The 144,179-nt window shown below is 41.9% G+C and overlaps 1 protein-coding gene across 2 annotated transcripts; it reads left to right on the top strand.

The window, feature by feature from the left end:
- Positions 1-24,905: 24,905 nt before the first annotated feature.
- On the top strand, positions 24,906-130,320 carry bckdhb (branched chain keto acid dehydrogenase E1 subunit beta). 2 transcript variants are annotated; one of them, XM_062398828.1, is made up of 11 exons: positions 24,906-25,147; positions 26,086-26,163; positions 28,739-28,807; positions 31,858-31,991; positions 35,148-35,303; positions 38,880-38,988; positions 58,955-59,052; positions 62,679-62,789; positions 117,411-117,497; positions 127,369-127,528; positions 129,913-130,320. In XM_062398828.1, exons 1-10 carry the CDS (start codon positions 24,913-24,915, stop codon positions 127,507-127,509), a joined length of 1,218 nt encoding a protein of 405 aa, XP_062254812.1. In that variant the 5' UTR covers positions 24,906-24,912; the 3' UTR covers positions 127,510-127,528; positions 129,913-130,320. The 2 variants fall into 2 exon arrangements, with proteins under 2 accessions (XP_062254812.1, XP_062254811.1); XM_062398827.1 differs by having other exon boundaries at positions 24,907-25,147; positions 127,369-127,520.
- The last annotated feature ends 13,859 nt before the right edge of the window (positions 130,321-144,179 follow it).

The raw sequence follows: 144,179 nt of genomic DNA, 5'->3' as shown, positions 1-144,179 counted from the left end.
AAGGCTTTAGTGTAAAGGCGATGCAATTTTAGTGTAAAGGCCCAATCAGGTGAGATGCTCCTTTAGTCTAAAGGCCCAATTGGGTGCGATGCTCCTTTACTCTAAAGGCCGAATCGGGTGCGATGCTCCTTTAGTCTAAAGGCGATGCACCTTTAGTCTAAAGGCCCATTCGGGTGCGATGCTGTCTAAAGGCTTTAGTCTAAAGGCGATGCAATTTTAGTGTAAATGCCCAATTGGGTGCAATGCACCTTAAGTGTAAAGGCCAAATCGGGTGCGATGCTCCTTTAGTCTAAAGGCGAAGCAATTTTAGTCTAAAGGCCCAATCGGGTGAGATGCTCCTTTAGTCTAAAGGCCCAATCGGGTGTGTTGCTCCTTTAGTCGAAAGGCGATGCAATTTTAGTATAAAGGCCCAATCGAGTGTGATGCTCCTGTAGTCTAAAGGCCCATTTGGGTGCGATGCTGTCTAAAGGCTTTAGTCTAAAGGAGATGCAATTTTAGTGTGAAGGCCCAATCGGGTGCGATGCCCCTGTAGTCTAAAGGCGATGCACCTTTAGTCCAACGGCCCAATCGGGTGAGATGCTCCTTTAGTCTAAAGTCCCAATCGGGTGAGATGCTCCTTCAGTCTAAAGCAGTGGTTCTCAACCTTTTTTCAGTGAAGTACCCCCTTCGAAGAAAAAATTCTGCCGAGTACCCCCTAACCAGCGCAAAGCATTTTTGGTTGAAAGAAAAATGTAATGTGATTTATTAAGCCTTGACACATTCAAATTTAAAACTCCATCAATGTCCATAACATTGCTCATTTGTAGTGGTCTCTCTTGAACTATTACGAAATAAAAAGATATAAAATGACTAAAGACTTTTATTATTATCTCAATATAAATAAAGATTTGTGCACCTCAAAATAATTATCAACTTAAAGTGACCTCTTTTGGGATCATAATAAAGATATGTTCTCAAACTGAACTCATGAACTTAATTATAGCTAAACACTTCTTCCCAAAAAATAAATCATTAACTTAGTTTTAAATAAAAGATTAGCTCAAAACATATTTTTTTAATATTCATCATCTTAAAATTTTAGTGTAAAGGCCCAATCAGGTGAGATGCTCCTTTAGTCTAAAGGCCCAATTGGGTGCGATGCTCCTTTACTCTAAAGGCCGAATCGGGTGCGATGCTCCTTTAGTCTAAAGGCGATACACCTTTAGTCTAAAGGCCCATTCGGGTGCGATGCTGTCTAAAGGCTTTAGTCTAAAGGCGATGCAATTTTAGTGTAAATGCCCAATTGGGTGCAATGCACCTTAAGTGTAAAGGCCAAATCGGGTGCGATGCTCCTTTACTCTAAAGGCCGAATCGGGTATGATGCTCCTTTAGTCTAAAGGCGATGCAACTTTAGTCTAAAGGCCCAATCGGGTGAGATGCTCCTTTAGTCTAAAGGCCCAATCGAGTGTGATGCTCCTGTAGTGTAAAGGCCCATTCGAGTGCGATGCTGTCTAAAGGCTTTAGTGTAAAGGCGATGCAATTTTAGTGTAAAGGCCCAATCAGGTGAGATGCTCCTTTAGTCTAAAGGCCCAATTGGGTGCGATGCTCCTTTACTCTAAAGGCCGAATCGGGTGCGATGCTCCTTTAGTCTAAAGGCGATGCACCTTTAGTCTAAAGGCCCATTCGGGTGCGATGCTGTCTAAAGGCTTTAGTCTAAAGGCGATGCAATTTTAGTGTAAATGCCCAATTGGGTGCAATGCACCTTAAGTGTAAAGGCCAAATCGGGTGCGATGCTCCTTTAGTCTAAAGGCGAAGCAATTTTAGTCTAAAGGCCCAATCGGGTGAGATGCTCCTTTAGTCTAAAGGCCCAATCGGGTGTGTTGCTCCTTTAGTCGAAAGGCGATGCAATTTTAGTATAAAGGCCCAATCGAGTGTGATGCTCCTGTAGTCTAAAGGCCCATTTGGGTGCGATGCTGTCTAAAGGCTTTAGTCTAAAGGAGATGCAATTTTAGTGTGAAGGCCCAATCGGGTGCGATGCCCCTGTAGTCTAAAGGCGATGCACCTTTAGTCCAACGGCCCAATCGGGTGAGATGCTCCTTTAGTCTAAAGTCCCAATCGGGTGAGATGCTCCTTCAGTCTAAAGCAGTGGTTCTCAACCTTTTTTCAGTGAAGTACCCCCTTCGAAGAAAAAATTCTGCCGAGTACCCCCTAACCAGCGCAAAGCATTTTTGGTTGAAAGAAAAATGTAATGTGATTTATTAAGCCTTGACACATTCAAATTTAAAACTCCATCAATGTCCATAACATTGCTCATTTGTAGTGGTCTCTCTTGAACTATTACGAAATAAAAAGATATAAAATGACTAAAGACTTTTATTATTATCTCAATATAAATAAAGATTTGTGCACCTCAAAATAATTATCAACTTAAAGTGACCTCTTTTGGGATCATAATAAAGATATGTTCTCAAACTGAACTCATGAACTTAATTATAGCTAAACACTTCTTCCCAAAAAATAAATCATTAACTTAGTTTTAAATAAAAGATTAGCTCAAAACATATTTTTTTAATATTCATCATCTTAAAATATCTTCTTTAAGGATCGAAAAGAATACTGACAGGTAGCTTGTTTCCGTTTGCTTTGGGGAGGCTTTTCGCATCGTGTCTTGAGATGACCTGAATTCAGAAAGTTTCCTCTCAAAAAACTCAGGTGGCTTACCAACATGACTTTCATGTTTTGTCTGGAGATACCGCTGAAGATGTGGTGGCTTAATGCCACTGTTGGCTAATCTCTCCCCACAGAAAAAACATAACGTGTAAATAGCCCAATCTATGTTATTGTTAATATTATTGAAGTGTCTTTCTGTTATTTTATTGTGACATATTTGCTCGCTTTAGGGTCATACAATTTCATTTCCGCTTTTGTATTACATGCTTTTATTTTGAAAGGGTACCGGTAGAGACGCGGACTTATTGTTATGAATCATTAACTTCACAACGGAAAACTTTTCCATTTTAGCGCCCCTCCGAAGAGGCACTAGCTCTCACGGTGTTGTTTAGGGAAGGCTCTCTGCTCTGGTTTCGCCATCTTTGGTACTTGTCCCTCCGTGTTTTAGCAGCATTGCTGCTGCACTCGACTCCATTGTTGAAGTTTTCAAGGCAGGTGATGACAGGTGGCGTGTGCCAGGTTGGGTCATACCATCGGTATGGGGGAGACTCTGTTTTTTTAGGATAATTAAATTGAAAAGCCTACTGAATATAAAATTTAGTTCATGAACTTACACTTATATTTTATTGAATATTTGTTAAATAACAATTTTTCAAGGATTTTTGAATGGATGCTAATATTAAATATATTTAAAACAAATCTCAAGTACCCCCTGGAGTACCTTCAAGTACCCCCAGGGGTACGCGTACCCCCATTTGAGAATCACTGGTCTAAAGGCCTAATCACGTGCGATGCTCCTTTAGTCTAAAGGCGATGCACCTTAAGTCTAAAGGCCCAATTGGGTGCGATGCTCCTTTAGTCTAAAGGCGATGCTCCTTTAGTGTAAAGGCCCAATCGGGTGCGATGTTCCTTTAGTCTAAAGGTGATGCACCTTTAGTCTAAAGGCCCATTCGGGTGCGATGCTGTCTAAAGGCTTTAGTCTAAAGGCGATGCAATTTTAGTGTAAACGCCCAATTGGGTGCGTTGCTCCTTTAGTCTAAAGGCCCAATCGGGTGCGATGCTCCTTTACTCTAAAGGCCCAATCGGGTGCGATGCTCCTTTACTCTAAAGGCGATGCACCTTAAGTCTAAAGACCCAATTGGGTGCGATGCTCCTTTAGTCTAAAGGCGCTGCTCCTTTAGTGTAAAGGCCCAATCGGGTGCGATGTTCCTTTAGTCTAAAGGTGATGCACCTTTAGTCTAAAGGCCCATTCGGGTGCGATAAAGGCTTTAGTCTAAAGGCGATGCAATTTTAGTGTAAATGCCCAATCGGGTGTGATGCTCCTTTAGTCTAAAGGCGATGCACCTTAAGTCTAACGGGCCAATCGGGTGCGATGCTCCTTTAGTCTAAAGTCCCAATCCGGTTAGATGCTCCTTTAGTCTAAATGCCCAATCAGTTGCGATGGTCCTTTAGTCTAAAGGCGATGCGCCTTTAATCTAAAGGCCCAATTGGGTGAGATGCTCCTTTAGTCTAAAGGCCCAATCGGTGCGACGCTCTTTTAGTCTAAAGGTGATGCACCTTTAGTCTAAATGCCCAATCGGGTGCGTTGCTCCTTTAGTCTAAAGGCCCAATCGGGTGCGATGCTCCTTTAGTCTAAATGAGATGCACCTTTAGTGTAAAGGCCAAATCGGGTGCGATGCTCCTTTAGTCTAAAGAGCCAAATCGGGTGCGATGCTCCTTTAGTCTAAAGGCGATGCACCTTTAGTGTACAGGCCCAATCGGCTGCGATGCTCCTTTAGTCTAAAGGTCCAATTGGGTGCGATGCTCCTTTAGTCTAAAGGCGCTGCTCCTTTAGTGTAAAGGCCCAATCGGGTGCGATGTTCCTTTAGTCTAAAGGTGATGCACCTTTAGTCTAAAGGCCCATTCGGGTGCGATAAAGGCTTTAGTCTAAAGGCGATGCAATTTTAGTGTAAATGCCCAATCGGGTGTGATGCTCCTTTAGTCTAAAGGCGATGCACCTTAAGTCTAACGGGCCAATCGGGTGCAATGCTCCTTTAGTCTAAAGTCCCATTCGGTGAGATGCTCCTTTAGTCTAAATGCCCAATCAGTTGCGATAGTCCTTTAGTCTAAAGGCGATGCGCCTTTAATCTAAAGGCCCAATTGGGTGAGATGCTCCTTTAGTCTAAAGGCCCAATCGGTGCGACGCTCTTTTAGTCTAAAGGTGATGCACCTTTAGTCTAAATGCCCAATCGGGTGCGTTGCTCCTTTAGTCTAAAGGCCCAATCGGGTGCGATGCTCCTTTAGTTTAAAGGAGATGCACCTTTAGTGTAAAGGCCAAATCGGGTGCGATGCTCCTTTAGTCTAAAGAGCCAAATCGGGTGCGATGCTCCTTTAGGCTAAATGCCCAATCGGGTGCGATGCTCCTTTAGTCTAAAGGCGATGCACCTTTAGTGTACAGGCCCAATCGGCTGCGATGCTCCTTTAGTCTAAAGGTCCAATCGGGTGGGATGCTCCTTTAGTCTAAAGGCCCAATTGGGTGCGATGCTCCTTTAGTCTAAAGGCCCAATCGGGTGCGATGCTCCTTTAGTCTAAAGTCCTAATCAGGGTGAGATGCTCCTTTAGTCTAAAGGCCCAATCTGGTGTGTTGCTCCTTTAGTCGAAAGGCCCAATCGGGTGCGATGCTCCTTTAGTCTAAAGGCGATGCTCCTTTAGTCTAAAGGCCCAATCGGGTGTGTTGCTCCTTTAGTCAAGAGGCCATTCGGGTGCGATGCTCCTTTGGTCTAAAGGCAATGCTCCTTAAGTGTAAAGGGCATATCGGGTGCGATGCTCCTTTAGTCTAAAGGCGATGCTCCTTTAGTCCGAAGGCCGAATTTGGTGGCATACTCCTTTAGTCTAAAGGCCCAATCTGGTGCGATGCTCCTTTGGGCTAAAGATCCAATCGGGTGCGATGCTGTCTAAAGGCTTTAGTCTAAAGGCGATGCAATTTAGTGTAAAGGCCCAATTGGGTGTGATGCTCCTGTAGTCTAAATGTTCAGTCGGGCGCGATGCTCCTTTAGTCTAAAGGCCATGTACCTTTCGTGTAAAGGCCCAATCGGGTTCCATGCTCCTTTAGTCTAAAGGCCCAATCGGGTGTGATGCTCCTTTGGTCTAAAGGCCAATTCGGGTGCGATGCTGTCTAAAGGCTTTAGTCTAAAGGCGATGCACCTTTAATCTAAAGGCCCAATCGGGTTTGATGCTCCTTTGCTCTAAAGGCCCAATCGGGTGCGATGCTCCTTTGGTCTAAAGGCCAAATCGGTCGCAATGCTCCTTTAGTCTAAAGGCGATGCACCTTTAGTGTAAAGGCCCAATCGTGTGCGACGCTCCTTTAGTCTAAAGGCGTTGCTCCTTTGGTCTAAAGGCCCAATCGGGTGCGATGCTCCTTTAGTCTAAAGGCCCAATCGGGTGTGATGCTCCTTTAGTCTAAAGGCGATGCACCTTTACTCTAAAGGCCCAATCGGGCGCGATGCTCCTTTAGTCTAACGGCGATACAATTTTAGTGTAAAGGCCCAATCGGGTGCGATGCTCCTTTAGTCTAAAGGCCCAATCGGGTGCGATGCTCCTTTAGTCTAAAGGCCCGATCGGGTGCGATGCTCCTTTGGTCTAAAGGCCAAATCGGGCGCAATGCACCTTTAGTCTAAACGCCCAATCGGGTGCAATGCTCCTTTAGTCTTAAGGCCCATTCGGGTGCGATGCTGTCTAAAGGCTTTAGTCTAAAGGCGATGCAATTTCAGTGTAAAGGCCCAATCGGGTGTGATGCTCCTGTAGTCTAAAGGCCCAATCGGGTGCAGAGCTCCTTTAGTCTAAAGGCCCATTCGGGTGCGATGCTGTCTAAAGGCTTTAGTCTAAAGGCGATGCAATTTTAGTGTAAAGGCCCAATCGTGTGCGATGCTCCTTTAGTCTAAAGGCGTTGCTCCTTTGGTCTAAAGGCCCAATCGGGTGCGATGCTCCTTTAGTCTAAAGGCGATGCACCTTTACTCTAAAGGCCCAATCGGGTGCGATGCTCCTTTAGTCTAATGGCGATACAATTTTAGTGTAAAGGCCCAATCGGGTGCGATGCTCCTGTAGTCTAAAGGCCCAATCAGGTGCGATGCTCCTTTAGTGTAAAGGCCATGCACCTTTCGTGTAAAGGCCCAATCGGGTGCGATTCTCCTTTAGTCTGAAGGCGATGCACCTTTACTCTAAAGGCCCAATCGAGTGCGACGCTCCTTTAGTCTAACGGCGATGCAATTTTAGTGTAAAGGCCCAATCGGGTGTGATGCTCCTTTACTCTAAAGGCCCAATCGGGTGAGATGCTCCTTTGGTCTAAAGGCCCAATCGGGTGCGATGCTCCTTTGGTCTGAAGGCCAAATCGGGCGCGATGCTCCTTTAGGCTAAAGGCGATGCACCATAAGTCTAAAGGCCCAATCGGGTGCGATGCTACTTTAATCTAAAGGCGATGCACCATTAGTCTAAAGAACCAATCCTGTGCGACGCTCCTTTAATTTAAAGGCCAAAACGGGTGCGATGCTCCTTTAGTCTAAAGGCGATGCACCTTTAGTGTAAATGCCCAATCGGGTGCGATGCTCCTTTAGTCTAAAGGCCCAATCGGGTGTGATGCTCCTGTAGTCTAAAGGCAATGCACCTTTAGTCTAAAGGCCCAATCGGGTGCGATGCTCCTTTAGTCTAAAGGCCCATTCGGGTGCGATGCTGTCTAAAAGCTTTAGTCTAAAGGCGATGCAATTTAGTGTAAAGGCCCAATTGGGTGTGATGCTCCTGTAGTCTAAATGTTCAGTCGGGCGCGATGCTCCTTTAGTCTAAAGGCCATGCACCTTTCATGTAAAGGCCCAATCGGGTTCCATGCTCCTTTAGTCTAAAGGCCCAATCGGGTGTGATGCTCCTTTGGTCTAAAGGCCAATTCGGGTGCGATGCTGTCTAAAGGCTTTAGTCTAAAGGCGATGCACCTTTAATCTAAAGGAACAATCGGGTTTGATGCTCCTTTGCTCTAAAGGCCCAATCGGGTGCGATGCTCCTTTGGTCTAAAGGCCAAATCGGTCGCAATGCTCCTTTAGTCTAAAGGCGATGCACCTTTAGTGTAAAGGCCCAATCGTGTGCGACGCTCCTTTAGTCTAAAGGCGTTGCTCCTTTGGTCTAAAGGCCCAATCGGGTGCGATGCTCCTTTAGTCTAAAGGCCCAATCGGGTGTGATGCTCCTTTAGTCTAAAGGCGATGCACCTTTACTCTAAAGGCCCAATCGGGCGCGATGCTCCTTTAGTCTAACGGCGATACAATTTTAGTGTAAAGGCCCAATCGGGTGCGATGCTCCTTTAGTCTAAAGGCCCAATCGGGTGCGATGCTCCTTTAGTCTAAAGGCCCAATCGGGTGCGATGCTCCTTTGGTCTAAAGGCCAAATCGGGCGCAATGCACCTTTAGTCTAAACGCCCAATCGGGTGCAATGCTCCTTTAGTCTAAAGGCCCATTCGGGTGCGATGCTGTCTAAAGGCTTTAGTCTAAAGGCGATGCAATTTTAGTGTAAAGGCCCAATCGGGTGTGATGCTCCTGTAGTCTAAAGGCCCAATCGGGTGCGATGCTCCTTTAGTCTAAAGGCGATGCACCTTTAGTCTAAAGGCCCAATCGGGTGCGATGCTCCTTTAGTCTAAAGGCCCAATCGGGTGCGATTCTCCTTTAGTCTGAAGGCGATGCACCTTTACTCTAAAGGCCCAATCGGGTGCGACGCTCCTTTAGTCTAACGGCGATGCAATTTTAGTGTAAAGGCCCAATCGGGTGTGATGCTCCTTTAGTCTAAAGGCCCAATTGGGTGAGATGCACCATTATTCTAAAGGCCCAATCGGGTGCGATGCTCCTTTTGTTTAATGGCCAAAACGGGTGCGATGCTCCTTTAGTCTAAAGGTGATGCACCTTAAGTCTAAAGGCCCAATCGGGTGCGATGCTCCTTTAGTCTAAAGGCCCAATTGGGTGCGATACTCCTTTAGTCTAAAGGCGATGCACCTTAAGTCTAAAGGCCCAATTGGGTGCGATGCTCCTTTAGTCTAAAGGCGATGCTCCTTTAGTGTAAAGGCCCAATCGGGTACGATGTTCCTTTAGTCTAAAGGTGATGCTCCTTTAGTCTAAAGGCGATGTTCCTTTAGTGTAAAGGCCCAATCCGATGCGATGTTCCTTTAGTCTAAAGGTGATGCACCTTTAGTCTAAAGGCCCATTTGGGTGCGATGCTGTCTAAAGGCGATGCAATTTTAGTGTAAATGCCCAATTGGGTGCGATGCTCCTTTAGTCTGAAGGCCCAATCGGGTGTGATGCTCCTTCAGTCTAAAGGCCCAATCGGGTGCGACGCTCCTTTACTCTAAAGGCTGAATCGGGTGTGATGCTCCTTTAGTCTAAAGGCGATGCACCTTTAGTCTAAAGGCCCAATCGGGTGTGCTGCTCCTTTAGTCTAAAGGCCGAATCGGGTGCGATGCTCCTTTACTCTAAAGGCCGAATCGGGTGCGATGCTCCTTTAGTGTAAAGGCGATGCACCTTTAGTCTAAAGGCCCAATCGGGTGTGTTGCTCCATTAGTCGAAAGGCCCAATCGGGTGCGATGCTCCTTTAGTCTAAAGGCGATGCACCTTAAGTGTAAAGGCCAAATCGGGGGCGATGCTCCTTTAGTCTAAAGGCGATGCAATTTTAGTGTAAAGGCCCAATCGAGTGTGATGCTCCTGTAGTCTAAAGGCCCATTCGGGTGCGATGCTGTCTAAAGGCTTTAGTCTAAAGGCGATGCAATTTTAGTGTAAAGGCCCAATCGGGTGCGATGCTCCTGTAGTCTAAAGGCGATGCACCTTTAGTCTAACGGCCCAATCGGGTGCAATGCTCCTTTAGTCTAAAGTCCCAATCGGGTGAGATGCTCCTTCAGTCTAAAGGCCTAATCACGTGCGATGCTCCTTTAGTCTAAAGGCGATGCACCTTAAGTCTAAAGGCCCAATTGGGTGCGATGCTGCTTTAGTCTAAAGGCGATGATCCTTTAGTGTAAAGGCCCAATCGGGTGCGATGCTCCTTTAGTCTAAAGGTGATGCACCTTTAGTCTAAAGGCCCATTCGGGTGCGATGCTGTCTAAAGGCTTTAGTCTAAAGGCGATGCAATTTTAGTGTAAATGCCCAATCGGGTGTGATGCTCCTTTAGTCTAAAGGCCCTATCGGGTGCGATGCTCCTGTAGTCTAAAGGCCCATTCGGGTGCGATGCTGTCTAAAGGCTTTAGTCTAAAGGCGATGCAATTTTAGTGTAAAGGCCCAATCGGGTGCTATGCTCCTGTAGTCTGAAGGCGATGCGCCTTTAGTCTAACGGCCCAATCGGGTGCGATGCTCCTTTAGTCTAAAGTCCCAATCGGGTGAGATGCTCCTTCAGTCTAAAGGCCTAATCACGTGCGATGATCCTTTAGTCTAAAGGCCATGTACCTTTCGTATAAAGGCCCAATTGGGTGCGATGCTCCTTTAGTCTAAAGGCGATGCAGCTTAAGTCTAAAGGCCCAATTGGGTGCGATGCCCCTTTAGTCTAAAGGCGATGTTCCTTTAGTGTAAAGGCCCAATCCGATGCGATGTTCCTTTAGTCTAAAGGTGACGCACCTTTAGTCTAAAGGCCCATTCGGGTGCGACGCTGTCTAAAGGCTTTAGTCTAAAGGCGATGCATTTTTAGTGTAAATGCCCAATTGGGTGCGATGCTCCTTTAGTCTGAAGGCCCAATCGGGTGTGATGCTCCTTTAGTCTAAAGGCCCAATCGGGTGCGACGCTCCTTTACTCTAAAGGCCGAATCGGGTGCGATGCTCCTTTAGTCTAAAGGCGATGCACCTTTAGTCTAAAGGCCCAATCGGGTGTGCTGCTCCTTTAGTCTAAAGGCCGAATCGGGTGCGATGCTCCTTTACTCTAAAGGGCGAATCGGGTGCGATGCTCCTTTAGTCTAAAGGCGATGCACCTTTAGTCTAAAGGCCCAATCGGGTGTGTTGCTCCTTTAGTCGAAAGGCCCAATCGGGTGCAATGCTCCTTTAGTCTAAAGGCGATGCACCTTAAGTGTAAAGGCCAAATCGGGGGCGATGCTCCTTTAGTCTAAAGGCGATGCAATTTTAGTGTAAAGGCCCAATCGAGTGTGATTCTCCTGTAGTCTAAAGGCCCATTCGGGTGCGATGCTGTCTAAAGGCTTTGGTCTAAAGGCGATGCAATTTTAGTGTAAAGGCCCAATCGGGTGCGATGCTACTGTAGTCTAAAGTCCCAATCGGGTGAGATGCTCCTTCAGTCTAAAGGCCTAATCACGTGCGATGCTCCTTTAGTCTAAAGGCGATGCACCTTAAGTCTAAAGGCCCAATTGGGTGCGATGCTCCTTTAGTCTAAAGGCGATGCTCCTTTAGTGTAAAGGCCCAATCGGGTGTGATGTTCCTTTAGTCTAAAGGTGATGGACCTTTAGTCTAAAGGCCCATTCGGGTGCGATGATGTCTAAAGGCTTTAGTCTAAAGGCAATGCAATTTTAGTGTAAATGCCCAATTGGGTGCGATGCTCCTTTAGTCTAAAGGCCCAATCGGGTGCGATGCTCCTTTATTCTAAAGGCCCAATCGGGTGCGATGCTCCTTTAGTCTAAAGGCGATGCACCTTTAGTCTAAAGGCCCAATCGGGTGAGATGCTCCTTTAGTCTAAAGACCCAATCGAGTCTGATGCTCCTGTAGTGTAAAGGCCCATTCGGGTGCGATGCTGTCTAAAGGCTTTAGTGTAAAGGCGATGCAATTTTAGTGTAAAGGCCCAATCAGGTGAGACGCTCCTTTAGTCTAAAGGCCCAATCGGGTGTGTTGCTCCTTTAGTCGAAAGGCCCAATCGGGTGCGATGCTCCTTTAGTCTAAAGGCGATGCACCTTAAGTGTAAAGGCCAAATCGGGTGTGATGCTCCTGTAGTCTAAAGGCCCAATCGGGTGCGATGCTCCTTTAGTCTAAAGGCGATGCTCCTTTAGTGTAAAGGCCCAATCGGGTGCGATGTTCCTTTAGTCTAAAGGTGATGCACCTTTAGTCTAAAGGCCCATTCGGGTGCGATGCTGTCTAAAGGCTTTAGTCTAAAGGCGATGCAATTTAAGTGTAAATGCCCAATCGGGTGTGATGCTCCTTTAGTCTAAAGGCCCTATCGGGTGCGATGCTCCTTTAGTCTAAAGGCCCAATCGGGTGAGATGCTCCTTTAGTCTAAAGGCCCAATTGGGTGCGATGCTCCTTTACTCTAAAGGCCGAATCGGGTGCGATGCTCCTTTAGTCTAAAGGCGATGCACCTTTAGTCTAAAGGCCCATTCGGGTGCGATGCTGTCTAAAGGCTTTAGTCTAAAGGCGATGCAATTTTAGTGTAAATGCCCAATTGGGTGCAATGCACCTTAAGTGTAAAGGCCAAATCGGGTGCGATGCTCCTTTAGTCTAAAGGCCGAATCGGGTATGATGCTCCTTTAGTCTAAAGGCGATGCACCTTTAGTCTAAAGGCCCAATCGGGTGAGATGCTCCTTTAGTCTAAAGGCCCAATCCAGTGTGATGCTCCTGTAGTGTAAAGGCCCATTCGGGTGCGATGCTGTCTAAAGGCTTTAGTGTAAAGGCGATGCAATTTTAGTGTAAAGGCCCAATCAGGTGAGATGCTCCTTTAGTCTAAAGGCCCAATTGGGTGCGATGCTCCTTTACTCTAAAGGCCGAATCGGGTGCGATGCTCCTTTAGTCTAAAGGCGATACACCTTTAGTCTAAAGGCCCATTCGGGTGCGATGCTGTCTAAAGGCTTTAGTCTAAAGGCGATGCAATTTTAGTGTAAATGCCCAATTGGGTGCAATGCACCTTAAGTGTAAAGGCCAAATCGGGTGCGATGCTCCTTTACTCTAAAGGCCGAATCGGGTATGATGCTCCTTTAGTCTAAAGGCGATGCAACTTTAGTCTAAAGGCCCAATCGGGTGAGATGCTCCTTTAGTCTAAAGGCCCAATCGAGTGTGATGCTCCTGTAGTGTAAAGGCCCATTCGGGTGCGATGCTGTCTAAAGGCTTTAGTGTAAAGGCGATGCAAATTTAGTGTAAAGGCCCAATCAGGTGAGATGCTCCTTTAGTCTAAAGGCCCAATTGGGTGCGATGCTCCTTTACTCTAAAGGCCGAATCGGGTGCGATGCTCCTTTAGTCTAAAGGCGATGCACCTTTAGTCTAAAGGCCCATTCGGGTGCGATGCTGTCTAAAGGCTTTAGTCTAAAGGCGATGCAATTTTAGTGTAAATGCCCAGCTGGGTGCAATGCACCTTAAGTGTAAAGGCCAAATCGGGTGCGATGCTCCTTTAGTCTAAAGGCGAAGCAATTTTAGTCTAAAGGCCCAATCGGGTGAGATGCTCCTTTAGTCTAAAGGCCCAATCGGGTGTGTTGCTCCTTTAGTCGAAAGGCCCAATTGGGTGCGATGCTCCTTTAGTCTAAAGGCGATGCACCTTAAGTGTAAAGGCCAAATCGGGGGCGATGCTCCTTTAGTCTAAAGGCGATGCAATTTTAGTGTAAAGGCCCAATCGAGTGTGATTCTCCTGTAGTCTAAAGGCCCATTCGGGTGCGATGCTGTCTAAAGGCTTTGGTCTAAAGGCGATGCAATTTTAGTGTAAAGGCCCAATCGGGTGCGATGCTACTGTAGTCTAAAGGCGATGCACCTTTAGTCTAACGGTCCAATCGGGTGCGATGCTCCTTTAGTCTAAAGTCCCAATCGGGTGAGATGCTCCTTCAGTCTAAAGGCCTAATCACGTGCGATGCTCCTTTAGTCTAAAGGCGATGCACCTTAAGTCTAAAGGCCCAATTGGGTGCGATGCTCCTTTAGTCTAAAGGCGATGCTCCTTTAGTGTAAAGGCCCAATCGGGTGTGATGTTCCTTTAGTCTAAAGGTGATGGACCTTTAGTCTAAAGGCCCATTCGGGTGCGATGATGTCTAAAGGCTTTAGTCTAAAGGCAATGCAATTTTAGTGTAAATGCCCAATTGGGTGCGATGCTCCTTTAGTCTAAAGGCCCAATCGGGTGCGATGCTCCTTTATTCTAAAGGCCCAATCGGGTGCGATGCTCCTTTAGTCTAAAGGCCCAATCGGGTGAGATGCTCCTTTAGTCTAAAGACCCAATCGAGTCTGATGCTCCTGTAGTGTAAAGGCCCATTCGGGTGCGATGCTGTCTAAAGGCTTTAGTGTAAAGGCGATGCAATTTTAGTGTAAAGGCCCAATCAGGTGAGACGCTCCTTTAGTCTAAAGGCCCAATCGGGTGTGTTGCTCCTTTAGTCGAAAGGCCCAATCGGGTGCGATGCTCCTTTAGTCTAAAGGCGATGCACCTTAAGTGTAAAGGCCAAATCGGGTGTGATGCTCCTGTAGTCTAAAGGCCCAATCGGGTGCGATGCTCCTTTAGTCTAAAGGCGATGCTCCTTTAGTGTAAAGGCCCAATCGGGTGCGATGTTCCTTTAGTCTAAAGGTGATGCACCTTTAGTCTAAAGGCCCATTCGGGTGCGATGCTGTCTAAAGGCTTTAGTCTAAAGGCGATGCAATTTAAGTGTAAATGCCCAATCGGGTGTGATGCTCCTTTAGTCTAAAGGCCCTATCGGGTGCGATGCTCCTTTAGTCTAAAGGCCCAATCGGGTGAGATGCTCCTTTAGTCTAAAGGCCCAATTGGGTGCGATGCTCCTTTACTCTAAAGGCCGAATCGGGTGCGATGCTCCTTTAGTCTAAAGGCGATGCACCTTTAGTCTAAAGGCCCATTCGGGTGCGATGCTGTCTAAAGGCTTTAGTCTAAAGGCGATGCAATTTTAGTGTAAATGCCCAATTGGGTGCAATGCACCTTAAGTGTAAAGGCCAAATCGGGTGCGATGCTCCTTTAGTCTAAAGGCCGAATCGGGTATGATGCTCCTTTAGTCTAAAGGCGATGCACCTTTAGTCTAAAGGCCCAATCGGGTGAGATGCTCCTTTAGTCTAAAGGCCCAATCGAGTGTGATGCTCCTGTAGTGTAAAGGCCCATTCGGGTGCGATGCTGTCTAAAGGCTTTAGTGTAAAGGCGATGCAATTTTAGTGTAAAGGCCCAATCAGGTGAGATGCTCCTTTAGTCTAAAGGCCCAATTGGGTGCGATGCTCCTTTACTCTAAAGGCCGAATCGGGTGCGATGCTCCTTTAGTCTAAAGGCGATACACCTTTAGTCTAAAGGCCCATTCGGGTGCGATGCTGTCTAAAGGCTTTAGTCTAAAGGCGATGCAATTTTAGTGTAAATGCCCAATTGGGTGCAATGCACCTTAAGTGTAAAGGCCAAATCGGGTGCGATGCTCCTTTACTCTAAAGGCCGAATCGGGTATGATGCTCCTTTAGTCTAAAGGCGATGCAACTTTAGTCTAAAGGCCCAATCGGGTGAGATGCTCCTTTAGTCTAAAGGCCCAATCGAGTGTGATGCTCCTGTAGTGTAAAGGCCCATTCGAGTGCGATGCTGTCTAAAGGCTTTAGTGTAAAGGCGATGCAATTTTAGTGTAAAGGCCCAATCAGGTGAGATGCTCCTTTAGTCTAAAGGCCCAATTGGGTGCGATGCTCCTTTACTCTAAAGGCCGAATCGGGTGCGATGCTCCTTTAGTCTAAAGGCGATGCACCTTTAGTCTAAAGGCCCATTCGGGTGCGATGCTGTCTAAAGGCTTTAGTCTAAAGGCGATGCAATTTTAGTGTAAATGCCCAATTGGGTGCAATGCACCTTAAGTGTAAAGGCCAAATCGGGTGCGATGCTCCTTTAGTCTAAAGGCGAAGCAATTTTAGTCTAAAGGCCCAATCGGGTGAGATGCTCCTTTAGTCTAAAGGCCCAATCGGGTGTGTTGCTCCTTTAGTCGAAAGGCGATGCAATTTTAGTGTAAAGGCCCAATCGAGTGTGATGCTCCTGTAGTCTAAAGGCCCATTTGGGTGCGATGCTGTCTAAAGGCTTTAGTCTAAAGGAGATGCAATTTTAGTGTGAAGGCCCAATCGGGTGCGATGCCCCTGTAGTCTAAAGGCGATGCACCTTTAGTCCAACGGCCCAATCGGGTGAGATGCTCCTTTAGTCTAAAGTCCCAATCGGGTGAGATGCTCCTTCAGTCTAAAGCAGTGGTTCTCAACCTTTTTTCAGTGAAGTACCCCCTTCGAAGAAAAAATTCTGCCGAGTACCCCCTAACCAGCGCAAAGCATTTTTGGTTGAAAGAAAAATGTAATGTGATTTATTAAGCCTTGACACATTCAAATTTAAAACTCCATCAATGTCCATAACATTGCTCATTTGTAGTGGTCTCTCTTGAACTATTACGAAATAAAAAGATATAAAATGACTAAAGACTTTTATTATTATCTCAATATAAATAAAGATTTGTGCACCTCAAAATAATTATCAACTTAAAGTGACCTCTTTTGGGATCATAATAAAGATATGTTCTCAAACTGAACTCATGAACTTAATTATAGCTAAACACTTCTTCCCAAAAAATAAATCATTAACTTAGTTTTAAATAAAAGATTAGCTCAAAACATATTTTTTTAATATTCATCATCTTAAAATATCTTCTTTAAGGATCGAAAAGAATACTGACAGGTAGCTTGTTTCCGTTTGCTTTGGGGAGGCTTTTCGCATCGTGTCTTGAGATGACCTGAATTCAGAAAGTTTCCTCTTAAAAAACTCAGGTGGCTTACCAACATGACTTTCATGTTTTGTCTGGAGATACCGCTGAAGATGTGGTGGCTTAATGCCACTGTTGGCTAATCTCTCCCCACAGAAAAAACATAACGTGTAAATAGCCCAATCTATGTTATTGTTAATATTATTGAAGTGTCTTTCTGTTATTTTATTGTGACATATTTGCTCGCTTTAGGGTCATACAATTTCATTTCCGCTTTTGTATTACATGCTTTTATTTTGAAAGGGTACCGGTAGAGACGCGGACTTATTGTTATGAATCATTAACTTCACAACGGAAAACTTTTCCATTTTAGCGCCCCTCCGAAGAGGCACTAGCTCTCACGGTGTTGTTTAGGGAAGGCTCTCTGCTCTGGTTTCGCCATCTTTGGTACTTGTCCCTCCGTGTTTTAGCAGCATTGCTGCTGCACTCGACTCCATTGTTGAAGTTTTCAAGGCAGGTGATGACAGGTGGCGTGTGCCAGGTTGGGTCATACCATCGGTATGGGGGAGACTCTGTTTTTTTAGGATAATTAAATTGAAAAGCCTACTGAATATAAAATTTAGTTCATGAACTTACACTTATATTTTATTGAATATTTGTTAAATAACAATTTTTCAAGGATTTTTGAATGGATGCTAATATTAAATATATTTAAAACAAATCTCAAGTACCCCCTGGAGTACCTTCAAGTACCCCCAGGGGTACGCGTACCCCCATTTGAGAATCACTGGTCTAAAGGCCTAATCACGTGCGATGCTCCTTTAGTCTAAAGGCGATGCACCTTAAGTCTAAAGGCCCAATTGGGTGCGATGCTCCTTTAGTCTAAAGGCGATGCTCCTTTAGTGTAAAGGCCCAATCGGGTGCGATGTTCCTTTAGTCTAAAGGTGATGCACCTTTAGTCTAAAGGCCCATTCGGGTGCGATGCTGTCTAAAGGCTTTAGTCTAAAGGCGATGCAATTTTAGTGTAAACGCCCAATTGGGTGCGTTGCTCCTTTAGTCTAAAGGCCCAATCGGGTGCGATGCTCCTTTACTCTAAAGGCCCAATCGGGTGCGATGCTCCTTTACTCTAAAGGCGATGCACCTTAAGTCTAAAGACCCAATTGGGTGCGATGCTCCTTTAGTCTAAAGGCGCTGCTCCTTTAGTGTAAAGGCCCAATCGGGTGCGATGTTCCTTTAGTCTAAAGGTGATGCACCTTTAGTCTAAAGGCCCATTCGGGTGCGATAAAGGCTTTAGTCTAAAGGCGATGCAATTTTAGTGTAAATGCCCAATCGGGTGTGATGCTCCTTTAGTCTAAAGGCGATGCACCTTAAGTCTAACGGGCCAATCGGGTGCGATGCTCCTTTAGTCTAAAGTCCCAATCCGGTTAGATGCTCCTTTAGTCTAAATGCCCAATCAGTTGCGATGGTCCTTTAGTCTAAAGGCGATGCGCCTTTAATCTAAAGGCCCAATTGGGTGAGATGCTCCTTTAGTCTAAAGGCCCAATCGGTGCGACGCTCTTTTAGTCTAAAGGTGATGCACCTTTAGTCTAAATGCCCAATCGGGTGCGTTGCTCCTTTAGTCTAAAGGCCCAATCGGGTGCGATGCTCCTTTAGTCTAAATGAGATGCACCTTTAGTGTAAAGGCCAAATCGGGTGCGATGCTCCTTTAGTCTAAAGAGCCAAATCGGGTGCGATGCTCCTTTAGTCTAAAGGCGATGCACCTTTAGTGTACAGGCCCAATCGGCTGCGATGCTCCTTTAGTCTAAAGGTCCAATTGGGTGCGATGCTCCTTTAGTCTAAAGGCGCTGCTCCTTTAGTGTAAAGGCCCAATCGGGTGCGATGTTCCTTTAGTCTAAAGGTGATGCACCTTTAGTCTAAAGGCCCATTCGGGTGCGATAAAGGCTTTAGTCTAAAGGCGATGCAATTTTAGTGTAAATGCCCAATCGGGTGTGATGCTCCTTTAGTCTAAAGGCGATGCACCTTAAGTCTAACGGGCCAATCGGGTGCAATGCTCCTTTAGTCTAAAGTCCCATTCGGTGAGATGCTCCTTTAGTCTAAATGCCCAATCAGTTGCGATAGTCCTTTAGTCTAAAGGCGATGCGCCTTTAATCTAAAGGCCCAATTGGGTGAGATGCTCCTTTAGTCTAAAGGCCCAATCGGTGCGACGCTCTTTTAGTCTAAAGGTGATGCACCTTTAGTCTAAATGCCCAATCGGGTGCGTTGCTCCTTTAGTCTAAAGGCCCAATCGGGTGCGATGCTCCTTTAGTCTAAATGAGATGCACCTTTAGTGTAAAGGCCAAATCGGGTGCGATGCTCCTTTAGTCTAAAGAGCCAAATCGGGTGCGATGCTCCTTTAGTCTAAAGGCGATGCACCTTTAGTGTACAGGCCCAATCGGCTGCGATGCTCCTTTAGTCTAAAGGTCCAATTGGGTGCGATGCTCCTTTAGTCTAAAGGCGCTGCTCCTTTAGTGTAAAGGCCCAATCGGGTGCGATGTTCCTTTAGTCTAAAGGTGATGCACCTTTAGTCTAAAGGCCCATTCGGGTGCGATAAAGGCTTTAGTCTAAAGGCGATGCAATTTTAGTGTAAATGCCCAATCGGGTGTGATGCTCCTTTAGTCTAAAGGCGATGCACCTTAAGTCTAACGGGCCAATCGGGTGCAATGCTCCTTTAGTCTAAAGTCCCATTCGGTGAGATGCTCCTTTAGTCTAAATGCCCAATCAGTTGCGATAGTCCTTTAGTCTAAAGGCGATGCGCCTTTAATCTAAAGGCCCAATTGGGTGAGATGCTCCTTTAGTCTAAAGGCCCAATCGGTGCGACGCTCTTTTAGTCTAAAGGTGATGCACCTTTAGTCTAAATGCCCAATCGGGTGCGTTGCTCCTTTAGTCTAAAGGCCCAATCGGGTGCGATGCTCCTTTAGTCTAAAGGAGATGCACCTTTAGTGTAAAGGCCAAATCGGGTGCGATGCTCCTTTAGTCTAAAGAGCCAAATCGGGTGCGATGCTCCTTTAGGCTAAATGCCCAATCGGGTGCGATGCTCCTTTAGTCTAAAGGCGATGCACCTTTAGTGTACAGGCCCAATCGGCTGCGATGCTCCTTTAGTCTAAAGGTCCAATCGGGTGGGATGCTCCTTTAGTCTAAAGGCCCAATTGGGTGCGATGCTCCTTTAGTCTAAAGGCCCAATCGGGTGCGATGCTCCTTTAGTCTAAAGTCCTAATCAGGGTGAGATGCTCCTTTAGTCTAAAGGCCCAATCTGGTGTGTTGCTCCTTTAGTCGAAAGGCCCAATCGGGTGCGATGCTCCTTTAGTCTAAAGGCGATGCTCCTTTAGTCTAAAGGCCCAATCGGGTGTGTTGCTCCTTTAGTCAAGAGGCCCATTCGGGTGCGATGCTCCTTTGGTCTAAAGGCAATGCTCCTTAAGTGTAAAGGCCATATCGGGTGCGATGCTCCTTTAGTCTAAAGGCGATGCTCCTTTAGTCCGAAGGCCGAATTTGGTGGCATACTCCTTTAGTCTAAAGGCCCAATCTGGTGCGATGCTCCTTTGGGCTAAAGATCCAATCGGGTGCGATGCTCCTTTGGTCTAGAGACCCAATCGGGGATGATCCTTTAGTCTAAAGTCCCAATTGGGTGCGATGTTCCTTTGGTCTGTAGGCCCAATCGGGTGCAATGCTCCCTTAGTCTAAAGGCCCAATCGGGTGCGATGCTCTTTTGGTCCAAAGGCCCAATGCGCCTTTAGTCTAAAGGCCCAATTGGGTGCCATGCTCCTTTAGTCTAATGGCCCAACGAGTGTGATGCTCCTTTGGGCTAAAGGCCCAATCGGGTGCGATGCTCCTTTAGACGAATGGCCTTATCGGCTGCGATGCTCCTTTGGGCTAAAGGCCCAATCGGGTGCGATGCTCCTTTAGTCTAAAGGCCCAATAGGGTGCACTTCCTCTCCACATTGCTTAATGCCGGGCCTCCGTCAGGACTAACGGTGGAATCCCATCGGTCAGCTTCATAATTTAATATTCGTGACACACTTTGCATTGACCATTTATAAATAGAAATTGGGCACGCAGAGCGCGCAGAGCATCGGGTGCGATGCTCCTTTGGTCTAAAGGCCCAATCGGGCGCAATGCTCCTTTGGGCTAAAGGCCCAATCAGGTGCAATAATCCTTTGGTCTAAAGGCCCAATCGGGTGAGATGCTCCTTACATTTTCACGCAAATATCCGTACTTTCTACTTCTTAAATTTTAAAAATAGCCACGTACTCCTATTTCAATTTGGCTAAAGGCCCAATCGGGTGCGATGCTCCTTTATTCTAAAGGCCCAATCGGGGATGCTCCTTTTGTCTAAAGGCCCAATCGGGTGCAACGCTCCCTTGGTCTAAAGGCCGAATCGGGTGCGAGTCTCCATCGGTCTAAAGGCCCAATCAGGTGCAATGCTCCTTTGGTCTAAAGGCCCAATGCAGTTTTAGTCTAAAGGCCCAATTGGGTGCCATGCTCCTTTAGTCTAAAGGCCCAATCGGGTGCGATGCTCCTTTGGTCTAAAGGCCCAATCGGGTGCGATCCTCCTTTAGTCTGAAGGCGATGCACCTTTAGTCTAAAGGCCCAATCGGGTGCGATCCTCCTTTAGTCTAAAGGCGATGCATGTTTAGTCTAAAGGCCCAATCGGGTGCGATGCTCCTTTAGTCTAAAGGCCCTATAGGGTGCACTTCTTCTTCACATTGCTTAATGCCGGGCCTCCATCAGGACTAACGGTGGAAACCCATTGGTCAGCTTCATAATTTAATATTTGTGACATGCTTTGCATTGACCATTTATAAATAGAAATTGGGCACGCAGAGCGTGGAGAGCGCACAGGAGATCACTTACAAAAAATGAAGAAACTTTCCAAATAATATCCCAGAGTGGAGGCAAGGATTCACTGATGCGAGGGAATCGGTCCGATGCTCCACATGGATAAACAGTGCCTTGACACCGGTGCGGGGTTCTGCACGATGCGAATGGAAGGATGAGGAGGAAGCAAGGGTTCAGCGATTTCCAGAGGTATCAAGTAACGAAGTACAAATACTTTGTTACCTTACTTAAGTAGAAATTTTGGGTATCTGTACTTTACAGGGGTATTTATTTATTTATTTATAGACAACTTTTTACTTCTACTCCTTACATTTTCACGCAAATATCCGTACTTTCTACTTCTTACATTTTGAAAATAGCCACGTTACTCCTATTTTAATTTGGCTAAACCCCCCTTGAGTTGGGTGCCCGCCGCACGCGTGGGATGACAGCAAGGCCAAGGCCACCACACAACTGCGCAGGAGGGTTCCGAAAAGGAGGAGTGCAATGACATAGTCCTTGCAGCATCCACCATCCCCCCGCCTCCACTGACGTGCCTCGCTGTCAGGTCCGTCGGCCATCGGAGTAGGCCGGCAAAGACGCACGGAGGGGGATGGAAGAGCGGAGAAGGAGGCACCGCACGTTCGTGGATAGAAGGAGTGGGGGGGTAGGTGGGAGAGCACTCGCGTGCAACACCAACACAACCCCGGCCTCGGGAGACACGCTGGCCCTGGGGCGCAGCGCGAGACCCTAAGCATCTGTGTGTGTGTGTGTGTGTGTGTGTGTGTGTGTGGGGGGGGGGGGTTGGGTATAATGCAGTTGAATCAGGCAGTACCGGCAAATCATCCTTCCGCAGGTTCTCTTACGGAAACCTTGTTACGACTTTTACTTCCTCGAGATAGTCAAGTTTGATCCGACACCGGCGGGGCCGATCCGAGGACCTCACTAAACCATCCAATCGGTAGTAGAGTCGGGCGGTGTTTACAAAGGGCAGGGCCTCAGCAGCCTATGAAAGACTGTTGTGTTGCAGGGCTCATCTTCAGGCCAGGTAGAGCATGCATTCGCTTAAATAAATTTGAGAACCTGCTGCTTTTGCGGCTGAACAAAGCCTATTGCTAGTATTGTTGTTCCTACAGGATTTAGTCGAAGTTCAAGGTCTCTTCCAATAAAGGTTATTGATAACATTCCACTGAAGTTTGACTTTTTGTATTTTTACAATACTTATTGGCAACTAGTTATGTCTTCCGCTCCATGAAAAGCATGTTAATGATCAGCAGTAAACATATGGTACTTTAATGTATTTACAAAAAAAATTTCCCTTACATTACTTTTACACGTTAAGTAGTTTTGAAACCAGTACTTTTACTCTTTTACTTAAATAAAAAGCTTGAGTTGATTCAACTTCTACAGAAGTATTTTTAAACCCTAGTATCTATACTTCTACTTGAGTAATGAATGGGAATACTTTTGACACCTCTGGCGATTTCTGATCTCACACACAATGTGTTATCCACAGCAGCAGCGGCAGAGTATCACTGTGTTTTCTTTATTAGTGACATTACTGCTGTCCCATAAAGTCACTATTCAACTCCACCTGACTGAAGGCCGAATTATAGTCCTGCGACTGCAACCGCGGAAGGCCTTGCAGTTATATCGACGGACTCGTTTTGGTTTATGCTTCTCTAAAGGCCAAATTATACTTGTGTTGCACGGCGTCCGCCAATTTTTCTGACTATACGACAAAACGATGCGAGCCTCACGCAGCCCGCAAGGCTTGTGATTGGTCGGCTGACTACATCCCGTCCGGAGTCTAGTTTCCAGTTTCATGCCCCACAATACGCGGAAATCACGGAAGATTTAGAAGAACGAATATGGACCAAATAGAAGAGCACTTGGCAGAAGAGATCCGAAAGTATGACCACTTGTATAACCCGTCACTGACTGGCCGATTTGTCCGCCAGAAATAGGCTATGAGGAGCCGGAGTGGCGATGTTAATAAACATTCGACGAAGAAGAAGACGTCTCTTCTTTGTGTGTTTTGTTTTCGAAAAAAAAAGTTACACCGCCTAGTGTTCTGGCGGTAAATTGCGTTGCAACACGCGTAACACGTTTAGGAAGCATAAACCAAAACGGATCTGTCGATGCAGCTGCGTGGCCTTCCGCGGTTGCAGTCGCAGGACTATAATTAGGCCTTTACGTGTTCGCCGCCAGAACACTAGGCAGAGTAACGTTGTTTGTCTAAGACAAAACACACGAAGAGACGTCTTCTTCATCGTCGACTGTTTATTTACATCGCCACTCCGGCTCCTCATAGCCTATTTCTGGCGGACAAATCGGCCAGTCAGTGACGGGTTATACAAGTGTTCAAACTTTCGGATCTCTCCTGCCAAGTGTACTTCTATTTGGTCGATATTCTTTCTTCTAAATCTTCCGTGATTTCCGCATATTATGGGGCATGAAACCGACGGGATGTAGTAGGCAGACCAATCACAAGCTTTGCAGGCTGCGTGAGGCTCGAGTCGCTTTATCGTTTACTTATAAAAATTGGTGGACGCACGCAAGCCGCAAGAGGGGCGTGTTGTGTGTCTTGCGTGCATGCATGCGTGCGTACAACCCGACTATAAATCATTAGGGGGCGCAGCTCTGCTCTCTGCGCGCTCTGCGCTCTCTTCGCTGTCAGCATGCCCTGCGCATTCGGAGCGCTCTGGACTCTCTCCGCTCTGCACTCTCTGCGCTCTGCGTGCCTGATGGCTCACGGCCGAATTATAGTACTGTGACTGCAACTGCAGCTGCATCGACGGACTTGTTTTGGTTTATGGTTCCCAAGGATTGCGCGGTACAAACCACCTGCAGCTTCTGCTCTGATCATGAAACCCGTAATATCTGAGCAGAAATATAAGCATGAAATATAAATGCTTAAAAGTTCATTTAAAAAAGGCCTGAGAAAACATGTCTTTAGTTTAACCTTGAAAGTCTATGGAAAAACTCATTTTGTTGGGACCAAAATCTCGAAGTCACATAATGTAGACTTTTCTTTTTTGGGACAAAAAGCTAGTTTGTGTAGCTGAAATCATCACATTTTAAGGTGAATTAGGATTAGGTTAAGTTTGAGGTAGGTCAAGAGTTAAGGAAGTATACACTTGTTAAGATCATAGAAAGTCTTCAGGAAATGGAGACGTGTGTGTTGGTTCTTGTATAGATATATTTCCGGAGACCATTTTCATCCGAGAGCCTCATACGTTTTTTGGTTTAAGGGTTAGAATTGTGTGTGTGTGTGTGTGTGAGAACAGTTCACTCAGTCACCATGAACACAACCACCGCAAAGCTTCATAAGCACGTGCATTCATGTGTATGTCCTTGCCCCGCGCGCCGCCCTCCTTTTTGACCAATCGCAGCTGTTTATCTGTTCTTGGAGTATAGCATGGTGAGAAACAAACAGGAGGTCTTACTCAGACGTTAGTCCCGGTTACCACGAGGAGGCCCTTGCCAAAATCAGCTGTTACAACACATTATAGACATTAAAGTCATTGGGATTAATCTATTTTTCCACATTTCTACATGATAAAATGAGTTTATCACCATATTCTAAGATAAGACATATTGGTGTTAATTACTTTAATAACGTTTTAAATAGCAAAAGATATATAACTCAATATATTATTGTTTAATGCAAATGCAACGCTATCACACCTGGATGTGCACTGAAGTATTACTAGCGGACACAGTGTGTCAGGTCAAATAACCCGGAAGTCGCCTGGTACCCGAATATGTTATTTTTAAGTCTGAGTGGTGTTTAGACTCCTCTAGACGATCTCAGGAATTGAATGCATGTGCCCTTCCTGCTCACAAACACCAACACCAACAGTCATGGCGGCCGCCGCACGGTTTTTCCTCCGAGGCTCTAGCTCGAAACTTCCCCTCCTCGGGGCCGTCAGCGGGGCTCACAGCTCTGTCGGGGCCTCGCTGCTCACGGTGTCACCGAGCTGCATCCCCCGCATGAAGACACAGAGGCGACACGCAGCGCACTTCACCTACCAGCCTGACCCCGTCTCCACTAACCATGGTGAGGGGCTAGCTGCTAGCCGGCTAACGCTAGCTACCGTTAACGTGAGCGAGTTGTGTTGCACTGGAAGTTTCGGTAGTTTATCAATAATGAGGGCTAATGACTCAACAGCGTTATGAACATAGTGTGGTTTAATGACAGTTGTATTTGCGGTGTCTGTGTGGTTGAACCGGAATAGACAAGGTTGTTGCTGTAGACTCGGAGATGAAGTAGGTATATTTACTGAAATGTTGGTATTCAGCAGATTGAACACGTCACCCGGTGTTGCTTTGTTACTAAAGCACGAGTGTAGCAAAGACCTCTTCAAATATATAACTCTCAGTAGAGAACGTTAGTGTGGAAGAATAAAAACACCTTCAAGTCCAAATGCTGATGCTCGTTGAGATGAGTTCCATTCACTGCTGGGTTCTTGGAAACCTAATACACATGTAGGCATGTTTTCTCTCAGGTCAGTTTCCTGGGAAAGTTGATTGTGTTTTTCCACAGGTACCTGATATCTATTGGAAAGGAAGAGAGTTTGTCTCAGCGTAAACCTTAGTGTCACATAAGGGAATTAAATCCGGGATCTGGGTGCTTAAAGAAAGTACCAGGAGATAAATTATGTAAATCATTTTCTTCCTCAGTATCCATATCTCTTAGAGTTAGGCAGGTCCAAATAAGTTAACTGTTTATCCTCCACTAAATTTGAATTGGATGTTAGCACTCACACCCACACATTTGACAAAAAGATTCATTCTGAATATTATGTGTTCCTTTGCCGTAACAAGTGTTTGATCCATCGTTTTAAGTCATTGTCAAGTTTCTGGAATGTAGTTTCTTACCTGAAACAACTGGTATGGTCACTTCTGATTGTGTGATTGATTATGAGCTGTCGCTCGTGTCAAGTTATTCAAAATATTATGTTCCTTCTACTTATTTATTCATTTTGAAACTTTCAGGACCAACAACCAAGATGAACATGTTCCAGGCAGTTACAAGTGCCTTGGACAACACCCTCGCCAGCGATCCTACAGCAGGTAGGATCCTATGAGAAGAAGTGGAACTTTTTTACCCTGTTGTTTCACTAAGTCATGCATCATTCAATGTCTTGCTAGCTGTTTGTCTGTAAATTATCTCAAATTCCAGGGAAAACTGTCCTCCGGGTTTGCCTCATAAATCATAGGTTACAAGTGTTTTATGTGTTTAGCGTGACCAGAGGAAAGCACCAAGTCCTCATATTGCACAAACTCAATCCAGAAAATTTATTTATTGTCAAAATAGTTATAAGTTAATTAACAGTTAAGATGAACCCCTGCATTATAATCTAAATTGATCTTTGTTTAACATGTGAAGGTCCACACCTGTTGAGATATCTGTAGCTGAAATTAATTTGCTTCTGTATTGTGGGTCAACTTTAGCCTGACGTTGTCAGACTCACAATTCTAGTCAGAATGTGAGTCTGAGACCGCTCCATTGGGCTGTGATTATGGGGCGTGTTTCAACTGACCAGGAAATAAAATTCCTCTTCGCTCAATTGGATAGACCTACAACCAATCAGAGCAACGTAGTATGTGACGTATGCTAAGCAACGCTTTGTGAGTTATTTACTAATGCCGGGTTCACACCGGACGCTTCAGCTTCATGTTAAATTAGCTGCTCCTCCTATTTGCATCTCTGGCTAGCTTATTCTCTATAGCATCTGTAACTGGTTCATGGATATTGTAGGACTTAGAGTTGTCCAGTTTTTGAAGTCTGAGACAAAGGTGAAATCATCAGCATCTGTGGTCATTACCAGTGGCGAATATAACTAGTTCAGTATGGCTGCTATCATGACCCTCCTGTCTGGTTTCCTCACTATCATCCTTTCTTTCAAACATGGTATATGCTGATGTAGGCCTACTGTAGCAATTAGCTGGTGGCATCTATAAATACTCAGTTGCCTTTAGGTCAAATGTCTCATGTCGTAAAGTGGATGTACATCAGCGTTGAGGGTCTGTACTGCCTAGTTAGAAATTCATCTGACTGTCCATTGAGTGGTCAAGAGCATCTGATGGCTTGACTCACCCCTCTGTACACTGCACAACAAGCTAGGAAAATGAAATCTGTCTGATTTAAAATGATCTGCAAAACTGTGTGAAAATCTGCCTTAAATTGCGATGAAAGCTTATCAAGGTGACATCAGAGCAGTTCAATGTCTAAACACATGGAACCATGTGATCAGCTGACTTGGAAATCACTGACTACCACCACCTGGATTTGGTCTGACATTTATTTTAAGGGTGTGAGATGCTACATGGTTCACTTTGATGAATAGATAGAAATTAAAACAATCTAAAACCAGAAAACAAATGCAAGCTGGTTGTAATATAAACTTGTTTTAATCTAAACTAACTTTTTGCCTAATGGTTAACCTTGTCAGGTAGTCCATAAAACACAAAATAAGAATTAAGGCTGAAAGTGACGCAAACAAAATCTGACCATTAACACATTTGTCATCATGGCGGTCGTTGTAGCAGTTCCTCTAAAATAAACATGAACCTATCAGCCTGGGGGGGAGACTCCAGTTATAAAATTGTACGTTTGATTTAATCATTTATTTTGACCATATATTGCCGGGTTTACACAGCACGTGGAATTGCGCGGCGCCTCCTATCCACCCCCATGTTAAACATTTGTGCCGTTCACATGGTTGCGATGTGATGCACCACGCCTCGGGCACCTCGCGCCCTGCACCGATGGTTCTGCTTTGAGTCTATTTTTCTGCTTTCCTCGAGCGTTTCGCGCTAGGAAACACACTGTATAAATGATCAAACATGCATCCCATACTTTGTCACATAATTAAATGTCCCCCTCTGCCCATCCACTACAAGCACACAAGCAGATAGAAAGAGAGGGGGGGGGGGGGGGGGGGGCTATAATGACCATCATCATTTACCCTCGTACCCCTACATGGAGCGGATTTAATACAACAAGCGGAGAAAGCAGAATCGCACGTTGACTAGCGCGGAGAAATGCGCCTCCCATGCGAACAGCCAAGGTGCCTGCGCGCTTGAGAATTCAAGATTCAATAGTTTTATTATCAAATGCACAGAGATAACAATTAAGCAGTCGCTGGCAATGAAATGCTTGAGTCACAGGCTCTCTTCTAACAATGCTCGAGAATTAAAAAAAAAAGACAAAATTTGAATAAAATAGTTTAAAATAGAATATCAAATATTTAAAATATGGGGCTGCTCTGGCGTGTTGTGTAGACCCGGCGTGCGATTATGTGCTCCTCAGGTCACAGCATAAACCTCTATGATCATTAAATGAAAACTCCTTTATTTCTAAGTTGAGTAAAAATGTGGATATTGTTTCAAAAAAATTTGAATGGGAATACAAAAGGGTTTTATATTATTGAACAAACTTCCTGCCTAGCCTGACAACTCCAGGAACACGAGACACAAGTTACTGGGTTTGTTTACTTTGCCAAGTCTGTCGAGTGCCAATCAGAGAGCTACAGGCAGGACTTTCTTAATATTTTTTGCCTACTGAATATTTTTCCATATTCAGCTCTTGTGTGTTGAGGAAAATGCATCTTCATAACAGACTGTGTTTTGTGTTTATCTGCAGTCATCTTTGGGGAAGATGTTGCCTTCGGTGGAGTATTCCGTTGCACAGTTGGTCTGAGAGACAAATATGGTAAGAAGTTTCTTTCACGGTTTGACCACTACCACCCACTCACACCACCACCACCCCTAATTCACTGAGTTGCCATCACAGTGGGTAACAGTCAGCAACCTGTTCTTTGGTCTGATTTACATGAATATTTCCACTAGGTGGCAGCCCAGGGCTGAGCAGTCTCACCACCTCCTCTTACAAGGCAATGCAGTGCTCCAGACTAACTTTTACTTTGGTTTCATTTAATTGCACCACCTCCTAATTTAGGTGAACCCACAATTTTTCACGGCGTCTTTTAGTGTCGAAATAATACACCTTTTATCTGCAATGGTAATTTCAAATTTTCATTTGATTTGTTTGAAAATCGATTCTCGTAGGATATTTCAGATTTAAATCGAAATTTTGCCTGGATATGAAAGAAATTCTCAGAACTAAAGCTTTAAACTGAACAGGGATACCTCTAACTTGGTGCATTATTAAAAATGTATTCAGGTAGGCCTGTCACAATAACACATTTTGTTGTACGTATTTTATCCCAGAAATAATTGCGAAAAATGATATTATCATCAATGTGAAACCATTTAAAACTGCTGGTGCAATGGTAATATCATAGCATTATCACTGTACACCTTTTCAAATAGCAATGAACTTCATTCAAAAGAGTTATTCAGTCTGAAATTTCAAGTTAGAATAAAAAATATTAAAGTACCCAAATACATAAACATAAACCACAGACAACACAACAACACCACATCATAGTGTGTGTACATGTGTGTGTACGTGGCCCGTGAAAGCTCAAGCGAATCAAACAAACACAAAGTACACTTCGGTACTGTTCAGGCTAGGGCTGTACGATTAATTGCATTTGCGAAAAAATCGTGATATGATAAAACGCGATTTTCTAAAACGTGCGAAAGAGAGTAGGGCTCTGGGCTGCTGTCCTCCCCCGGCTTCCCGTAAAAGCAAGCCGGGCGGCGGGGAGCCCCCCGGTCACCTACATACACATCTGCGAGACGTAGGTGTTCAGCATGGGGGTGTTTCTGCTGAGGCCCGGCGCCTCCATACCGCTGCACGACCACCCGGACATGAACGGGAATCTACGGAGCAAGCTGCCCTTCCAGCGCATCCAGCTGGCCCGCCGCATCCGCGGACACAGAGCTTAAACTGCTGCTGCTCCACTGACTATAACAACGCCGCATTCCAACACTTATAAAATGCAATTCAATGTGGAAGTAATCCAAGTATTCAGAATACGTTGCTCAAATTGGTTGGGCATGTATTCTGTAACGGAATACATTTTGAAAGTATCCTTCCCAACACTGGAAATGTTACTGACTTGGGAGCAGTAAGACACCTATAATTTGAAAATTATAGGTGTCTCTTCAACTAAATGAATGTGACACAAAACATAATTTAGAAACTGTAAAATGACAGAAATTGAAATCTTTTTATTTTATAGACAGATTATTCTTGTTTTGGCTTATTTTCTGTGGTTTGTTGGCAAGGAATCTCAAATCCATCTACGGTAGCTGGCCTTGCCTTTTGTTTTCATTGACGTCAGACGTGTTGACCTTTTGTAGAGGGATCATTATTTTCCATCTCATCCTTGCGAGCAGTGACGGATGCTAAGCTGTTTTGATCCCCCTCACCCTTCAAAGGGGCCCTGCACACCTCTTGCCACCCGCAGCCATTGTACACAGCAGAGGTTAATGCAGGTTGCACATTACATAAGTGGCTTTTATATTACAAGGCGGATGCATTCGTCACCGGTTACTGGCTACTTCTGAGTGTTTCCCTGAAAAACGCAGGACATGTTGACTCTGTGATGTGAGCGACTCTCCCTCGCACTAATGTGTTTAGCGATATTTGCACTTAAAGCAGAGCATGTGTCACGTGGCACCGACTATAAAGGTTACCCAAACATGTAAACAACTGAGGCACAAACATCAAGTCAACAGTACATTTCACAGTTAAACATTGTGTTGTATGCAACATCTATTGGTTGTACTATTAGTCATGAGTTGATTAAGTGCTTGTTTGTATTTACCCTCCCTTTCACATGAACCGCGTGTGTGACACTGGTTCATTCTGAGTAGAACGGCACTACATTTTGATCACTTAATTGTTCATTCCTCGAAGGGTTCGCTGTGCTGTGGTCGCTGATTGAACTTTGTGAGCACAGAGCATGGCACAGTTTTCACTGCTAAGACCAAAAAAAAATCCAAACAGCATAAAACTGGATTAGCAAATACACAAAGATGAGAGCAAAAATAACACACTTTGATCAAATTTAGACACCCACTCTTGTGGTTCTTTGCAATGTTATAGGATTGAGATTGAAAAATAGATCTTTGTGTGTGTGTGTTTTGCCCTCATAAGGGTTTTGTTTACATTACAGGCCCGGTTGACTACAGCCTAAGAGGTGTCATCCGCTTGTCACTTAATTTATTTTAGGACTGCATGGCATTTTAAGTTAGGGTAATCTTTGCAATCTCATCGCGTAAGTGTGCAGCATGGACCTTCTTCTGTTCTGTTGACACCCTCTGCAATTGGTGGTAAGTGGTGCCAAATAAATTATCCCATTCCGTTATCTCACTTTAAACTTTGAAACTGAAGTTTTCTGTTGATTCAAAGATAAGTAGCCACTAGTTTCCTTCCTCCTTTTTGAAGAGTTCGAACTTTCTGACCAATTTCAGGAAGTTTTGACTGCGTTAAATGGTAGATGTGGAAAATTTGATATTACAGTTACAATGGAGAAAACAGGTTGAATCATTTCTCCATTTAAATGGAAAGATAAAAACATGTTATGCTCTTTATTCCAAAAAGTTAGCTAATACAGTAGCTGAATGGACAACAGTCAGAGGTCAGACGTACGACTGTCGACAAACCAATCAATGACAAGTATAGGCAGATGACGACAAGACATACCTATGTCAAAACTCTTCATCTTTCTAAATTGCAATGTGAAATCAAAACTAACCAGATCAAATTTAAGCTGTGTAAAAAAAGATATTAGCCTTCATCCTAACTTTCAGGTGAGTGTTTTCTGTTTTCTTCTGTTCTCTCTCCAGGCAAGGACAGAGTCTTCAACACTCCCCTCTGTGAGCAGGGTATTGTGGGATTTGGTATTGGTGCAGCCGTCGCTGGTGCCACGGCCATCGCTGAGATCCAGTTTGCTGACTACATTTATCCTGCTTTTGACCAGGTAAAAGTTTGCTCCTGTGGTTGGTCAACACTCTTCACACCACACACGTTGGCTTGTTGTAATAGGTGCAGGTACAATCTATGGAATTGAAAATGACTTCATTCCATTTAGATGAGCACATTTTTTCATTATTTTAATAAGTTACACCAGTGCTGTCCCTGAAAAGACAATTTCAAATGTGTTCCGTGAAACAAGGCTAATGACACACTGTCAAAGTCTACTACAGCGTCGGAACAAGACCAGAACTTCATGTTTAAGTTTGAAACGGCTCACCGAGGAATTTGTCTTTTAGCAATCTATCACACTCGCTTGTACTTTCCTGGTATTTCATAAACACAGAGTTGGAATATGGGGAGCAGGTTGAGGAAATAAAACTCCTCCTTCTAAGTGTCCTGACACAGGAAAAACAAGGATGCACCGACATCGTAAAGACATTGCAGGAAGAAGGTTTCTTTAAAAGGAGTAAAATCTAATAATCTAGATTTTAGGCCTTGAAATGTTGATTTTTTTCTATCTCTTAAACATTGATTGGAGAATGAAGCTAATATTTTTATAAGTAACATTGAGCACAGTCTCACTTTTAAATGTGTTTTTGGGGAAAGATTTGTGTTGATACTGCTTTAACAAAATGCAGCCAAAAAATAACCAATAAACTGCTCAACATACACACATACACTCATACGCACACAGTTACAATATATACAAATAGTTCTGTAAAATTTAGATTTTGTTTGTTTGTTATCGGTATGGAAGTGAAATTGGTCTTCAGTTGCATTAATAATGGTCTTAAAGTAGGGCTGCTTGATTAATCGAAATTTAATCGTGATTACGATTATGGGGTCATCGAGTTGAAACGATTATTTGACATTTTTTTCAAAAGAGACCCGCATGCGCAATTCAGTCCTTCCTCCAAAGCATTCAGTGGCCCTGCTGACTGGCTCTCACTCTCAACCAGCAGTAAAGTGAAGGAGACAAGTTGTGTGTGGTGACCGGCGGTGAAAAAAACAGCACGAGTGGAAAAACAGGGAGGGCAGCAGCACACCATATAGCGGACGCCCCGCGCACCGCTATTCTCAACCGCGCTCCCGCCTGACTGTTAAGACCGGTCAGACCGGACCCGCATTTCTCCGCACCGGTCAGTTGGTCATAGAGTGCTAGGGTTGCCATCATTAAGGGTTTGAATAACCGGGCACCGATATCCTGGTTTCACGGAGGAATAAGACTAGCAGACGTCATCTGTGTTTACCAGAACCGGAAGTGACTAAAAAAATAGGGCATAGACTTCAGAATAAGGGCCCACAATAATAATCGTTTAAATAATCGTGATTTTGATTTTTTCCATAATCGAGCAGCCCTATCTTAAAGACTTAATTTTAACATGTTGAATCTTCAGAAATCATAGAGAATCAGCACATGTTTAGTTTTCCAGTTATATCAGTTTTTCCTGTTCTCTCTTGTAGCTCAAGGAGGAGCACCTAATCAAAGCATGCCATATGATCATCATATTTCCATCTTTCTTTTCCCTTTAGCAAAGAAGGCCCCTGACTAACTCGCAGACTCCATGGCAACATGATACATTCTCTTTGCATCACCCACTACATAATGAAAACTGTATTGGAAAATGCCCAAATAGTAAAAGGATGGAAAAAACAAAAGGGCCGAAAAACACCCATGTTTTTGTCAGTCCTGAGACAAACGAAATCCCATCAACATGCATTGTGACCTAAAGTAACATAACTGTTTTAAAAACAGCATATTAAACAGCTGAAGATAAAAACAGCCTGTAAAAGCTTGTAAACAAAGCTGCAAACTGAAAAATGCTACAACAGGTGTCTCTAATCCACAGTGTTATTATGCTTAATACATTATGCTACGATCTGATACTAAGTTGATATGCCTTGCCCTAATGCAGAGCACAGATTTATAACACAAGTGAGCAGCAAAACTGCAGTTGCACATTTTATATTCAGTCTATACTAAATACAATAAGAAACAAAATATCCACAAACCTTGTGCCCTTATCAGCCAGATGCTGAACAAATATTTTATTGATTATCTTTTGTTTACCGGAACTACCTTTTCAAAAATAAAAGTATACTATTTCTCCTACCTTCAACACCATTTCAAAATATATGCATCAAATTCAAACAGTGGATCTGAACGGACAAAATAAACAAAGAATTCAGAAAATGTCTTTGAAATACATTATATTGAAATACATGTTATTTAGGTCCTTTACAGTGAGGGCCAGCCCCCTAGTTGTTATTAGTAGGCTCAGCTGGCTGAAGCAACTGGAGAATTTCCGTAGCAACTAACTGAAAGAAGGACGATTAATGTGGCATCAACAGGCTAAGCACGACAGTGGGTAGCATTGCTGTACCATCCATACTTGTTGACACTATTGTCATATGAATGTGAGCCCCTGCTACATCAAGGTAAAATAAAACAGAAAGTTTGTGAAAATGCAGCTGGTCTCTAACAGACTGGTGCTGTGATGCTTTGGATACAGTGCTTTTGTTCTGGTTTCAGGCCTTGAGTGGGCTCCCCGCTCTCTTTCTGTGCTCTCACTTAAAATAATGCCGTCCAAACTGACCTTAGAGAAATATAAAACCTGAATTAATAGCTTACCTGATTTTCAGGGAGGAAAGACTAGATACCAGAAACTGTAGAAGTAGCTAAAAGAAATTGGACATTATCTCTTAATAACTCAACTTGACTAATGGTTAAATCACCCAGCATTTTCCACAGTATTATTTAAATCTATAGTGGTAACTGGGGTGAACGTGCAAGTAGGTCACTCAAACACAAACAATTCAGAGAAACAGGAACACAGACGGCAGAGTGAAAAGGTCTTGTGTGACAGAATAACTGCAGCTGAAAGTACGAGGACTGTGTGGATGGTGAAAACATAATTGGCCATAGCAAAGCACAGCTGGTGAGCATGCTGCAAAGGAGCTGCACACACCAAATTGGATATCTCTTATGTTATTATAAGAAAAATGTGTTAATTTTGAAGCTGTGTTTGGACAAATAAACAGATTTAATGGGAAACACTGAAACTTCACTCTATGATGTTAGAATGTTTTTATTGTCTTTTTGCACATTGAAACCTCCTGCATTGTTCTTATAACCTGAATCACTTTGGTGTCTTTCCAGATAGTCAATGAAGCAGCCAAGTACCGCTACCGTTCTGGCAACCTGTTCGACTGCGGCAGCCTCACCATTCGGGCTCCGTGGGGGTGTGTGGGCCACGGATCACTTTACCACTCTCAAAGCCCAGAGGCCTTCTTCGCCCACTGCCCCGGCGTCAAGGTCAGACATGCAGTTCAATTCAAATTCTCACTTGTATTTCTTTCCTTTGTCTTTCTTGTTTGAGCACTTTTGCAGTGTCACGTCTTACCCCAATACATATTCAAAAGTACACTGGCAGAACATTACAGTTTATGAAATGGACTGATAACATATTTGCAGGCCAGATTTATTATTAGTTATTGTAGTGCAGGGCCAGTTTGGAATGGGCTGTTAGCCTGGCCTGTGAAAAATGCATTAGTGAGTCCTCCTAAAACGGGCCTTCAGTATACGGTCACTTTTGTGTTGCTTTTGTGCTAGAGGTGGTGTGCAGAGATGTTATATACAATCTATAGTGCAGATTGAAGTTTCATTTTTTTTGTTAATTTAACCTTCATTGAAACTATTATGCATCCTTGATCATGCAGGCCACATATACCAGCGATTCCCACAGAATTAATCAAGCTATGGCAGCAAAAGGTGTGCATGCACATAGATTCAAAGTAAAAGGTACACAGACTTAAGAGTGAAAAATAAATGATCACATCAGAGAGAACTACATTGATGCCACAACTGCAGCTATCCGGTCTGACTGTCTGCATGGACAGAAAGAAAATTATGGACTATATCATGAGCACAGCTCACAGTAGCTCAAACCTGCGGTAGCGAGCAAGCACATGGCAAATACCAATGCACACACCAAGTTAAAGGTCTCTTATGTTGTTATGAGAAGTGTAAAAGAAACTGGTTTCTTTTTGAAATTGTGGCAGGCCACCACCATCTAGATAATGAAACTGTATAGTTTAGGGGGGATTTATGTGATGTATTAAATGGGTAACAATACATCAATATGGTTCAGGATATATAAGATGCAGATTAAATATCTATAGTATGACTGCAGTACAGTACAATAGAATGCTGTTACTCCTATATATAGAAATAATAATAATTTGATGGTTTGTACAATACTGTACAATGTAACACAATACAATCGATATTATGATATATTTATTGTGTGTATCTTCATCTTTTATTACCTCCCATAATCCAAAAAATAATGCAGGTAAAAAAATACTCTGGCTTCAGAGTTTAACAAGTCTGTTTGTTGAGAAATAGAAATTGAAATTCCAGCAGGAAAAAAATAGGCTGGTTAAATGAAAACTAGTGTCTAATCCCGCAATGACAATTATTCCCAAAATAGCATTTCCTCCACCACCACATCTGTCTTTGTTGGCTGGCAGCAGTAATTTGGCTCCTCACTACTCATCCTGTTTATATACAAAATAAAAAAATGGGGTCTTATAACTCTTTTTTGAGGCATGTAGTGACGCAGTATTCACTACAACTTATTGTTAGTATTCTCAACTCGACCGTCCCTTCCAAACTCCTCCTCCTCCCATTGAGAAATGTGCTCAATTCTGTTCTTCTCCGCACAATGTCAACTCTATTTTCAAGTGAGAGAGTGGATATCAAATGAAAAACTTTTTTCCACTATGAAACATTTGATTTCCCCCCCCCAAACATCTGGGTAAGCTGGACAGATAGCCAGAAGCGCAAATTATTACTTTATGATTGCTGTGTCTTTTGACAAAATCAACATAAATCCAGGTTAATGAAAACAGCTGGGATGTGTTGTTGGCTAGACCATCATCTAAAATGAGTGACCGTGAAAACTTAACTTTTAGTCTGGTTATCTTTAAATGTCAGCCTGATGTTTGACTCTGCAGAGTGTGAACAGAGGTTTTATAGAACAATGATGTAGGCCAGTCGACTCAGGGGCTGTAATTTTTTTCAAAAGGTCAGGTGAGGACACATTTTTTTAACTAGCTCACAATTCACTGGAACTACTTTCACTGCCAAGCCTTCTGTATAGTCTTCATAGTTTCCATGTGGTCTCATGAATCTTGCCTATATTATCTGTGATAACATTTTCCTTAGGATGGGTATGAAAAAAAGCTAGGCCCACACACAAAGTTGTAAATTAGACTTGCTCTGCAGCTTCTCGGTCTCAAACTGTGCACGCCATAAGTATTTCACACTACTTTCTAAGATTAAGATTAAGATACATTTATTTGTCCCAAACACATGCACAGACATGCACAGGCACACTCATGCAGGTAGGGAAATGTAACCTCTGCTTTTAACCCATCTGGTGAAGGATACACAGAGCAGTGAGCATCCATGTACGGCGCACAGGGAGCAGATGTTGGGGAAGTAAGGTGCCTTGCTCAGGGGTATTAGACAGGGTAGGGAGAATCCTCTTGGATTTTTGGACAGATCAATCCATGTTCGTCTTTTTGTTTCTCCGTGGAGTCGAACCAGAGGCCTTTTCTGCCCATAGTCTAAGTTTCTCTCACTAGTCCACCGCCTCTAATCTGGACCATGCATAGTTGGTGCACTTGTACTAGAGTTGCCGATTCCCAATGACATAACAAATTGGTGGGCATAAAGACGTCTGCAGCATTTAACAAATTTGGCAAATCTTCTGTTTTTGGTCCTTTTCCACAGATGAAAAAATTGTCAACTATTTTTCAGATGGTTCAGTACAGTCATCATCCGATCATGGCTTTGGTCAGTTCTGTCCTCCTCCAGCTTTACTGAAGGTGGATTTTCAAAGTTCTCTCTGCTGGATCATAAGTCAAACAAATGTCTTCCTCAAAGTGACATCAGAGGTCCACATAACACTATTTCAAACTCATTAGATACCTTAGTGCTGCAACCTATAGAAATTGAGAAGGATTACATTTTAGGTCTCTGGGTAGGTAGCTGAGAGAGCACATCCACCTGTAAGAGAAGATCAGTCAGTGCAGGTGAGAGCTGTTGGCTGGTTGGCCCTCAGGTTGATAAGGGAAGCTGCCTTAGAGGAGGCACATGAGAGACACGCACAGAGGACAGACATTCTGGACAGAGATGCGGAAGATCTCAGACAAACGAGAGACATTGAGCTGCTAAGCCAGACCCCAGCAGGAAATGCTGGGACTTTATGTTTAAAGTTTGAGAGTTTGTTTTGGGATTAATAAAGAATGTTAAAACCCGAATGGTTTATCTCTGGCTGCTCTGGTGAGAGCCCAGGGGCATGGTCAACTGCCACAGTCCTCTAGTGTGCAACATTTATAACCTGCATGGTGAAAATCCACTCCAGGAAGTTGAAGCACAGCTGTTTTCTGCTCCAACTCGCCAAAGTTAAAGCACTTAGCTCGAACAAACCAGGTTTTGGAGGTCATGATTTCGCAAAGGAGCATTTAACATTTTAACAAGCTATCAGGATGTGACTAAGAAAATTTGTAAAAACAGATACATGTCTGTATGGTTTACAGCCACAGTTGATCCACTGTGAGTAACCCCAGCTGAGAGCAATAAACATGTTGTCTCTCAGCAAAGGTCAGCCTGATAAATGTTAATCTTAGCGCATACTATGAGCACTTTTTGCTCCATCTGAGGTCCAGTGTTGTTAGCATACCCCAGTTTTGAACTTAAAACCATATAATGGCAAATATTTTTGTTCTTATTAATACACATTTAGAAAAATCACAATCTGACAGTATATTTTCTTGCGGTATGCACATGTTGACCGAATTACTTGTTTCTTGTCTTCCTCAGGTTGTAATACCACGTGGTCCAGTGCAGGCCAAGGGGCTTCTCCTCTCCTGCATTACTGATCAGAATCCGTGTATCTTCTTTGAGCCCAAGATCCTGTACAGAGCAGCAGGTACGATTGGGATTGTCACTGAAGTGTTGGGGTCAACATGTAATTAGAGCCTTGTTAGTGTTGTTTATTTGTTCCTTTTCGGGCTGTATGACATTTCCAAAATCTCATATCTCAATAAGATATTCCATATTCAGGTTACAACACATATCACAATATAGCACATTTTCTTTCAATTCTATGCCTAGTCCATTTATGACGATTGAAAAAAAGTGATTGGATATAATAGGAGTTGAGAGAGAAAAAACAGTTTACATGCTAACTTTCCAGTAGTAAAAACGAAAATTGGGCAGCATATTGCCTCCGTCGCCCTTCGGTTTTTGAAGATGGGCTGAGTTCAGCCAGGGGCCTTTGCCTCTTCAGATATAGGATGATATGACTGAGTCTATTGAGTCAAAAAAGGAACAATAATATTCATCTTAATAGAATTATTTCGGCCCACCGATATTATAGATAGAGGTGACCTGCGCACCAGACAGTTTCACGTGGTGAAATACGGAATGAAAATGTCCTGAAATACGTAATGCCAACCTAAGTAAAGCCTTTTTCCACAATCTTAAAGGGAAGGGTCATATACTCCAGCGCAAGTACCTCATCATTCACAGGGTAAAGTTCACTTTAGTGCAGGTTTAGTTTATATCCTGAAAATTGGACGAATTGGGCAAGTAAGACAGAATGGCAGGCAGAGAGGTAGCTGGGTTTGATATAAAGCGCAAAGGATTGTCTGCGTATGTTCAACTCCACTCCTCCAAATCCCTTAAATGCCTTGGTTACTACGGTATACGATTTCTTAGTAGCTCTATGAACAAATCGAAAAGTATGGGCTTAAGGGTCAGCCTTGATAAGTGCCTCGCCCCAGGTCGAAAGGCCGCGTCTGCTGAGAGTTGTGAGGATTGAAGCCTTGGGGCACAGATATAATCATTTTGTTCAAGTGATGAAATTAGACTCAAAGATGATTTTTTTCTAATATGGTGAATAAGTACTTCCACTCCACACGGTCAAATGCCTTTTCAGCATCCAGGGAGATGACACCCTCAGAAATTGCACTCGGAGGTTCAGTACAAAATATTAAACAGGCGGCGTATTAAAGTATGAGTAGTGTTTTTGACAAAGCCAGTTGGATTTTCTGATACAATTGATAGTACTATGTTCTCCAATCTGCAGGCCAAAACTTAAGCCAAAATATTGGCATCAACATTTAACAAGGATATGGGCCTATAGGAGGAGCACTCAGTCGGATCTTTGCCTTTCTTTGCAATGAGAGTGATAATTGCTTCATAAAATTATGCTGGAAGTGTACCTTGTTGCAATGAATCTGACTAAACTTAGTTGACGGGAAATCAGGGAAGTGTAGAAAATTCTACAGGAAATCCATCAGGGATTGAACAGTGATGACCAGGACCTGGGGATTTTCAAGATTGCATGAAGAGATAGCTGCAGCTATTTAAATTTGTGATATATGTTAATCTAGTCTTGTTATGTTGTCAGGAGAGAGCGTGGGAATGTTCAGTTGGTTTAAGAAATCCTCCATCAAATTGTTATCATTATGGAATTCAGAGGACTAAAGTCTGGAATTAAAAATCCCTGATGTGTAATTAATTTCGGTGTGGTCAGAGGAGATGCTTCCATCCTCCCTTGCAAGTTTTGTGAGTAACTGTTTTGCCTTAAATCCTCTCAGCTGCTTAGCCAACAGTTTACCAGATTTTCACAATGTAAAATAGACCCTTGCTTCTCAGAAGCTGGTCTTCAATTGGGTGTGTAGAAAGGAGGTCAAATTCAGCTTGTAACTCCACTAGCTTTTTTTTAAAACTTTCTTTTTTTTTTTTACAATATATTTATTGAGTTTTACATATAAGAAACATACATTCAAACATTTATAAACATACAAACGTTTATGAACACCCCCAACCCACAATCAAACACTCAGGGTAAAGAAAAAGAGGCAGAAATTCAAAAACTTAAATGAGATTAAATAAAATAATAATAAAAATACATATATAAAAATATAATAATAAATGGAACTAAATAAAGACATAATATACAAATACAAATAAATAAATAAAATTAAATTCCAATCAATCAAATCAAAAGCCTAGATAAAATAACGTTCTCTTATTCATAAAATTAGTTAGATACAATTAATATTCATCCCATTAGGTGCTGCTATTTTATACTGTTTCACTCATTAATTTCCACTTGGTCGCTTTCCAAAAATTGCATAAAGGTGTCCCATATTTCCTTGAATTTACTGTTTTTCCCTCTGACCACATATGTTTATTTCTCCAAGGCAATGCAAGAAGCCATTTCCCTTAGCCACATTGCAGTTGTAGGACTGTCCATACTCTTCCATCTCAAAGCGATCACTCTCCTGGCTTGAAGCATACACAGGTTAATCAAAGGTGCTGTCTTTCGGCTTGGTACAAAGTGATTAGGATAGATAGCTAATATACAGAACTTTGCCTCAAGAGGGACCTCTATGGCAGCTATACGTGAGACCAGGTACCAGGTAACTGTATTCTTCCAAAACAACTGAATTTTTGGTCATTCCCACATACAGTGCAACAGTGTGCCAACATAAACATTGCATTTAGGACAATTATCAGGAATGTCAGGGTTAAACTTATTGAGTTTCACAGGCGTGACATATGTCCTGAACAACCATTTATACTGTAACAGTTTCAATGCAGTGTTAATCGTCTGTGTTTGTGCTTTTAAGCAAGTATTTTCCCACTCAACCTCAGTGATATCTACTCGTAGATCGTCCCTCCAGGCATTAAGTCTGGAGTGTGAGGTGTCTATAGATTTGGATCTCAGCATAGTATACAATAATGCCATTTGTCTTCGATTATTTCCACTCTTTACAGTAATACTCTCTGGATCTGAGAGGGGCGGCTCCTCTAAGCTGTGGGTCTGTGATGTTATAAAGCTTCTTAACTGTAAATATTTAAAATAGTGTTTTCTAGGGATGCCATATCTATGAACCAGCTGATCAAAAGTCATTAGTTTCCCTTCTACATATAAATCAGCTATTTTGCCCAAACCCTTGTCTGCCCATTTTTTGAATCCACCATCAGCTCTACCAGGAACAAAGCTGTCATTGCCCCATATCGGGGAGAATTGGGAGAGTTTGGGTGCATCCCCAACATAAGCATGCGCTTCATGCCGTACAGAGAGGGTATTCTTAACAAATGGATTTTTCATCTGTTTCTTGAGTATCTTAATAGGAGCAGAATACATATATGATTGAAGAGGTAAACCGTATGTTGCAGTGTGTTCGATAGCTATCCATGCTGGGGGGTCAGAGGAGAAGTAAAACATAGCTGTGCGCAGCTGTGCTGCCCAATAGTACCATTGCAGTCTTGGATGCCTGTTATTCCATACAAAATTTGAGAACAATTTCCTAAGATTACAGAAAAAAGTTTGTGAAAGTGGGAGAGGGATCGATTGAAATACATAAAGGAATTTAGGGAGAATTGACATTTTAATTATATTAATACGGCCTAACATAGAGATCGGCATTGACATCCACCTACTGTCAGGCGTGTTGGTTTATCCTAAATAGGAGAAGAGCAAGACTGGTCCAATTTAAATATTTATTGAGATGCAATGAAAGTTGAAAAACATAGCTATGGACAATTATCACAGCCTAGGCCAATTAAGTTAGCAATAGGTAGTTAATAACGGCCCGAACAAAAGGGGTTTGATATAGTTATAACAGTAGATTTAATATGATTTGGTTATGAAAGATTGAAGGGGAGTCAACGCAAATCAATTTGGTTCTCCCTTGTTGGTGCACAGGCATGTCCACGCCTCTTGGCACAGAAATCCAGGAAGTGACAATAAGCCGCTCTCTGTGACGCTTCTACTACTCTGATAGTTGCTAAGCAAAATGTTCTCTTCATGAAAGGCCTTGACACCTCTGGTGCCATGTAGGCCATTGGAGAAAGGAATATGATGTTCCTGCAATATTCAAACAATGTACTGTTGATGTAAACATTAGGATCCTCGAAACCAAAACAACGAAACAGAACAATGTCAACAAAGTCACCCTGTCCGACCTCCAGAACTTATCAGACAGCTGCTTGTAATATATTGTGAATGAGTCTAAGGGAATAATGGTTTAATACCAAAAGTTAGAATTCAGAACAATTATAAGATTCATTATTAACAATATGCAGCAAGGGTTATTTATAAATCATTTGAATAAAGGCCTTATATATGGCTCAAACTGCTTCTATCTTTATTCATTTAGAGTTGAGTCAGACACAGAATATAGCTAAAATATTGAAATCCTAACATTCCCTCTTTTCACACCATTTAATGGTGTGAACCACTTACTGGGGATTTCCATGTACCCCCAACCATCATCCCATCCAGTGCAAACCCGTCCTCATCCTCATCATCATCATCGTCAGCGTCACCTTCGTCCTCAGCATCACCAGCATCAGATCAGCTGGGTGGATGAGGCATGTTTTCCTCCATCAGAGACATGGTGATGAGTCTATTTAGCAATTTCAAAGTCTGCAGCCATGTCTTGACATGGTGCGTAGGGTGGAGAGGGCTCCAGCCACTCAGCCACAAGGGGCGGTTTGGTTTGGAAAAAATGAATTTCAAGAACTTCCTATCATAGTGCACACATCGGTTCTGTGTGACCATAATGGATTTGTGGGGAAAGCTCCTGTCAGATCTGCTCCAAAAACAAAATTATCATGACGTCAGTGCGATTTCTTTTTTAGTCCATTTGTTCTAGTGGGGTTTAAGAGTCAATGATCTGGATCTTAGCCTTGTGGAGATCCTTTTGTGGAATTGATACTCGCCGTTTGTCGGGTAGAAGAGGTGCAGTTGTCACTGGATGGGAGAAGTTTGTGGAGACATGGAGACCAGATCCCAGAGTTTGAAAGGAAAACAAACAGAAAAGTGATTAATGTTCTGATTCACGTAACTAAGTTTAAAGTAGATTATATAAGCTTATATTTGAAAAGGAAAATAAACAATAATCAAAACAAGCGAAACATAGACCCTTCTTTTGTGGTCAACAATTTCTTTAAAATTTTGAGGGGTATAAGCCAAATAAGTGGACATTAAAAAATAAAATACTCAAAAAGTGGCAGAAATCTTTGGCATTTCATGAAATATTAAATGATCAACAAGCTGAATTTCAATAAGCAGCAGATTGGTCAGCGTTTGAGTAATTGTGTTAAAACCATTTTCCAAAAGTCATCGACTGCTTCATTACATGATATCACATACAAAGGACAAATGTGTGAGACAGCTGAAACAAACAAAACAAAGTTAATAAAAGTCATTCTGCCACACTTTCCTTCATGATAAAATAAAAACATAAAACATAAGTAGAGCTTAACATCTTTCAAATTAAGAGACAAAACATCAAACAAATAAACACATAAACAAACAAACAAACCACCACCCAAGCCTCCTTATGATATCAACACCAGTGTCAAGCTGTAAGGATTCTGGCCTTCCCCAGATGGCTTTCCGACTCCCAAACACTCTTATCTCCCTCCTTTCATCCTCTTGTGCACGTACAAAATCTTTCTACCCCACATCTCTTCCCCTACTTTCTTTACCACTCAAGTTTTACATTCTATTATCCATCTCAGAGCAAGATATTACTGAATTGAAACATCTCGCTCTTACAGATCTTTCTCCTTCCTAACCCTAACTTTATCTTTCTAGTCTTACTTCATCTCTCAAACCTTCAGTCAACATTCTTTCACTTTCTTTGGCAAGCCCTTTACACATATACCCTCACATCCATACATATAACATACATTCAAATGGCAGGCATATATCGCCTCTAGTCTGGTTTTTGTATTATTTCTGTCTCTCTCAGTCAGACATTTCCCTCTCTGTCTCAGTCAGCAAACTGACCTTGACTCTTTTTCCTCTCCTCCTCCCTAGTTTTCACATACACACTATTTTATTCATACTAGTTCGTTCAGAAAGAACTCCCTATATTATATAATCAATATTAATTTATAATTATTATATTATTATCTAGTAATTTCCTCTTCCAAAGTCTTTATTCGTAACAGCCTTCCGTTTTTTGTGCCCAATTGAAAATACGCTGTGTCTGACTATTATAGCTCCTCTCTCGTAAGACCAGGCCAACCCCTGGCTAGTCAAGCACCTCACTTTTGTGTAGGCTGCTCAACTTCATCCAGAATCCCACAATAACTAACTTAGATTGCAGAGATGCAACATTTGCTCAAGTCGTCTTTCTTCTTTTAGTCCCGATCACCGGTGTGTCTCTTCTCCAATCTGAATTAGTTTTAAGAATTCGTGCGTCACAGACTTATCTGTTGCGCCAAGACTCTGCACTGTTTAGACTTATTGCTGTTACAAACAACCTTTGTTCATTCCCTTGATTAACATTGCTTTGCCGTAGCCTTTCAATGCCTCCTAAAAACATTACACATATTATTTTACCGCCTTCTCCTCTCCGCACACTCGGAATCCATAACTAAACAGAATTTGTTTTCTGCTTACCTTTTGGTTTGAGTATGTGGAGGATCGATAGGAGCAGCCTCGGACCTTGGGAGTCTCCGGTCTTTCTGGTTAAAAGATTCCTCCTCAGGATAATGTCGGTAAAAACTTCTCTTAGGATCACGACGGGGTCACCAAATTGTCAGGCGTTTTGGTTTATCCTAAATAAGAGAAGAGCCGGACTGGTCCAATTTAAATATTTATTGAGATGCAATGAAAGTTGAAAAACATAGCTATGGACAATTATCACAGCCTAGGCCAATTAAGTTAGCAATAGGTAGTTAATAATGGCCCCGAACAAAAGGGGTTTGATATAGTTATAACAGTAGATTTAATATGATTGGTTATGAAAGATTGAAGGGGAGTCACCGCAAATCAATTTGGTTCTCCCTTGTTGGTGCACAGGCATGTCCACGCCTCTTGGCACAGAAATCCAGGAAGTGACAAGAAGCCGCTCTCTGTGACGCTTCTACTACTCTGATAGTTGCTAAGCAAAATGTTCTCTTCATGAAAGGCCTTGACACCTCTGGTGCCATGTAGGCCATTGGAGAAAGGAATATGATGTTCCTGCTATATTCAAACAATGTACTGTTGATGTAAACATTAGGATCCTCGAAACCAAAACAACTTAACAGAACAATGTCAACAAAGTCACTCTGTCCGACCTCCAGAACTTATCAGACAGCTGCTTGTAATATATTGTGAATGAGTCTAAGGGAATAATGGTTTAATACCAAAAGTTAGAATTCAGAACAATTATAAGATTCATTATTAACAATATGCAGCAAGGGTTATTTATAAATCATTTGAATAAAGGCCTTATATATGGCTCAAACTGCTTCTATCTTTATTCATTTAGAGTTGAGTCAGACACAGAATATAGCTAAAATATTGAAATCCTAACACTACTCAAAGATTCACTTGTGAAATGTACTATGGGATCAAAGTTGAGAGAGACTATATTCTCAATTTCCAGGACTATTTTGATTCCTAAATATGTAAATCCCTCCTGGGTAACTGAAAAGGGGGTAACTACTTTGGGTTTTGTCTGTCATGTTCATTCAGAAATAGTATGGCTGACTTTGAACTATTAACTTCGTAGCCAGAGAATTCTCCAAACGATTTGATTAGGTCAGCGAGTGTTGGAATAGATGTATTCAAGTTGGACAAATAGAGAACAACATCATCCGCAAAGAGCGAAATAATATGCTCCAGTTCTCCTATTTTAATACCGGAGATATTTGGATGCCAAGACCAGGGGTTCAATAGCAAACAAAAACAAAAGGGGCGACAAAGGACAGCCTTGTCGCGTGCTTCGGTGAAGACTGAAGGTTTGTGATATGAGGTTGTTTGTTATTATTTCTGCTGTTGGTTCTGTATATAAAAGTTTCACCCATTTAAGGTACTTTTCTCCCATCCCAAACCTTGTGAAGACCTCCATCAAATATTTCCATTCAATCCTGTCAAAGGCCTTCTCAGCATCCAACGATAGGATTGCATTATCTTTGGCATCACGCCTTTCATGTAATATATTCAATACTCTACGTATATTATGAAATTCCTGGCGCCCAAGAACAAAATTCTGATCATTAGAAATTAGGGATGGAACACATATCTCTAGTCTCCTAGCTAAGGCCTTGCATAATATCTTTGTGTCGCAGCACATTAAAGATAGGGGGCGATAGGATCCCCTGTCTGTTGGTGACTTGCCAGGCTTTGGTATCAAGGTAATTAGTGCAGACCGTAAGGATGGGGGCAGGATTCCTGATTCATATGCCTATTTGAACATTTCTAGCAGTGGAGGGAGCAATTTTTCTGGAAAAAATGTATAAATCTCAATAGGAATCCCATCTGGCCCTGGGGTTTTTCCACTTCTCATGTTCTGCACAGCTTCTAACATTTCCTTAACCGTAAATAGTTTATCCAGTTCAGTCTTATCCTGATCTGTTATAGTCGGAATATCTAATTGGTCTAAGAATTCAATCTGTGACTGCGTGTTCTCTGGATATTCTGATTGATAAAAGGATTCATAAAATGTTCTAAAGGAGGAGTTTATTGCAGCTTGGTCTATTGCCATATTTTCTAATCTAATTGAATTAATAGCTCTATCTGTTTGCATTCTTTTAATTCTCCATGCAAGGAGCTTCCCCGCTTTGTCACCTTGGTCATAGTAGGATTGTTTCAACCAAAGAAGATTTGCGGCATTTTTGTTAGTGGAAAGCTCTTTGTACCTAGCTCTCAACAGAAGAAGTTCTTTATGTTTCTCTGGGCTATCATTTTGATATAAATCTAACTCCAAAATTTTAATCTGAGTCTCAAGATTGATTAGTTCTTCAAAATGGGACTTAGATTTAAAGCTTGTATAGTTTATGATCATGCCTCTAATGTAAGCTTTAAATGCTTCCCATTTTACACTTGCACTTGTTTGATCTGTATTCAACTGGAAGTAGATGTCAATGTTATCACCAAGAAAATTAACAAATTTGGGGTCCTGCAGCCATTTGGTTTGAAAGCGCCATCTAGGGGGACATCGTGCAAGCCTTGGTAAATGAAGGGTTAGAGAGATGGGAGCATGGTCGGATAGAACTATACTGTCATAACCACATTTGTTTACCTGGGGTAGTAAACTCATGTATATCAAAAAATAGTCAATACGTGATGATGTTTTATGAGTACTTAAATAACACGAATACTCCTTTCTGCTGGGATGGAACTTTCTCCAGACCTCAATTAAGTTAAGATCATCTATAGACTGTAGCAAGAGCTTTCTAGTATGAGGATGAGAGGTGTCAATGCCTGAAGAGTGATCGTTAACGGGATCTAGCACACAGTTATAGTCACCACCAATTACATATTTTCCAGGCATAGACGATATAGTAAGAAAGAGACTCCTTAAAAAAAGTCTCATTAGGTCCATAAATGTTGACCAACGTAGTTTGGACTTCTAATATTGTTCCCTGCAAAATAATATATCTGCCAGCTGGATCAATTATTTCCTGGTTGATCCTGAATGGGATTGATTTGTGGATCAAAATGATGACTCCTCTGGCTTGGTAGTTAAATGGGGCAGCAAAAATTTGTCCAGGCCATCTTTTTTTAACTTTGTTAATATCACTCAGATGTGATTCCTGTAGAAAAATAATTTAAGATTTAAGTAGTCTAATCCTGCCTAATACCTGTTTTAATTTGACTAGGTTATTCAACCCTCTGACATTCCAGGATGTGATCTTAATATCTGATTTACCTACCATTCAGTATTAAATCAATTATGAAGCAGAGCACCCTATGGGAGATGGAAATACTACACATTTTACCCAGGCAAATAGCAATAACAGTAATGAGAAGAAAAAAGAGAAAAAATAAAATAAAAATAAAATAAAAACACCATATAATAAAGATACCCTGAAGTCCCCTATGCATTTCCTCGAACAAAATACATTGATATAACCCCTTAAGTAACTTTGCGCTTTGGTTATTTTATTTTACATATCTGAGGGGGGAGGAGCAGTGTGGCGTGATAGCATAAAGAGTCCTATTCTCCTGCATGCTCCGGGAAATTATTAATTATTCAGACCATTTAAATTATTCTCTTAAGAACAGAAATATATATTGTCCTACCAAATAAGCATTGCTTTAGGAAGGCTATCGAAAAATAAGGGAGCTGTTGTGGAAGGAATACAAAAAAAAAACAGTATTTAAAACAGCCTCTCTGTGTTGTATAGTGAAAAAAATATATATATATATATAGAAATTCCAACAACCTATGGTCCCATCGTGAATATATTTATAACAAAATTAGTTACTATTTTTATATTGGAGTAACACAACACCTTATAAACTCCCCTTAAGGAACAGCCTGTTTCAACTAAACAAGAAATTCAACATTATCTCACAGGTGTTGACGTTATTGAATGCTGCATTGAACTGTCAGTCGTTGTGGCCAGCGTTGCCTCATTACAGCATGTTTTTGTTTACCTCTGTCCGTGTGAAACAGCGCCGGTCAGTAGCATCACAGTGCAGTGTCATACATTTATCCTACTTATCCTTCGGCGTGGACGCGTCGCTGGTGTCACCTTGGACTCTTTGAACAAACTTTTTTGCGTCGTTGACCGTCGTGAAAGAGTGCCGCAGCCCGTTGTGGGTGACCGCCAGAATAGCCAGGTAGAACATAACATAACGTATCGGAGCCCCAGGGACTGTAGCTGCCTTTTCACCGGGTCAAAGAGCCTCTGCTGTCGGTGAGTTTCAACTGAGTGATCTGGGTAGAATCTCACGCTGTGGTTCTCAAACTTCACTGTACTCTGTCTCCGGGCTGGTCGCACAGCGCTTTCCTTTTCTCTGTAGCTAAGGAATCGGATAATCGCCGCTCTTGGTTTTGGGTCCTGGCCGGCACTAAGTCGTCCTATCCGGTGTGCTCTCTCGATGATGGGAGGAGTGGGGAAAGTGTCCGTGCTGTTGTAAGCCATTTTTCCAGGAAATCACACATGTCGTTGCCCTCAGCTTTTTCTGGAAGGCCGATGAGTCTTAGGTTGTTGCAACGCGCTCTGTTCTCCTCGTCTTCGACTCTGTTTTCCAGCATGGCGCATTTCTCCTATAACATCTTAACAGTGTTGTGCATGACGTCCAGACTGTCCTCCGCCTGTCCAATTCTGTCCTCTGCTTCGGTAATCCTATTGGCTTGCCTTTATAACTCGTTCTTTATTTCACTTATGCCGCTCAGCACATCTTCAAACTTTTTCGAGAAGTCGCTTTGCATCGCGCGTATGGCGCTGATGACTTCAGCACTTGCCCCTTCCTCTGCAGCCGCCTCCGACGCAGCTTCCATGCTAGCCGCAGCTGAGCTAGCTTTAGCTTGTGGAGTAGACGCTGGTAGTTTCGATGTCCTTGAGTTTTGCTGAGCTACTTTCTGGGCTTTGGTGTTGACCTAGCCTGGATGCCAGACGAACTTAGCCCCGCCCACAACATTTGAGTTTGGGAAGTTTGGTCTGGAGTCGCTCCGTTGGGGAGAAATTATGCCGGTTCTAAATCATCCTTACCAATCAGATTGTCAGGGCGGGCTTTATACGATGATGGACAGATGATCAACGGTAACGTAATCAACCACGTCATCAAAGTGCCCTTGGGTTGAATTTGTTTTCAACAAACATGCCTGCCGCTGGAGAGCTGAGATGTGTAGATGCTGCCATTGAGTCTGTTTTAGAAGACATCGACAGCGCATTCATTTTGAAAGAGGAACACAGAACGTGGAGGCGACGCCAAAGCACCGCGCTAATCCCTATCGCGCCGGCGCTTGGCTGTTCACACCGGACACTGAAGCGACGCTGAACCGCCGGGCAGCGCTAATAATATCACCCGTTGATCCAGTAGATTAAAAGCATATACTTACTTGTTGCTCCAACATTAAGCAACAGCGTCCCAACATTTGTCTTTCTTGTTGTTGTCTTTATACAACATGTTCCGAGGATCATACAACTCACTGCACTTCTCCACTTCAATTATAAATTTAATGTCATTCATGTTGAAGAACTTCTCCGCTGTTTGCTCCGTTAAATGTCGGGTGTTGAGGGTAAATTACGTATTCTCCACTCAAGCCTATGTGGAGAATACGTAGCCCCCCCTCTCTTTTTATCTGTATCCCTGCTTGTGTGGCTGTAGTGGATCGGCAGAGGGGGACATTTAATAATGTCATTGGTCAAATTAAAACTCTAGGACAACAGAAGGGGACTTCAAAGTATGGGATGCATATTTGATCATTTATATCATATAAAATATGTCATCAATATAGTTTAAGATCGTTTTTCAGTGTGTTTCCTGGTGCGATACACTCGAGTCAAGCGCAAAAAATAGACTCGACGCCTAAACGATCGGTGCATGGCGCGAGGCAGCCTTGGCGCAGGGTGGCGTTTCAGCCTCCGGTGTGACCCGCACAAAGTTTTAACATGGGAGTGGATGGGAGCCAGCTGTTATTTAAGGCTTGACGCTGCGCTGAAGGGTCGCTTCGGCATCGCTTCAGCGTCCGGTGTGAACCCGGTGTTAGTATATTACTCACAATGCGTTGCTTAACATACGTCACATACTAGGTTAGTTGTAGGTCTATCCAATTGAGCGAAGAGGAATTTTATTTCCTGGTCAGTTGAAACACGCCCCATAATCACAGCCCAATGGAGTGGTCTCAGACTCACATTCTGACTAGAATTGTGAGTCTGACAACGTCAGGCTAGTATTGACCATAATGCTGGCTGGAAGTATTCTGTTAGAGTATGAACGGCTTAAGCCTTGGAGCCTCGCTGAGATGCGTCTCACCAACGTCACGCCATAACCGTAACCCCTATAACTCTGTCTTTAGCATGAGCATATTGCAGGTCTAATTATTTAATATGCTTATTCAAATCGAGAAGTTTAGTAGGAAATAATCTGTCCCCTAAGAAAGGTTTTCAAAGTATCCCAAACATTCAAGGTTGAGGTTTCATGAGAAGTATTTATGAGACAAATGGATTTTATCTGCTATTCTAAAAATTTCACAAAATTGTTGTCCAACGGCTGGATAGAGTTGAAGCACCAGTGTTTATTCGCTTTAGCAAGATCAGGGAAGTTCATTACTAGTATTACGGGGGCATGGTCTGATATCACTATACTCTGATATTCGCAGGAGTAAGCAAGCTTGAGCAAATCATTTTCATTAATAAGAAATCAATCCTGGAGTAGGTAAGATGAACGTGACAGAAATAGGAATACTCTCTCCTGCCTGGATGGAGGCAGCCCCACATGTCACAAATGCCATAATTGGATAGGAAGGACTAAATAAGTGAAGCAGATTTACTCCAGTTCCAGGGTTAGGCGATGAACGAACTGGTAATGGATCCAACCAGCAGTTATGATTCCCAGCGAGAATGATGATCCGGCAATGAGGACACGTGCCATTCAAGAAAGCCCACTTCATCTGCATTGGGGGCACGCATGTTAGCGAGCATAACTCCTGTATTATACAGTTTCCCCGGGACAATGATAAAACGACCACGTCTATCCGATATCCCTCTATGATGTTCGAAATGAACATTTTGGTTTCATGAGGATTGAGACCCCCCTAGCCTTGACCTGGAAGGTGTACTAGAAGTGCTGCCCCGCCCACCGCGACACGAGACGCGAGTTTGTAAAGACCCCCAGGAAGGTGTGTCAAAAATACATCTTCCTTTCTCTCTACACATCATCTTCAGCTCCGTTATCTTCATATGAAAAAAAAGAAAAAACTCAAAAGAAAGCACCCCTGGGTTAACATTTCAGCTTTGTTGGAAACAAGTTTACCAGGGAGGGATAACGGCACTTTTCGTCTTTGACTCTTTGAAAGATTATATACAATACAGTAGAAACATGAAGCAAGCTCAAGGATGCTAGACACTGATCTTGATCCTCGACCGTGAACTGGACTTGGTCAAATTTAGTTTTGAGCACGTTGAAGGAGGTCCTAAATTATACGGCTAGTGCCTCACTTTGCTGGTCCAGTTGCATGGATATGGCCTAAACTGTTAAGCTAGCTGTTGCTGCGTCGTCTTTTTTCCCGTAGGGGAGAGCGGGGTAATGTTGGACATCGGGTAATGTGAGACACCCCCTGTATCTAGGCAACAAAACACATTTGTGGTCATTTGACCATTATGTTTTCAAGCCCCTCCCATTCCCGCCTTGTCATGAAGGAGAAGTTGGTGCTGTGGAAAGTATGTTTTTTCACAGCTGTTGTGTCAAAACAAATTGAATTGGTAGAAAAACTTATATCATACATGTTGGTGAACTTCCAACATATAAAACCATGTGATTGATGCTAGCTGAAGATTAGCCTGAATTGCTAAGAGATGTTGTTTTTCTAAAACGGTGGCTGACAAGCACTTTTCAAGTGCTTGTCAAACACTTGAAAAGTGAGACAGTGTCTCACTTTACCCCACCATGAAGAACAAGATAAGTTTAGTCCTAAACATATTTTAGTGTTATATTACATTATACATGTTTTATTTTTAATGTCATAAACATTGTAGAAAAGCCATCATGCCAAGAAACTATACACCAGGAAGACAACCTGGGGCCAAACACCCCTCGCAGAGATGGAGAGTGCAGCCGCTAAGGTCAGGCTAGGAAAGAAGTCCTTAAGAAAAGCGGGAAGGGATAGAAATATTGACAAGACAACCCTCAAAAGATTCATAAAGAAAAAAGAGAAAGGGAAGGGAAAATCAGTAGCCTGGGGGGCAGTAGCTGAGGTAAAGAGAATATTCACAGATGAGATGGAGGAGGAGCTTGTCAAACACTTGAAACAACTAGCTGACCAGTTCCATGGCCTTGTTCCAGTTAAGTGCTGTGTACTGGCATTTGAATATGCAGAGAAAAACAATATTCCTGTCCCTGCCAATTGGACAGAGAAACAATTTGCAGGTAAGCTAGGGTGTGCAAGAGATCAAATGAATCATAATTATCATAAATGTGCTTAATTGACCAATCCCCAAAAAGTGGTCTTGTGTCCCACTTTACCCCGGGGTATAGTGGGACACAAGACCACTGTTTTTAATCATAATTTTAAAAAAAGTGGTCTTTTCATATTTTCACTGCCCTTTGTCCTGTAGACATTCTGATCATTTCCATTGCTAGAAATCATCCTGAATTAATGGGAAATGTGTAAATTTGACTGATATATCATTTTAGCTTGCCTAGAGGGGAGCAAATGTAAAAAATTCCCCACATTACCCCGCTCTCCCCTATCTGCTGCTCTTCAAAGCCATTTGGAGGCAAGCGTCAATAGTGTAGCCAAAAGATTTAAATAAGGAACAATTTGATTGGGGACTTGAGGGATAAAGGGGTGAAAAATGAAAAGTAAGCAGGAGCACCAACTTCTTGCTTCTACTCCATGTAGTATCAAACTGGAAGTCCAGAGCCTTTGCGCAATTTTTTCAGTTGATATATAAATATATGCTCAAAATAAGAATACAGTCAAACAAATAAAAAACAAATTATGATTCTCTTTAACAGTAGAAGTAGCCCTTATTTAAGCAACAAGATTCAGTTTTTTTCCGGGGTGGTTGGAGTGCCATACCTCCTCAGAATAGCCCGTTCAGTGTCATGCTCACTAGTCTGCTATTAATTTGTTGCTCTCTAGCAGATGTTCCACATGTATCCCTGCTTTGTGAAGAAAAATATTGTGGTAAAAAGTGTCATTCAGACGCCTCCTTCTGCATTGTCCCTCACTGGTCCGCTTTCTGCCTGCCTGGTTGGAAATATTCTGCCTCTTAGAAGTGCGAGGCAAGACAAACAAACAATATGCCTGACTGCGAACAATGTGAGCGTGATCAGCAGGATCACAAGTGTGAAGCAGACAGTCTAAATGGGGCGGGAAGTGTTGACAGTGCTTAGCTGAGTTAGCTCCCCCTCCCCTTACTGTGTGGAGGGAGCACCAATGTTCAGGGTGGATTGGTTGGACAGGCTGCTATAGAAAAAGGCCTCCAACCTTTATATTCCTTGAAGATGATGTACAAGCGCATTATAGTAAAGAAAGACCGAACCGGAAGAGACTGGCACTAGCAGCCTCAAAGCAATTGTTTATTTGCTGCATTTATAAGAGCCGTTGATTAGAGCCACATGAGATTGTGAAATGTTACAGTTGACTGTTGAGATTGTTTCAATTATGGGAAAGGGTAGGGATCACTGTCCAAAGTGTTTCCATTCATCAACTCAAAGGGAGCCGAACTACAGACTAACTTTTTTTTCATCACCTTTCCAAAACTTGGTTTTTTTCACATCTCGATTAATATTTTTGGGTTTTTCAAGGAGCATGAAAATAAATAATAAGTTATCTTCACATATCCATGAGAACTTTGATTATACAAGCTTTATGACTACTGCAAAAGACAAACCATCCAGAACTATTGTAGCCATGCTTTGCACTCTTCACAATAGCATCTCAGACTTCTTTCTACCGTTTCAGTACTGGGTCTCAGTTGCTGCATTTTTTTTCTCTCAGAATAAAACCTATTGCTTTAACCTCCCTGATAACTAAGACCAGCTGTGTGTCATTTGTCTGTTGTTCACACTGGCACAGCAAGTGAACTTTCAACCAAGTTTTAATGTTTATCTGTTGAGTTTATGTCACAAACATAAATGGTTGCAACACTGCCTGTATGTGTTTCAATATAAGTTAGTTCACTTGTTTGTTTAAAAAAAGAAGGTTTTGTTGTGAAATAGTCACAGTAGCAGAAGATGCACGGCTTCATACTGTATAGTACTTGTATTTATATGAGTAAACAGGACTGCTTTTATACAAGGAAATAGTCATTTTTATGGTCATATTCAAGGCAAAGCCTATGTACAAACATTGTTCTGCAGTAGTAGCTCCTCTGCAGAACATATAATTGAATTGAGAAGCTAAATATTGTGCAATGAACTGATGAAGTTGAATAGATAAAGTTGCATAGCTGCCTTTCTTTGTGTATATCTATGCTTTGACCCAGAGCCTTTAAAAAAATAGTTTTTTGAGACATGTCAAGGTGGTAGATCTCGGCTTATGTTTGGAAAGGGATCTTGTTGAAAAGGTTGGTGACCACTGATCTAGAGAGGACACTGTGTCTGGATCTCACTTCCCTTCTCTTTTATCAAATAAACTGAAACCAAGGCCCAAAAGCTTTGATTATAGAATTTTGACTATGATAGATTGTGTGTGTGTTGTGGGGAAATGTTCCACAGACATTTAAGTGGGCATCTTTGGAAGAAATGACAAATAAAGATGTTGACAAACACAAGTTGGCAGGCAATTTAATGTGCAGCTCACAGCTGTTCTATGAAATGAGATCTTAGATTAGATTTGGTAAGCCACACATAAGTCAATATAAGAGAAATTAATAGTATTTTTTTTGCTTCATTCAATTGTTGTAGCAGGCCTGAGGGGGTCAGTTGGGTAGGGAGTCCTTTTGAATGTAGCGTTTAAACAGCTAAAAGAATGTGGCAACAGATATCTCAAACTCCAGCAAAATATAATGTGTGTAATGGGCTCTTTTGTGCTTCCTCAATGTGTTTTTGGTATGTTCAGACCTACCACTTCTAGTTAGTGCTTTCAACTTGTTAGCGCAGGTTGGGACATAGCCCATTTCCTGCTCTACATTCCCTCAAAGGTCAACACTCACAAGCAGGCCTGCTATTGGTCAAATTTGTTTTCTTTCCTCATTGGGTACAGTGCACAGGGATACTGCCAGTGAGTTTGATCGGTATTCCCAATTCTACAGCACCATGTTGTGGTGCAGAAAGCAGAGTTGCTGCCAACTGCAGTTCAGTTGTGGACGCATCGCTCCCCCCCTTGTATCACGAGCTGTTTTTTCACCATAGTTTCAATGCTTATCTATTGAATATATTGAAGCATAAATATTTTCAACACTTCCCGTTTCAAAATAAAAGCAGTTTAAACTAAATTGATATTATCCGCAATAAGACAAAGGGTTAGATAGACAGATAATCTAAAAATATTGACCCTGAAAATCATAATCAATCAACCTTAGTTTAGAAACCCCAAAACCCTCCGATTATGGGAGAGCACAATTATGCCATGAATAGAAACAAAACAAAGAACAGTGATTGTGGGTTTATTTCAGAGGACTGTGGCCACTATAACTTATAATGTCATATCTAGACATGGAATATATAAAACCAAATGTAAAAGAAGATACTTGATGTGATTGATGTCTTTCATACCTCACAGCTGTGGTCTAACAATCAGTCAAAGCTATGTTGGCTTCTGCTTGAGTGAGAGAATTAGTTTACATAGACTGGTCACATTGTGATCATGTGTTTTACAATATGTGTCAGAGAAAACCATTATGAATATGAAGTGTCATGACTCTGACTGATGTGGTTCAGCAGGGTTCTTTAATTTGCTTTTGTTTGTGTTGTTACTCAGTTGACATTTGTATTTGTTCTTTAGCCCCCTTTGTTGTTTTTAGTCACTCTTTTCTGCAGCATTTCCATTTTGAATAATTTAATATATTGGATATAATTTGAAGGTGCTGTGACAAGATATGGGTCGAACAATCAAGTCTGTGTTACTTTAAGTTGCCATTCTCATTATCACATGGTGAAACTTTTTTAGTTTCTGGTTATCTAGTTGTTAATGCTGTAGGTTTTGACAGATGTTTAAAAATCCGCTCATCCATCCTACACAGTGTTATTTTTATTTTTGTTTTCCTAAAGGCGAAGAGCGAGCCGGCTCTAGTGCCAGGTCTACATAACGTTTATGATATCTGTCTGGATTATATGAAGTCATGTTTTTGATTGTAGCAGCCCTCTCTTTTCTCGTGTGGAAAAGGATAAAAGCCACACGTTTCTATAATCATGGTCATATGGTTTTATAGGGACTGAGTTTCCCCTTATTAAACCATAAACTAGTTTTCATAATTTAATTCTAACCTTCCAAAAAGTGCTATTATTCAACCCATGTGGCCTCTTTTCTGTCTCATCTGGAAGCCTAAACTGGGAGCTGCATATGATTCACCCAAACCCTTTATGTTGTTTTACAACAGTAAGCCATCGAGACATGGAGCTGTTTTATTTTCCTCTACGAACTCTCAATTTTTGGAAATGATCATTGAAGTCAAGATTTCCAGAAAGGTCTCTGCAGAGTATAATTACTTACTAATGTGATTTTTACTTCATGTGTTGATGTGTAAGAATCGTTTAAGATCCTTTGCTCTAGCCGTTTTTCAGTGATAGCCATAATAGGGAATTACATTCAACGACAATTACAAGTGTACTCATGTGATTATATGTTGTCTGTGCAGTATAAATATTGCAAATAAGATTCCTGTTTAACACCGATGGCAGTTTAAGTTTTTTGACTGTAATTATTTCCATGACTGTGCTTCAGTTTTCAAAGACATTTTTAACAATTAATCAAACCACATACTTGCATGCATTTTGTCTTGAACTTCAAAGAGTTCATAAAGAGGCTGACTGCAAGGCCTCCCCTTTTTTGGAGGGCTGCTCCGTTTATGTGGCCCCTTTTCTGAGTGATATCCCATCCCACCAATATTTTGTTGTCAGGATAAGTCAGAGCTCTGAGCTTGTATCTGGCAGAAATGTATCTATTAGCTCAGGCACTCATTTGTGCTGATGAAAGTAAACTCGGCCTCTGGTGAGGGATGAGGTTCTGGAAAAAGTGCGAAAAGAATTTAGAAAATGGGCCAGTTAAAATGTTCTAGAGTCTAAATTTATGTTCTTTGACCGGCTATCATTTCACCACTTTGTCATCTAGTCTAGTATTTAGAGGTTCGCTCAGTTTGGAGTATTTTACATGATAACCACAGGGTACATAGTAAAAGCATGATTGAATGTGTGCAGAATGGACCCTTGACAATTGTTCATGTAAGTTCACATGCACCTTGTTTGAACACCGTGACATTAATATTTATGAATGTTAATGTTTTTAAATGTGCGTGTGATTCCTCAGTGGAGCAGGTTCCGGTGGAGTCCTACACAATCCCACTGTCGCAGGCTGAGGTCCTACAGGAAGGCAGTGATGTCACTCTGGTAGCCTGGGGTACACAGGTTGGTGATCCTTACTCATGCATCCTTAACACAGTCTCTGTGGGTGATACGAGCAGTTCTAAGTTGTCATCCCCCTTTTGGATGATTTTTCATGACCACAGGAAAAAAAGGGGTTCAATCTTGTCTCGAAAAAAGATGTTTAAAGACACAGAGGCAAGCCATGGATTAACTTTAAGTCCATCACAAGCCCCCTCTGTCCCAGCAGGGTATCTCAACCTGCAGTCTTTGGCTGTATCAGCTCAGACATCTCTACAGCATCTAGGCTGTTCTTTGCTCTCCACACGTTAACACTACATTTCTGCTTCACACGTTCCATTATTGCCTTTCTTTTCATCCAAGAGATGGGTTTTTTTCGCAGCTCCATATGAATGTGCCTGTAACTCACCAGGAGTCATCCCCACCTTCGATTGTGCCCAGGCACTTAAACAGGCTTATCCGGCTGTAATGTACCTGGTGAATGGGAGAGATCTTGGAGGGCATTAAGGGCAAAATGTCTCCATCAAAGCCAGTATTATTGTTGAAGGGGAGACAGACAAGAAAGAGGATCCAGTAAAGTAGTGGAAAGCATTGCTCTCCTTTTTTGAAGTGGCACTCTTCTTTCCCACCTCATCCCCCCTCGTGTTCCAGGCCTTTGCAGATGACAGAAAAAGAAAACAACTTGCTCAGAGTAAAAGGAGCCAAACCCAGTCCTCGCAGTAAAAATTTCAGACCACTCAAACAGAGGAAGTTTCGTTGTCCTCCTCTTTATTAATGTGTTATTCCCTTAGTCTATTGTATATGCATGCAGATAATTATGTAATGGCAGCATCATTTTAAAATAAATCTTCTTCAGTTATTGGAGTTATTTGTGATGTTGAGGCCAGGGACTATATCTTAAAGACTGGCTTGTCTTCTGACAAATGTCTCCTCTAGTTGATGACAAAGATTTATCACAGCAATGCTTATTAAACACAAACTCAATAAATGTGATTTCTGTATAGGAGGCCCCATAGACTATTGTTATAGATGGACAACATGACTGCTCCCCATAAGTGTGAAGGGTTTTAAGTTCGAGCACAGGCTATAGTTATTCATGTACCATGAAATGTGTGAATGGACGTCGGGACGTGTGTAAAAGCAGGTTTAGGAGAAAAGAGAGGGAGAGAGATCAGAAAAGCTCTCAAAACATCGTCAGACAAGGTTACAGAAACTTCACCACTCGGTACCCAAATTGGAGGTGCGTACCGATCTTTTTATCGGTAAAGTCTCTTCAAACCTAGTCAGATGTTTACAGTGCTGCCGGAGACGTTCCTTCATGGCGCAAGGCCCTTTTAAAACATTCAACACGTTAAACAAAGGAATCGGATGTGACATCTCGGTTCGCCACGTTAAACACAGCTGAAAGCAGACTCGTGGTCTTCAAACAAACATACACTCAAATAAATGACAAGCTAAGTATAAATACTAGTCTCTGCCCAGACAATAAAGCCTCTTACTACGACCTTCGCGGTGTTGCATGCGTGTGTTGCGCGGATATCCCGGAAGTCCGGTGAATCTCGTGGTCTCTTAAGCGGGGCACCAGTGGTTGCAACGGAGATCGGCGCTGGACCTAATAGGCGCAGATTCTTCTTGCTCCTCAACGGAATGAACGTTGTCCTTCTGCTTCGACGGGATTCTGCTTCGTCCTTCTGCAGGGATTAACCGCTGTGGCGCAGTTTTTGGGATCGTGGAAATGAAAGTCTCTGTTCTCAGCCGGCGAGTGAGCTTCCTGTGTGCGGCCTTTTCAAGTTAAAAACAAAAATAGTCAAAATAAATCATTTTCTTTTAAGATAAAAGAAAATGAAAATAAAACAAACGTTTGTGGTTATTGCCTCCTTTAGCAGCTAAATCATCTAGCTAGACCGGGAACGGTCTATTGACGTCTTCAGAGAGCAGGAAAATGGCAGAGAATTTTGGGTCTCTCCTGTGTAACCTGAGAGGAGGGCCAGCCTCCTTGAGGAAGGGGTCATCGGTCAGTGGGCTATCAGCCAATTGAATGTCAGTATTCGACTCTGGGAGCGGTTGGAAAGGTGGGGATCCTCCTGGGGGACACTGGAGATGTCTGCGCCCCCACTTCAGAGGAATACTTTTAGGGTTCGATTGGAATGTGAAAAACTCTAAAACTGGTTTCAGCCTGGCCCACAGGCCTCAGTTTAACAACCCATTGTGTAGTGGTCTCTACCACATGGTCAGCTCACTGGGTCGTTGCCCAACACCCATTCACACATACTTTCATACAGTGCATCTATTCGCAGCACTTCGTTATTCTATGGGGGGCCATTCGGGGTTCAGCATCTTGCCCAAGGACACTTCGGCATGCAGATGGGTCAGACTGGGGATCGAACTGCCGACCTTCAGGTTGGAGGACGACCACTCTACCCCTCAGCCACAGCTGCCCAATTTGGGCTTCCTTTCTGTATAGTGTGAGGAAGTGGATAATGTGCATCTTTCATCTATATACAGTCTATTGTAGTCACTGATGGATAACATGCTGTGTCCATAAGAAAAACTTAAGTTTGCCCATTCTTCTCTGACCTCATCAAAAAGTGTTCCCGTCTGCATAACTGCAGCTCACTGGATATTTGTTTGTCCTTCACACCATTCTGAGTAAACTGCAGAAGATTGTTGTATCGGAGATTAACAGTTGAATTAAGATAGACAAGATAAGACAACACATTCCTTTATAAGTCATGTGATTTGTCATGCGAGTCAAAAAAATTGCCCTGAGAGGAGCACTGGTTGGACAGTCTGAAATCAATAGGAAGGGACGTCCTGCAACAACTCTCCTTCAGAAACTTTAGGTGAGTCAGTCTCTCACTGAAGGAGCCGCACACTGCTGTGATGGTGTCCTGCAGGAACCTCAGTCCAGTTTATTTTTCAGATCAACATCTCAATGTCCATTCCCTGGATCTTCACCAGTATTGGGGAGGATGGTTTACCCTTGCAGAAATCCAACACCAGACACCAGTTCACAAAGTTTCGCATCAGTTCTCTAAACTCCCTGTTCTCCTCATCTATGATGAGGCAGACGATTGCAGAGTCCTCAGAAAACTTTTGCAGGGGGCAGGAGAGACGTGTTCAGTGTTGAGGGGGAAGAGGATTGAAGCAAGAGTCATTCCTTAAGGGGTCCCCTTACTGTGAACAGCCATGTCAGAAATGCTCAAACTGGCCTGTCTGGTACCAACAATCATGCCATTATCAAAATGACGGAGATCACATTTTCCCATGTATAGCTTTTTGATGTGTATATATAAACTGAAACTCCGGACCTGTATCTGCAGGGTTTTATCAATACCACTGCTCCAATCTGGGTGGCTCATTTTGATATTTGCAGGTGTTTGTAATAAAGTGCTCAGTGAGTGTATGGTTTATGTAATAAATTGTAATCAACCTTTTTATTTTTGGGAGTTGTGGGCAGATTTTATATCTTGACCTAGGTCCAGCTGCTCAAGGCTTATTTGCCCAAGTGGTATGTGACAGATTAATTTAGCCATTAGGTCGAATTTCGCAGTGTTGAAATAGCAAAACTAAAGCAAATGCAATACTCAATGTGACATAATGCAAGTATTAGGCATTTTGAGTAATTTTCCTTTTCTTTTCCCACTTAGATCCATGTGATGCGCGAGGTGGCCAACTTGGCCCAAGAGAAACTGGGAGTGTCATGTGAGCTCATCGATCTACAGACCATCCTTCCCTGGGATGTAGAAACAATTTGCAAGGTAACCTAGTCACTGGTTAAACTGACATAAAGCAGGGTCTTATTCACTGCTAACTGATACATTTATTTGATTGTGACCAATCCTGTTATTAATTTCATGGTGCATTATGTAGGGTTTATTGTTATCTAGGGTCACTGCTAGAACCAACTGAATACCCCTTGCCTCACCTTCCTCTTCCAAGCACGTAGGAGAACTAATGGGGCCTTTCGGTAAAATAAAAACACGAATAGCCCTTGAAAAAGTTGGTGTTTGGTTTTATCCATTCTGGGCTACTGTAGAAACATGGTGGACAACGTGGCGGACTCTAGGGCAGCTAACAAATACACAAACATTCTTATATAGATCCAGATGACTCAATACTGATGAACCAGATAATTATGGATATTATATAAAATTTCTACAAAAAGATACCACAAAATCCTGCGTACTAGACTTTTATCTAATATTCTCTGCTGAAAAATACACAATGTTTTTCATGCCAGTCTCAACCTTTTGGGATAGGCAAAATATCTGCATTTTAACCTCCAAAAAGACACATCACTGTCTTTAATACTGTTGCCAATGAAGAGCTGTTGTTCAATGGAATCATCTTTCTATTGTAGATGTGTGTATTTTGGTGCGATATGAGGCAATATTCCTCTGGTCAGTGTGGTTCGCTTTGGGGCCTGATAAACAGGATTCCTTTCACAGCTAGTAACCCTTGAAAATGTGTGTGTGTGTCGCCCAAGTCTTATGCAGGCAATGGCACTCACTCCAACAAATATTTCATTTGGTAGGGCTTTCAGAAGAGAGGGGCTTTCCCGTGGATATCCCATCTTTATTTAGCTTTAAATGATGGAAGGAGGACAGTGTTAGACAGTTTGGGTAATCGTGGCAGAGAGAGATTCCCTCCTGGTCACCAAACATGTTTGTGTATAGAAGACTAAACCAGCAGGAGAGTCAGATGTTCTGAAAAGGGCTTTTGAAATTGAAACCAAAGATCGCAAGTGTACACATCCTTTCCACTTACGGAACACTGATTCTTAAATGGCACATGCTGCCTTCTAAGCAGATACATTTTTATATTTGCATTCATGCTCCTCTGGTTTGCCTTTTTCAGTGAACACCCCACTGCGCCTGCCGCCAAGTAAACTTAATGACCAACAGTTAAAACACAGGATGAAACTGCGGTAGGAGGGTAGTCATTTAAGAGTCTTTTGGAACTGATGGAAGAGACTGTAGTATTGTTCTGGCACTAAACACGTGCCACCTGAAATGAGCAGCAGTCAGTTACAGTTACAGTTTGTTGGTTTAAGCTGGGGACTTCTGAAGTGAAAGTCGTCTTCCTTTTTTTGAAGGTGTGCTTCATTACTAAATGCCATTAAATTGAATAGTGTGTTTATGTGCTGTGCTAAGTGGGTCTAATGCCAGGCCTGCCAACTCGTACACGTCAACAACATCTCTCCTTTTCATTTCCTCAAACCAGATGCCCCCTTAAATGTCTGTGAAACCGATAAACCAATTGCGCCACAACGCATGCAAACCCACACGCATGATTTTTCTCTCTCCCCTGTATATCTCCATTGAAAACATACTTTTCCTGTTGTGTTCTGCTGGCTGAGCACAGAAAGTCTCTTTAATTAAGTGATTATCAAATCTCAGTGAAGGCACAAAATGAATGACTGCTAGAGGTGCTAGTTTACTTGTATAAGTCTCGTCAACAATAAAAGGTGTAGTAGGCGTGATGCAATAAACATCAATACAATATCTTGTAGTTTTTCCTTTAGTGCTGATGGCAAAATGCTAATATGACCTTTAGTGAACAAAGGAGACATGTATGCAGCACTTGGCCTGAGCATTACCTTGTGTTGCTGCCCCCTCTACAGAATGAAGGTTCTTTTAAGAAGGTTTTATTTGTGCCAATTTACCATATGATAGAAGTGAAACAATTGGTTGATCAAAAGACAAGTTGCACGACAATCAGAATATACAATTTAATAATCGTCATACAAAATTGCAAAAAAACTCAGACTTTTCAAATTTTCTCCACATCTCATCTGTTAACTCCCCACCGAGATCCGCCTCCCAGGTAGATATGATATGTTTTGATAAAAAAAAAAATATATATATATAAATATCAGCATTTATCATCATACCATTGGATGCCTCTTCTCCGCACCTTTCGGGATTCCCATAAACTTCAGATTGAACCGTCTTGAGTGGTCACCAAAGTCATTCAGAAAGCTAGTGTGTTGCCTGTAGCTCCTGGTAGGCCCTCTCTAGAGCATCCAAGAGCATTTCAAGAGAGGTAAAGCTGGGAGTAATGGAGTGTATGGTATCTTCGATTAACTTCCTCATCTACATACCTTGATTTTCTATAGCACCTAATAAAGCAGATGGCGAAGGCACAGCTACGTTGAGATTCACTGCTGTTGTTGTGCAGCCATGTGCTTATCGTCAGGTACAGCATCGTTTGGAAGGTTATGCAGCTCTTTCTTGTTGTAATTGCCTTTTCCAAACCTTGTCTTCGGCCCAATCAAAACCAGACAGGAGACCCAAATGTCAGTCACACAAATACTAATAAACTCCAACTAAAGCCTGATATTTATATTAAATCATCTGTGTGTCCCTTTTTTACTAGTAGTAGTAGCAGCAGCAGTAGTAGTAGTAGCTGTTCCATAGTTCTACATCACAGTAACATTGAAACCCCACTGCCAAATACAGTTTTGGCAGTGTGACTGCAGAGTGTTGCAGATGCACCAGCAAGTATTAATACTCATAACAGCATAAATCACCTTGATACATTTGTATTCATCATTATTAAATCAATATGAGAAAGCACCTTGTAGCACCTTTTAATGTAGAATTTTCTGCAGCAAAGTAGAGAATATACACACTGGCATAGAATGGGAATCACTGCCTTGTTGTCCTCAATAACCCAGCGCAGTGGTGGCCTAAGTACTGGGTGCTGCACAGCTGCTCTGTGCTGGCTTTACTTCTAGATGGTTCTGTGGCTGCAGCTCTACTGGTGCTCAGACATTAGGGTTTTTCTTCACACTGGAACCCACCCATGCAGAAGTACTTTAAATTATATATGCAGCACCATTTCAGGAATGTAATTAAAACTTATTTTTGTTACTTATTAAGCTGTCATTTATTTTTTATGAATCGATCAAATATTTAGCTACCATCGAGTTAATTTAGCCTGAGTTTTTCAAAAGTCAAAATAATCCCTTGTCTTTTTTTCACCTTTGCTGCTCGTCATTTGTAGCATTTTCGAAAGCTAAGCAACCAACTACAGATTAGACAATCTGCCTCCAGCTAATGCAAGTGTATGTGAAAGGCCATGTGATATGCAATTCACAGAAAATACCTAATCTTGTGAATAACAATAATTATATTGTCCTAAAAATATAATACATCCACTGGTTATTTTTTCATATATTTCCAGAAAAAAATAAAGTGGTACAAATATTTCCTTGAACAGGTTTTCTGAACACTATTTAGATTCAAAAGGCAAAAAACTGATGAAAGCACAGTATAATCCTAAGGTATTGGCAGTAACCTTGGTTTTATATTTTCATTACTTCTTATGATTTTTTTTGTATTAGACAAATGTTTTATAGTTGGTTGAGCCCTTGTCATGGGTTATCCTCTGATAAACAGACATTTGGGTCCAGTGTTAATCTTATCTGTGGAGAGGGAGTTGGCAAAGACATTGTGTCAACTCCTTAATTCAAAAGATTGTACAGCTGGTGTCTAGGTTTTCCAGTGTGCACACGTCTCCCTAAAGCCTCTTGTAGCTCTTATTAACTGGCCATCAGATACAGTGAGTGTGCAGACAGTGAGCTTAGCTGCAGACACATATCTGGCCAATTAAAGGGTTTCATGTCCCATGAGTCACATGTACTTTGCATATCTTTCTGTCAAGGATGTGTGAAGGATACATATGCATGTTTTATGTGTTAAGCTAAGTTTGAAGTGTCATGTGTAGGAATTTTTTACTGAAAACTGTGGGTATTCAATTTTTTCACTGTCCCAAGCTTACTAGTAAAATATGCAACTTTTATTACTTTTAAAGTAGCATCCTCCAAATTCAAAGGTCTGAAGTGTAAACTGACTTGAAATAGAGAGAATGTTACCACTTACACTCCCACTTCTCACCATAAATGCCAAAGTTCTTGCAATCTTTGTGACTAGATACAATCTCCTATGAGTGCATAACTGACTGAAAGTCGCAGTTACAATTTTCACTATTAGACCCAGCAAGTTTAAGAGGAAGGCCAAACTATAAATCAATTAAAAGTAATACAAATCTGAGTTCATCTACAATATTCAATGAAAAAACTTTAAAACACCAGAAACCTAAACAGCATTTGGTGTATTTGTTATAGCAGTAGGTCTCCTGGTTTAGGAAGCCATGGATCATGATGAATATTCGGGTGGGATAAGGCTAGAGTTTCTGTACACATAAAACCACTTAATCTATCATTCACAGAGCCCATCAAAATTAATCATCACGGCTGCAGAGGGCGCTGTTCCAAGTAACAGTGTTGCTTTAATGGATGACTAAAATGGCAGGCCGTGGAAATGCTTTGTCGTTTTTGGTAAGAGTATTTGGAGATGCAGAATGTACATCATCCGTAGGCTGCTTTATGCCACCATTTTAGCTCAACTTTCTCACACAGCCCTTTAGATAACATGTAACTTGTTTTTGCACACTTCCACATTTGTTTGACTTGGCTTTGGAATGTCCAGTCAGCAGTATAAAAAAATCTCTGCTCCCATTATTGTATTAGTCCTTTGCTGGTGATTCAGCCTTATTCTCAGGTTTTCCATGCTCAAGATCTGGCCAGTGAATAAACGGAATAGTTTGCCAGGGCTGGTTCACAGTCATTTGTTTTTGTAACCATGATTGGAGAAGATACTTCCCACAGTGACACACACAGGTATTTTAGGCAAGAGCAGGTTTACCCTGTACCCTCATTTGCCTCCACAATGGTTTTCCCCTTGTTGCCTTTAACTGAGCTACACGTTCATAACTGCCTTTCCAAGCAGGCCTGTCTTGTTAATTTTTGCTCGTCATGGATAAAAGGCTACAAGAAAAAAAAAGTAAAATTCCCCAATTTCAATTTTACCAAAATATGCAAACGCCAAATTTGATAATTTTTTTCTCTACGTTGTACTTGAGATTAGTGTTTTACAGGACTCAAAGAGAGCAATGAATAATAATATGATTAAGGCAATTACAAATTATGTGTTAATATATTTTGGGTGAAAAAAACTGTTGTGTACCCTCTGTTGTGTTGGTATCTTAATCATTGAGCACAAGTTCTGATCCAAAATATTTTTGTCCATCAATTACTTTTTATTTCCTCACATTCTGTTATTGGAATCATCCCAGAGATTTTTCATTCAATATTCAACCTCGGGGAGTAAGTCAGGACGTATACTCCTCGCAAGTCTGTGCTAGTATTTGAGCTTCCATATGTTGATAATAAGACCTAAATTCAAACTGCGTCAAAGTTCTTTTGGGAATTAAACATTCACACCTCATGGCAGCGATTTTCCACAGATGAGAAACACATTAAAACGTCAATTAAACCTTCTCAAATCCTTCCTCCAGCATAATTTACACTTCTGCTGTCTCTCAGCTGGGCAGAGCTTTGTTTTCCCAGCATGCATCCCTTTCTAGCACATGGGTGTTTTATAAGGTAACATGTAACATTCATGAGTTTTTATACAAATATGCGTTAAAGTGACAGTTAAGTGTCTCGACATTGTTGACATTGGCAGCCCGCCATATTCTAATTTGGCCTGCATTCCACACTTTCAAAATCGACCTTTCTTATAACAACATAATACTTCTCTATCTTGATATTTTGGTATGTTGCTGCAACTGTCAATGCAGACAGTCAGACCTAATTTTTCAGCTGCAACTACATGCAAGTGGCATGCAATGCCGTTTTCTCTCATTCAATAGCTTATTTTTCAAATTGAACTCCATACAAAACCTCTGCAGATTTGCTTTTGTGACTGAAGTAAATGTTTAATTTTACACCCTCACTTGCACAGATCAGAGTCACTGATTTGTGTGACTGTGCCCTTAGTCTGTGTACCTGTCCCTAAGAATCTGTGTCTGAGAGCAAATTGGAACGTGTGTCCACCACCATTACCCCGCTATATATAAAATAAATTCTGTGGGGTACGCTGCTATGTGAGGAACACTGTAGCAACGTGACTTTCAGTGAGTTTCTCTGCACCACACTACAGCAATGAATGTTGTCTGCAGAAACAGTTTTCAGTTTTAAAACAACAAGTTTTAGTATGTGAATATACCGAGTTTGAGTAGGATGCATAGGAAGCATCTTTAGTCTGTATTTATGATATAAATATTAGCAGTTTTATATCTCATCAGACAAATTGCGCAAAACCATGCCAAAGTTTTATTGTTCATGGTTACCAGCTTCAGTGTATGACTATGTCAAAGCAGTGCCAACTCTGATGCTTTGAGATGGCCTGTAGGTCCCTGGTATGTCTGGTAACTGTTTTCCCCCCAGTTCATTGTGTTCACTTAAATGTGTGTAAACTTTCTCCCTCAATAGATGTGTCTCTTGGCAGGTGTTCCAGCTGAAGTCTGTGACTACAGCGCTGCTTGGATCGCAGCCCTTGTAGTGATGCAACCAATTTGGCTGAACCTGTTCAACTCTCAAAAACACATGCAGGAGGAGTCACTTAGGGACTTTAGGCGCACCAATATCTCAAGTCTTACGGGATATAAATAATATGTGTAAGTTAAAAAAGCAAAGACAGAATTTTGTGAGTGTAAGGGGGTGATGGGGGGATTTAGCAGGTATATGCAGCTGCATCTGTGTCTGCGTCTGCGGAGTGCTCTGGAGTCTCTGGAGTAACTGCACAGATAAGACCTCCTTATCAAGGCTTCACTCACCCCCTTTATCTCTCTTAATGGTTTCAAGCTGTAATGTTCATGTAATGTGCCTCCTGAGTGAAAGACGGCACGTAGATGTAGAGAAGTTGGACTCCCTGTACACTCAGATATGTTCATTTGTAATTCCCTGAGTATAAGAGCATGGAAGCAAATTGGGCCACCAGTGTTTTCTGCTTAGTGAAAACACTCAAACATGTGGTTCTCATCTAGACATTGGCGGTTATTGTTTTTAATACTACCTACAATAATTATGTAGGCTGAATAATCTGTCATTTGACTTTGCAAGGAAGATACTTAAGCAGAGCAGCACAATGAAACATTTTCCCCAAATTCCCAACAAAACATAATATGGAACATTATCATTAAAGATTTGATTTTTTCTGTTTATGCAAAAGTGTTCCTGGAGGCCTTAAACGGAAACAGTCTGCTGATAGTGAATAAAAACAAACTCTGAAGCCATTAAAACACTAACTTTAATATTTATCACTTCAAAAGGAGTTTGGCTGTGGCTTTCAGTGGGAAAACAAAGCAAGTCAGCTCGATGCTCTGATTTCCCCCTTAGCCCCACTCGTCAGCCTCTTCTAATATCAAATTGATCATTAAAATGATTGGGTTTTATGTCAGTTTTTTGCTCATAATCATTTTTAGTCACGGCATGAATTTGCCAGGGGGTTTTCCAATTTCCAAGTATTTAAACAGGATTGTTTTGCCACATCTGGCAGTGGAAGTTTTAATTTTAAGTCCATATTAAACAGTGAGAGTTTGAGTCTGTTCATTAGAGACCCTGAGCTCAGTCACACAGTAAATGATGATGATGTCATCAGCTTATTAATATTCCATAATTTATAACTTATTTTTTGGTGGACAGTACGGATTTTTATTTTTAAGCCAGAGAACAGTGACAAATTTATATATAAAAAAGTCTGGACACATTCCCCATACCACCACTTAAGAAGTCTGCAGCATAATTATCCTTATGCTTCAGCTTTTATGATGTAAAGCTGTGAAAACACATGGCATTGGTCCAACAAAGCAGGTTTCTGAGCTGCCACATGGAAATTTGTTGAATGAATATGCTTGAAAAGCACGTTTGCTTGATCGTGATTTGCCTGTTGCATGTCAACAAAGCACAGCAGTTTTTGTTTAAGTTGTCACTGCACTGAGGACGCTCAAATCCAGCCTTGAAACTTCATCACTTTGTTGTACACTGCCACCAGAAACGTCTCTGCTCCTTGGCAGAGACATGGCCAAACTTCACAGTTTAATTTGAACCAGGCAACATCACTTTTCATTTTCAGATGATTCCCCTGGCGTCTCTTCATCAGCTCATACGTGTGTTTCCGTCAAAGCAAACTGCCTAACTGAGAGCAGAGATGATGGCATATCCCCTTTGCTTCATTTCCGAGTTTAAAAGATGAGCCTTGAGCTTTTCATTATAAGAATTTTGAGCAGCAAATTACGGCTACCAACAGATTGGCTCCAGATGATGGGCATTTTAAACAAGAGGCTTGTTTCCACTGCATTAAAATTAGAGCAATGCCGAGGGAAAAACTGCTCAGACAGCAGTCGGTTGTAATGGTACATAAAAAGGTTACCGATATGTAAGCAGGGTCTGTCTGATGAGATAATACCAGACAATTTCTACCAATCAAAATAATAGTATTAAAGCAAATAATATATGCTTATTATGAAATAGATAATTTTTATTATGAGCCTATAAAATATTATGAGCATTACCGTTTTAATGTTTGCCACTTATATTAGATAACATATTGCTGACTTAAGTAGTTAGTAGGTGTTGTGCAATAGTACGTAAAAGAGTTACCATAGAATGGTGTGCCTTTAGGCACTCAATAAATTTGGTTATCAAAATAAAATGTAAAACATTAATATTTAAAATATTAATATTAAATCATAACTTTAATTGGTTAAAGTTCTCGCGGGGCACCACCCTTCATAGAAGGGAAAAGGTAGCCAATTTATTGATTAAGATCAGTCTCATTTAGATCTAGTTCAATTAGAAATCTCAATATTTTACCATTAAAGATTATATAATGAACAATGAAGGTTATGGAGTTCTTAACAGTAACGGTTGGCAAGATTCACTTATGCAATATTAATGACAGAACATTTGTGAAAGAAGAACATTTATTATTAACATAATAAAGTATAAAAACACAAGTTACTAAACAATCAAACTAACTAACTAGGAGGTGTGTGGGTGTGTGTGTGAATGTAAATTAGCATGCTTTAAAGAATGCTCCCTAAGATAAGAGCCCCCCCCCCCCCCCTTCTTCTGAGGTTGCCTCACGGCACAGGGGGAAGGTTTAACTAGGTGAGATGCTATGCGTGTCTGTGTGGATGTTAATCAGATAATGATAGTCAGGGACAAAGCCTGTGGCGAGCCTAACTATTAACCTTCCTTTAACTTATGCCTACAACGTCAGAGCATATATCAAACTTATAAACACACACGATCAAATAAACAGTCTTGCTTAGCGTAGTATAATTATTAAGCCCAGATTATGTTACCAGTCCGAGGGAAAGAGGAAAAGAAGTTGCTGTTCAGTTTGCAGTTCTGTGACGTCTCCTGGCTTTGTGGTCGTAGATTTCTGCATTCGCGATTCTGTCGAGCCGTGTGCTCAGATGCTGGTTGAAGTTTTCCTGCAGGACATCGCGTCGCTACGAGGAGTTTGGTAGAGCTTGAAGGGCGAGGAGATTTCCTTGAAGAGTGTGGGCAGGGGAGCTGCACCTCTGACCTCCGGTTGTGGGTTGGATAGAGAAGGAAGCTGGATCAGCCAGGCCCCCCCTTGGCGATGTAGGAGAAGAGAGGCTGGACAGCCTTCTGGCTTTCGAAGGATTGTAGAAAGAGAGAGATCTTGGGGAGACCTCTCCTTATATTGGCCCCGGTGACCTCACAGGTCTTGGACCAGAGTGACCAATAGGAGTTGACCCTGGTGGCTCTTGACACCTTTGTGTGATATTGCCCAGACCCCAGGACATGCAGCATCCTGTTACATCCTCTGGGAGACTGAGTTCCTTGATTTTCAAAGATCAATGGAACCTGTTGCATCTCGGGGGATTGAGTCCACTCCAGCACATGCGGCATGTTTGTAACAAGTTTGACTGAAAAGAGGCCTGTGGTTTGCACAAAAACCATGTCCCAACATAGGCTAAAGACATAATTCTTGATTTTAGCCTTTTATCATTTTCTGCTTTTACCCTGGGTGATGGTATGAGTACAATTCAATTGTATTTAAACAATGTTTGTTATTAATTTTCATATTGAACTGGAGGGAACTCTAGTAATGAAATAGTAATAAAAAATGTTTTCTTATTTAAAGTCAAATAAGGTTTGCATTTATAAACTAAATGAAGAGCTTTTGAAAAAGGCATCTTAACATAAAGTGCCTAATTGTATAAAAAAATTATTAAGATGTAGTTTAAGTTTCCCCTTTTCCTTTTTTCTTAACTACATTTCACATTAAACAATCAACAAATATTAAGAAATAAACAGCTCTAACCATCCTTTTTCCTCCAAGTTTCTCTTGTTCAGTGTGAGAAGTAAACTCGACCCTATGCTGCCAGGATTTACTACCTTAAAGAAAAAAAAGCACCACAGGTTAAATAAGACTACCGTAAATACGATAAAGTTGTGCAGGTTAAAATAGAAACGCTCCATCAAAATGAAATAATAGGCTGCGTCCGTATAGAACGGTGTTCCGGACAGCGGTCTCCCTATTGATGACTTACGCTTTTGATTATCATTTCGTCATTTCTTTTTCTGCTTCATCTTACTCTTCGGGTGAATCCATGCTTTGACGAGGTGCAACCACCTTCCGTACAATGCTTGGACACACGTTGCGCAAATCGTCATATTTAAATAATCAATGACATTGTTTAGGTTGACGTGTCGCCCTGGCCCTACTTTCAGATCTAGCTGCCATACTGTCCAATGTGTTCAAACTCAACAGTTGAGAACATGATTAATGTACAGTATTCCGTGGTTGTGCATTAAAGGGGACATATTATGAAAATTCCACTTTTGTAGTGCTTCTACACGTTAATTTGGGTATCTGGCATGTCTACTGTCCCAAAAACTCTGGAAAAAAACAACTACTGTGATTTGTTCTGGTTCCTCTATTTCCGAAACGATACGCTCGAGTGCGTCGAATGGGATTACAATCGGAATAAACGTCATAGTCACACCATGCCCATGTAGGGGGTCTCGCTACATGGCTTTGGACGAGCAAGCTAACGCTATCCGGGCTCCACTGGCCCGGTTAGCTTGAGTGCCCGGCTCACCGGGGCTGAGGGGGGCGGGGCACTCAAAACTGGTCAATCTGAAGAGGACTGTTTTTTGAGAGGGTAAAAGGGGTGCGGTTTTAAATGATCCTTGAGGTATTTTGCCAAAATATTTTACAGACATTTCATTAAGATCCCAAGGAACCAAATCAACTGTGGTAAAATCGGCATTATATGTCCCCTTTAATAAATTCTCTGAATATTATATTTTGATTCATTGTTTGTCTGGAAGTATATTATTGCTTCTGTTGCCTTAGTGTTACTTGTCCAGATTTGATACGCAGCTCAGTGGCGAGCAGACTCTGCTTTTATCTGACTCTGTGGCCTGGAGCGTGTCCAGAACAAACCAGGCTCATTCCTGTGTTTCCCTTTCAACCAATGGCTCTCTGCAAGTTTCTGCTCTTTTGCCCACCACAAAGCTTCTGATGTTTTTTGCCCGCTGTCACACACACACTGGAAACAATCAAAGTAAAATAAAATGGCACAGGAAAAAAGTGGCCAGAGGTTGGGCCCCACTCCCCGCATTCTTATTATTGTAGCCCACATCTGTAATTACAGTGTTAACAGTGCGCCCTGTCGACCCAAACAGCTAGAAGATGTTGAGAGAAAGGAAGAAAACGTTGGGCCAGAGGGAGCCAGTCAAAAACTGGAGACAAGGGTTTTTGGGGCATTAAAACAGCACTAGTGTCTCCTGCTACTGACTCCTTTTCCATCTTTCCTCCTGGCGATAGCTCCCGCTTAAATTCCACAACTAGGCACAGAAGATTTCTCAAATTCTTGCTTTGGTCACTCACTGGGAGAAATGTAGTCAAATCTGGCAAATCCATACACAGACATAGCCAAAGATTAATGGAGGCTCACATTTCTGATGTTAAGAATAAAGATGCTTTGTGAATTAGCCACGGTTAATCTGTAATTTTTTAAAAGGCCAGACTAACCAGTTGTCACAACAGATCATTGTACCGTGTCACTCCCCTCCAGCTGTCATCCATAAAGATTAAGCAGATGGGATAATTACCACAGACTGTCTGCAAAATCAAAATGAGGCAGGAAAATCACATTTGCCTATTCTATTTTTCTGATGTCATTGTTTAATTAACAATTTCGGATCTCGATGATGGATGGAAGTAATCGTTTGTTGTGAAAAGAACTCTCACACTCCATAAGGCATTCCTGATTCGACGGTTGTTACATCCATGGGCCAGTTAATCAGTTTTCCACTGGAGAGGACAGTTTAGTTCAGGAACAATGGCCAGAGATATAGGCAGATTGAGCTCATCAAGGTCAGTCAGGAGGCCAATAGCAGGACTAAGTGGAAAAGGCAGAACATCTGAGGTCACGTGCAGTCGCCTAGAGATTTTCCTGGTCCATTTTAAAATCCTCAAGTCAGTAAAAAGTAATAAAATATTTTCCTAATCTAGAAGCCAACTTTTCCGTGACTCATTCGTTTACCTCTCACCATTGTGTCTGCTTCGGGAGGGTGCGTGTAGGCAGTTAATGACGGACAGGTTTGCCAGCAATTCATTTCATTTTGTCTGAATGATGTTTATTATAGTCCTGCAAGGGCCACAGACACAATTTACTCAAGTATCCATGTTTGACTTGAAGCAAATTCACAACAAGTGGCCCTATAACCTCAGCACTCCTTCAATGACTCAGATTTGAGTAATGACACATAATACACAATTAGGCACAGGAGATTTCTCAAATTCTTCCTGGTGTCAATCACTAGAGAAATATAGTCTCAATCTGGCAAATCCTATAGTGCTCTCTCTCGTTAGAGTGAGTTACTGTTCAGTACAGGTACTCATCTGTACTTTTTTAAGTACTTTACTTTGTGCATTGTTCCACCTTCTGGTCTCCTTGATGCATCAAGCCTACATTCATATCTTCTGCAGAAGACATAAGACAGAAAACCTCCATAACACAATGTAATTTGGTTGCTACCCTTAAAAGTACAGAGTTCGGTACCCAACCCTAACAGTCATAAAGTAAAGGAGTTGTCAGATAATCCTAAAATAATCATTTTATTAGTCCCACAACGGGGGAATTTGCTGTGAGCATCAGGTTCAATGGCTCATTTTGCTATTGTTGAGACGTAATGCCACCTGGCATTATTAAAGGAAATTATTTCATGGCATTATAAATGAACTTATTTTTTATTTTTCATAAGTTTTACCAAATAGGTCTGCACAAGTCAACAAAGCCGAAACAAACTTGTAGTTTTTTTCTGTTTAATAAAGTCTATTACTTCTGGTAAAACATAACTGTTTGTAAACTAGATTGTAAAAATGAGTGTGAAAGATTTAGCTGACTGTAGTTTAAACCATAATTGTGGCCTTTTGAAACTGTATTTGATAATCCACTGAATCATCTGAGGTTACATCCACACTACACTGCTTTTGTTTGAAAACATTGGTTTCAAACTAAAACCAACTCTGTCTACACAAGTGTTTTGGCACCATATGAGTCAAAATCATGTTTTAGTCCATATTAGCAATGCGTAAAACATATCACGTGACCACTGGCATACATTGGGCATATGCATGATGTTTATGGGACATTTTTCTTCAACCTGTCCTTTTACACAGTATTGATAGGAGCCAGATGCAGTCGCAGCTGTGACTGTCCTCAGCTGCTGTCAAAATATCACCATACCAGGAAACACTAACTCAGTTTCCATTTGAGGAGTTAAGTAAAGTGCTGTAGCAGGTGGTCTTTGTTTGGTTTTCCTCTTCATAGCTTCCTCACATACTTTTGTATTTTTTGGTAACTTTTAAAGTTTTATAAAATGTGTGGTGTTGAACTTTATTAGTTATGGAGAACCATCATTGTCTTTATATCCATAAAACCTCAGCAAGATGAAATTAGCCTTTGTCCCATATTCAGCTCTTGGTTATTTTCTTTTTCAGTTACCAAGATGATTTGACTGATTGAGTATAGTGTAGTGAAACCCTTATAATGTTCTTTGCAAAAACATTATACAATGTGATTGTAACACTACTCATTCCATAGGAGTCTTTAACTGGAAATTCTGCATAATTAGTTTGTTAAGGTTTATTTTAACATTGTCCTTGATTCTTCAGACAATTCATGGATCTTGATCAGACATTTATACTTATATTTGTGATTGTATGCAAGTTAGTGCAGATCCTAATACAAATACACACCTAGTGAATTTATATGTGGTTTCATAATAGGAATGTTTGGTCTTGGTGGAGGTATGCACTCTACTGATTGTTATCTTTTTGCCTCTAGTTGAGCTACTCCACATGACTTTGAACGTCAGTGATAGTTTAATTGTGAAGTTGCTGCATTGATTTTGTCAGTATATGGTTGCATGGTCTAACCAGACGTTGCAGACTACCATGGTTCTTTCATTGTGACTAACTTAGTGTCTAACATGGTTTCCATCCCAAGCTTATTTATTTACCTCAAATACTACATAATTTCCCTTTTATACAGGTTATCCTGCTGAGTAGTAACCCCCCAAAAAATTGGCTTAAAGGGCTTTAATGTTTGCTCGTATTTGCCGCAACTTGTGGGATGTTCACAAGGAGCCGTCATCAGTGTATACAGTAGCAGTCGTGTGTGTTTGTACACACTGATGGACAGGCTGCCTTATAGTGTGGATTCTGGCTAGAAGGGTAGAGTGTCTTTGTGTGTGTAAGGGAGTAATTGAGTTGAATTGGTTTTAATGGGTCTTTATGGGGTGTTTGGAGTTATATCTGCCTGAGGTCTCCTGTGGTGTACTGGCATCTCTGGAGGATGGCTTGGCTCTCTGCCCAGCGCAGAGGCTTCTGTTCTACACTTTCTCCTTGGGCCTTTCATTCTTGTGCTCCTTTACCCCTCTCTCTTCCTCTCCAGTAGTAACTTTCCCTCTCTCTACCATGATAGAGTGAAGGAGCAAGAGATTGCATGGCACCGGAAGAGTGAGCGAGTGTTGGTGTTTCCTCCCAACCTTCTCTCTCATGCCAAGCACTCACTCCTCCCCGATAGTTGCTGAGTGCCACTTTAAAGGCCTAAGCAAGTAATCAAGCCTCATCCCAGCTCTCATTTGTCACTGAGATCACATGGTGGCGCATGAGTTAGGACCCTGTGGTAGCCACACAATTACAGGGTCGAAAGAAAGGAGGATTGCCAGCGGGTCCAGTGGCAAGGACGACTCCGCGGTGGCGGCACAGAACTAAACTTTCTCTTCCTGTTGCATTTTGATGGACTGACTCCGGAAAGGGAAGGCATACTATATGGAAAGATGTAACTTACAGACTAGTGTGTATGTTTGGGTTTAGACAGACAGTAGAAGCACGGCAGATTTAGTTTTTGTCATCACCACTATTTGATAATAATTTGACACCAATTTGGTGGCTTAAAAATACAGATACAGCAAATAAATGTTGGCAACTTCTCCTGGTTAGACTCCCCCATGGGTTTTGAAAACTTTAAAAGCACATTATGTGATCCTGCACCAGTCAAACCGCATCCCAGTTTAGCTCGAAGTATGGACTGTTTTTATTCACTTCTCATCTCCATAGTCTCCACACTGTCCGTTAAGATTGAGTCAGTGCTCTTTCGTAACTACATACTGCATGTATAATGCCACGTTTTTATGATGACAAAATACCGCAACAGTATCAGCTGCAGGAGGTAAACTGTAAGAGTAACTCATCATCACTGTTATAAATGTAAATCAATCGAGAGGCAGTATGTGAAAAGCCATGTGTGTTCAAATGTGTGGGCGTGCACTTTGACAAACTATATACACATGCATATGGCTGCGGTGTGTGTGCAGCATGACTTCATGAAGGCAGAATAGGATAAAAAGGTAACAAGAATGAGTGATTGACCACATTGAACAATGGAAAGACAGGAAGAATAGAGCCTGATGTTGGTAAACACAGAGTTAGGTTTTGAGGATGGAGTGAATGCAGGAGGACGAGCTCCATGCTGCTCATTAGGTTTGGGTGTGTATGGGAATGGCAGTACACATGACATTTCCTCTGCAGCCAGTGAAATTACTCCAGTATCTAATGACAGTCCTGCAGCACAATGAGTAGTAAAGCTACAGCCACCATAGCTGTTGCCCAGCCCAGCTACCACCAACCACCATCAACCAGGAGCCCTAGTTTTGACTCTGAGCCAGGACCAGGGGAGGGAGCAGGATGTGACAAGCTACAATATTATGAAGTAAGACGCTGGCTTTATGAATACAGTATAATGATTGTTGCAATCCCCCAAAAGATGGTCAAGACTTCACTGATGTTCTTGGTCGTTTATTAAATCGTCCTTATCCATGTACACGTTAATAAAATAAAACAACTCAGACACACCGTAAGAAAATTGTCCTTTTTTGGCGGTTGCTAAAAAACATAGCCTTCCGTCGTCGCAACGCTGACGTCATCACCGCGCGACTCTGCCGGAACCCTTTCAAAATAAAATCATCTAACATGTTTACAAAATAAAATAAAAGAGACACTTCTGTGATATATAAACAATAACACACAGTTGGTTAGTTACAATGATTGACTCAAATACTCTATTAAATAATAAAATGGTAAAATCTAATAGCATTGTGGACTCAGGCCAACTGCTACAAAATAGATACAGAGGACAGGGGCAGACAGCCTTCCCGCGTCAGGTGGTCAGAGCAGGACAAGAGGGCCTTGAGGTCCCGGGACACCGCTTTTATAGTGATGGCCATCACCTGGAGCCCCGCCCCTCATTAACCACTGCCTGCAATCTCCAGCTCCTCCTGCATGTTGAATTGAGAAACAGGAGTCATACACACATAGAATCCACAGAGCCTAGTGTCAAAGCCGGGCGTCACAATGGTCTCAGATTTTCATCATAAATTGAGATGGTGTAAAAAGCTAATTACAAGTTTATCTACCCAGCGTCTTGTTGGCAAGTGTCCACCTTCTGATGAAATACAACCGGTGTTGTTGGGGTGATGCCACAGTGTCCAAACTGGCACTTACTGTAAATCAAGCTCAGCCGTGGGGGTGTGTTGTGTAATTATTGTCTGTGAAATCTTTAGTAGTAAAGGACGAGTCGACTAATTGATAGCCTGACTTCCTTGGAGATTGCTGGGTTTTCAGAGAAGCTGGATAGTGTTAGGAAACATTCAAAATCTATGTTTATCTTAGTCCAAGAATATTGTGCTGTACAGAAAACTGATTAAAAACTTGAAAGAGTGATTAATTTAAAACATAAACATTGTAGAATTATACATTTTAATCAACACAGGTAGTATTCTGTCCCATATTAATGGGAATAGGCCACAAAGCAGCTACACTATTTTCTGCAATGCATATCATCTATCTGTTTTCATCACTCATTACCTACATCCTTTTAATAATTGTGCATAGTCTGTTATTTTGTCAATTCTCTAATTTTGGCAAAAGGATGCTCTTTGATTCAAGGGACACAAGCCACCTAGTAATAAACTCATCAGGCACATTTCCATGATGTTACATAACAAAGAGATCGCCCTGCCAGCATGTCTTCCAGACGTTGTATGAAAAGATCCATGACAGGTTTACTTGTCCTGTGCTTACTCAAGAAAAATGATTTACCCGCTTCTATACATCTAACTGATCATCTTCCTGCTGTGTCCAATCCACTTCCTGTAGCTCCACCGCTGTCTTAAACGTAACTGCTTTACCCACGTGTTTAGTCTAACCTTTACTAACATGAGAGGTGGCTCTCATGGGTAAATAAGAGGATTGGATGACTTTAGAGCAAAGGGTCAAACCACATGATCAGAGTGGATGTTTCTGTCTCTTGAAATCCCATCCAGCAACTGGAAACGAATGGGTTAAACGCTACAGCCACAATTGCTATGTATTACTTAGCATCCTGTCACAGTCTCCTGCCAGAGATGTAAAAACAACTTGAGTATGTCTTTTGCTATTGGAACTTTTTATTCAAATTTGAGGCAGAGAGATGAGTTTAGTAAGTACTGAATTCAAATTGTTTGTTATCAGTAAGTAAAGGTAACCTTGCTAAGCTTTGGAAAATTGTCAAATCATTATCACAAAATTGAGTTGATCCTTTGGGAAAACAAAATTGTAATTCGTTTAACAGAAATAATTTATGACTGCCCAAAACTACTGAAAGCCAAAAGTTCAGTCAACATCTCAATCCGATAAGTATTATGGTGATGTCATAATGTATGCCCCCTCCTGCCGGCACTACAGCCCTTTATTTATTTACAAAGTACTTCCCCTGGTAGGCTTTCTGGGTATCTTACATGTCTTTCAAAAATATAAAGATCATTGTGACTCTGCATAGGTATTTTGGGGAATAATTAAATCATCACACAGTCTGACACAAACAAATAAAAAAGTGTCAATGGGACTTAGGGCTTCCTGTCAAGTATAAACCTGGCTTTATTTTTCGTCAATGAATCTTGTTTTCTGTAACTGGCTGCACTAAAGGTCCAGCAATATTATTCATTTCCAGCAAAGGAAGTTCTTGTGTCAAAATATACAGGAATCAAACCAAATATGTCTGGATATATATACCTCACTAAATGCATGTGGCAGTACATCATTTAATTCATGATCCCCCAGAAAATATAATTGTTTTAATGTTTTCTTCGACTAAAATAAAAGTGACTTCAATCAATGTACATGAACTGATTCGTGTACATGAATCAGTTCCCACTGTACCCAAAAACCCAGTGCCTTTTCTGTCCCAGACATTACTGCATTTACCATTTTTTTAAACGAATTTTCAGATGGCATGAAGATCTCCCCTTAGCGAGATGACCGACAGGGAGATCAGGCCAATGTTGGTGTCACAGTGTAAATTGGAAAATAACTCAGGCTTAATGATGTCTGTAGAGTGTGCATGTAAAATGAGGATTGGGTTAAGCATCAGGGTGAGGTAGGAGATTGCTGAGCAACTCTGTTTATTCAAAGGACCTGTATGAGTCATCTCACTAAGGCGAACCTAACAGCAACATGTCATATTAAGACATCGCCCTAATCTCAACCTCTGACTCGATTTGTCTTCAGGGTGCAGATTATCAATGGTTTTTACTGTCTTCAAGTGTTTTCATTATCTTCCCCATTCCTGAAGACGGTGTCACATAACCGATGGATTTTGCTGTAAACTCCTTCACCTCAACTGGTCAAAGATTGCTACGTATGTGGGCAAAAGCTTGTTGCAACTGTTGAGTCTTTTTTTTTTTTTTGCAGTACTGTAGTTTGTGCTTCTCATCCCTACCTGGTGCGGGTCATCCACCAGTGGTTTGAGGAAAGCTTAGGAGCAACAACCCCTTTGCCTCCACATATTTATCTGAGGCCTCCTTCTCTGCAATGACTGTGATCAAAACAAAGCAAAGAAACAGACTGTGCCTGGAGAAGAGGTTGATCACAGCAGTTGCTTCCCTGCCACCAACACTGACAAAGATCCTCAGTGAAGCACAAGTCTCTCACTAAAATGTAAATGCAAAAGCACTCACTCAGTTCTGGAGGACCATACATGACTTAAGTATAGATAAATAAATGTATAAATAAATACAGAAATAAATAAATAAATAGATTAGGAAATACATTTATAAATACAGAAATAAATTAATAAAAATGTTAATAACAACAGAAATGTCTAAATAAATGTCTTAAATATATTTTCACATTGATTTATTCCCTGATTTATTAATTTTTCGATTTCAGTTTCCTTATGCTAATGAGAAAGGCGGGCCTAACCTCAGTCTCGAGCAGGATAATATATTTTAGACATTTATTTATTTATTTCTGTTGTTATTAACCACAGAAATAAATACATGGATAACCCTAACCCTTGTAATTTTCACACTGATTAGTAGGTGGCACTATGACCCTGAACTAATATTTATATGTGGAGCTGTTCAGATCAATGTTGTGATTATATGTCAGTAGTTTGAAGCCGGTTGGATAATGCAGAGTGGATTAACAAAGTACTTCCTTTTTCCTGGCGAATCAGTAGGTGGCGCTATTACATTGAGGAACTATTGACACACAGAGCCTCTTCAGGCTTGTACTATTATCATGTGACAGAAGTGTGGTAGTAATAGGACAATGCAGAGTGGACTTATGAAAACATTGCCTCGTCTGGCGAAGGATTATCCTTCGCCAAACATCAATGTTTACATGGTTTGAGGAAATGTCACAATTCTGACCTGGATCCAATGACTTGACTGAGGTAATTTGAGCTGTATATTGTAAAGCAGCCAGGAGCAGTTCATCAAAATATAAAACATGTCACTTCCTGTAGCCACCAGGGGGCGATGTGTTTTCAAATCATGACTTCTGTGTAGGTAATTTGAGCTGTATATTGTAAAGCAGCCAGGAGCAGTTCATCAAAATATAAAACATGTCACTTCCTGTAGCCACCAGGGGGCGCTGTGTTTTCAAGTCATAATTTCTGTGTAGATGTCATCAGGCCGGGACTCTTGTCTTACATGTCTAGTTTGGACTCGATTGGACCATGTACGTTCGAGATACAGATGCTCGTGTTTTGATGGCGTTTAATCAAACTTTGACACCACGCTACGGTCACACGGTGTGACGGAAAAAAAATCCCTTAGTCACTTTTTTTCTTAATCTTGTTTCGATGACACTCATCTTAATTTGAAGTTGATCTGATGAAAGCTGTATGACAAGTACATAAAAGAAAAAATATGGAATATGACCAAAATGGCCACGAAATCGAAAATGGCGGGCTTCCTGTTGCGTTTTTCATATTGCTCCGAGCGCGTTTTTTGTGCATCTGGTGATGATACACAACTGTCTTCAATTTCGTGCGGATCAGTGAATGCCAAATGAGGTGTTTCTCCGTAAATGAGGGAAAGCACCATTGGTGGCGCTGTTGAGCCATTTTGCCACACCCATTTCCAAATACCCCAGAATACGTACATTTTCACGAGGCCCATAATCTGCCCTATAGATGTTGAATGCATTCTGTAGTGAGAACACATTCAAGCACATGTCCTACACCTCCATGAGAGGGGGGAGGGGTGAGAAGGGGGAGGGATGAGAGGGGTGAAAGGGGGTGGGGTAAGATGGGGGCGGGGTGAGAGGGGGTCGCGGGGCCTTCAAAACAGGTTGATCTGAGGAGGTCTGTTTTAGACAGAGTAAAAAGGTGCTGTTTTAAATTATCCTTGGGGTATTTTTACCAAAATATTTTACAGACATTTCATTAAGACCCCAAGGAACCATATCAACTGTGGTGAAATGGAAATAATATGTCCCCTTTAAAGCGAATATGTCCCCTTTTAAAGCGTTTTCGTGTGTCATGGCGAGCTGATTTGACGCCCCGCCACAGTCAGACGGTGTGTCGAAAAGTTGTTTCTATGACCCTGAACTAATATTTATATGTGGAGCTGTTCAGATCAGTATTGTGATCATAGGTCAGTAGTTTGGAGCCGGTTGGATAATGCAGAGTGGATTAACAAAGTACTTCCTGTTTCCTGGTGAATCAGTAGGTGGCGCTATGACACTGAGGAAATATTGACACATAGAGCTGTTCAGGCTTGTACTCTTATCATGTGACAGAAGTTTGGTAGTGATAGGACAATGCACAGTGTAATTATGAAAACATCGTGTCCTTTGGCGAAGGATGATCCTTCGCCAAACATCAATGTTTACATGGTTTGAGGAAATGTCACAATTCTGACCTTGATTCAATGACTTGACTGAGTTCATTTGAGCTGTATATCTTAAATCAGCCAGGAGCAGTTCATCAAAGTATAAAACATGTCACTTCCTGTAGCCACCAGGGGGCGCTGTGATTTCAAGTCATAATTTCTGTGTAGATGTCATCAGGATGGCACCCTTGTCTTACATGTCTAGGTTGGACTCGATTGGACATGGTATGTCCGAGATACAGAACCTCGTGTTTTGATGGCGTTTAATCAAACTCAAGACGCCACGCCACGGTCACACGGTGTGACGAAAGGTCAATCTCTTAATCACTTTTTATCTCCATCTTGTTGTGATGGCACTGATCTTAATTTGAAGTTAATCTGATGAAAGCCCTGGGACAAGTGCATCAAGTAAAAATGTGGAATATGTCCCCTTTAAAGCGAATATGTCCCCTTTTAAAGCGTTTTCGTGTGTCATGGCGAGCTGATTTGACGCCCCGCCACAGTCAGACGGTGTGTCGAAAAGTTGTTTCTTTGATAACTTTAGATCTCCATCTTGTTGTGATGCCACCCGTCTAAATTTTAAATTGATGTGATGAAAGCTCTCCGACAAATAAATCAAAGCGCACGATGTACAAAAACAAGACATTTCCTGATGCCACCAGGGGGCGCTTTCCTTTTAAGTCATGATTTCTAGGTAGATATCTTCCGGTCGCGACTCTTGTCTTATATGTGTAGTTTGGAGTCGATTGGACAAAATATGTCTTAAGTTACAGAAGCTCGCTTATGTTGGCGTTTAGTCGAACTTTGAGACCTCACCACGGTCACATGGTATGATGAAAAGTTTAAATATTGATAACTTTAGATCTTCATCTTGTTTTGTAGAGTCTCATCTAATTTTTAAGTTGATCTGATGAAAGCTCTCCGAGTAGTATATACAAATATAACACCTACCCAAAACAAGACATTTCCTGTTGCCACCAGGGGGCACTGTGATTTTATGTCACGACTGCTGTGTTGATGTCTTCAGGTCGGGACTCTTGTCTTACGGGACTCTTGTCTTACGTTTAGTTTGGAGTCGATTGGACCAAATATGTTCGAGATACAGATGCTTGTGTTTTGATGCCGTTTAATCAAACTTTGACGCCACGCCACGGTCACACGGTGTGACGAAAAAAAATTCCCTTGATCATTTTTTTTCTCAATGTTGTTGTGATGATACTCATCTGAATTTGAAGTTGATCGGATGAAAGCTCTACGACAAGTAAATCAAAGAATAAATGTGGAATATGGTTAAAATGGCCACTAAATTCAAAATGGCGGACTTCCTGTTGCTTTTTTCATAATGCTCCTCGAGACTTTTTTTCATGACTGGTGACGATACACCTATGTCCCGATTTTGGTGAAAATCCATTATGTGGAAACCTAGGGGCTGCGTTCCAGGGGGCGCTCTTGAGCCGTTTTGCCACGCCCATTTCCAAATACTCCAGAATACGTACATTTTCACAACTCTAAAATACTGGAAAGTTTAAAAACTTTTTGAGCACGTTGAAGCCCTCAAAAAGCCAATTTATTGTTCGGAGAATAATAAGAAAAAGAACAATAAGAAGAACTAGGGCTACGTTGTAGCACTTGCGGGCCCGAGCACCCGCACGTTGAAGCCTGTTGCGGTCGGTGGAGAGAGCGATCGATGACCAAGCGCACATCATCGATCGAGCATGCACTTCTCCACGTTGCATGCGTTTTGCGCTCTGCGGCAGTAGGTTTGCCAGTAGGTGGCGCCATCACTATTATTACGCACAGACATATATATCTTTTCAAGTAGGCGCTCTGATGTAGCGTGAGAAATTTTGTGTCAATTGGACAATGTTTCCGCAACTTAATTTTCACACTGATCAGTAGGTGGCGCTATGACCCTGAACTAATATTTATATGTGGAGCTGTTCAGATCAGTATTGTGATCATAGGTCAGTAGTTTGGAGCCGGTTGGATAATGCAGAGTGGATTAACAAAGTACTTCCTGTTTCCTGGTGAATCAGTAGGTGGCGCTATGACACTGAGGAAATATTGACACATAGAGCTGTTCAGGCTTGTACTCTTATCATGTGACAGAAGTTTGGTAGTGATAGGACAATGCACAGTGTAATTATGAAAACATCGTGTCCTTTGGCGAAGGATGATCCTTCGCCAAACATCAATGTTTACATGGTTTGAGGAAATGTCACAATTCTGACCTTGATTCAATGACTTGACTGAGTTCATTTGAGCTGTATATCTTAAATCAGCCAGGAGCAGTTCATCAAAGTATAAAACATGTCACTTCCTGTAGCCACCAGGGGGCGCTGTGATTTCAAGTCATAATTTCTGTGTAGATGTCATCAGGATGGCACCCTTGTCTTACATGTCTAGGTTGGACTCGATTGGACATGGTATGTCCGAGATACAGAACCTCGTGTTTTGATGGCGTTTAATCAAACTCAAGACGCCACGCCACGGTCACACGGTGTGACGAAAGGTCAATCTCTTAATCACTTTTTATCTCCATCTTGTTGTGATGGCACTGATCTTAATTTGAAGTTAATCTGATGAAAGCCCTGGGACAAGTGCATCAAGTAAAAATGTGGAATATGTCCCCTTTAAAGCGAATATGTCCCCTTTTAAAGCGTTTTCGTGTGTCATGGCGAGCTGATTTGACGCCCCGCCACAGTCAGACGGTGTGTCGAAAAGTTGTTTCTTTGATAACTTTAGATCTCCATCTTGTTGTGATGCCACCCGTCTAAATTTTAAATTGATGTGATGAAAGCTCTCCGACAAATAAATCAAAGCGCACGATGTACAAAAACAAGACATTTCCTGATGCCACCAGGGGGCGCTTTCCTTTTAAGTCATGATTTCTAGGTAGATATCTTCCGGTCGCGACTCTTGTCTTATATGTGTAGTTTGGAGTCGATTGGACAAAATATGTCTTAAGTTACAGAAGCTCGCTTATGTTGGCGTTTAGTCGAACTTTGAGACCTCACCACGGTCACACGGTATGATGAAAAGTTTAAATATTGATAACTTTAGATCTTCATCTTGTTTTGTAGAGTCTCATCTAATTTTTAAGTTGATCTGATGAAAGCTCTCCGAGTAGTATATACAAATATAACACCTACCCAAAACAAGACATTTCCTGTTGCCACCAGGGGGCACTGTGATTTTATGTCACGACTGCTGTGTTGATGTCTTCAGGTCGGGACTCTTGTCTTACGGGACTCTTGTCTTACGTTTAGTTTGGAGTCGATTGGACCAAATATGTTCGAGATACAGATGCTTGTGTTTTGATGCCGTTTAATCAAACTTTGACGCCACGCCACGGTCACACGGTGTGACGAAAAAAAATTCCCTTGATCATTTTTTTTCTCAATGTTGTTGTGATGATACTCATCTGAATTTGAAGTTGATCGGATGAAAGCTCTACGACAAGTAAATCAAAGAATAAATGTGGAATATGGTTAAAATGGCCACTAAATTCAAAATGGCGGACTTCCTGTTGCTTTTTTCATAATTCTCCTCGAGACTTTTTTTCATGACTGGTGACGATACACCTATGTCCCGATTTTGGTGAAAATCCATTATGTGGAAACCTAGGGGCTGCGTTCCAGGGGGCGCTCTTGAGCCGTTTTGCCACGCCCATTTCCAAATACTCCAGAATACGTACATTTTCACAACTCTAATATACTGGAAAGTTTAAAAACTTTTTGAGCACGTTGAAGCCCTCAAAAAGCCAATTCATTGTTCGGAGAATAATAAGAAAAAGAACAATAAGAAGAACTAGGGCTACGTTGTAGCACTTGCGGGCCCGAGCACCCGCACGTTGAAGCCTGTTGCGGTCGGTGGAGAGAGCGATCGATGACCAAGCGCACATCATCGATCGAGCATGCACTTCTCCACGTTGCATGCGTTTTGCGCTCTGCGGCAGTAGGTTTGCCAGTAGGTGGCGCCATCACTATTATTACGCACAGACATATATATCTGTTCATGTAGGCGCTCTGATGTAGCGTGAGCAATTTTGTGTCAATTGGAAAATGTTAACACAACTTAATTTTCACACTGATCAGTATGTGGCGCTATGACCCTGAACTAATATTTATATGTGGAGCTGTTCAGATCAGTATTGTGATCATAGGTCAGTAGTTTGGAGCCGGTTGGATAATGCAGAGTGGATTAACAAAGTACTTCCTGTTTCCTGGCGAATCAGTAGGTGGCGCTATGACACTGAGGAAATATTGACACATAGAGCTGTTCAGGCTTGGACTCTGACCATGTGACAGAAGTTTTGAAGTGATAGGACAATGCACAGTGGAGTTATGATAACATCGTGTCCTTTGGCGAAGGAAAATCCTTCGCCGCACATCAATGTTTACACGGTTTGAGGAAACGTCACAATTCTGACCATGATCTAATGACTTGACTGATCTGATTTGAGCTGTATATTGTAAATCAGCCAGGAGCAGTTCATCAAAGTATAAAACATGTCACTTCCTGTAGCCACCAGGGGGCGCTGTAATTTCAAGTCATAATTTCTGTGTAGATGTCATCAGGATGGCACCCTTGTCTTACATGTCTAGTTTGGACTCGATTGGACAATGTATGTCCGAGATACAGAACCTCGTGTTTTGATGGCGTTTAATCAAACTCAAGACGCCACGCCACGGTCACACGGTGTGACGAAAGGTCAATCTCTTAATCACTTTTTATCTCCATCTTGTTGTGATGGCACTGATCTTAATTTGAAGTTAATCTGATGAAAGCCCTGGGACAAGTGCATCAAGTAAAAATGTGGAATATGGAACGAAAAAAATGGCCACTTAATCTAAAATGGCGGCCTCCCTGTTTGGTCAAGCATACCTATCCAAGATATTTTTTTGTTTGTTATGAAACGACACATGTCCCGATAGATTTGTATAAATGTCGGCCATCGTAGTGCCGGGGTTGCCCTATAGGGGGCGCTGGTCAGTTTTTTTGCCACGCCCATTTCTTAAAACCATATGAATATCTTCAGGGGGGGGCTGTTGTTACACACATGTAGTTTGAGAGAGATAGAATCATGAACACTGAAGTTACAGCAATTTCGTGTTTCACGGCGAGTTGATGAACTTTAATGCCACGCCATTCATATGGCGTTTGACGAAAAGTCACGGTAATCTTATGTCTTCATTGTCAATGTCTTGGGACCCATTTGATACAGTTTGACATGGTTGAGGTCAGTGGATGAGGAGAAATTCATCCAAGTGTAAGACAAGCAAAAAACAAGACATTTCCTGTTGCCACCAGGGGGCGCTGCGGTTTTAAGTCATCATTTATGCATAGATGTCATCAGGCGGGGACTATTGTCTTACATGTCTAGTTTGGACTTGATTGGAACATGTATGTCCGAGATACAGATGCCCGTGTTTTGATGGCGTGTAACCAATTTTTAACGCCATGCCACGGTCACACGGTGTGATAAAAAAAAAATCCCTCAATCATTTTTTATCTCCATCTTGTTGTGATGACACTCATCTGAATTTGAAGTTGATCTGATGAAAGCCCTGGGACAAGTACGTAAAAGTAAAAATGTGGGATATTGCCAAAATGGCCACTAAAAGCAAAATGGCGGACTTCCTGTTGCGTTTTTCATAATGCTCCATGAGACTTTTTTTCATGACTGGTCACGATACACCTATATCCAGATTTTGATGAAAATCCGTTATGTGGAAACCTAGGGGCTGGTTCCAGGGGGCGCTGTAGAGCCATTTTGCCACGCCCAATTCCAATTACTCCAGAATACTAAAATATCCGCAGACCTTGAATTTCCTGCAAAGTTTCATAACTTTTTGAGCATGTCTAGACCCTGAAAAAGCCCCCCAAAGGGAAATAATAATAACTAGGGCTACGTTGTAGCACTTGCGGGCCCGAGCACCCGCACGTTGAAGCCTGTTGCGGTCGGTGGAGAGAGCGATCGATGACCAAGCGCACATCATCGATCGAGCATGCACTTCTCCATGTTGCATGCGTTTTGCGCTCTGCGGCAGTAAGTTTGCCAGTAGGTGGCGCCATCACTATTATTACGCACAGACATATATATCTGTTCATGTAGGCGCTCTGATGTAGCGTGAGCAATTTTGTGTCAATTGGACAATGTTAACACAACTTAATTTTCACACTGATCAGTAGGTGGCGCTATGACCCTGAACTAATATTTATATGTGGAGCTGTTCAGATCAGTATTGTGATCATAGGTCAGTAGTTTGGAGCCGGTTGGATAATGCAGAGTGGATTAACAAAGTACTTCCTGTTTCCTGGCGAATCAGTAGGTGGCGCTATGACACTGAGGAAATATTGACACATAGAGCTGTTCAGGCTTGGACTCTGACCATGTGACAGAAGTTTTGTAGTGATAGGACAATGCACAGTGGAGTTATGATAACATCTTGTCCTTTGGCGAAGGAAAATCCTTCGCCGCACATCAATGTTTACACGGTTTGAGGAAACGTCACAATTCTGACCATGATCTAATGACTTGACTGATCTGATTTGAGCTGTATATTGTAAATCAGCCAGGAGCAGTTCATCAAAGTATAAAACATGTCACTTCCTGTAGCCACCAGGGGGCGCTGTAATTTCAATTCATAATTTCTGTGTAGATGTCATCAGGATGGCACCCTTGTCTTACATGTCTAGTTTGGACTCGATTGGACAATGTATGTCCGAGATACAGAACCTCGTGTTTTGATGGCGTTTAATCAAACTCAAGACGCCACGCCACGGTCACACGGTGTGACGAAAGGTCAATCTCTTAATCACTTTTTATCTCCATCTTGTTGTGATGGCACTGATCTTAATTTGAAGTTAATCTGATGAAAGCCCTGGGACAAGTGCATCAAGTAAAAATGTGGAATATGGAAAAAAAATGGCCACTTAATCCAAAATGGCGGCCTCCCTGTTTGGTCAAGCATACCTATCCAAGATATTTTTTTGTTTGTTATGAAACGACACATGTCCCGATAGATTTGTATAAATGTCGGCCATCGTAGTGCCGGGGTTGCCCTATAGGGGGCGCTGGTCAGTTTTTTTGCCACGCCCATTTCTTAAAACCATATGAATATCTTCAGGGGGGGGCTGTTGTTACACACATGTAGTTTGAGAGAGATAGAATCATGAACACTGAAGTTACAGCAATTTCGTGTTTCACGGCGAGTTGATGAACTTTAATGCCACGCCATTCATATGGCGTTTGACGAAAAGTCACGGTAATCTTATGTCTTCATTGTCAATGTCTTGGGACCCATTTGATACAGTTTGACATGGTTGAGGTCAGTGGATGAGGAGAAATTCATCCAAGTGTAAGACAAGCAAAAAACAAGACATTTCCTGTTGCCACCAGGGGGCGCTGCGGCTTTAAGTCATCATTTATGCATAGATGTCATCAGGCGGGGACTATTGTCTTACATGTCTAGTTTGGACTTGATTGGAACATGTATGTCCGAGATACAGATGCCCGTGTTTTGATGGCGTGTAACCAATTTTTAACGCCATGCCACGGTCACACGGTGTGATAAAAAAAAAATCCCTCAATCATTTTTTATCTCCATCTTGTTGTGATGACACTCATCTGAATTTGAAGTTGATCTGATGAAAGCCCTGGGACAAGTACGTAAAAGTAAAAATGTGGGATATTGCCAAAATGGCCACTAAAAGCAAAATGGCGGACTTCCTGTTGCGTTTTTCATACTGCTCCATGAGACTTTTTTTCATGACTGGTCACGATACACCTATATCCAGATTTTGATGAAAATCCGTTATGTGGAAACCTAGGGGCTGGTTCCAGGGGGCGCTGTAGAGCCATTTTGCCACGCCCAATTCCAATTACTCCAGAATACTAAAATATCCGCAGACCTTGAATTTCCTGCAAAGTTTCATAACTTTTTGAGCATGTCTAGACCCTGAAAAAGCCCCCCAAAGGGAAATGATAATAATAATAACTAGGGCTACGTTGTAGCACTTGCGGGCCCGAGCACCCGCACGTTGAAGCCTGTTGCGGTCGGTGGAGAGAGCGATCGATGACCAAGCGCACATCATCGATCGAGCATGCACTTCTCCACGTTGCATGCGTTTTGCGCTCTGCGGCAGTAGGTTTGCCAGTAGGTGGCGCCATCACTATTATTACGCACAGACATATATATCTGTTCAAGTAGGCGCTCTGATGTAGCGTGAGAAATTTTGTGTCAATTGGACAATGTTTCCGCAACTTAATTTTCACACTGATCAGTAGGTGGCGCTATGATCCTGAACTAATATTCATATATGGAGCTGTTCAGATCAGTATTGTGATCATAGGTCAGTAGTTTGGAGCCGGTTGGATAATGCAGAGTGGATTAACAAAGTACTTCCTGTTTCCTGGCGAATCAGTAGGTGGCGCTATGACACTGAGGAAATATTGACACATAGAGCTGTTCAGGCTTGGACTCTGACCATGTGACAGAAGTTTTGTAGTGATAGGACAATGCACAGTGGAGTTATGATAACATCGTGTCCTTTGGCGAAGGAAAATCCTTCGCCGCACATCAATGTTTACACGGTTTGAGGAAACGTCACAATTCTGACCATGATCTAATGACTTGACTGATCTGATTTGAGCTGTATATTGTAAATCAGCCAGGAGCAGTTCATCAAAGTATAAAACATGTCACTTCCTGTAGCCACCAGGGGGCGCTGTGATTTCAAGTCATAATTTCTGTGTAGATGTCATCAGGATGGCACCCTTGTCTTACATGTCTAGTTTGGACTCGATAGGACAATGTATGTCCGAGATACAGAACCTCGTGTTTTGATGGCGTTTAATCAAACTCAAGACGCCACGCCACGGTCACACGGTGTGACGAAAGGTCAATCTCTTAATCACTTTTTTATCTCCATCTTGTTGTGATGGCACTGATCTTAATTTGAAGTTAATCTGATGAAAGCCCTGGGACAAGTGCATCAAGTAAAAATGTGGAATATGGAAAAAAAATGGCCACTTAATCCAAAATGGCGGCCTCCCTGTTTGGTCAAGCATACCTATCCAAGATATTTTTTTGTTTGTTATGAAACGACACATGTCCCGATAGATTTGTATAAATGTCGGCCATCGTAGTGCCGGGGTTGCCCTATAGGGGGCGCTGGTCAGTTTTTTTGCCACGCCCATTTCTTAAAACCATATGAATATCTTCAGGGGGGGGCTGTTGTTACACACATGTAGTTTGAGAGAGATAGAATCATGAACACTGAAGTTACAGCAATTTCGTGTTTCACGGCGAGTTGATGAACTTTAATGCCACGCCATTCATATGGCGTTTGACGAAAAGTCACGGTAATCTTATGTCTTCATTGTCAATGTCTTGGGACCCATTTGATACAGTTTGACATGGTTGAGGTCAGTGGATGAGGAGAAATTCATCCAAGTGTAAGACAAGCAAAAAACAAGACATTTCCTGTTGCCACCAGGGGGCGCTGCGGTTTTAAGTCATCATTTATGCATAGATGTCATCAGGCGGGGACTATTGTCTTACATGTCTAGTTTGGACTTGATTGGAACATGTATGTCCGAGATACAGATGCCCGTGTTTTGATGGCGTGTAACCAATTTTTAACGCCATGCCACGGTCACACGGTGTGATAAAAAAAAAATCCCTCAATCATTTTTTATCTCCATCTTGTTGTGATGACACTCATCTGAATTTGAAGTTGATCTGATGAAAGCCCTGGGACAAGTACGTAAAAGTAAAAATGTGGGATATTGCCAAAATGGCCACTAAAAGCAAAATGGCGGACTTCCTGTTGCGTTTTTCATTATGCTCCATGAGACTTTTTTTCATGACTGGTCACGATACACCTATATCCAGATTTTGATGAAAATCCGTTATGTGGAAACCTAGGGGCTGGTTCCAGGGGGCGCTGTAGAGCCATTTTGCCACGCCCAATTCCAATTACTCCAGAATACTAAAATATCCGCAGACCTTGAATTTCCTGCAAAGTTTCATAACTTTTTGAGCATGTCTAGACCCTGAAAAAGCCCCCCAAAGGGAAATAATAATAATAACTAGGGCTACGTTGTAGCACTTGCGGGCCCGAGCACCCGCACGTTGAAGCCTGTTGCGGTCGGTGGAGAGAGCGATCGATGACCAAGCGCACATCATCGATCGAGCATGCACTTCTCCACGTTGCATGCGTTTTGCGCTCTGCGGCAGTAGGTTTGCCAGTAGGTGGCGCCATCACTATTATTACGCACAGACATATAGATCTGTTCAAGTAGGCGCTCTGATGTAGCGTGAGAAATTTTGTGTCAATTGGACAATGTTTCCGCAACTTAATTTTCACACTGATCAATAGGTGGCGCTATGATCCTGAACTAATATTCATATATGGAGCTGTTCTATTCAGGATTGTGATCATAGGTCAGTAGTTTGGAGCCGGTTGGATAATGCAGAGTGGATTAACAAAGTACTTCCTGTTTCCTGGCGAATCAGTAGGTGGCGCTATGACACTGAGGAAATATTGACACATAGAGCTGTTCAGGCTTGGACTCTGACCATGTGACAGAAGTTTTGTAGTGATAGGACAATGCACAGTGGAGTTATGATAACATCGTGTCCTTTGGCGAAGGAAAATCCTTCGCCGCACATCAATGTTTACACGGTTTGAGGAAACGTCACAATTCTGACCATGATCTAATGACTTGACTGATCTGATTTGAGCTGTATATTGTAAATCAGCCAGGAGCAGTTCATCAAAGTATAAAACATGTCACTTCCTGTAGCCACCAGGGGGCGCTGTCATTTCAAGTCATAATTTCTGTGTAGATGTCATCAGGATGGCACCCTTGTCTTACATGTCTAGTTTGGACTCGATTGGACAATGTATGTCCGAGATACAGAACCTCGTGTTTTGATGGCGTTTAATCAAACTCAAGACGCCACGCCACGGTCACACGGTGTGACGAAAGGTCAATCTCTTAATCACTTTTTATCTCCATCTTGTTGTGATGGCACTGATCTTAATTTGAAGTTAATCTGATGAAAGCCCTGGGACAAGTGCATCAAGTAAAAATGTGGAATATGGAAAAAAAATGGCCACTTAATCCAAAATGGCGGCCTCCCTGTTTGGTCAAGCATACCTATCCGAGATATTTTTTTGTTTGTTATGAAACGACACATGTCCCGATAGATTTGTATAAATGTCGGCCATCGTAGTGCCGGGGTTGCCCTATAGGGGGCGCTGGTCAGTTTTTTTGCCACGCCCATTTCTTAAAACCATATGAATATCTTCAGGGGGGGGCTGTTGTTACACACATGTAGTTTGAGAGAGATAGAATCATGAACACTGAAGTTACAGCAATTTCGTGTTTCACGGCGAGTTGATGAACTTTAATGCCACGCCATTCATATGGCGTTTGACGAAAAGTCACGGTAATCTTATGTCTTCATTGTCAATGTCTTGGGACCCATTTGATACAGTTTGACATGGTTGAGGTCAGTGGATGAGGAGAAATTCATCCAAGTGTAAGACAAGCACAAAACAAGACATTTCCTATTGCCACCAGGGGGCGCTGCGGTTTTAAGTCATCATTTATGCATAGATGTCATCAGGCGGGGACTATTGTCTTACATGTCTAGTTTGGACTTGATTGGAACATGTATGTCCGAGATACAGATGCCCGTGTTTTGATGGCGTGTAACCAATTTTTAACGCCATGCCACGGTCACACGGTGTGATAAAAAAAAAATCCCTCAATCATTTTTTATGTCCATCTTGTTGTGATGACACTCATCTGAATTTGAAGTTGATCTGATGAAAGCCCTGGGACAAGTACGTAAAAGTAAAAATGTGGGATATTGCCAAAATGGCCACTAAAAGCAAAATGGCGGACTTCCTGTTGCGTTTTTCATAATGCTCCATGAGACTTTTTTTCATGACTGGTCACGATACACCTATATCCAGATTTTGATGAAAATCCGTTATGTGGAAACCTAGGGGCTGGTTCCAGGGGGCGCTGTAGAGCCATTTTGCCACGCCCAATTCCAATTACTCCAGAATACTAAAATATCCGCAGACCTTGAATTTCCTGCAAAGTTTCATAACTTTTTGAGCATGTCTAAACCCTGAAAAAGCCCCCCAAAGGGAAATAATAATAATAATAATAATAATAATAATAATAATAATAATAAAAATCCTTACAGATTCAATAGGGCCTCTCACCATTCGGTGCTCGGGCCCTAACTAGGGCTACGTTGTAGCACTTGCGGGCCCGAGCACCCGCACGTTGAAGCCTGTTGCGGTCGGTGGAGAGAGCGATCGATGACCAAGCGCACATCATCGATCGAGCATGCACTTCTCCACGTTGCATGCGTTTTGCGCTCTGCGGCAGTAGGTTTGCCAGTAGGTGGCGCCATCACTATTATTACGCACAGACATATAGATCTGTTCAAGTAGGCGCTCTGATGTAGCGTGAGAAATTTTGTGTCAATTGGACAATGTTTCCGCAACTTAATTTTCACACTGATCAATAGGTGGCGCTATGATCCTGAACTAATATTCATATCTGGAGCTGTTCTATTCAGGATTGTGATCATAGGTCAGTAGTTTGGAGCCGGTTGGATAATGCAGAGTGGATTAACAAAGTACTTCCTGTTTCCTGGCGAATCAGTAGGTGGCGCTATGACACTGAGGAAATATTGACACATAGAGCTGTTCAGGCTTGGACTCTGACCATGTGACAGAAGTTTTGTAGTGATAGGACAATGCAAAGTGGAGTTATGATAACATCGTGTCCTTTGGCGAAGGAAAATCCTTCGCCGCACATCAATGTTTACACGGTTTGAGGAAACGTCACAATTCTTACCATGATCTAATGACTTGACTGATCTGATTTGAGCTGTATATTGTAAATCAGCCAGGAGCAGTTCATCAAAGTATAAAACATGTCACTTCCTGTAGCCACCAGGGGGCGCTGTAATTTCAAGTCATAATTTCTGTGTAGATGTCATCAGGATGGCACCCTTGTCTTACATGTCTAGTTTGGACTCGATTGGACAATGTATGTCCGAGATACACAACCTCGTGTTTTGATGGCGTTTAATCAAACTCAAGACGCCACGCCACGGTCACACGGTGTGACGAAAGGTCAATCTCTTAATCACTTTTTATCTCCATCTTGTTGTGATGGCACTGATCTTAATTTGAAGTTAATCTGATGAAAGCCCTGGGACAAGTGCATCAAGTAAAAATGTGGAATATGGAAAAAAAATGGCCACTTAATCCAAAATGGCGGCCTCCCTGTTTGGTCAAGCATACCTATCCAAGATATTTTTTTGTTTGTTATGAAACGACACATGTCCCGATAGATTTGTATAAATGTCGGCCATCGTAGTGCCGGGGTTGCCCTATAGGGGGCGCTGGTCAGTTTTTTTGCCACGCCCATTTCTTAAAACCATATGAATATCTTCAGGGGGGGGCTGTTGTTACACACATGTAGTTTGAGAGAGATAGAATCATGAACACTGAAGTTACAGCAATTTCGTGTTTCACGGCGAGTTGATGAACTTTAATGCCACGCCATTCATATGGCGTTTGACGAAAAGTCACAGTAATCTTATGTCTTCATTGTCAATGTCTTGGGACCCATTTGATACAGTTTGACATGGTTGAGGTCAGTGGATGAGGAGAAATTCATCCAAGTGTAAGACAAGCAAAAAACAAGACATTTCCTGTTGCCACCAGGGGGCGCTGCGGTTTTAAGTCATCATTTATGCATAGATGTCATCAGGCGGGGACTATTGTCTTACATGTCTAGTTTGGACTTGATTGGAACATGTATGTCCGAGATACAGATGCCCGTGTTTTGATGGCGTGTAACCAATTTTTAACGCCATGCCACGGTCACACGGTGTGATAAAAAAAAAATCCCTCAACCATTTTTTATCTCCATCTTGTTGTGATGACACTCATCTGAATTTGAAGTTGATCTGATGAAAGCCCTGGGACAAGTACGTAAAAGTAAAAATGTGGGATATTGCCAAAATGGCCACTAAAAGCAAAATGGCGGACTTCCTGTTGCGTTTTTCATAATGCTCCATGAGACTTTTTTTCATGACTGGTCACGATACACCTATATCCAGATTTTGATGAAAATCCGTTATGTGGAAACCTAGGGGCTGGTTCCAGGGGGCGCTGTAGAGCCATTTTGCCACGCCCAATTCCAATTACTCCAGAATACTAAAATATCCGCAGACCTTGAATTTCCTGCAAAGTTTCATAACTTTTTGAGCATGTCTAGACCCTGAAAAAGCCCCCCAAAGGGAAATAATAATAATAACTAGGGCTACGTTGTAGCACTTGCGGGCCCGAGCACCCGCACGTTGAAGCCTGTTGCGGTCGGTGGAGAGAGCGATCGATGACCAAGCGCACATCATCGATCGAGCATGCACTTCTCCACGTTGCATGCGTTTTGCGCTCTGCGGCAGTAGGTTTGCCAGTAGGTGGCGCCATCACTATTATTACGCACAGACATATAGATCTGTTCAAGTAGGCGCTCTGATGTAGCGTGAGCAATTTTGTGTCAATTGGACAATGTTAACACAACTTAATTTTCACACTGATCAGTAGGTGGCGCTATGACCCTGAACTAATATTTATATGTGGAGCTGTTCAGATCAGTATTGTGATCATAGGTCAGTAGTTTGGAGCCGGTTGGATAATGCAGAGTGGATTAACAAAGTACTTCCTGTTTCCTGGCGAATCAGTAGGTGGCGCTATGACACTGAGGAAATATTGACACATAGAGCTGTTCAGGCTTGGACTCTGACCATGTGACAGAAGTTTTGTAGTGATAGGACAATGCACAGTGGAGTTATGATAACATCGTGTCCTTTGGCGAAGGAAAATCCTTCGCCGCACATCAATGTTTACACGGTTTGAGGAAACGTCACAATTCTGACCATGATCTAATGACTTGACTGATCTGATTTGAGCTGTATATTGTAAATCAGCCAGGAGCAGTTCATCAAAGTATAAAACATGTCACTTCCTGTAGCCACCAGGGGGCGCTGTAATTTCAAGTCATAATTTCTGTGTAGATGTCATCAGGATGGCACCCTTGTCTTACATGTCTAGTTTGGACTCGATTGGACAATGTATGTCCGAGATACAGAACCTCGTGTTTTGATGGCGTTTAATCAAACTCAAGACGCCACGCCACGGTCACACGGTGTGACGAAAGGTCAATCTCTTAATCATTTTTTATCTCCATCTTGTTGTGATGGCACTGATCTTAATTTGAAGTTAATCTGATGAAAGCCCTGGGACAAGTGCATCAAGTAAAAATGTGGAATATGGAAAAAAAATGGCCACTTAATCCAAAATGGCGGCCTCCCTGTTTGGTCAAGCATACCTATCCAAGATATTTTTTTGTTTGTTATGAAACGACACATGTCCCGATAGATTTGTATAAATGTCGGCCATCGTAGTGCCGGGGTTGCCCTATAGGGGGCGCTGGTCAGTTTTTTTGCCACGCCCATTTCTTAAAACCATATGAATATCTTCAGGGGGGGGCTGTTGTTACACACATGTAGTTTGAGAGAGATAGAATCATGAACACTGAAGTTACAGCAATTTCGTGTTTCACGGCGAGTTGATGAACTTTAATGCCACGCCATTCATATGGCGTTTGACGAAAAGTCACGTTAATCTTATGTCTTCATTGTCAATGTCTTGGGACCCATTTGATACAGTTTGACATGGTTGAGGTCAGTGGATGAGGAGAAATTCATCCAAGTGTAAGACAAGCAAAAAACAAGACATTTCCTGTTGCCACCAGGGGGCGCTGCGGTTTTAAGTCATCATTTATGCATAGATGTCATCAGGCGGGGACTATTGTCTTACATGTCTAGTTTGGACTTGATTGGAACATGTATGTCCGAGATACAGATGCCCGTGTTTTGATGGCGTGTAACCAATTTTTAACGCCATGCCACGGTCACACGGTGTGATAAAAAAAAAATCCCTCAATCATTTTTTATCTCCATCTTGTTGTGATGACACTCATCTGAATTTGAAGTTGATCTGATGAAAGCCCTGGGACAAGTACGTAAAAGTAAAAATGTGGGATATTGCCAAAATGGCCACTAAAAGCAAAATGGCGGACTTCCTGTTGCGTTTTTCATAATGCTCCATGAGACTTTTTTTCATGACTGGTCACGATACACCTATATCCAGATTTTGATGAAAATCCGTTATGTGGAAACCTAGGGGCTGGTTCCAGGGGGCGCTGTAGAGCCATTTTGCCACGCCCAATTCCAATTACTCCAGAATACTAAAATATCCGCAGACCTTGAATTTCCTGCAAAGTTTCATAACTTTTTGAGCATGTCTAGACCCTGAAAAAGCCCCCCAAAGGGAAATAATAATAATAATAATAATAATAATAATAATAACTAGGGCTACGTTGTAGCACTTGCGGGCCCGAGCACCCGCACGTTGAAGCCTGTTGCGGTCGGTGGAGAGAGCGATCGATGACCAAGCGCACATCATCGATCGAGCATGCACTTCTCCACGTTGCATGCGTTTTGCGCTCTGCGGCAGTAGGTTTGCCAGTAGGTGGCGCCATCACTATTATTACGCACAGACATATAGATCTGTTCAAGTAGGCGCTCTGATGTAGCGTGAGAAATTTTGTGTCAATTGGACAATGTTTCCGCAACTTAATTTTCACACTGATCAATAGGTGGCGCTATGATCCTGAACTAATATTCATATATGGAGCTGTTCTATTCAGGATTGTGATCATAGGTCAGTAGTTTGGAGCCGGTTGGATAATGCAGAGTGGATTAACAAAGTACTTCCTGTTTCCTGGCGAATCAGTAGGTGGCGCTATGACACTGAGGAAATATTGACACATAGAGCTGTTCAGGCTTGGACTCTGACCATGTGACAGAAGTTTTGTAGTGATAGGACAATGCACAGTGGAGTTATGATAACATCGTGTCCTTTGGCGAAGGAAAATCCTTCGCCGCACATCAATGTTTACACGGTTTGAGGAAACGTCACAATTCTGACCATGATCTAATGACTTGACTGATCTGATTTGAGCTGTATATTGTAAATCAGCCAGGAGCAGTTCATCAAAGTATAAAACATGTCACTTCCTGTAGCCACCAGGGGGCGCTGTAATTTCAAGTCATAATTTCTGTGTAGATGTCATCAGGATGGCACCCTTGTCTTACATGTCTAGTTTGGACTCGATTGGACAATGTATGTCCGAGATACAGAACCTCGTGTTTTGATGGCGTTTAATCAAACTCAAGACGCCACGCCACGGTCACACGGTGTGACGAAAGGTCAATCTCTTAATCACTTTTTATCTCCATCTTGTTGTGATGGCACTGATCTTAATTTGAAGTTAATCTGATGAAAGCCCTGGGACAAGTGCATCAAGTAAAAATGTGGAATATGGAAAAAAAATGGCCACTTAATCCAAAATGGCGGCCTCCCTGTTTGGTCAAGCATACCTATCCAAGATATTTTTTTGTTTGTTATGAAACGACACATGTCCCGATAGATTTGTATAAATGTCGGCCATCGTAGTGCCGGGGTTGCCCTATAGGGGGCGCTGGTCAGTTTTTTTGCCACGCCCATTTCTTAAAACCATATGAATATCTTCAGGGGGGGGCTGTTGTTACACACATGTAGTTTGAGAGAGATAGAATCATGAACACTGAAGTTACAGCAATTTCGTGTTTCACGGCGAGTTGATGAACTTTAATGCCACGCCATTCATATGGCGTTTGACGAAAAGTCACGGTAATCTTATGTCTTCATTGTCAATGTCTTGGGACCCATTTGATACAGTTTGACATGGTTGAGGTCAGTGGATGAGGAGAAATTCATCCAAGTGTAAGACAAGCAAAAAACAAGACATTTCCTGTTGCCACCAGGGGGCGCTGCGGTTTTAAGTCATCATTTATGCATAGATGTCATCAGGCGGGGACTATTGTCTTACATGTCTAGTTTGGACTTGATTGGAACATGTATGTCCGAGATACAGATGCCCGTGTTTTGATGGCGTGTAACCAATTTTTAACGCCATGCCACGGTCACACGGTGTGATAAAAAAAAAATCCCTCAATCATTTTTTATCTCCATCTTGTTGTGATGACACTCATCTGAATTTGAAGTTGATCTGATGAAAGCCCTGGGACAAGTACGTAAAAGTAAAAATGTGGGATATTGCCAAAATGGCCACTAAAAGCAAAATGGCGGACTTCCTGTTGCGTTTTTCATAATGCTCCATGAGACTTTTTTTCATGACTGGTCACGATACACCTATATCCAGATTTTGATGAAAATCCGTTATGTGGAAACCTAGGGGCTGGTTCCAGGGGGCGCTGTAGAGCCATTTTGCCACGCCCAATTCCAATTACTCCAGAATACTAAAATATCCGCAGACCTTGAATTTCCTGCAAAGTTTCATAACTTTTTGAGCATGTCTAGACCCTGAAAAAGCCCCCCAAAGGGAAATAATAATAATAATAATAATAATAATAATAATAATAATAATAATAATAATAATAAAAATCCTTACAGATTCAATAGGGCCTCTCACCATTCGGTGCTCGGGCCCTAACTAGGGCTACGTTGTAGCACTTGCGGGCCCGAGCACCCGCACGTTGAAGCCTGTTGCGGTCGGTGGAGAGAGCGATCGATGACCAAGCGCACATCATCGATCGAGCATGCACTTCTCCACGTTGCATGCGTTTTGCGCTCTGCGGCAGTAGGTTTGCCAGTAGGTGGCGCCATCACTATTATTACGCACAGACATATATATCTGTTCATGTAGGCGCTCTGATGTAGCGTGAGCAATTTTGTGTCAATTGGACAATGTTAACACAACTTAATTTTCACACTGATCAGTAGGTGGCGCTATGACCCTGAACTAATATTTATATGTGGAGCTGTTCAGATCAGTATTGTGATCATAGGTCAGTAGTTTGGAGCCGGTTGGATAATGCAGAGTGGATTAACAAAGTACTTCCTGTTTCCTGGTGAATCAGTAGGTGGCGCTATGACACTGAGGAAATATTGACACATAGAGCTGTTCAGGCTTGTACTCTTATCATGTGACAGAAGTTTGGTAGTGATAGGACAATGCACAGTGTAATTATGAAAACATCGTGTCCTTTGGCGAAGGATGATCCTTCGCCAAACATCAATGTTTACATGGTTTGAGGAAATGTCACAATTCTGACCTTGATTCAATGACTTGACTGAGTTCATTTGAGCTGTATATCTTAAATCAGCCAGGAGCAGTTCATCAAAGTATAAAACATGTCACTTCCTGTAACCACCAGGGGGCGCTGTAATTTCAAGTCATAATTTCTGTGTAGATGTCATCAGGATGGCACCCTTGTCTTACATGTCTAGTTTGGACTCGATTGGACAATGTATGTCCGAGATACAGAACCTCGTGTTTTGATGGCGTTTAATCAAACTCAAGACGCCACGCCACGGTCACACGGTGTGACGAAAGGTCAATCTCTTAATCACTTTTTATCTCCATCTTGTTGTGATGGCACTGATCTTAATTTGAAGTTAATCTGATGAAAGCCCTGGGACAAGTGCATCAAGTAAAAATGTGGAATATGGAAAAAAAATGGCCACTTAATCCAAAATGGCGGCCTCCCTGTTTGGTCAAGCATACCTATCCAAGATATTTTTTTGTTTGTTATGAAACGACACATGTCCCGATAGATTTGTATAAATGTCGGCCATCGTAGTGCCGGGGTTGCCCTATAGGGGGCGCTGGTCAGTTTTTTTGCCACGCCCATTTCTTAAAACCATATGAATATCTTCAGGGGGGGGCTGTTGTTACACACATGTAGTTTGAGAGAGATAGAATCATGAACACTGAAGTTACAGCAATTTCGTGTTTCACGGCGAGTTGATGAACTTTAATGCCACGCAATTCATATGGCGTTTGACGAAAAGTCACGGTAATCTTATGTCTTCATTGTCAATGTCTTGGGACCCATTTGATACAGTTTGACATGGTTGAGGTCAGTGGATGAGGAGAAATTCATCCAAGTGTAAGACAAGCAAAAAACAAGACATTTCCTGTTGCCACCAGGGGGCGCTGCGGTTTTAAGTCATCATTTATGCATAGATGTCATCAGGCGGGGACTATTGTCTTACATGTATAGTTTGGACTTGATTGGAACATGTATGTCCGAGATACAGATGCCCGTGTTTTGATGGCGTGTAACCAATTTTTAACGCCATGCCACGGTCACACGGTGTGATAAAAAAAAAATCCCTCAATCATTTTTTATCTCCATCTTGTTGTGATGACACTCATCTGAATTTGAAGTTGATCTGATGAAAGCCCTGGGACAAGTACGTAAAAGTAAAAATGTGGGATATTGCCAAAATGGCCACTAAAAGCAAAATGGCGGACTTCCTGTTGCGTTTTTCATAATGCTCCATGAGACTTTTTTTCATGACTGGTCACGATACACCTATATCCAGATTTTGATGAAAATCCGTTATGTGGAAACCTAGGGGCTGGTTCCAGGGGGCGCTGTAGAGCCATTTTGCCACGCCCAATTCCAATTAATCCAGAATACTAAAATATCCGCAGACCTTGAATTTCCTGCAAAGTTTCATAACTTTTTGAGCATGTCTAGACCCTGAAAAAGCCCCCCAAAGGGAAATAATAATAATAATAATAATAATAATAATAATAACTAGGGCTACGTTGTAGCACTTGCGGGCCCGAGCACCCGCACGTTGAAGCCTGTTGCGGTCGGTGGAGAGAGCGATCGATGACCAAGCGCACATCATCGATCGAGCATGCACTTCTCCACGTTGCATGCGTTTTGCGCTCTGCGGCAGTAAGTTTGCCAGTAGGTGGCGCCATCACTATTATTACGCAGAGACATATATATCTGTTCATGTAGGCGCTCTGATGTAGCGTGAGCAATTTTGTGTCAATTGGACAATGTTAACACAAATTAATTTTCACACTGATCAGTAGGTGGCGCTATGACCCTGAACTAATATTTATATGTGGAGCTGTTCAGATCAGTATTGTCATCATAGGTCAGTAGTTTGGAGCCGGTTGGATAATGCAGAGTGGATTAACAAAGTACTTCCTGTTTCCTGGCGAATCAGTAGGTGGCGCTATGACACTGAGGAAATATTGACACATAGAGCTGTTCAGGCTTGTACTCTTATCATGTGACAGAAGTTTGGTAGTGATAGGACAATGCACAGTGGAGTTATGATAACATCGTGTCCTTTGGCGAAGGAAAATCCTTCGCCGCACATCAATGTTTACACGGTTTGACGAAACGTCACAATTCTGACCATGATCTAATGACTTGACTGATCTGATTTGAGCTGTATATTGTAAATCAGCCAGGAGCAGTTCATCAAAGTATAAAACATGTCACTTCCTGTAGCCACCAGGGGGCGCTGTAATTTCAAGTCATAATTTCTGTGTAGATGTCATCAGGATGGCACCCTTGTCTTACATGTCTAGTTTGGACTCGATTGGACAATGCATGTCCGAGATACAGAACCTCGTGTTTTGATGGCGTTTAATCAAACTCAAGACGCCACGCCACGGTCACACGGTGCGACGAAAGGTCAATCTCTTAATCACTTTTTATCTCCATCTTGTTGTGATGGCACTGATCTTAATTTGAAGTTAATCTGATGAAAGCCCTGGGACAAGTGCATCGTGTAAAAATGTGGAATATGGAAAAAAAATGGCCACTTAATCCAAAATGGCGGCCTCCCTGTTTGGTCAAGCATACCTATCCAAGATATTTTTTTGTTTGTTATGAAACGACACATGTCCCGATAGATTTGTATAAATGTCGGCCATCGTAGTGCCGGGGTTGCCCTATAGGGGGCGCTGGTCAGTTTTTTTGCCACGCCCATTTCTTAAAACCATATGAATATCTTCAGGGGGGGGCTGTTGTTACACACATGTAGTTTGAGAGAGATAGAATCATGAACACTGAAGTTACAGCAATTTCGTGTTTCACAGCGAGTTGATGAACTTTAATGCCACGCCATTCATATGGCGTTTGACGAAAAGTCACGGTAATCTTATGTCTTCAATGTCAATGTCTTGGGACCCATTTGATACAGTTTGACGTGGTTGAGGTCAGTGGATGAGGAGAAATTCATCCAAGTGTAAGACAAGCAAAAAACAAGACATTTCCTGTTGCCACCAGGGGGCGCTGCGGTTTTAAGTCATCATTTATGCATAGATGTCATCAGGCGGGGACTATTGTCTTACATGTCTAGTTTGGACTTGATTGGAACATGTATGTCCGAGATACAGATGCCCGTGTTTTGATGGCGTGTAACCAATTTTTAACGCCATGCCACGGTCACACGGTGTGATAAAAAAAAAATCCCTCAATCGTTTTTTATCTCCATCTTGTTGTGATGACACTCATCTGAATTTGAAGTTGATCTGATGAAAGCCCTGGGACAAGTACGTAAAAGTAAAAATGTGGGATATTGCCAAAATGGCCACTAAAAGCAAAATGGCGGACTTCCTGTTGCGTTTTTCATAATGCTCCATGAGACTTTTTTTCATGACTGGTCACGATACACCTATATCCAGATTTTGATGAAAATCCGTTATGTGGAAACCTAGGGGCTGGTTCCAGGGGGCGCTGTAGAGCCATTTTGCAACGCCCAATTCCAATTACTCCAGAATACTAAAATATCCGCAGACCTTGAATTTCCTGCAAAGTTTTATAACTTTTTGAGCATGTCTAGACCCTGAAAAAGCCCCCCAAAGGGAAATAATAATAATAATAATAATAATAATAATAATAATAAAAATCCTTACAGATTCAATAGGGCCTCTCACCATTCGGTGCTCGGGCCCTAATAATAATAAAAATCCTTACAGATTCAATAGGGCCTCTCACCATTCGGTGCTCGGGCCCTAATAATAATAATAATAATAAAAATCCTTACAGATTCAATAGGGCCTCTCACCATTCGGTGCTCGGGCCCTAATAATAATAATAAAAATCCTTACAGATTCAATAGGGCCTCTCACCATTTGGTGCTCGGGCCCTAACTAGGGCTACGTTGTAGCACTTGCGGGCCCGAGCACCCGCACGTTGAAGCCTGTTGCGGTCGGTGGAGAGAGCGATCGATGACCAAGCGCACATCATCGATCGAGCATGCACTTCTCCACGTTGCATGCGTTTTGCGCTCTGCGGCAGTAGGTTTGCCAGTAGGTGGCGCCATCACTATTATTACGCACAGACATATATATCTGTTCATGTAGGCGCTCTGATGTAGCGTGAGCAATTTTGTGTCAATTGGACAATGTTAACACAACTTAATTTTCACACTGATCAGTAGGTGGCGCTATGACCCTGAACTAATATTTATATGTGGAGCTGTTCAGATCAGTATTGTGATCATAGGTCAGTAGTTTGGAGCCGGTTGGATTATGCAGAGTGGATTAACAAAGTACTTCCTGTTTCCTGGCGAATCAGTAGGTGGCGCTATGACACTGAGGAAATATTGACACATAGAGCTGTTCAGGCTTGGACTCTGACCATGTGACAGAAGTTTTGTAGTGATAGGACAATGCACAGTGGAGTTATGATAACATCGTGGCCTTTGGCGAAGGAAAATCCTTCGCCGCACATCAATGTTTACACGGTTTGAGGAAACGTCACAATTCTGACCATGATCTAATGACTTGACTGATCTGATTTGAGCTGTATATTGTAAATCAGCCAGGAGCAGTTCATCACAGTATAAAACATGTCACTTCCTGTAGCCACCAGGGGGCGCTGTAATTTCAAGTCATAATTTCTGTGTAGATGTCATCAGGATGGCACCCTTGTCTTACATGTCTAGTTTGGACTCGATTGGACAATGTATGTCCGAGATACAGAACCTCGTGTTTTGATGGCGTTTAATCAAACTCAAGACGCCACGCCACGGTCACACGGTGTGACGAAAGGTCAATCTCTTAATCACTTTTTATCTCCATCTTGTTGTGATGGCACTGATCTTAATTTGAAGTTAATCTGATGAAAGCCCTGGGACAAGTGCATCAAGTAAAAATGTGGAATATGGAAAAAAAATGGCCACTTAATCCAAAATGGCGGCCTCCCTGTTTGGTCAAGCATACCTATCCAAGATATTTTTTTGTTTGTTATGAAACGACACATGTCCCGATAGATTTGTATAAATGTCGGCCATCGTAGTGCCGGGGTTGCCCTATAGGGGGCGCTGGTCAGTTTTTTTGCCACGCCCATTTCTTAAAACCATATGAATATCTTCAGGGGGGGGCTGTTGTTACACACATGTAGTTTGAGAGAGATAGAATCATGAACACTGAAGTTACAGCAATTTCGTGTTTCACGGCGAGTTGATGAACTTTAATGCCACGCCATTCATATGGCGTTTGACGAAAAGTCACGGTAATCTTATGTCTTCATTGTCAATGTCTTGGGACCCATTTGATACAGTTTGACATGGTTGAGGTCAGTGGATGAGGAGAAATTCATCCAAGTGTAAGACAAGCAAAAAACAAGACATTTCCTGTTGCCACCAGGGGGCGCTGCGGTTTTAAGTCATCATTTATGCATAGATGTCATCAGGCGGGGACTATTGTCTTACATGTCTAGTTTGGACTTGATTGGAACATGTATGTCCGAGATACAGATGCCCGTGTTTTGATGGCGTGTAACCAATTTTTAACGCCATGCCACGGTCACACGGTGTGATAAAAAAAAAATCCCTCAATCATTTTTTATCTCCATCTTGTTGTGATGACACTCATCTGAATTTGAAGTTGATCTGATGAAAGCCCTGGGACAAGTACGTAAAAGTAAAAATGTGGGATATTGCCAAAATGGCCACTAAAAGCAAAATGGCGGACTTCCTGTTGCGTTTTTCATAATGCTCCATGAGACTTTTTTTCATGACTGGTCACGATACACCTATATCCAGATTTTGATGAAAATCCGTTATGTGGAAACCTAGGGGCTGGTTCCAGGGGGCGCTGTAGAGCCATTTTGCCACGCCCAATTCCAATTACTCCAGAATACTAAAATATCCGCAGACCTTGAATTTCCTGCAAAGTTTCATAACTTTTTGAGCATGTCTAGACCCTGAAAAAGCCCCCCAAAGGGAAATAATAATAATAATAATAATAATAATAATAATAATAATAATAATAATAATAAAAATCCTTACAGATTCAATAGGGCCTCTCACCATTCGGTGCTCGGGCCCTAATAATAATAATAATAACTAGGGCTACGTTGTAGCACTTGCGGGCCCGAGCACCCGCACGTTGAAGCCTGTTGCGGTCGGTGGAGAGAGCGATCGATGACCAAGCGCACATCATCGATCGAGCGTGCACTTCTCCACGTTGCATGCGTTTTGCGCTCTGCGGCAGTAGGTTTGCCAGTAGGTGGCGCCATCACTATTATTACGCACAGACATATATATCTGTTCATGTAGGCGCTCTGATGTAGCGTGAGCAATTTTGTGTCAATTGGACAATGTTAACACAACTTAATTTTCACACTGATCAGTAGGTGGCGCTATGACCCTGAACTAATATTCATATATGGAGCTGTTCTATTCAGGATTGTGATCATAGGTCAGTAGTTTGGAGCCGGTTGGATAATGCAGAGTGGATTAACAAAGTACTTCCTGTTTCCTGGCGAATCAGTAGGTGGCGCTATGACACTGAGGAAATATTGACACATAGAGCTGTTCAGGCTTGGACTCTGACCATGTGACAGAAGTTTTGTAGTGATAGGACAATGCACAGTGGAGTTATGATAACATCGTGTCCTTTGGCGAAGGAAAATCCTTCGCCGCACATCAATGTTTACACGGTTTGAGGAAACGTCACAATTCTGACCATGATCTAATGACTTGACTGATCTGATTTGAGCTGTATATTGTAAATCAGCCAGGAGCAGTTCATCAAAGTATAAAACATGTCACTTCCTGTAGCCACCAGGGCGCGCTGTAATTTCAAGTCATAATTTCTGTGTAGATGTCATCAGGATGGCACCCTTGTCTTACATGTCTAGTTTGGACTCGATTGGACAATGTATGTCCGAGATACAGAACCTCGTGTTTTGATGGCGTTTAATCAAACTAAAGACGCCACGCCACGGTCACACGGTGTGACGAAAGGTCAATCTCTTAATCACTTTTTATCTCCATCTTGTTGTGATGGCACTGATCTTAATTTGAAGTTAATCTGATGAAAGCCCTGGGACAAGTGCATCAAGTAAAAATGTGGAATATGGAAAAAAAATGGCCACTTAATCCAAAATGGCGGCCTCCCTGTTTGGTCAAGCATACCTATCCAAGATATTTTTGTGTTTGTTATGAAACGACACATGTCCCGATAGATTTGCATAAATGTCGGCCATCGTAGTGCCGGGGTTGCCCTATAGGGGGCGCTGGTCAGTTTTTTTGCCACGCCCATTTCTTAAAGCCATATGAATATCTTCAGGGGGGGGCTGTTGTTACACACATGTAGTTTGAGAGAGATAGAATCATGAACACTGAAGTTACAGCAATTTCGTGTTTCACGGCGAGTTGATGAACTTTAATGCCACGCCATTCATATGGCGTTTGACGAAAAGTCACGGTAATCTTATGTCTTCATTGTCAATGTCTTGGGACCCATTTGATACAGTTTGACATGGTTGAGGTCAGTGGATGAGGAGAAATTCATCCAAGTGTAAGACAAGCAAAAAACAAGACATTTCCTGTTGCCACCAGGGGGCGCTGCGGTTTTAAGTCATCATTTATGCATAGATATCATCAGGCGGGGACTATTGTCTTACATGTCTAGTTTGGACTTGATTGGAACATGTATGTCCGAGATACAGATGCCCGTGTTTTGATGGCGTGTAACCAATTTTTAACGCCATGCCACGGTCACACGGTGTGATAAAAAAAAAATCCCTCAATCATTTTTTATCTCCATCTTGTTGTGATGACACTCATCTGAATTTGAAGTTGATCTGATGAAAGCCCTGGGACAAGTACGTAAAAGTAAAAATGTGGGATATTGCCAAAATGGCCACTAAAAGCAAAATGGCGGACTTCCTGTTGCGTTTTTCATTATGCTCCATGAGACTTTTTTTCATGACTGGTCACGATACACCTATATCCAGATTTTGATGAAAATCCGTTATGTGGAAACCTAGGGGCTGGTTCCAGGGGGCGCTGTAGAGCCATTTTGCCACGCCCAATTCCAATTACTCCAGAATACTAAAATATCCGCAGACCTTGAATTTCCTGCAAAGTTTCATAACTTTTTGAGCATGTCTAGACCCTGAAAAAGCCCCCCAAAGGGAAATAATAATAATAATAAAAATCCTTACAGATTCAATAGGGCCTCTCACCATTCGGTGCTCGGGCCCTAATAATAAAAATCCTTACAGATTCAATAGGGCCTCTCACCATTCGGTGCTCGGGCCCTAATAATAATAATAATAATAATAATAAAAATCCTTACAGATTCAATAGGGCCTCTCACCATTCGGTGCTCGGGCCCTAATAATAAAAATCCTTACAGATTCAATAGGGCCTCTCACCATTCGGTGCTCGGGCCCTAACTAGGGCTACGTTGTAGCACTTGCGGGCCCGAGCACCCGCACGTTGAAGCCTGTTGCGGTCGGTGGAGAGAGCGATCGATGACCAAGCGCACATCATCGATCGAGCATGCACTTCTCCACGTTGCATGCGTTTTGCGCTCTGCGGCAGTAGGTTTGCCAGTAGGTGGCGCCATCACTATTATTACGCACAGACATATAGATCTGTTCAAGTAGGCGCTCTGATGTAGCGTGAGAAATTTTGTGTCAATTGGACAATGTTTCCGCAACTTAATTTTCACACTGATCAATAGGTGGCGCTATGATCCTGAACTAATATTCATATATGGAGCTGTTCTATTCAGGATTGTGATCATAGGTCAGTAGTTTGGAGCCGGTTGGATAATGCAGAGTGGATTAACAAAGTACTTCCTGTTTCCTGGCGAATCAGTAGGTGGCGCTATGACACTGAGGCAATATTGACACATAGAGCTGTTCAGGCTTGGACTCTGACCATGTGACAGAAGTTTTGTAGTGATAGGACAATGCACAGTGGAGTTATGATAACATCGTGTCCTTTGGCGAAGGAAAATCCTTCGCCGCACATCAATGTTTACACGGTTTGAGGAAACGTCACAATTCTGACCATGATCTAATGACTTGACTGATCTGATTTGAGCTGTATATTGTAAATCAGCCAGGAGCAGTTCATCAAAGTATAAAACATGTCACTTCCTGTAGCCACCAGGGGGCGCTGTAATTTCAAGTCATAATTTCTGTGTAGATGTCATCAGGATGGCACCCTTGTCTTACATGTCTAGTTTGGACTCGATTGGACAATGTATGTCCGAGATACAGAACCTCGTGTTTTGATGGCGTTTAATCAAACTCAAGACGCCACGCCACGGTCACACGGTGTGACGAAAGGTCAATCTCTTAATCACTTTTTATCTCCATCTTGTTGTGATGGCACTGATCTTAATTTGAAGTTAATCTGATGAAAGCCCTGGGACAAGTGCATCAAGTAAAAATGTGGAATATGGGAAAAAAATGGCCACTTAATCCAAAATGGCGGCCTCCCTGTTTGGTCAAGCATACCTATCCAAGATATTTTTTTGTTTGTTATGAAACGACACATGTCCCGATAGATTTGTATAAATGTCGGCCATCGTAGTGCCGGGGTTGCCCTATAGGGGGCGCTGGTCAGTTTTTTTGCCACGCCCATTTCTTAAAACCATATGAATATCTTCAGGGGGGGGCTGTTGTTACACACATGTAGTTTGAGAGAGATAGAATCATGAACACTGAAGTTACAGCAATTTCGTGTTTCACGGCGAGTTGATGAACTTTAATGCCACGCCATTCATATGGCGTTTGACGAAAAGTCATGGTAATCTTATGTCTTCATTGTCAATGTCTTGGGACCCATTTGATACAGTTTGACATGGTTGAGGTCAGTGGATGAGGAGAAATTCATCCAAGTGTAAGACAAGCAAAAAACAAGACATTTCCTGTTGCCACCAGGGGGCGCTGCGGTTTTAAGTCATCATTTATGCATAGATGTCATCAGGCGGGGACTATTGTCTTACATGTCTAGTTTGGACTTGATTGGAACAAGTATGTCCGAGATACAGATGCCCGTGTTTTGATGGCGTGTAACCAATTTTTAACGCCATGCCACGGTCACACGGTGTGATAAAAAAAAAATCCCTCAATCATTTTTTATCTCCATCTTGTTGTGATGACACTCATCTGAATTTGAAGTTGATCTGATGAAAGCCCTGGGACAAGTACGTAAAAGTAAAAATGTGGGATATTGCCAAAATGGCCACTAAAAGCAAAATGGCGGACTTCCTGTTGCGTTTTTCATAATGCTCCATGAGACTTTTTTTCATGACTGGTCACGATACACCTATATCCAGATTTTGATGAAAATCCGTTATGTGGAAACCTAGGGGCTGGTTCCAGGGGGCGCTGTAGAGCCATTTTGCCACGCCCAATTCCAATTACTCCAGAATACTAAAATATCCGCAGACCTTGAATTTCCTGCAAAGTTTCATAACTTTTTGAGCATGTCTAGACCCTGAAAAAGCCCCCCAAAGGGAAATAATAATAATAATAATAATAATAACTAGGGCTACGTTGTAGCACTTGCGGGCCCGAGCACCCGCACGTTGAAGCCTGTTGCGGTCGGTGGAGAGAGCGATCGATGACCAAGCGCACATCATCGATCGAGCATGCACTTCTCCACGTTGCATGCGTTTTGCGCTCTGCGGCAGTAGGTTTGCCAGTAGGTGGCGCCATCACTATTATTACGCACAGACATATATATCTGTTCATGTAGGCGCTCTGATGTAGCGTGAGCAATTTTGTGTCAATTGGACAATGTTTCCGCAACTTAATTTTCACACTGATCAGTAGGTGGCGCTATGACCCTGAACTAATATTTATATGTGGAGCTGTTCAGATCAGTATTGTGATCATAGGTCAGTAGTTTGGAGCCTGTTGGATAATGCAGAGTGGATTAACAAAGTACTTCCTGTTTCCTGGTGAATCAGTAGGTGGCGCTATGACACTGAGGAAATATTGACACATAGAGCTGTTCAGGCTTGTACTCTTATCATGTGACAGAAGTTTGGTAGTGATAGGACAATGCACAGTGTAATTATGAAAACATCGTGTCCTTTGGCGAAGGATGATCCTTCGCCAAACATCAATGTTTACATGGTTTGAGGAAATGTCACAATTCTGACCATGATCTAATGACTTGACTGATCTGATTTGAGCTGTATATTGTAAATCAGCCAGGAGCAGTTCATCAAAGTATAAAACATGTCACTTCCTGTAGCCACCAGGGGGCGCTGTAATTTCAAGTCATAATTTCTGTGTAGATGTCATCAGGATGGCACCCTTGTCTTACATGTCTAGTTTGGACTCGATTGGACAATGTATGTCCGAGATACAGAACCTCGTGTTTTGATGGCGTTTAATCAAACTCAAGACGCCACGCCACGGTCACACGGTGTGACGAAAGGTCAATCTCTTAATCACTTTTTATCTCCATCTTGTTGTGATGGCACTGATCTTAATTTGAAGTTAATCTGATGAAAGCCCTGGGACAAGTGCATCAAGTAAAAATGTGGAATATGGAAAAAAAATGGCCACTTAATCCAAAATGGCGGCCTCCCTGTTTGGTCAAGCATACCTATCCAAGATATTTTTTTGTTTGTTATGAAACGACACATGTCCCGATAGATTTGTATAAATGTCGGCCATCGTAGTGCCGGGGTTGCCCTATAGGGGGCGCTGGTCAGTTTTTTTGCCACGCCCATTTCTTAAAACCATATGAATATCTTCAGGGGGGGGCTGTTGTTACACACATGTAGTTTGAGAGAGATAGAATCATGAACACTGAAGTTACAGCAATTTCGTGTTTCACGGCGAGTTGATGAACTTTAATGCCACGCCATTCATATGGCGTTTGACGAAAAGTCACGGTAATCTTATGTCTTCATTGTCAATGTCTTGGGACCCATTTGATACAGTTTGACATGGTTGAGGTCAGTGGATGAGGAGAAATTCATCCAAGTGTAAGACAAGCAAAAAACAAGACATTTCCTGTTGCCACCAGGGGGCGCTGCGGTTTTAAGTCATCATTTACGCATAGATGTCATCAGGCGGGGACTATTGTCTTACATGTCTAGTTTGGACTTGATTGGAACATGTATGTCCGAGATACAGATGCCCGTGTTTTGATGGCGTGTAACCAATTTTTAACGCCATGCCACGGTCACACGGTGTGATAAAAAAAAAATCCCTCAATCATTTTTTATCTCCATCTTGTTGTGATGACACTCATCTGAATTTGAAGTTGATCTGATGAAAGCCCTGGGACAAGTACGTAAAAGTAAAAATGTGGGATATTGCCAAAATGGCCACTAAAAGCAAAATGGCGGACTTCCTGTTGCGTTTTTCATAATGCTCCATGAGACTTTTTTTCATGACTGGTCACGATACACCTATATCCAGATTTTGATGAAAATCCGTTATGTGGAAACCTAGGGGCTGGTTCCAGGGGGCGCTGTAGAGCCATTTTGCCACGCCCAATTCCAATTACTCCAGAATACTAAAATATCCGCAGACCTTGAATTTCCTGCAAAGTTTCATAACTTTTTGAGCATGTCTAGACCCTGAAAAAGCCCCCCAAAGGGAAATAATAATAATAATAATAATAATAATAATAATAATAATAAAAATCCTTACAGATTCAATAGGGCCTCTCACCATTCGGTGCTCGGGCCCTAATAATAATAAAAATCCTTACAGATTCAATAGGGCCTCTCACCATTCGGTGCTCGGGCCCTAATAATAAAAATCCTTACAGATTCAATAGGGCCTCTCACCATTCGGTGCTCGGGCCCTAAAAATCCTTACAGATTCAATAGGGCCTCTCACCATTCGGTGCTCGGGCCCTAATAATGCCTACAGTTTCAATAGGGCCTCTCACCATTCGGTGCTCGGGCCCTAAAAAGAACAATAAAAAGAATAATGCCTACAGTTTCAATAGGGCCTCTCACCATTCGGTGCTCGGGCCCTAACAAGTGGGTAAAGGAAAGACAAGTGAGATGTTGATGACTCTTGGCTTTATTCAGTGGTAGATGGGAATCGTCCTTCTGCAATAATGTTAGGTTCCATAAAACCCAAATGCAAATGCATAAAAGGTGGAGAACTCTGATATCTATGATTTTACAGTTGGCCTTGCGTACCAACCTAAATCAGCCCTTCAGCTCATACCATTGTTTTTATATGCAATTTTACACACACACGCATGCATGCGCACACACAGACACACACTTAGAGAAGTAAGCAGACATTATTAGTAACGCTCAGCTCTTGACCACATACTACATTAAGCTCTCATGTCTGCAATTCACCACAGCACACACAAATTAATATACAAAATGCACAAACTTGCAATTTGCAAATATTCCAGAATAAATATTCAGCCTTGCTTCTGTGAGTTTTATACTATTAAAATGTAAACCTTCTCCCATCATTGTATTTATTTTTTTCTCTAGTCGGTGGTGAAAACTGGTCGTTTGCTCATCAGCCACGAGGCTCCAGTAACCGGAGGCTTTGCAGCTGAAATCAGCTCTACTGTGCAGGTGAGTGTGTGTGTGTGTGTGTGTTTGTGTGTATGAGAACATACTGTATTTGGTGAGATATTTTATTGAGCCCTGCAGCTCCCAGAGATGGGAGGTGGTCTTCAAAGCTACGAGTCTTAAAAGGTAGTAGTGTTCTTTTCAATAAAAGTCCCACTTTGTAGTGAAGCTTAAATAGCCTTTCACTTAATGCCCATAAAGCAGCAGATGCTTTATACAAAGAAGCACTCATTTGTGCCAATTAGTTTTCAGCTACAGTAATATCTGACAAGGTAAGACATTGAAGCTTACATGAGGTAGGATGTGAAGCCCTGACAAGACAATCATTTAATACACTATTCCCCTATTGCGCATTGTGAGCAACTGAGCAGTTTTCTAAACCAATGAAACATCTTTTTGTATGCTTTGTATAAATTAAATATTCATCAAATTGGGTTTGTTTTAGGATGGATTGCGACACTCAAGACTCTGACAATTCCTAATATGATATGGACTTGTGTAATTAGTCCCAAAAACCATACTCCTCCTCTACTCCACCAAATCTAAACACAGAGACATAAACAAAGATGGTTAGATTTTTTATGATTCTACAAGGCCCTGGTTTCTCTTAGAAATTAAATAAAAAGATTTAGATCTGTTATCATAGTCATCAGATTTCTTTAGTATCTTTATCTGTGCATTCGCAATTATGCAAATGAAAGTGAGGTGAAATCAAGTGAAAAATATTCTAGTTGTAGGGGTTAATTTAGAGTAGTCGTTGGATTCGACTGAGGGTGCTTTATTTTCAACGCTTATCTATAAAGCTGTACTGAGGGTGTTTAGTTTATCCAACTTACGAGAGACTGTTGAGACAGAGAGTCTAACTACCCGTATAAGGTTTAAGAAATATTGCTTGTTGCTGGCAATGGGAGTCCTTGACACTGTAAATCAGACGTGCCAGAGAGAGCAGATGACACATTCTGAGCAAAGTTTGTGATGCGTGACTAAATGAAAAGTCTCCCTCCCGCCATCATCCAAATTTAAATCTATTTTTGCATGGTGAGATAATTATGTGGGGAGTTTTCTCCATGTGAGACCCTCGGTAGTGAATTCCACTCGGCTCAATAAGCTATTTATCTCAACAATGACAACCCCCCCCCCTTTTATCTGCGCTGCCTCAAAGTCATTTGACTGATTGTATGCACTGCACTGTATGCGTTACCGGGTGCTGTTTCCTCGTTAATGTGCATAAAATCAGAGTTGAACCAGTACAATCGATCATTCCTCTCCCCACTTACTGTCGTTCAGATGTTGCTCTCTCCCCCTGCCAGTGCGGACTGAAATGGGCCGGTGAATCATCCCGCACATTTCAATGTTTTCACATTGTGTATGGGTGATGTAAGTTGCTGGTGTGTTCACTGATTGCTTTGATCTGCTGTTTTCACATGGCCTCAAGTAACTTGGATACACTCGTTGGAAAGAAACCTTTGGAATGGTTGCTGATCGGGTTTTAAAGGGATACAACATGACCCACAGGCCTCTGTCACACTGTTAAACACAACACTTAATTACTGGGGTCCCCACAGAACCTTCAAAAGTCTTAAAACCTCTTAAATTAAATAAAGATCAAATGTCTAGACTTCAGTAGGGAATGAGCTTTAAATATGATATAAGGAAGAATGAAGAAAAATAGGAGATTATCGGAACCTTGAATTGGTAGAGATAAGGGAATGGGTTCCATTCCAACCTGCGGCCCTTTGCAGCATGTTGCCCCTAATTCTATCTGTCCCCCTTTCGCCACTAAAATCTCTCTGCGCTGTCCAACAAAGGCCTAAAATGGCTGTGAAAAAAAATGACATATTTGAAAAAAATGCAACAAGCTTCCTTATTAATATTCTCCTACAGACAAAACCACATTCCATGGATTTCAATGTCATGAACTTATTCCCTGGAAAACCAGTGACAATGTCAAACATCTCAAGTGATAAAACAAATTCTGAATGCGCTCTCCCCGACACTCATGCATCCTTCGACCAAGTTTTATGTTAATCTTTCCACTAGCTTTTGTGTTATCTTGCTTTAAGACAAACAATACAACCAACCAACACACGTAGTATATGTTTACTTCTGCATTGGATGAGTGGTTGCTACTAGAGTGTTTCAGTGAGCATTATTTTAATTCAATAGCAGAGTGAGGTCACAACCTAAAGGCCGGCACATGCTTCTGCGTTTTCAGAGACACGCAAGCGCAAGAGCCCCTTGCGCGCTTGCGTACCCCTTCTTGTGTGCTTAAGTGCGTCCCCCAATTTTTTTAACTATACGACAAAGCTTCGCAAGCCTCACGAAGCCTGCAAGGCTGTGATTGGTCTGCTAACTACATCCTTTCCGGAGTCACATTTCCGGTTTCATGCCACATAATACCGGCAGAAACCACGGAAGATAAAGAATAACGAATATGGACCAAATAGAAGAGCGTTTGGCAGATGGGATCCGAAAATATGACCACTTGTATAACCCGTCATTGACGGAATACAAGGACGCGCAGATGGCCTGCAATTCCTGGAGGGAGATCTCGGCTTAAGTCGGTTTGCAGGTCGACGAGTGTGTGAAGCTTTGAAGGAAGATCAGGGACAAATTTATCTGCCAGAAAAAGGCTATGAGGAGCAGCAGTGGCGATGTAAATAAACAGTCAACAACAACTGCCACACACAAAGAAGGCGTCTCTAAGGTCGTCTATGACAAAAAACGTTACTCCACCCAGTGTCCTGGCGGAGAATTGCAGCACGCGCAAACCTTGGAGAACCAAAGCAGCAGCCGCAGTTGCAGAAGCATGCGCCAACCTTTAGTGAATTCAATAATTAACCCTGTACTTTGTTGGTTAGACCCAATGTTTCATGTTTTTTCTCCTTAAAAGCCTTTGTCTTCTGATTGGCTGAACATGTGGAACCTTGCAAACGGAAAGAGCACCCAGTTCTTTAGAGCACTGCCTCATTCTCTTATTTGTATGTAAATGCCTACTGTACTATTCAGCATACTGTTCTGAGACAGAACATGTACATACATTTTCTCAGAAGATAATGGTCTGTGCTGGAGCTTTACTTGGAGTGGATGATGTTATGAAGAACTCTGTGACGAACTATCTCAGCTCATCGCCAAAGTAGCAGAAAACAGCTGGAACTTTGCCTTCAGAGAAGTTTGAACTTTTTTCTCACACGGATTACTTTTACACATGTTTACCTCATTATTTGAAACTTTGCCAATGTTTGTTATTAACGTCTGACATTGTAATATTCTATTTAGAACAAAAAATAAGGGAAAGCATAATTGGTCCCCTTTAAAAAGCCTATAGTTGACAGAATAAAATACCTCATATTTCTGTTTGTGTCACCTCTAGAGATGCCAAACTTCTGGCCTGATGGAAGCAATTAAATTTGGTGTGTGAAGGATGCTTGGAATCCAACAAGATGAGCTGTGCTTTCTGTATGGCTCACCCCTGATACAGATGGCAATTATGTTTAGATTCAAACCAGTGACTTTCCCGCCTACCTTCTTAATTTCTTTTCAGCATATGTACACATATATATACTTTTTTTAAGGTTACCAAACCAACTATTAAAAAGTTAACTTTGGAATTTAGTCAATAAAATAAATGTAAAACATTTTCAACAGTGTCTTTAATATAAAAATATCTAATCCTTCGGAGGAAAAACATCTAGGTTTATGGGAAGGTAAGAGAAGTAGGTGTCCCGCAAGTCAATGAACATTCTCCTACCATTTGACTCTATACCTCATCATTAGATCATTGCAGAGTCATCCCCAATCTGGAAATGAAACCTATATTTTAAATTAGTTTGACAATTGAGGATAAGACAAGTGAAGAAAGAGGATTGAAGGCAGCTTGATTTGGACTCCTCTCTTTAGCCATCTTTTTTTCATTGGTTACAGAACTGCTTTGTGTCCCACTGTGTGTACAACCAAGTGCAAATCTACAAATATAGTCCCAGAGAAACTTGTCTGAATATCTTTGCTACCATTCCCATATTCTCATTTGTTTATGTAGCTTTAGGTGAAATCATTAGTGCTTTGTTTGATGTCATTAATGTTCTGACTAAAATGCAGATGAAATGTTGTCATTATGAGAAAGAATTAGGCTTTAGAAAATGGATATTTTAATAAAATTACTGTACAGTCCTACTTGGTCTTGATAATAAAAGATAAACTGCTAAAATTACAAATACAGCTTTTAGCAGAAAGATTGAGTCATGTGTCCTCAGCCAGTGGAATAAAATCCTGGCTTTCAGGATATTGAAGTGAGACCTGTGCAGATCAGCCTCCAGTGTGGATGTTTAAGGTCTGAACTTGTACCACACCTTGTTTACTAGTGTGGCCTTGTAGGCAATCAAGGGACAAAAAGATAAACTGGTTCTCAGTAAAGGGTGTTTCGTCTAGACTCTTGTCTGGGAGTGTCTTGAAAAGCCCAGTCTATTATTTCTGGAGAGAGTGGACTACCTATCCACCTCAGGGCCTTCTAGAAAGAATCCATTTAAAGATTATATTTTTTCTTTTGTAATAAGAGCAGAGGGGAGTTTTGCAAGTTTTCTTTATCCAACTGTGGCTGTGGCCTTCATGACTTAGTAATGTGTCATTTGCTGGCCCTTCCCCTAGTGTTTGGCTCATGACTGAATAGGACCAAGTAGGGCAAAATGAGATGTGGCTAAAGACAATGCTTTCACGCTTTCAATGCAAAGAGAGAATTGGTGAATCACTGTCTTCTTCATTGAACTCTACAAGCAACAACAAACTGCACTACAATCGATCAATTTGGTTTCAGAGAAATTCAATATTTATATTTATGCTGGTTGTGATGGAAATAATGAAATGTTGTATAATTTTGCTATGAACAGTTAAAACAGGTCTATATACATTTTCAGGAATATTAAAGATGGTCTTGAATACAATCTATTTTCTACACAATTATACATTCCACTGTATTGAGTCATAAACCACTGTCCCTCAGTGGATCTCAGAATTGCCTATGGTCTTCCTAGTGCTTTCAATTATTTGTGTGTAATCTTAACCAACAGGATCAAATATCTTGCCCAGCATTTCCTGCTGAGATGTATTGCTGTTGTGGGACATGGTACAAAGACCACAGACTTCGCTCAGGTCCAGCTGGTGTTATCTGAGGATATAGGATTAAACTTTATCTGCCAGAAATGTCCTCTGAATCAGCGTTAGACCACTGGTTGCTTGTCAGGATTAATTGAATGAAAAATCAGGATAGTCCCAAGGCCTGGGGCATCACACATACACACAAACCCATCCCGTGTTTTTCTACATTTTGGGGGATACAGTAAATTACCTTCAAAGGACAGTGCTTTTACAGGAAGGCTTCTTTAAAAGGCTGCTGTTGCTCGATCCTACCAGTTGTCTAATAGCCTAAAGCCTGACTCTCTCATTGGCCCTTTCTTCCCTTCATATAACTGCAGGGTGTCATTTCTCACTTTCTGAACTAGAATCACTAATAGAAGTCAATGACACGTCATATTTAACTTTTAATGTGAGTTTAACTAATTCACTAGCTGCACCATGACAACCCATCACAAACTATATAAGATTATTTAATGTGTGAGAAATGAAGAGAGAACTTTATTTGTCTTCAAGTTACGAAAAGGTTTTGCCTGAAATCAAACCCTAAATTTGATGTAACTCATAGTCAGCATTTTTCACTAATTGCCTCTTGCAATGGATTGCAATTGGATTTTTTATTTGACCAATTTAACCAATCACATTATTAAATGTCCCCCTCTGCCCATCCACTACAGCCACACAATAGGAAAAAAATTGGGGTAACTTTAAGAACAATGCATTGTCAGTTTGTTAGGCATGACTCCACAATCAGATTCAGCTATCCATTGTCAGTTTTCAATGTATAGCAACTTTAACCTGTTTAAATCAAGCTGGTTTTGAGGCCTTGTTTGTAGACTGTATTATTGGCACCTTTCTACCTCGGCTGGGTTTCTGACAATCTCCTTTTTTTTGCGTGACATGAGAAACAATATCGTCACTGTGTGTCAAAGCCCCCGCTGTTCTGTTTTTTTTTATTCTGATCAACTGAAGGGTGCAAGAATTGTGTTACTGCCATGCCATATATCTTTATCCTGACATTCAAGTATTACATATAATGATGCACTTCCCAAAAGATAAACAGTGATTTGAATGAAATCTGAGTTGTGTGGCCATGCTCTGTCCAGCTGTGGTGGCAGGCAGGCAGTCAGACCACTGTACTTTCCTTCTGCTTCCAGTAAATGTATTTAGAGGAGATTACAGATGGGATCTAGACAAAAGAGCAAACTCCCTGGTACTGTCTGACATGGTGTCAGGAGTTCAGCAGAGAGAAGAGCTTGAGGTTATAATCTCAGTTGACACGATTAATCACATTGTCATTTACTGAATGGTGAAAAGAAAAGCAAGTTACCATGTGGAATCACTTTGGATCACACCTCTTCAGTGCCTGCACAGATGGGCCATTTTAGAAATACCTTTGACAGTCAAGCTCTTTCACTGCATCTGCTGTCAAATAAGTGCTTGGAAAAAAATAAGCTTTTCAGTCAAGTGTGCAAAAAAAAGAAAGAATTCATGTAAATGCTTTGATTTTGTTCATTTAAATCTGACAAGAGAAAACCCTCTTGTGGCTCAGTCAAATCATCTGCATCTAGATCTGCGCCAGGTCTGTTCAAGTACACTCCTCCTTAAATGTGACTTTCTCAAGTTTTCACTTTTCCAATGAATGAGACTGAACTTTGCCCAAGATTATTTTTTTTACCTTTTTAAGCTAGGTGCCTCGATATGGCATGCGTTAATGATGTTTGAATAATCTTTAAAACAAGACTGGACTGTAATAGTGAGCTCAAGCATAAAGGATTAGTATTTAACTGCATATGCACCTTTTTAGCCTGTTGGAACCTGAGCAGAAACACAGTCCTGCAGTCTGCATCATGCTGCAGCCTCACATCTTCCATAACTAAGGTCGTAGACATTTGTCAGCACATGAAAGCAATGTACGTAAGCAAAGGAAAAGGGAAACAACATACTACAATTAGTCCCTCATGTCACCAGTTGTAAAGTGACTGTTGTCAGGATCCTTTTGGATACAATTTTTGAGTTGAGGTCATTCTGAAGTCTACATGGGAATGAGTAAACAGATCAATGAATTAAAGCGGCGATGTCTTCATTCAGTGGCCATTTATTAAAGCTGATCACAGTTAATTAGGCGGTAGGAGCAGACTGCCAGTCGGTCAAGCTCCCAGGCAGATAACAGTGCCAGCAGTCTGAGCCCTGTGCAGAAAATCAGGGGGGACTTCCCCTGGTTTTGGGTTTCATTCTTACTGGTACCCAAATCATAGAATCCATGACTGCTGGGCTGACCCTCATTCGTTGGCTTTGCTTAACTAACTGATGTAACACACACTCAATGACTCGTCTCCTCTAAGGCTGTTCAGTCAAGTTTAAATGAAATTAATTACTGCAAACATATCCCACATTAAACTTGTTTAAGTTTTAATATTTAATGTTTTCTCTTGTTTGAAAGGAGTTCAAATTTAAAATAACAAATGATAGCTTTAATCCATTTATCTCTGAAATTATCTCCCTATTCTTTTAATTCAATTATCCAAACGCAGTTTTGGAACGCTTTTGGCTGAAGTAGCGGAACAGGGGATTTCTGCATTTGTTGTTCCCCAGTTCCCCAAATAATAAATAAGGCTATTTAGACATACTTATACAACAAATTTGAAAACAAGATTCATGGGGATAAAAGAGTAGAATTTGCCAAGTAAAGCCTGAAACATGCTTCTGCGACTGCGTCTGCGTCTTTTCACGCTGCTGTGGCGCAAGACTCGTTTTCATTCATGCTTTCCCAACCGTTGCGCGTCTTACAAAGCAATTCCGCGCCAGAACACTAGGCGGAGTAATGCTTTTTGTCGAAGACGACCTTAGAGACGCCTTCTTTCTTCTTCGTCGATTGTTTATTTACATAGCCACTGCGGCTCCTCATAGCCTTTTTCTGGCGGACAAATCCGCCAGTCAGTGACAGGTTATACAAGTGATCATACTATCGGATATCTTCTGCCAAGTGCTCTTCTATTTGGTCCATATTCGTTCTTCTAAATCTTCCGTGATTTCTGCCGGTATTATGGGGCATGAAACCGGAAATGCAGCTCCAGAAGGGATGTAGAGCAGACCAATCACAGCCTTGCGGGCTGAGTGAGCTTGCGGAGCTTTCCATCCGTTGTTACCATAGAACTATTCCCAATTTTCGATCTCTTACGTATAATATTTTTCCAGTTAAGCTGTTACATTAAAAGGCTTCATATGTCCAGTCTCATATGATTCCGCTTTTGTCTTTCAACTTGGCAGGCACTTTAGTTGAGTATTAATCCAGGAGCTGACATTCAGGCTGGCACACTCTGTCTTTACCATTTCAGCTCCTCAGACATACTGAGGTGCGTGCTTCTGCTGCAGTCTCTCCCTTTCTCGTTTTCTCTTGTTGTGTTGTATTTTACAGGCTATAGAAGCCCCAAAGCACAAAAGGCCTCCATCAAGTCTGACAGTCCCCTGGACCCTGCCAGATGTTTTATAAGAAAAATAAAAACATAGTGTAAAACATGCAATCCCTTCCCTGCCAAATGCTATACTACTCCTTGGCAACCAAATAGGGGGATTACATGGATGGCTGAGTTTGTGAAGCTGTCAGTGTCACAGGCAACAGGTGAAAGTGTGTTCTGTGTCAGACGTACGTGCATGAACAGGCAATGCCCACAGAGGGTTCAGTGCTACGTTTGGTTGCTTGAGATTTTTGTAGGTCAGCATGATCTGAAAGAGGGTACTTCAGGTCTTTGTGCATGCGTCCATGTGCGTTTGTTTAACTCATCAGGGGGTTTGTCCCATTTGGAGTGTTTTGGCCAACTTCATTCTGCTATGTCTCCATGGGAAGAGGTCGAAAGCCAATATAGAGACACGTGCCATGGCTTGTTTTGCACCAGGGCCAAATTGCCTGAGCACTGGCTGTCTTCAAGGAGCCTAAATGAAGCATGTTTTCTTTCAGCTTTTAAATCAGGTATGGCATAACAATAAAGTTGTCAAGCTGTTTGACCACGTTTAAAACATATATTCTGCACTTGAGCAGTAAATAGTTTTGTGTAGTTCTGTGAGTAAGAGGGTTTGTTGTGGGTGGCTAAGAAGAACGCTGATGTCAGATCCCTTAAGAAGGACCTGCGGAGCCAAGGAAGTGTCTGTGCGTGATAGTTTATGGTGATTCGTCAAAATTGGCTTATCAAAACAACCTGTGCAGGCCTGTAATTTTAGATGATTTCAAATCAGCACGGAAACAAACAGCAGTAAATGTAATTTTTTTTATTCCAATCATCACTGTATATTTTCCTTCCTTCAAATCTAAAATACTACCTGGTTGGTTTTACCCTGTTACATCACACATTTATTAAAAGGCTAATATTCTGCAGAGGGTTTAAAGTCATTCCTGAATGTGGAAACATTAATTTACACAAAACATCTTGCAAGCTTTCCCCAAACGTATGTACAAGTCTTCCTTGTCTCCTTGAAAATGTCAAAAACCTGGACCTTTTGTCAAGATTTCTCTGACTACAGATCGTATTTGATTGCACTGTTTCTGTTTTCCTGATCACTGAGTCGCATTACTGATGCTACATGCTACAGCCCATATAGAGTATCTGCTGTCAGCCAAATATGTATCAGCAGGGTCACAGTCTGAACATGTTAGCATGGCTTCCCTGCCTGAATGAATTATGTTTGAGCACTGACAGCATATTGAGAGAAGTAATTCTCATCTGTGTTATTTTGTTTTCTCTATTTACAGGAGGAGTGCTTCCTTAACCTGGAGGCACCCATCAGTAGGGTTTGTGGTTATGACACGCCCTTCCCTCACATCTTTGAACCCTTCTACATCCCAGACAAATGGAAGTGCTTTGAAGCTATCAAGAGGATGATCAACTTTTGAGCCAATGTCAGGTACAAAGGTCTGACATCCTCCTTATGAAGCTAATTTCTGAAAGGACAATGTTCATTCACTTTAGTGTATATTAAAGTCTGTCACCAACAGCCCTATAATCTGTATTGTTTATTCCAGTCATGAAGTAATTAAGACCTGAAAAGGTGACTTATATATGACATTTAGGTCATTGGAGAGAAAACATCATTCCATTTAATCTTTTTTTCCTACCCAACCACTAGACATGTAGTTTATTCTAAAAAAACAGGCAAATACAGTCAACGGACCTTTTAACACAAAGTATCACGATTAATTGAAATCAAACTATTAGACAAGAGTGATTTCTATCTCACATGGTACATTTGTGTTGAGCCCTAAATAACATATTGTGTGGTAACCTTAAAACTAAAAGAAATGGAGGCAACACTCCAGCAATTAAATACTACATCCAGTTAGTGGACTAGTGAGAGAGGTTTATTTCTCAACTTGTAGTACCAAATGTAGGTGAAGTTCCAAAAACACTGGAGCCCTAATTTCCCATACTGCAGCTTGTTATCCTTTTAAGTTGTACGCTTAATGCTCACATTCTTTAAAATTCACACATCATAAGGGAATATTTTCTTCACAAGTCGCGTGTAGACTTAAAATCTCAACTTCTTGATGGTGCTAACCAAGACCAGCAAAAACTATAAAATCCATGGAATGCCCCTTTAAATCCCATGTACACATATTCAAATAGTCCATCAAACTACTCTTTCAAGGCTCACTTATATTTGTTAAGGTTTACATTGCTTTGCTTAGCAAGCTTGCTAACCAGATGCAGGTTTTGAAACATGACTGGAGCATTAAAGGTTCTGTACATCAGAAAATTTGCTGATATTTCACTCAACAGTAAAAGTATTTTAAAGTGATCAAGTGTGTTTACTCTGTGTGGCCATGCTCCCTTGACAATATATCCCCTTGTTGTGACGCTTGATTGTTCTGACGATTCTGAAGCATCTCTTTTGGGCGTACTCGCATTTGTATTCAAAGCTGAACATTTGTAATCAAACCACTCACAACTTATTTTAGTGCCAGGTAGGGGTGTGCGATATATATCTACTACGGTAATATCTTAATTGTTGTTTAAACGATCTGCATGTCAATATATAATTGGCCGCTTTAGATGATGAATAAAAGACATACAGATCATTGAAGTGTTTTTCCGTCATTGAATCATTGTCGGAAGAAGAAAATAAGAGGAGAATAGAGGGAAAACAGAGGTTTGACCGAGCTGTGCAGCTCCGTCAAAAGTCGCTCCGCCTCCTCCAACTAAATTATACTGGGGAAACTTCTAGTGATCACGTTTGCTGCTATATTTTAAAAGTTGATTAGTTTGTCGCCACGATATCAACACTAATCATCACATAATGATGATTCTTTTATTAATGAGTTAAATCTTTCTTCAAAGCAGAGCATTCATCAGCCACTCGCTCTTTTCCTCTCTCTCACAAAAATACACACAAACACATACTCACAAACAAACCGTGTGATCAGGCACATGTGTAAACTCATTCTGGGTAAAAGCAACATTCTTTATCACCTTAGTTAATGTATTGAGCTGGAGGAGGTGGTGGGGAGCGCTTTGTTTGGTCTGACGCAGCCGGCGCAGTGCAAAGTGCGAATGATTGAGGCCCAGAGGAGCAGTAAATTACTGACACAGCCTCTAAAGACTGCTGTGTATGGCTCCCTGGTGTCTGCCCCGGACGTGGTGGCACTGTGACCGGGCTGTGCGCCTGCTCCCTGCTGTGGAGCTGTCTGTGGTCTCTGCGTCCATAGCCGGTGACTGTTTATGTTAATTTATCGCAAGTCATATCGTCATCGCGATAATAAACAACGTTATCGATATCGCATGTTTTCCTAATATAGCATACCCCTTAGGGTGACTACACATAAGCATTTTAGTAGTGGCTCCTCCCTCATTCATCATGCAACATCTTAGTGGCTGTTACCGATGAAAAAAGGATCATGAGGGGATAATGAGACAGTTCTTGCTTATAGCCTACATGTCGTGGATACGGCCAATTGTGTTGTTACCTAATGCTGCTATTTCCTTGCTGGTAGGGCTATAGTTTTTAATTTGTTGGAGTGGTGCTCAATCAAAATTTGAGACTCATGGACGGTCATGAAGCAAGAACTGTCTCATTATCCCCTCATGATCCTTTTTTCATCGGTAACAGCCACTAAGATGTTGCATGATGAATGAGGGAGGAGCCACTACTAAAATGCTTAAGTGTAGTCACCCTAACCCTAACCCCCCTCATCCTCACTGCTCAGTGTCTCTGTCCAGCTCTGCTGTTCCTTATCACCTGCCTGCAACTGTGGATCGCCAAGTTATTTGCTTTGACTTATGGAACATCTTTCCTTTTCCAGAGCCAACATCTGGTAGCCCTGAACTCCACGCTCTCCCACTTTTCTTCTTCATTCATCCAATCAGTGGGGAGCATCCAGGAAAAGACATTTTGACCATCAAATCAGGAAGCAGTATCCCGATGGGCTCTATATCCTTCTGTGTTCTGCTGAAAGACTGTTACAGTACCTCTGAAGTATGGAACCTCGTTCGTTTGCTTCAACATAATTTAATGTCCTCTAAAGTAAAGGTTCAATACTGTGGGAAACTCTTATTTGGTATGTGTTATTGTCTGCCTTTCTGTGCTGTTACTTTTGATTGAATGTGCTCTAATCTTTATTTAGTTTGACATCCCCTGAACATTATTGTACTAATAACATGGACCTGTGGCTTTTAAGTAAAATAAAATGAAATCAGAATTGTAGAAAACATTTGGTCTGGTGATTTGCATCTCTTTCAATGTGTTTGGTTTTTACCCTGACCTTTTGGCAGCCAAAAGCAGTTCAACACTTCTGCTCATATGATTTAGATAAATAGGCTACTTTATATACTGAACTGGTAAAGTCTAAATTTGTTAAATTGTTTGACGAAAAAGTGGATTTTACTATGCTACAGCTTGTGAAATGTAAACACACGTTTTGCATTATGTGGTCATTGTTAGCCAGCTGCTTGCCCTAGTTTGTCCTGAGGGAAAAACAAACCCAATATTTAAGTTACAGTAATTGGACTTTACAGTAATTGTCCAAACTTTTGTCCTGCTTTTACCTTAAAGACCCTTCTATTGTTGTACTTGTACTAGTCTATCTTTTACCATTAAAACTTTTTTTGAGACATGGAATCAATCAGGGCCATTGTTGTAACCCTCTGTCTTTGCTCTCCATGTGTTTATGAGAAGGGTCGTGTACAATAGGAAATAGAGTTAATGGAACCACAATCAGAATAAAGCTGCATTCTGTGCAGATAAAACAATGAGCTGAAAGATGCTGAAATGCTCTGTAGAGCTGAGGGGAACTGTCAGAATTGGCCTCACTATGAGAAACCCCTTTCATAATAAATATTCATATATTAGTGCAGCTTTAATAGAGGTTAACTTGAGCTAAACTCCCGTCAAAGGACAACTGCTTCCAAGTTTTATTGTAAAGTTACAGCAGGGAATCAGAAACTCTGCCGTCATTGTTTCCCAGGTCAGTTACTTGCTGGCAGTGGAACAACTACATTTCTGTCTGGATTGCATCTTGGCCACATTCTGCCCTAAATTTAAGACTCCAAATTGACAAATGGGATGAAGCTGTCCAATGATGAAACAACTCTAATGACAGTTCCAGGTGGAATTCCCCCTTGAATGCTTTCAACTGTCTCTGGATTCCCCTCATGGCTTTTGGTAAATAAGAGCTACATGTCTGTTACAACAAATTAAAGCCAGTACCACCTTTTGACACTCTTCAGCCACAGAGAAACTCAGGCTCTTACAGACTCTTTAGTCCAGTCCCATGAGTGTTGGGACAAAGCACCTCGACTGACAGGTGGCAGGTCATGCCTCAAAGTGTTTGCTTTTGATTCAACCCATCAGTGGACTTCAGGGGAGCAATCCTTCCTCCCGGGTCACATACAGAAAGAATATAGTACAAATGCTTTAGCACAATGGCTTAAAGGCGAACCTGCACACCAGAGAGTTCAATGGTTTTAATATATCTGGAAAATCTTCTGATTTAATCGCGAGCATAACTCAGTTTGTGCTTTTGGCAATTACTTTGTATTTGGAAATATTTTCAGAGCCATCGAGATGTGTGCCATGGCACACTCGATTCCGCCCTGCTGTGGTGGGACTGCTTCCAATGTGTCACTTTGTAAACAATTAGGGGAAGAAATGGGAACAGATTTGTATGCAGTAAAAGAAAACTGCATCACTTGTGTTTCGTGTGTATCCATCTAGTACACTGTACTTCTAAATAAAACCATTTGGCAGCTTGTATTTTTGACTTGTGGCTTGTGAACTATGATATTTCAGGGAGACATTGACTAGACCCTGTCCACACTTACATGCACTGCCTATCACAATGTGGACTTTCAAATGGAGACATTTCAAAATGTCTTCTTGGATTGGTTCAATGCTTAAACATAACAGATTCTTGCATTCGAGCAAAACGCTCTCCAAGTGGTCCTGAATAGGCCGTACTACCTCTGGCTTCCCCATTGTGACACCTGTTGTAATGTCCAGGCAGTTTCAGCATCTGGAATCAGCAGTTAAGGGCCAAAGCTTTTTTTTTTGACTGAAACAATTCCACTAATCAGCGAGCATCTTCCAAATGCTTTTTCGGATAGAATTCTCAGCTCTCTGCACCACAAACACTGGTCAAAATGTAAAGTAAATCACGTCTGTCATTTTGGTCTTGGTGAAAGCAGGGCCCTTAACCACGGTGGTGAGGCTGGCCCTCCTTTGGGCGGGGTGGCAAAGATGACCTCTGCCTGGTAAGAAGGCCATAATAGCATCTGTGTGCTGACAGTGTGTCATTACACACTATATTTACATGAACTGAAAAACCAGGTGTGGTAGGTCACGATGCAAAGCTACGGGGGGTGAAGACGCTCTGGTGCATGTCAAACTACAACCGGAGATTACTGAAGATTATAGAACCATTTAGCCTGTTATGTGGCCTGCTGTGCATTTTAATGGTTGCCAGGGCATGTTTTATAACATCGTTACACATTGGGCTGGCTTTGATTTGCATCTACTTAACATCCACTGGATATATTTCTTTGATAGTTAATTATAATAGGTACAGCCTGGGATAGTTTGTACTGTGGTCGAAGTGGAAAGCGATGGTGATGGTAAAATAAATAATGTGCGATGAACAGAAAAATGCCTGTTGGATAAGGAATCAGTCCATTTCAGTTCAGTGTCACTGAAGCTTGTCTTTTCCTTTTCTTACATTGGGGCAGTAATTGAAGCAGGAACTCAACCCTCAGAACCATGTTTCTTCTTTAGTGATAAGAAAAAACACTGCTGGTTTCACTGGAAACAGCAAATGAGCTGTGTGCCACATCACACCCACAGCTTTTAACAATTTAGATTTGCATTACCAAATCTGTGCTGGACATACCTGCAGTAATGACTGCTAGTTCTTCCCCTGTCATTCATTTCCAATCAAAAAGTCTCACCGTGTCCCTCACAAACCAGTTTTTTGCATAGTTGTTGCTAAATATTTACACTCAACAGTGTGGTACCCGAGGTAAAAAATCCCATTCATTTTCTGAATAGAGAGTTTGATTATCAGCCATTATAATGTTGGCTAAACTCACAACAAGCTAGGAGATTGTGAAACAATGACATATGTTCCTGTAAAAGCCAAAAGTCTGTTTGATCAACTGCGGTCAACTTTTTTTTTTTTTTTTTGTAATGTCATGGTGAAGAACAAAATGATCCATAACCCTTAGGGGTAAAAGCTACATCTGGAGAACCTCATTGTTACCATGGAGATGTTTACCAAGACTGCCAATATCATGTCTGCTATGAATGTATGGTTCCGTGTTACATTGCGTTCACTGCAGAGCTAACATGACAGGAAGTTAAACAGCTGTTGATGCTGCAGTTGTATCTTGTTCACAGAGGTAATTGTTTTTTAGTTGGACGCCCTGCATTTGTTTCAGTGGCAAATAATAAGCACATGAAAAAATATTCTAAGCTATATCTTAAGTTTTTTTATTTCGTTTAGGGATCCATATTGATTGAAGATAGTCTATCCTTCCAGGGAGATGTCACTGGCTTCACTGCTGATTTCAGATGTTGGTGGAACACAGAGTTGGCGCATGCTAATGCAAAACAGGATATCATATTTTATTACTTCCTGGAGATATGATGCAAACCTCTTGTTGGACCAACAAAAGGGAATTTATGATAATTTCTTTGTATTGTTGCCAATTTTGTGCATTGTGTTTAATATAAAACAGGATAATGATGTTATAGTGATACAAATTCTGGCCTTGAGGGCAGGACTAAAACCTCTGTGAACCATAAAAGATGATGTCATGTTGAATAAATCTTGCATACCTTTGATTTACTGTCTATGAACTCTTACTCTAAAATGAAACGTAAACCTGCCTTTTAAAAACACAAACTCTGGTGTTTACCGACTGGAAGCACAGGGGGCGGATGGAGAACACCGGCTGTTTTTGTTCCGTTTATCCAAAGCTTCATTACCCCATCAAACATTTACCTGCAAGCGACATGTTTTCCCAAGTTCACCCACACACACACAGGCACACAGAAGGCATGTTACTGTAGATTAGTTCAGTGATGCCATATGAGCGAGTTCACTGCACAGCGTATACTGTTTGGGTTTCCGAACTGTGGTCCACTACTTCTTTGAATACAAACAGAGCACTCACAAAGCACTACAACACAAACCATATGTACATATGCCTTTGCTAATGACCAGACCTTCTCCTCACACACAAATGAGCTGGATATTATGAATTCCTCTCCCTACATTCCCAGCTAACTTCTGAATAATACAAATCCAACAAGGTTTTATTTTAATTCTGCCTGTTGAGGACGACTAATGGTTGCCAAGGAAAGAGGATGGGGAGAGAGACAGAAACACTCCTGGTCCAACGGAGGTCATTATGCTTGTCTGTCAGCTTTACTGGGTGTTTGTGTACCAATGACATCCTGTTAGACACAGAGGGTAGCTCAGTCTTGTCTGACGTATGTGTCCCTAATTTGTGTGGTAACGAATTAATTTCCAGCCCCAATTGAAGGAGGGGTGCATGACAGACCCACATGCTCACACCATCCAGGGCAGAGCAGGGAGCCTGTTACTAAGTTGGGGATGATACTTGGTTCAACATTATGCAAGTAAAGCATTTCTACTCTCAAGCTTGGTGGGAGCAACATATTAAGGTCTGTGGAAGTTGATACCACACAAATGCATACCATCTGCACAAGCCCGACTTTGAAGGGAGCATGATGTTTGTAGAGTTCAAACTAGGACTTGACTTTTTTAGAACCAAAAGGTTTTTAGTCAGGAAAACATCATAGTTGTTGACGGGATTATTTCATAATTGCTTTGTTTACATTGGAAACAGATCCAGTTTGATCAAGCTTATTTGAACAGGGTTATCTGGAGAACTTACCGGAGAAAACAGTGATGAACCTGGCTGTTGTTCAATGCTTTATGAAGTTGTTTGTTTTTTGGGGTTCCCTGGAAAAATCTCCGCTGTCGTTTTTCGCTATGTGCAGCACGTTTCTGTGTCTGTTTGTGTTTTCTTAATTTGCAGTGTGTTGAGCTCTGTCGGCCTCCTTCGCTTTCCCATGAATTCTCACCCACTCATCCATCTCTTAGGGCACTTTCACACCCACCTTGTTTGTGTTTGGTTTGGTTCTGGACTTAAGGACTTTTCAGTGAGGTCCAGACCAACGCACCAAAATTTAGTCCAACAAATAAATGTTGTCTTGATCAAAAGAACCATACTTTGGATCAATGCAGTTTATAACCACTTTTCATTCTTTGCACTTTCAGACCAATTACAGGAAGTTAAGATACCATGATGATATTACTGTTGCAGTAAAATCAACAAATCAAGACTACTACCTCCATGGCTAAAGGGTTCAGTCTGCTCAGGCAGCTGAAACCTCCCCACACCTTCCAGAATTAGGGAGCTGGTGGTGTGCAACAGTTTTTGCAGCAATTGTTAATGTGATGAAACGGTAAGCAGGTTGTGACTTCTCTCATAAGCTAGATCCCAAGTGACTTATTTGCCCTAAATCAGAATAAGGACTTTGGAATTATGAGGAAAGACTGACAGTATGTGTCTGTGTCCTCATTTGAACAGTTATGTCTCCCGTCTCTCTTTGACTGCTGGCATTTAAACTGAACTTTTACTTTGACCTGTTGCTAACAGCTGGTAACAGTCTTAAGATGTTCGAACAGCCAATTTCAAACTGTGGATTGGGTTCAAAGAGTCTGCTCACAGCGGACACAGTTTACTTTTCAGTTCCCAATAAGTATAATTTTTTCACCGCCTATGAAAGTATTAGCAGTTTCCAACATATTAAAATATGTCAGCAAGCTTAAGAATATTTTTCTGTTTCTGTAGCTGCCACCCAGCAATACTTTGGAGCACGCTGTTCCATTTAGGATCCAGTTCTTGGTCGGCAAAAAAAAACTCTAATTTGCTACGCTGACAAATCTCATATCCAATCTTTTGTCTCCTTGTACTGTCCAGGAGCAATGTAAAACATTTGGTTAATATTAGCAGGCTTCTCATTTTAACCAGTGTTGGCTACAACCTTTGCAAACTGAAATGACAAACATGACCACTGGCCGTTTTAATCAGGAGATGGTTCACTGTTAACTCCGCGTGTAGTTTGACCAAATGCTAAAATGAGACTTGGCTGTTTACTTATTGATCTTCTCTGAAGGGAAGTGCATTGTTTATGTGGGAAAAGCTATTTTTTGTCAAAAATCACTTCAACACCCAAATCGTGGAATGGCTTTAATGCCTCCCTTAATTTGGCATTAATTCTCAAACAAAAATGGCTGATTGGTTTATATTCGTCATTTCTGTTTAATAACAGAAAAAAAATTTCAAACTCATGTGCCATGGTTGCTTATGCAACAGGGTGGGGGTTGTTCAAGACAAACACACACTTGGGAACAATTGAGCTCTGTCTGGTTCTAGAAGTTCTGCAGCAGCAACAGTGCACACATCTTCACATATTCTCATTCTGAATGAGATTTCAGTTTCTTAGCAATCAGCTCTCTCACCGCAAATCCTACCTTCAGAACATTGTCTCTGTCTGAATGTGGTCTTGTAAAAGGTCCTTGCTGGAAGCCAAACACCACTTAAGACTGTCCTCAGCTGCTGTAATGATGCCTGATGTGGGCCCTTTTCATCACTGACACACTGGCTCGTCTTTACATTTTTACATGGAAGGGGGACCACATTCCTCATCTACTTCTCTTCTCTTTACAGACGCCATCGTGCTTATCATCAATGACATGTGACGGCTACATGTGTTACATTAACCCTAAATGTGGCCTGACTGGTCAAAGCGACCATCCTAATTTAATGTCACTTTAGAAAACGCTTTGTAGGACCAACAGAGTAATGACAACTGGAACAAAATTGCTGATAGTCTAGGAACCAGTTTCAGCCTCAGTTAAAATGTCATTATTGTTGTATGAATATTTTATAGCTTGTTAACACATAATGAATACAAGTCGCTCGTGAAAATAGTTAGCAGGCTACAGTCGTTATTTGAGCCGACAGCATTTAGTGTCTTTATGCTGCTCACTGCAGATCCAGCTGGTAGGTTCAGGTCATGATTGTGAATTAGTATTTTTGCCTGCTCCAGTTAGTAACTTGTTAAACTAAAACAATTTAATAAAATGTATTTGAACTTTAAGAGGCCCCCTGGTCAAAGCATTTCAAACTTAGCATCTCTAGAATGACACTGTGTAAAGACACAGTTTGTTCTCATTGTATCTGATTGACATTTGGTGCCGTGTATGTCCCTTTAAGTCCTTTCTTTTCAGCTCCGTGGGCTTGATCGTTTTTATTTACCACTGGGCAGAGCCAGAGTCCGAATTTTTGAAATTCTACACATGGTGGCTTTAAATTTGAAACCGCCACAATATATTTTTCCTGCATTCTTCTTTTCCACCCTGCTGGTGACTTCCACCACATGATGATGGTTCCCCCAGAAAATATTGAGTGATTGATGAGCTAAACTTTTGTATTGGGGGTATATCCCAGTGTATGACCTCATCCTCTAACCAGTGTTGAGGTTCAGGAAGCATATTGTAAAAATAATTAACAAGTCACTAAAAGTAATTGACGCAACATATTTGGAAATAGTCACATCTTAAATCAATAAGAATATGAGAGCGGAGAGCACGGACATCTGCAGTCTGACCCCTGAGCGTTTGTCTCACATGGTTTACTTTTATATATGTTTACATCATTATTTAAAACTTGGAACAACACTGTAACTTAATAGATCCCCTGTCAGTATTTTATTTTGTGTGTGTGCATATAGTCCCTTTCAGTAAATTGCTGCGTGTGGTCATCTGGTGTCAACTCTGCTCAGCAGCTGGTCGGATGAAAGTTCGAAAGGTAAAAACAAAAAGAAGGTGGATGTACTTTATCTGCATCCAACAGTTTGATGTCCGTCTGTGGTGCTACACCCGGAAGGACAAGTGTAAACTACTCAATCTTTCAGTATTCCACCAGATAAAGAGATTCCTCGGAGAACATGACTCATGTTCGAGTTTGCCATTAATCAATCCAGACGTTATCTACCAAGGGGGAGAAGTTCAGTTTATATTATTCTTCAAAAAATCTTTATTTATGTTATCTGCTGTAATGCATGTGCTCCTGTAGACTCTCCAGACAGCGCTACTCTCCCATTGTGTTTTTTATGAGAGAATGAAATGACTTCCAGCACTCGTCACTACACAGATTTGATTGCAGCAAGTTCATTATGAGATTAGTGAGTCAGTGGAGTGCCACTGCCGCCGCACCAATCCATTACCGCAGCTTGATATCAACAGGTCTCTTGGTGAGCCTCCCAGTCAAACGCATAAATATACCATTCTGCTGGTCACATATTTTCACTATGCGAACATGTCAGTCGGGACTTGTGGCATGACTTCCATTCTTCAGCCGATGACACACTTTCCCTGTGCAGAAAAACCCTTGTAGACACAAAGCATTAAATCCTCTGTTGGTTCCCACATGTGTCAGACGTGCCGTCGAGCGGCGGTGCTGAAGGATCTCAAGGAACACTTATTTTGCAGGGAGGGAAGAGAGGAGTCATTGAGGTCAGCAAGGGGGAAATGTGTGAACAGTAAAACATTTCACCTTCCTGTAGGTTGAGTCAGAGCACTTCTATCCAAGCTGGGCAGCAGGGAGACGATCTGGTGACATGACGGTTAAAGTAATGGCAGTGGATTGACCACTGACACCCAATTGTACTGGAGGAATAAATTCGATTATTACCCTTCTGTTACTATTTAGAGACCAAAATGAACAATACTCCCTTTGAGAAAACAGCAGATTAGTCTGAGATGTCAGGATTGTTGCTGTATTTGCGTGTAGGAAAGACACTCATATTTACACTCGTAGGCTGTTAGTGTTTGCACAGAGGAAGCTCCATGGATTGTTTTTTTCAGTTGAATGATTTGTTAGTTTGGAGATTAAGTTTATTTGACCAGAACATTTTAGACCCCAGACATACTTTGGTATGCTCCTGCTAAGAATGTCTTTTAACACACAGTGCCAACTTTCCTCCGAGACGTGCCATTTGAATTTAGTCTGGCGGTGGTTTGTAGTGATAAATCCATCATAAGGGAATTTCACAGACCCACTTTCCCTCACAATTTCCTTTTGAAAAATATCTCATAATACGTGTGTGTTATGTAGGAGTTCTTTCCTCTGTCAGGGACCGTGACAGGTAAAGCACTCTAAATGTATCTCACCGTGGAGAGGAAGGTCCGTGTTTAAGAAGGAACTGAGAGGAAACGTGATGAGGGAGGATCCAGATAGCAGCCTGTCAAGAAAATGGAGCACCTAGTTGGCTTCAAGTTTCCCTGAGGATTAAGTACAACAAACACTGATTTAATATTGGACTAGACCTCATCAGGTATGTGACCCTGAAAAAATGCTCATTCTCAATGGAAGCAGTTTTAGCTGGGGGTCTAACGACGTTTGCAAGAGCAAAGGTGAGGATATGTCATTGTGTTTATACAGCTTGTTCTGTTTCTCCATTTGTACCATCAATGGTACTTCATGGGGACACAAATTTACAGACATGGAGGAATATTTCTTGCACTTTTTCCACACTGAAAATTGACTTCATCTTTTGATCAAGTTACAAGAAACCGCAACCAGGTCATGTCTGAGTGTGGCTAAAATCTGACACTGACCGTTTAAATTGAACCACTTTAAAACAATAGTGCTTGCTTGTGTCCTATTTCTCTGCCTTCTCTTACTGCATTACCTTTTAAAATCCCTCCTAATTCCTGTTACACACTGTCATTATTCATAATTTCCCACATGCACAACAACCCTGAACTTATCAAGACATTACCCACAAGAAATAAAGAAAAAAAACACAAATGTCTGATTCATTTAAATAGCGTTACCCTTCCAGTTCCGTCAAGCCCATGTGTGTTGAAAGACTAGGTCCATGTCATACTCACAAGTATGTGGGCTCCAGCCCCCTAGATGTCATCCCTTACCTAAACTGAACTGACTACTAGGCGAAAGCGTTTCCTCTTGTGGGCTTTTAGTGTGAAAGGGTAACTCTGGCCCAGTAAATGGTTTTGTATTTATATAGCGTTTTTCAAGTCTTGATGACCGCTCAAAGCGATTTACAGTACAGTTTTACTTTCACCCATTCACAAACACATTCAGTGCATCTATTCGCAGCACTTTGTTATTCTATGGGGGGCCATTCAGAGTTCAGCATCCTGCCCAAGGACACTTCGGCATGCAGATGGGTCAGACTGGGGATCGAACTGCCGACCTTCAGGTTGGATGACGACCACTCTACCCCTCAGCACCAGCTGCCCATATGTGATAGCGGCCTCACTCACCAAGCTTGTGACCAGACTGGTGACTCCTGTCGCTGCTGCGCTCCTCCTTCACCAAAACAAAACCACACAAAAAGTCACCTTTCCAGTCACATTTGCAATTTTGTCCCTGACTTTCTGTCTAATTGTTTATAATTTTCTGTTTGGAAGCTTTCTTTTTGTTTTGGTATATTTAGCCATCCCTCGTCCTGGGCTCAGTGCCCGCGTGACAGACAGTCTCTAATTAGCACAGCAGAAATACATATTTAGAGCTGTGCGGCTTTGGAAACTGTCTTTATTTAAGTGACCAGGGAGAAACAATAAAGGAAACAATGGCTGCCACCAGCCGGCAAGTTCTTCACAGCACTGACTATGTGCGGATCTTTGAAGTGTGATGGTCCTGTTCAAGTTGAGATACTGTAAAACAAGCCGCTCATGCAGAAGTTAAAAGCTTGTTTATTTTCCTCCAGTGACAGGGAGTTGGTTATTGTATTGCAGGGTTTTACACACTGTATGAATAGCTGTGGTACCATGTCTGGTAAGGCTTTAATTCAAGCAAACCATTCTGGCAACAGTTGGTTGCATAAATAACAAATCATGACTTAAATTATGGTAATGAAGAGTTTGAAAAGAAGTGTTTGCTTCCCCGAATCATGGGTGGCACAGGTGATTTAAAGAGTTAGAATAGACATTTTGGGAACAAACAGTTTGTCTCCCTGTGGCAGTAGTGATAAGAGGAAGATGCCTCTTAATACTGTTTTGGGTTTGTTTCCTCTATGGAGGCAGGCTGCAGAAGGAAGTGGGGGCGCAGCCGACAGACGTTACCCCTGGCCCCCTGCTGATATTCCTTTAAAAAGTGAAACTTGAATCAAAGTCTCAACATGTTCACTCCTCTTGTGGTTCACAAATGAATAAGCAGCAGGGGAATCTGCTGCACTGTAATTTGGCAAATTAATTCACATCAATTTTATTTTGTGAAAACTGAATGGAAGTAAATTATAGTCCCAGTGAAGTCTTAAATTTCACACTGAAATAAGAGTGTTAAAATAAAGAAACAATGTGTCAGTGGCTGCACAAGTTCACTGTTCTTAAGCGAAGAGTTTCACCGGTGTTTCCACCAGCATCGGCTCACCACACCAAAAGAGACTTACCACATATCACTCATTATTATTATGTCATATATCTTTTTTTAATTTTCCTACAGGAGTTCATGAAACACTAGATCTAAAAATATAATCATGTTCTCTGCGGGTGTGGCAAAGGACACCGGAGGAAAGCAACCACTGCTTCCACAGCAATCTCATTCAGTGTAAACCTTGTGGTGATCTTGCCAAATGATCAAGATGAGTAACTATTTGTCTGGGAGTCAACAGGGGTTCATCCCTCATGTTGTAACAAAGTATATCTATCTCGCTGCCTCCGATTTGCCTGGTTTGCTGAGGTTTATTCTGCTTTAGAAAATGATACGAAACACAAAGGGAGATAGTTGGTGGAAGAGCTCTTCACTGAGACAGATTTCTGGAAAGGCTCGCCAAAACAGATGTGCACAAATCTTTTTTGACTGTCTGAGACTGTAGTGACGCACATCATTGCTTTGACTTTAACGCTAACGTCAGCAGGCCCACAACGATGTGATGCTGTGCATGTGTGATAGCGTGCTGACATGTGCTAATCAAAACTAAATCCAAAGCCCAGAAATAACTGATGGGAAGTAGTTGGGAATGCTTTTGAAATGTGAAGACAAAGTTACGCAATTATCTCAAGGGAGATGCAAATGTGTGCATTGCGATGTGGCTCATGAATAAAGTAGCAACTGAGATCTTAAACAAGTGCTGCGGAGTTGCCATCTAGAATGGTTAATACTGGACACAGACTAAAGTTAGATTACATGACAGCTCCCCAAAAGTGAAGTCAAACTATTTTGATCGTACAATTTTTGTACAAGGGGGCAAAGCAGAGACGCGTACCCATAAGGTCTATGCTACTGCAAAGTAGCAGTAATACAAATAGTGAAGACAACATGTACCAAATGTCACCATACCCCGTTGCCGCTCCCAACTCCACCAGCACATGTCCAACCATGAGCTCTATGAATCCCTTCAATCCGGTTTCAAACCCCACCACAGCACAGAGACAGCCCTCATCAAAACCACCAACGACCTCTTCATGGCTGCTGACTCTGGCCACATCAGTATTCTCGTCCTCCTTGACCTCACTGCAGCCTTCGACACAGTCTCATACCATCTTCCTCAACCGCATATCCAAACACCTCAATCTAACTGGAACAGCTCTCAGTTGGTTCCAATCTTACCTCTCCAACATGAAACAGTTAAGCACCATCAACGGTTCTATGTCCCCTCCAGCCACAGTCAACCAAGGTGTACCGCAAGGCTCAGTGCTGGGCCCCTTCTCTTTGCCATCTACATACTCCCCTTTGGTCGTATCATCCGCCAACATGGCTTTAATTACCACTCATACGCCGACTACAACCTGCTCTACATAAGCACCCATCAGTTGACAAGAGTTGACTTAAAGCTCGAAAATTGCTAGTTGCAGTAGTAAATTCAAGGATCCACAAACATATCAAGATTTATCCTAGACCATTGATTAGCAGGTGTGTATCAACACACCAACTCAATGGGACCCACTTACTGTGCTGGCCCAACTCAAGTTCCCAGTCGGCTATAAGCCACAGGGAACCATGAGGACATTTGAAAACCTCTTGCTAGTTATTCTTCCTGGAAATCTTTGGCCTTGGTCCACCCAAGTTACCTCCTGGTTGCATATGGATATGGATATATATATATATATATATATATATATATATATATATACATATACAGTGTATATAAAGTATATATATTTGACCACATAAGATATGTGTAGAGCGAGGGTCTTTGGAATGATAAGTCAAACACAAGTTGATGTCCCATCCCAACCAATGAAGAAAATATTGTGTGAGCTTTACAAGTCTGAAATACATATAAGATAATGTATTGTAAAATTAAAGATGGGGTTTATTTTCTCACTTTATTGTTGTCAGGAATGAACTCAGACATCGGATCGTTCATCTTCCATCCTAGAGTGGAAAGATGAAAAACAAAAGCTGTGTCATTTCCTTGACTGTTTATAATTACAGTATTAAAATGGAAACAGCACACTGTATTTGAAGTCTTGTGTCTTTAAAAAAACTCCACTGCCTCATACATCTTGCTCTCCATTTGTTTTCAACCATGATTTAGTGTATTTATCAAAGCTCACCTGCTCCCATGACACTCCTCTGTTTCCCACCACGCAGCAGATGTCAACACGGCCCAGATGTGTAGGTGTATACATGCTTTTAATTAGTCCAGGAATCGCTCTGATCTCTCTTCAAAGGCACTGACCCGCCACAGACACATCTCTTTCTCTCTCTCTCTCTCTCTCTCTCTTGCCACGGCCCCCGACACTCAGCCACTGACCAGCCCCACACCCGGAGCAAATATTAGGTGAAAAAGCAATGAAGCCTGAAACACTCATACAATCATGCATTTATATTATTACATCTATGAGTTCCTTTAACTGATAATTTCTTCTGTCCAAACTGTAACTCAAAGGTCGTTTTCATAACTGAAAATCCATAACAAAGGTCCATGTCTTAGTTTCATCGTTTGCATTTGATCTGGTTACTTTTGTTTTCACATTTTAATTAGGGTACAGACTAAAGACTTTTG

This window comes from Platichthys flesus, chromosome 11 (assembly GCF_949316205.1).
Source record: "Platichthys flesus chromosome 11, fPlaFle2.1, whole genome shotgun sequence".
Taxonomy (NCBI): Eukaryota; Metazoa; Chordata; class Actinopteri; order Pleuronectiformes; family Pleuronectidae; genus Platichthys; species Platichthys flesus.
The sequence above is the reverse complement of the archived record's forward strand: the minus strand, read 5'-3'. Positions and strand labels throughout refer to the sequence as shown.

Coding starts and splice junctions, on each gene's coding strand:
- bckdhb (XM_062398828.1), top strand. CDS start 24,913: ATGTGCCCTTCCTGCTCACAAACACCAACACCAACAGTCATGGCGGCC. Junction 31,992..35,147: donor TTTATCCTGCTTTTGACCAG/GTAAAAGTTTGC, acceptor GTGTCTTTCCAG/ATAGTCAATGAAGCAGCCAA. Junction 59,053..62,678: donor TGGTAGCCTGGGGTACACAG/GTTGGTGATCCT, acceptor TTTCCCACTTAG/ATCCATGTGATGCGCGAGGT.